Consider the following 107529-nt stretch of genomic DNA (forward strand, 5'->3'; position numbering starts at 1 on the left):
CACAACTTCACCACAGACGAGCTTGTAAGCACGTTTAACAATCATTTAACAAGCATTTTGGTTTTGATATCCCCATTCTGGAGGAATGTCAATGAGGAATTAAGAATTTTGAAGAGGAAATGCAGAAAGGCCAAGAGGAAGTGCAAAAGGGCAAATTAATTGCTTCTGCCATAACTAGGGAAGCGAGGAACATCAGTCTGTCACAGTTCATCGCTAACCAAGGCTATCCATCAATAAAAATCAGTCGTTGGTCCTTCCATAGTAAAGTGTGAAAGTGATTAATTTAATCACAAAATTCCAGAATTCCATCCCAAGTTTGAGGCTGAGTCAACAAAGCCAAATCTTAAATCAGTTCAGAGAAACCTTGGAAGATGCTATGACGTTTTCTAATTCTTCCACCTGCCTGTCAAACTGTAGGACTGTTTGGTTTTTAAAAGGTGTGTTCTGGACAGCTGGTTCTGATATTTTAATTATTATAAACTACTTTCTGTGATCTGGGATTTTCCTATTTGAAATATCAGTCTACCTTTTTGAAGAAACCCTCTCTCGATCCCCTGAGTTTATGTTCAAGATTTGATTTTTATCCAGAAATCTTAAAAAAGATTGTTGTCACTTGACGCAGCGGTCCACCATCCCCGGCCAACGGACCAGTACCGGTCCATGAGTAGTTTGGTACCGGGCCGCAAGAGTTGAGGCTCGAGTGTGAAATTTATGGTTTTATCAGATTTTATTGTTATGGGACACATGGGTCTTTTCCCATGTGTTATGAATAAATCTTCCTTTTACTGGTACCGGTACTGTTTTTATTTGTTGTATTTATCCGCGACACCTTAAAGACTTGTCCGTGAAAATATTGTTGGACATAAACCAGTCCATGGTCCAAAAAAGGTTGGGTACCGCGGATTTAGCAGACTCACTTTGATGAATAGAAAGTAGATCTTTGCTCTCATTGTAGGTCTGAAAACTCTCAGGTCAAGGTCTCAAAAAGTTTGCTGCTTGCTGCTGACTCTGGGTTCTTCTCTGTTTTCATTTTTCTTGACTTCAGTTCAGCCTTTGATACTGTGGACCAAAATATTTTCTTCACATGTCTGAGAAGCAGTGCTGGCATCAGTGATGTGGTGCCTCATGCCTCATGTTCCTGTGCTGCTACTTCTTGTGGAGTTCCACAGGGGTCTATTTTGGGTCCACTTTTATTTATGATCTACATGCTGCACTTTGAACAAATTCTGTGCTGATAGAGCTTGGATGTTCTCTGCTACACGGACAATGCACAACCCTACATCACTAGTGATGGCTCTCATATTAGGTTTTGTCTGGCCTACTATGATAATAAGACCTAATACATTTTCTAAAACTAAAATAATTGTAGTTACACATTCTCTGCCCAGCACCGTTGATGTTTCCTTTAATCTGGGGTTTGTACCCAAAAATGTCTGCAAAGGGGCTGAAAACCAAGGGGTAATCTAGGTTAGACACCTGTTAGCTCTCAGGTTTGTCAAGCCACAGACCACCACAGGTGCTTTAAAATTCTCCAGTCCTCTTTTATTCAGCTTTGACAGGTATGTCAACTGTGTTAATTCCGGTCTCATTCTAACTTAGAAAAGGTCATACATGCTATTATTTCTTTTATACTTAACTACTGTAATGTAGTTTACAGTGTGCAGGCTACAATTATCTCAAAACACATAACAAAGGAAGCGACTACATTATACCAGTTCTTGCAGCTCTTTGATAACTACCTGTTCTGAGCCATATCAGTGAAACATGATTATCTTGTCATTTCCTTTTTTTGAGCATGTTAGGAATGTCAGGACTTTTTCCAGTTATGATCAGATGTATTTTATGTGTATTTAAGACAAATAAACATCTCTGTGTGCATACTGTGAGAATCCTTCCTGTAGTCGTTTGAGTAGAAAAGTATTACTTGGTAAAAAATGTCACTTCTCACTTGTGGTTAACAGGTACCTGTATATACTGGTTTCAGTGTGTGGGTTTCACATCACAGAGCACTGACAGTTTGTTTTTGTTTTTGGTTTTGTTTTTTGTACTTAAACTTGTTACTTCGTTTAACTGTGTTTACATGCAGCTGGTGTGGGAACAAAACTCTGCTTTTTGCAGAAATGTTAAGCAGGATTTGACAAAATGACTGTTGCAATCCTAAAACCATTATTTCCAGTGCCTTGTGCAATATAATTATCCCCAAATTTCAAGTATATCAGTTGGCATGGAAGGCAAAATGAAGAAGAAGTTGGTCTCCAGTGTCTAAGTTCACTCAGTTACACAACCTTTGAGTTTGTATCGAGACCTCAGGAGAAAAAGCAGTCCGTCCTATGTAGTAAACTGCACATGCACATCACATTTGGTCAGTTGATAACATCTTGAAAAGCTATTACTGAACATGCATCACAGGAAATGGCTCCAGGGTTAAATGTCATCAGTTTTTGCTTTTGATGTTTTTTTTTCCAATACTGAATCCTGCTGTTTGAAGTATTTTTTAAGTAGCATTTAGAGTTTTAGAAGTACTTTTATCTCCATAACTATTTATCAGATTAAATTGTGTTCACATAACGTGAATTCAACATGATGGGTCACCGTTTGTGAACATTTGCACAGCTCATTGTGTCAGCCAAAACCACAAGAAGCAACAGCAATATCACGTATCGCTTATTAAAACTACCATGAAAACAAAACAAAACAAAAATAAAAGACCTTAAATTAGGTCAGCGGTTGTCAAACTTTTTCTAGCTTGAGAAAAAATATGTGCAGTTGTAAAAATCTTCCCGGGTTTGTTTACTGATCTAGTAGAAAAGGTGCCAGCTGAGCATCCTGCACTGTTTTCAGTTTCCACAGCTGTTCCACTGTGTGACTGTTAATATTAATGTAGCTTTGAAGATGACATAAAAACACTCACAGTTTGACAAATGCTCGGTTGCTGCTGATGCTTTGCAACATAAGGACTTAATATCTTTCCTCATAACTGCAAAGACAACAAAGCTTTTAATAAGAATACACAAAGCTCTAAAGAGTGATGCTCTAACAGTGCCGCAGTTGTCCACAGGGTGGCGCCATTACATTACACATGCATGCAGTACAAACAGCTGCTGAAAACATGAAGAACCTATAAGGTATTATGATTTTAATACTGGATAAATTATACATTTACACAAACAGGATTTATGTGAGTAGCTGAATAAATTGGTGTAAAACCACGTCCACTTCTCACAATGAGAAACCAGTAGGCTTAAATCATATTAATAACATTTACAAGCTTTAGTTTCATGTGGTCACTTTGTGTCAGTGTGTGGTTGTTTCAGTCTTTGGAACCACAGAGGTTTCCTTGTACGCTTTTGACCCCGTAATGCCTGCACCGTGCAAAAACGGACAGGAAAATTCTGCATTTTTAAAACCCAGAGACTTTAAATGATTTAATGACTCTTAAATCTATTATTCTGCAAGGCTTTTAACGGTAGAAATGTTTTGCTTATATAAAAGAAGAACAGAGGTTTAGGTGAAAACAGCTTCTGGTTATATTATTCCCAGTTTAATATGTGGTTAAAATTGATTTGTTGTCAACTTGAAACACAGCTTTTCTCTTCTTTCCACGAGTCCTGGTGTGATTTTGTGATGGAGACAGACTGACTCTTTTCCTCTGAGGGGCACAGATGACCCTCTGCTGTTAAATGGGCCTTTATAAATAGAGCAGTTATTTTTCCGCTGCTCCGGTCCAACACGTCTGTACATCAGATGGACACAAACCCCTTTAGACACCCCAGCATCCAATCGCAATCCACTACATTGATTGCAACAGCCAATCAGAGCATTTCGGATGAGTTCATCATCATATGAAAATACTTTAAATAACCGCAGCCAATCATTTATTTAATCTGTTCTGCGTCAAACCAGAGTGGTCATCACTTTTGGATCATGGGGGGGGGGGGGTGAACAGACTGTCCTAAAACTAAAGAGAACATTTAAACTGCAGCACCTGGGCCCCTTTTTTAAGTGGATCCCAGAGTCCCAGAGGTGCATGACCTTCGACAAGCACATACTCTGAGCGTGTGACCTAAACAGCAGAGATCCCTGTGATATTAAGTGAAATATAAATCTGTCATGCACATCACATGTGCAGTGTGAGGCTTTAGAGTGCAGGGAGTCGCCGGGGAGGTTTGAAGAGTCAGCCCACATTTCCTGCCACACAGCTAAGCCTCTGCTTCAGCGGGCTCGTACGTATCACGCATCACTTCATTAGCATGAAAGTAAGAGACAGACGCTGTGGCATCTAAATTACAGGGAAGTCTTTTCAGAGAACCCCTGTCAGAGAGCTGTTCAGTCAGGTCTGCTATAGTTTTGAAGAGGCCTTTGTGAATAGAGTCTTTTTATAGACTCCATGTGAAGACACGATATTGTACGAGTGGAAACAACACCCACAGAGTGCTAATGACGCCCAATGATAAGAACATTTAGTTATGCTTGTGGGAAGTATGGCACGCACTACCTGTAATCACTGGTAATAATAGATTTTTTTTCAAAACTGGATCAGAGACTTCTTTTGTTGAACTATTGGGTCAATTAACTACATGTCAAGATGCATCTTTTTCCCTCAGCTTGCTGCTTGTTGGGTTTCAGACTCACACAGGTGGGTGTGGGGATGGCTTATTGCTAGCTTATTGCTATTCTTTCACCTAAAAAGAATAGCAATAAGCTAAGCACCTAAAAACACAGAAGACATCTGACATACTGAGTGTTTCCTCTTCACTCTCTGTGTGTTTATTAAATCGCTCTGCATTGAATCATTAATTATTAATAATCTCTCTCTGTCTGCGACAGCGTGTCTATTGTCCTGTCTCCTTCCCCTAACCACCAATGCATTGAGCCAGATGGCCGCCCCTCTTGGAGCCTGGTTCTGCTGGAGGTTTCTTCCTGTTAAAATTGAGTTTCACCCTCCACTGTCGCCAAGTGCTTGCTCATCTGACTGTTGGAGTTTTTTCTGTATTATTCTACGGTATATATCTTACAATATAAAGCACCTCGATTTGACTTTTTTTTTTCTTATTTATTGCTATATAAATAAAACTAAATTAAACTGAATCACGTCATTGTAATATCAAGGATGTTTGCAGGTCTTACCTAAAACCAGTGCTTAAGAAACTTCTACCATGTCTGCAAAATCTTTGATTGTTTCCTAAAAAAGGAAGAGAAGAGAGGAGGACGAGGAGGCAGACTGATAGAGGAGATTTTAGTGCCAAGTAACATTAGCAACAGTAACAACAACAACATCAGTGGTGACATCAGCGCTTTCACTAGTTTCTGTGACTCAGTGCACTCCTGCCGAAATGAGGGTCCCATTCTGAAAAGTAGCTGTCGCTTCCTTTCTGTGTTTTCTGGAAGTATAAACTACAAGCCTTGTTTTTGGCCCCGAATCCCATTCGTCTGCAACAAAGATAAACACTGTTTAATGTATGAGCACACAAGAAAAGCGAAACCACGAAGAAGGTCTGTATTCTGGTGGTACATGATTGTTTAGTCATCATCTTTCCTATTTTTCCCTTGTAATCTAAGCAGCTCCTCCACCATTTAGCTCTCACCTTCCCTCGCGAGGCGCTCGAAGAGAAGCAAAAAGTGGGATAATTTTAGGTTTTATTGGCATTGCTGAGAGGAGATTATGAGACAAATCTTAAAACAGCCGTGTGTTTGTGGAGGGATAAACAGAGCAGGGGCGAATGTGTGGAGTAAGAAAGGAACAGTCACTAAAGTGTCCCAACTGCTTTTAATCTTAAAATATGAAGATGAATTCACTTCTGTGTTTCAGACACAGACGAGCGCTTTGTATAAAATCCAAACTGCAGTCCTGATATCAGAGTGGATACAGTAGGCCAATCTGGGTTTCCATTTTCAGATGCCTGACAAGTGCGCACAAAACTCCAGTGTACTGGATTTGCGTTATTTTTAGAGGAACGAGTGTCCCAGGACATTCTGAATTTAAGCGATTGTCCGCAGGTATCTCCGGGGAATGCCGTCCTTTGGACTCACTGGATTTGAGTGATTATTTTGGATACGTGACAGAGGGGACAGCGCCGATCAGGTGCTGCGGATTTGTGGGTTATTTATATCGGGAGACCTGGCAGCATTTATTTTATGAGGTTTATTGAAAAGTATGATGCCCGACCATGAGTGCGCCAGATTAGTGCTACAACAGTAGCCTGCTGTGGTTACTTTTGGCCTTTTTGGTCCATCGACGGTTAGAAGTCATTTGAGTCACTTTAGGTGGGCCGGATTTGTAATGGCTGCAGGATGCCAGCTATTGTCACTGATGGATTTGTGGTGTGTCATTCTTAGCAGGTTGAGTGTGTCTGATTTATTTTAGTTGGCTAGATGAGGTGGCTTTGTTGATTATATAAGGCAATGTGACAGATAGATACTTCAGACTGAGTGTATTTTTTATATTCTGTCATAGGGATGGATGATGGCTACTCTAGTTTTAAACGACTGATTTAAGTAGATCGGGAGCTTTTGATTCACAGTAATTTAACACTGACACCACTGGTATCTGAGTTTAGTAGCTCTTCGGTGGGACTTTTGATCTCTGAGGAGGAAACTCTTTATCTAAGCGGTGCAGTATCCCTGGGATGTGAAGGATTCAGTGTTTTGCTTGAGGATGCCTCAGCAGGCTGAGAGAGTTATGAGATTAAGCCTGCAGACATCCATGGATGTCTGCAGGATGTACACTATGGTGTCTCCAGCCAAATGTTCTGAGTCACACTCTGGAAAAGGTCAAAAGAACCAAATCAAAAATCACTGAAATCTAACATCAATCTCACATCAGTGCTTTTGGCTACAAAAACATGGCGTCTGCAGGATTTACCCTGTGGGGTCTTTGACGCCTTGTGCACTCATGGTTCAGGGTAGGGTTGAACACATGCCTCTGCAAGGACACACATGTTTAACTGTGGGACATGTGCTACACTAATACACCCGCTGGCATAAGCCTATAAGGCCATGAGTAAAATTACTCTTTAAGAAAGCTAAGAGATTAAACTTTGCCAGCCAAGAACTCAGAGTGAAACTTACAGTTTAAATATATAAATATATAGTTAAAAAATACAAAACATCATTAATGGTCACCAGAGAACTTCAATCTATACACCTAAAAACCACCAACCAGGCGGGAAATTTGGGTGTAGTGATGGATGCAGACCTAAACTTAGAAAAACACATTAAGACAATAACAAAATCAGCTTACTATCACCTCAAGAATATTTCAAGGATAAAAGATCTGATGTCTCAACAGGACCTGGAAAAACTAGTCCATGCATTCATCTTTAGTAGGCTTGATTACTGTAACAGCATCTTTACAGGTCTACCTAAAAAATCAGTCAGACAACTACAGCTCATTCAGAACTCTGCTGCTCGAGTCCTCACTAAGACCAAAAAAGTGGACCACATCAGTCCAGCTCTGAGGTCTTTACACTGGCTGCCTGTCCGTCAGAGGATAGACTTTAAAGTTCTGATGCTGGTCTATAAAGCTCTGAATGGTTTAGGACCAAAATACATCAGTGACCTCCTGACCCAGTATGAACCTTCCAGATCCCTCAGGTCATCTGGATCCGGCTTTTTATCAGTTCCCAGAGTCAGAACCAGACACGGAGAAGCTGCATTCAGCTTATATGCTCCATATATGTGGAACAAACTCCCAGAAAGCCTCAGATCAGCTGAAACACTCAGTTTATTTAAATCCAGGTTGAAGACTCACCTGTTCTCAGCTGCATTTGAATAAAGCACCAAATCCACACTTTTAAGCTTGAATTTCAAAACTTACATTTAACTACTGATTTTATCTACTGTTTTTTTATTTGTTTTTGTTCTTTAATGTCTCTGTAAAGCACTTTGAATCACCTTGTTGTTGAATTGTGCTATATAAATGAACTTGCCTTGCCTAATGGGGGAAAAAATAACCCAACTTCTAAGGTTTTACATATCAAGACACAAAACATTAGTTAGTTCTTCCAGGTCTTCAACTTTCAGCAGACTCTTCTTTACATTGTTGCCTCATTTCATTGAGCTCTCTTAACGTCACACACAGCATTTCAACTGGGTTGAGGTCTGGACTTTATCTTCATTCTTTTCTTTTCTTTCATTGTAGATTTGCTGCTGTGCTTGGTATCACTGTCCTCTTGCATGACTCAGTTTTGACAAAGCTTTGTTTGTTGGGCAGATGATCTCAGTTTGACTCTAGAATATTTGGTTGGTATGAGGTGTTTGTGCTCATATGCTATGTTTGACATTTGCCAGATGTGGCACAATGCATTATGGGAAATTCACTAACACTCACCCTCCTAGTTCCTATGGAACCAGTAGGGGTGTTGTTGTTCATCTCAGGTTGTATTTATCTCATTTCAAGGAAAGGACCAGATAATGTTTTATTATGTCCTGATATGTAAAACTTTAGAACTGATATAGGGTGTACTGCTGTAACATCAGTATCAAATTCCACACAGAACTTCCACAGATATTCGGTCTGAACATGAGTTTTTTCCAACAGATATTAATTATTAAGATGGAATAATAATAATAATAATAATAATAATAATAATAATAATAACAAAGAGAGGAATAGAGATCAACAAAAACATACTAAATACTCAGAAAATATATTAGCATTGACAGTGAACAAATTGCAATTCCTAACAACAGCATTAGCTCAGAATTTCACAATCAATGCATCACAGGAACTTTCCTGTATGTGTCATTTGTTGATCATTCAGGCTGACATGTTTCCCTACAGGCTCAAACAGGCTTTCCCTTCCTTCATGTCAGGACCGATCATGTCACACATTCAGGAGCTGTGTTGCCTTGCACCTTCTACAACCACTAAAATGTAAAGAAACTACTGGATCAACTGTATATAAATGACGCAGTTTTTTTGCTGTTCAGCTGACAGCTCATATATATAACATGTGACATCAGCACCTACACACAGTCACACACACCCAAACATGCATCTCCCACTGCCATTTAAATATCAAAATCACTGCATGTCTTAATTGCAGACATTAAAGATCCAAACAAGTCATTAAAATTAGATGAGACCAAGGTGTGTGTGGTCTGTGCATTTGGAGCAGTCTTGTAATCACATTAGGCTGAGTGCGTTAGCGTGAATACTGATGAAGAAATCGCTGTGTGAGAAATGCCAGGACATGCTTTGCAACCCTGCTCAGTAAAGGATTGATGATAAATTTTAACTTGGCTAAAACCTGAGCTTGGCAGTCCTTTCAAGATCTTTGAGGTGTACTTCATCCGCTATTGAAAGCAAGGCATTTCACATATTTAGCCCCACTGGTGACGAAGGATTCGAGTATATATTGTCTGCAAATGCTCAAGAAAACTTTCCCAACACCACCCAAGAATCTCTTTAACCCACCTGAGTTTCTAAATGTGATTTTTCGAAATCTAATCTTGGCTTCAGAAACATGTTAATGTCATTAGAGTGAGTCAGAGAAGAGAGCTGTTGCTGTGTGTCAGTTGTTAGCATTGTTCCTCAGAAGCCCATATCAGATAAAGCCTGCTCTTAGACAGGGCCTCTGAGGAAAAGCTAGTTGTGGGCTTCTCCGCATAGCTGGCTATATCTGGAGAACAGAGAGCAGGAAGAAAGAAAGAGCGAGAGAATGTGTGTGAAGCCGCCAACAGCTGCATTAAGTCTTCCAGTGTAAACACAGCTGATGGGGTAAACCATCCCTCTTCACCCCTAAAATGCTCTCACCCTCTGTTATCCTCTATTTGCCCATCTATGCATGCATCCATACATCAATATGCATAATTAGGACAACTTTATTGACAGAATGACAAAGAATGTTTTGAAAGCCTAATGAATGCTAGGAAAATCTGCTAATATGTAATCAGTTAGCATGTATATTAGCTCTATGATGAAAGGCAGCTGCCTTTTGTTAGCGAATGCTTAGGCAATACTTATTCTATAAAGTATATAAGTATATATTATAGACTTATCTACGACATATTATAGAATTCTTCTCCTGGTTCCAGTACAAACTTCACAGCACAGTCATTTCATCAACCTCCCAGTTCCGCTAACATCCACAAACCACTGTGTGTGCAGTCTTTCAGGAATTCCACTTACATACTTGTTTTCAACAATGTGTGGTTATTATGTGTGAAGTAGCTGTGAGATGAGTGAGTAACTGGAGCTTTGTTGTGCACATCAAGAAGTGGTCACTCTTGGATGACATGGACCATCCGCTTGTTAAGTGATGACATATCAGCCGTGCTTCTGGGTCCTATAGCTCAATATGTATATGAATTTTTCATGTACTAGTGACTCACCTGGTGTGACAGATGGATCATCGCAGATGAAGTTGACTGAAGTTTGGTCTGTTTTTAGCATCTTTTTCCTGCCACTCGTCTCTGCCCCTCAGAACCTTCCCATTGACTTCCCATTCGTCCTCCATCTTTGCTCTGCTAATGTGTTTATATTGTCCTAACTATAGCTCTGTAGCAGGACACCAGGTAGCAGACCATTGTATGCCAGCTAGCCCAACGTCAATAACCCTACAAACATTGCTGCTGTTCATGTTCACTGCAGTTATTCATGCCCAGGTTTACTTAGGGATGGGTATTGTTTAGGTTTTATCCGATTCCGGTGCCAAACCGGTACTTTTGAAACAGTACTGGTGGTTAAATGGTGCTCGAACCGGTGCTTAAAGAATGGAGAACACAAACTTTGTCCAAAAACCTCTCATGTTTAGCTGTTTTTTTGTAAAAAGGTAACAATGTTAGCCTTTTCTGCAGCTATAGGACATATATGGTATCACTCTTGGCTGGAAGCAGTGCTTAAACAATGGAAAAAACACAAACTTTGTCCAAAAACCTCTCATGTTTAGCTGTTTTCCACTTTTTCTTTGGTCATTTTAGCCTTTTTGGCTTTAATTTAATAACGTGGTTAGCCTACTCAACGTAAATTACACACGAACAACATTAAGCGACTCACGCAGAGAAGAACGGCTGCTGCTGCCATCATCATCCATCATCATTTCTGCTACACTGGCAGGGCTAGGGGCCAGGACTCTCCTCTTCGGGTTCTTGGGGGATGTTGCTAACTCCGGGTCCGATAACAGGCAACCCACCCGCAGTAGATGTGCACGGTGTGAGGTCTTGCAGCAAGCTATCAGATACGGTACATTTCTCGGCTTTTAAAAAAATGCTATACGTCGCCAGGTGTTTCATCAGATTCGAGGAGTTACCTCCTTTGCACAGTATCACCTTAAAGCACTTGTTGCAGGCTGCTGAGTTTGCATATTTTGCTGTGAAGTACAGCCAGACTTTTGACCACTTCGCCTTGGGTATTTTTAATCTGTAGCTGTGCTCTAAAAGAACGTACGTACCTAGGCCCGTCTACTATCCTCAGAAACGTAAAATGATTGGCTAGAATTCAAAGTGTGTGACATCTCAGGGGAAAAAAAGCACCGAAATGTGCGTTGCTTTTCAGTCTGGTTACTACCGTTTAGGTTTACTGACCCGAGGACTGGTCTCAGACTGATCAGTGACTGCCTGGAAATCTCTGGTCAGCAGGTAAAACTGCATTGGACGGTGGTGGTTCGGGGTTGCTGACTATTATCATATGAAATCATTAATTGTTAATGTAGCAAATTTTCAAAGAAGCTGCTGGACCTAAAACCTCTTTTTTCATTACTTTGATCAGCGGCAGATTGCTGTGGGTACCCGAAGTTTGCAGGGAAGACGCCGAGTGATAGTGAAACAATGAAAAGTGTGACACAAACCAGAAATTGAGACTGTTAGCCTTGAAAGCAAATGTTGTGCTTTACAACAGAAACCAACACTTTAATCAAAAAGCGCAACTTGTACTCCGAAGAGAGACAATCTCTGTTTCTGGTTTGAGTTGCAACTTTCAAAGGTTTACCGCTGTGAATAGTTGACAAGTGTTTGCAGACAAATCTGCAGCAATTTGCAAGCAACTAAAGCAATTGCAAAGAGGTTCTTAGGGCACCACTAAATACCTCTTTATCACCAATTTCTCTTATCAAACAATCAGGAAATATTGAGCAGGGGGTCTCGGATAAATCTCTTACCTGTGTGACTGAGGCCTGGTACTGACTTTTTGTTGTCTTCTGGATATTGTTGGGTTTTGTTTTGTTTTTTCCTTTTTTAGGGGATCTTCACCTGGATTAAAATAGTCCATGGACCGGCTCCAACCAGTGGGCTGTATTTTGCCTAAGTGCAAGGTATGGGCATACCTGTCACCCTTTATTTGATTTTGGTGGCTAGCAGAATGTAACAGAAATAACTGCAGTGGTGATGAGATCTGCTCAAGGACAAGTGTGTTCATTACAGGTTTAACCACAAGCGCCTCCACAGAAATCTCTGGAAGGTGCAAACGTGAGTATGAATGTCTGTCTGTCTCTATGTGTTAGACCCTTGACGGATTCTACACATGCTGTTGTTAATTTGGAAAATGCTTCAAAATATCTCATAATTAATTGCCAGGTTACATTTCAAGTGTCAAAACTTGCATATGTTGTTGTTGTCTTTGAGCTGCTGTCATTCAGATCCAATACTCAGGGCCTGTGGGTGTCCTTCAGAGCATTAAAATTCATTATACAGTTTATGAAAAAAAATCTATAATACAAGAAGCTCATCCTCTGGGGAACACGGAAGCTTCTACTCATATACTCAAATATATTTTCTTTGTATGTGTGCAGCGAGAATTTTGAGTGAGTGTAAAACCTTAGACTGCTAGAGAAAGGCCCAGGTGTGTTCATTACAGGTTTAACCACAAAAAAAGCTTTAAGTGCAGTATTTTCTTTTTGCGTCTCTGAAGAGCAAATCTCTGATTCTGACTGGTAGCAGCAGCAGCTCTGTCTGTTTTCTCTGCCCTGCTGGGTTTTTTGTTTTAATATCTCGAGTCAAGTTGTTTCTTTCCCTCTGAATCTTTCTGTCTTGCTAGTCTTGGGTTAGAGCAGTCTGGTATTTCACCATGTAAGGCTGCAGAGCTGCACCACTCTAGGGATTTAAAAAAAAAAAAAAAAAGGAGGAAACTATTTTCCTAGCGTAAGAGATTTTATAATTACTTTTCAGCTGGACATAAAGGCTCTGTGTGCTCATGAAGGCAAGACAGAACATGATGACAATGAAAATTAAGTGCAGAGACACTTAATCTACCAGATAAACGCAAATATTTATCATCACTTTCAAAGGACTTTACATAACAGGAGAGAAGTGATTATTTTTGCCAAGAGTGTTATTTTTAGACTTCCAGTGACAGCAGTGGGCTCGGTTTTAGGAGTGTTCCCACTCCCACACTTCCACACCTGGAGGCTGTCCAGTGCAGCAGGAGCTGGATCTGTCCACAGCTGAAGAGCTTTCTCAGATGTGCGACAGCCTCGCTCAAGAGCACCTCGGAGCTGCAACTGATTTGTGCATTCCAGACTTAGATTTATCCCTTCAGTCCTGGCATCAAACAAACACAAAGACACGATGAGCTCTAACCCTCAGTCGGCCACTGGCACCTCACCACTGCCTGCTGATTATCAGCAGTAATATTCTGCTGCCAAAAATCTGTCTATACCAAGCGTATGTCAAATATATTTCACATTAATACATCAGCTTGATACCAAATTCTTTTTTGTCCTACATGTGCCAAAGTCGGTCAGTCGACTAGATCAATACTGACTTTTTAGAGCAATTACTGATAGATTTTTAGTTAGTAGTTTGAAATCTACCTTTATGGCAACTTCAACAACTCTAAAAAGACAATCTGCTCTGTATCTCTCATTCCTCTAACTACATAGTTATTGGAAAAAATACCTTTTAGGCTTCAATTTTAGTGTTGCTGGCAGGGGTTAATTCACCTGTCCTTGATTTCATGAGCGTTACTGCTATAGTCTATCCAAACGTGATAGTCTGTCAAGTGTTTGGACACCTTTAAAATTCAGGTGATCGAATATAACCCAAGAAAATTGAATGTATTGATTTCCATATTACTTTGTGCCATTATAGTTTTGACAACCAGCCCTGTTTATCTATCCACAGCTGCTGGACAGTGCATTATCATCTGGCTACTGGCTTTGAAAAACAATCAGCTCTTCTGAAAATTTCCCGTCACCGTTGCGGTCAGCGCAGCCGGTTTCTCCACCTGATATTTCCCAGACTGCCTTTTGGAGATGACAGTCATAATTTTTGACTGTTTGACAAGTTTTCTCCACTGTTACGAAATCGGGGTCGCCAAAAGTTTTCATCCAAGGTAGCAAAGGATGTCCCAGGTGCCTCCAGACAGTCCTGCAGGTTAAATGGTTCTAACCAAAGACTTTCAGAGGTTACTATCCCCGCATGACTCACGACAAGCAGGCTTAAGAACAATCTGTTGTTTTTAATCTGCACATTCAACAACATCTGGATACATTTAGTCCCAGGATAAATGGCTAATTTTGGATTTCAGAATGTATCAGGAAATAATGTCCCAAGTACAGCACGTCCACTACTCCTTAGATTTAATTTCAGTCTGTTTTCTTGCTAAACTTCCTTTTCTTATGATTTTGTGCACAACAAATTCTTCTTCATCCGAACAGTTCTGACTGTGCTTTTGACTCTCGGCTAATATTATTTTATTATTATGTTAATTTTCTATTTACAAATGTTCCTGAAACAGTGGCGCTGTCTCCCAGAGGGAGGATCAAGGTTCCACTTCATGTTTGGGAAAAATACAGCTGTCATAAAAGATAGAACTATCTGCTTACCCGTGTTCTTGGACTGTTTGAAGTGTGTATCCGTGTGGAGTAGAGACCAGCAACATCAACAAAGCAGACTTCCCAGTACGTGACTGACAGCCTGTTTACATGCTGATTCCCCATATAAGGCAGATGCAATGCTTTCTGGGCCACAGCGGGGGGGTTATTTTTACTTTTTACAGACTTCTTTTTGAAACCTTGTCTCGACTGATTTCTCCAAAGTGGAGGATGCTGTCCAGGACTTCACACACTTCGCAAACACACACACAAAATGATAAAAATAGTTTTTTTTAATGAAATTCATATAATGTCAGGTAGTCCCAACTTCACAGCTAATGAATTTAAAATAGCTTCAAAATGAATGGATCTGATAAGCAGACTAGCTTTCACAAGTATTACTGTGACACGTTAAATTCACATTCAGGCAAACAAATCTGTTTTTTGTTCTCCACCAGCTGCAAAAGACAGAGTTAGCGAGTTAAGCAATAGAAGAGAAATAACTTTCCCGTGGCTGCTTCAACAATTTCAAGGTCCTGGAGGATCAATACCCGGGCTCTTCAATGATGTGGTCATGGCCAAATGTATACTGTAAATTTAGAGGTGTCATCAGCTGTTCAAAAGTACAACACATGTGCCAAGTGTATATCAGGCTGCCAGGATAATGAAGACAATAGGGTGGTCTAGGTGTGGTATTTGATCGGAAGCCAGATTTCAAGTGATCGCAGGGACGTGTTTGGCCCCTCCCAGCAGCCACGTCATTAATGCATTAAACAAAGGATAAAGTGGCATGGCAGTAACACATAAAGCATCTCTTTCTTCCCAGATGGGCACAGTGCATCAGTACTGGTGTCTTTCTAAAGCAGGCTTCCACATTTCCCAAAAAATTTTCCCAGAAAAGAAATCTGCTCTAGGAGTGTGGCTAATACGTTAGCCATTCAGCCCAGAGAGCTTAAGAGCATTACCATGCTTTCCCTGAAAACTCTTAAATGAACAGTAATACTGGATCTACTACGGAGCCAGAAACAAAAAATATTGTAACGTCTGTGTATATGACTGAGTTGTTTGAAACGAGGGAATGACCTCACAATCTCAGCTTTCAGAACTCTCACCCAAACTTGAACCCTGAAATGCAGCGGTACGTGCCGGTGGCTGCATGTATAATTCAGAAGCCCTAATACAAATTTGGTATCCCCACTCTCTTGAAATCTTTGCTGGGATGTCCTGCCTCTTTCTCTCTCTCTCCTTTATTTCTCCCCTCCCTCCCTCCCTCTCTCCATCTCTCACTGTGTTTACAGCCTTGGAGAGGACGGCATATCTGACATTTCTCTCTCAAACTCCAACCAGCTCTCTTCTCATCTGACAGGTAAGAGCCAGCATCCTCTGAGCTGCTCCTTAGGAAGGCTGACAGAGAGTCGATGATGATAAATGATGATACAGACAGGATAAAAGCCCAGTAGGGTGGATCTTGTGATAAGAAGAGTCATTAAAACGTATTATTATTGGTAGCTGAGATTAGTTATTTAAGTCAGGTACTTAACTGGTTGGGGACATAAAGGACATTTGTACTTTCAGAAGTTAAACGGTTACAGGAGATGTTTGATGTTAAGATATTAAGGAGCACGATGTGAATCACTGCTTCTTATAAAGTCACTGCTCACTTACAGTAAATAAAGCTTTGTAGAAAGAAGCAGGGGAACAGGGACTGGGCTAAAACTCCCAGAGGGATAAACACTTATCCCAGCTTCTTACATTCCTATCTCAAACACATGATTTCATTTAAAAGCACTCAGGAGTCAAATCAACTCTATCTTAATAATACTTAATGCGATATACGATATACAATATTTCCCAGTGTGGTCCAGGAGAATTCACTGTATTTCTTTTTTCTTTGTTTTTGCTCCATTTGATACTCTTATTCTATTTCTAGATGCCTTTCCATTAAAAAATAACAAGAGGAAGATTTTTAAGCTACTTTTAGATGTATCTTTACTTCACAATGACCTCTCAAGGAGATACGGTACATGGAGCGAGTTACGCATAAAAAGGCAACACTAGAAAGAAGAGGGTGGTAAGATTTTCTTTCTGACGTGACAAATACAAAAAACAGTTGGTAAAAAAAGAAATCAATTATATTTAAGACTGTGAAACTAACTATGTTTATATCACGCTATACAATGCAATTTTACACATGTATATATTGTTACATATGTATATTTGTGATAAAGTCCTTAAATTTTTTGACATTATGTTGTTGTTTTAATAGACCTATAATTGCGCCTATATCCAGACACTATATCTATTTAATGTTTTAGAGTAATATATATATATGCCCCCAAATTTAAAGTGATTTATGTGAGGTATTGGCTCCCAACAGCTGCTATCAAAGAGTGGGCGCAGCTAGCCATGACCCAATTAGAGTAGCAGGTCAACATCAATAAGCCTATGCATCTGTCTAACCTACATACTTCACAGCTGTCAATCATTTTCTAAGAGGAAATGCCAACCAGCTACCTCTCTTGCAAGTGCTGACATTGATTGCAAAGACAAAAAGCATCGCTAATGACTTATTTTTAGCGTCACTTTAGACTCTAAAGTGGGCAGAAAGTGGCGTGCGTGTACCTGCGCGATCTGGCACACAACGACAAAACTCACAGGAGAAAAATTTCAGTTTATTTATAAACTATTTCCATCTCTAAAAACTTTATTACCAGTAACATCAGCACCATTATTTCCCACTTCTGTGTTGGTCACACTGGAGAAATCTAATGCTTGGCAAGAGCAGCTAACAACAGCTGATTGTGTTTATAGGACAACGCGGTCCTTTCAGCAGCCCAGAGGAGCAATCTGCACTTTAACGGTGATAATCTAAAAATAAAAACAGACTTCTCCTCGAGCTTTGCACGGTAAATACAATCAAATGATTAAATGGACTGTGTTTTTTGCATGAGGCCTATTAGATACATTTTAAAAGTAGCAGCAGAATGAAAACATAGATTCTGCTTGGGTTCATTTCCTAACCTGCTTTAATGAAACTGCAGGAGGAAAAATAATATCACCCAAATGATCTACTGCTTACTTTTTGGGGCCTTCTCCACAGGCTACAGGCTAAGAAGCAAAGTAGGAAACGATGACGAGTAAAGAGTTTGCTGAAAATAAGAAAATAGATGAATGCACTGCATCAGGATGTAGGTGTGCTTATGTGGACCAAAAAAGAGGGAAGCTTTATATCTACTGTCAACATTTCATTTTCATTCATTTCATGCAGTGCAAATGAGGGTTATTTGCACTCTAGACACAAGAAAGAAAAGCACAGCCTGGCTGACCAGCCGAGGATGAAGCTGAGCAGCGGTGGCTCGCTGGTTATCAGACACGCGGTGTGCAGACTGACATGCAGAGTGAATGTAATTTCACCTCAAAGGTCAAACTACAAGCTGCACAAAAATTCTCATATAAAAAGTGAGAAAAGGAGGCAAGGAGGAGAGAAAGATGAGTGGAAGTGGAAGGCTCATGACCTCAGGCACAGGATGATTGAGAGGAACAGAGCCGGGCAGGGAAACACCGGGGCGGATGAATATTAATTTCTTTAGGTGTAGTTTGAGCTGCTGTCAGAGGGAAGCCCAGAATACAAACTGTCTGTGCAGAAGACGCACAAGCAAAGATTTTTCTTGATTGCTTCAGTCCAGGCAGTTTGTCTGCAGACCACTAGATGGAGCTGAGGAAATACACAGATATGTGTAGATTTCATTTTACTGTTTAGTAAAAATTGACATTTTTAGTGATAAATACGAAGTGAAAAAAAAGTTTATTTGGTTTAAAAAAGAAACGCCAAACATAATACGTATTCAGGAGGATTGCACGTGTATTTAAAGAGTTATTTTATAACCTGTATCAACTGTACTCAAAAAGCATAGTTGTGTCAGTCTGAAAGCTTTCTGTCATTGTCACAGTTCTATTTAGCATTATTAGCACTTTGACCTTCAGATCAATCTGCTGACCTTGAAGAAGAGGTCAGAGGTCAAATGTGACAAGACATTTTAAATCTTTATACTGTACTTTATATATGTTGACTTGTAAGAATCAGTACGTTTTCAGTAAGTTTTAAGGCTTTTTGTCGATTTTCAACCAATAAATCTTTGAGTTGACCTTGAAGACCTCAGTGGACGACATGACCCCGCTCTACACCCATACAACGTTTTACCAGCATGAATACAAAACATTTTGAGGTGTTGTGCTTACAGAAAATACCTCAAAACAATAGCCCTTAACCACAAATAATGAGCTGAAAGAGCGCCACCTGTTGACCCAAACCAAACAGGACTTTCAGCCTGTCCCTTTCAGGCCACCCTGAAGCTCCACAGCTGATAAAGTCAAAGGCTACTTCTATGTGGAGCAAAATATTTAGAATCTAATGAGTTTAAAAGTCCAGACTGAACGCAAACGCTCTAAATCATGGGTGTCAAACATAAGGCCTGAGGACCAGATTTGTCTAAGCACAGACTCAGCACAGACAGATTTCTTTCATTTACTACAGCAGCATTATTTTATCACGTAGATAAAGAGACGTACTGTTGAAACCACTCCTCGTTCTCTCATATCAATATATGTCAGGGGTTCAATGTGTAGTTAAACCTCTTCACACTGATAGGAAGAGGAGTTTCGCTGGCTGCTTCTGTGGGGTGGAAGAAGAAAACTCATAAACAGATGACAGGAAAAGTTCAGCATGATTACTTTCTGATCATTCTTGGTGCATTTGTTCGAGGACATACAGAGACTCTGAAGGATTTATGAGTAACAGTGATTGCTTGTGTTGATTAAACACCATATGGACTCTTTAATCAGGTTAATACACTGAATTAATGAACTCTGTCAGTACGCCTCCACACACAGGTCATTTAAAGCTAAGACACGGCCGTGTACCGGTCGATCACTCCAGAAATCAAACCCCTCAAACCTCCTTCTTCCAGAGCCACTCTACGCTCCACTTCAGTGAGGTCTGAAGCAAGCGAGCTGGAGAGTTAACCCGTGGGGTTTGAGAAACTGTGTGCTCAAGTGTCAACATGTGAAGTGATAATGAGTGACTCAGAGGAAGATTACGGGGGTGGAAGGAACAAAAGTGACATGATTAAAAATAGCCATGGCTGCCTTTTTATTTTTATTTTTACAGACACAAGGAAACGAGATTTTTTTTTAAATAAAAATGGCACATTAGAGTTTGAAAGTGCAATTCAAGTATCATAAGCGTAAGTCATAATATATGCAGTATGGGGCACGTTTCCTTTAGCGCCACCCTGAGGATAAACTTCAAACTTTGCACAGAGGACCTCCAAACTCCTGGATTACCACCCTAACACCTACACCTTCTAGCAGCAAAGCTCTCAGGTTCCTAAGCTGTGTGTAGATTGCTGAGCCTCTTTTTGTAATGTGGGATGTAATGTACAATGTACCCAGCAGGGGTGCGCCTGCGTGGATTTTAATCTTGTTAAAAATAGAAAAGAACTTGGCACAGCCGATGCACAAGTGGGAAGATTTTTCTTTTCTTTTTTTTCGCTGTGTGCAGGAGCCTCTAATGCGAGAGCACGGTAACCTTGTCACGGTGCCTCTGATCTGGGGAAAGTCACAGATCAGATGACAAAAGGGGATTTAAGCCAGTGTCGAGAGCCTGCAGCTGCACTGTGTGATGTGCTTTTATTTCCTGCTTACGCACTCTGCTTACAATCTACGACCCCCAGCTGAGGGATGTAATGACAGAGGGAGGACAAAACATATTATAAAGTCATGAAAAACTTCTTTTGTTTCCTCCTCCCTCTTTACAAACATGTCCCAGGACTGTGGTCATGACAGTTGTGTTGCCGCCACTCAGACTACACTCCAGCTTAACACATCATCAGGCCTCAGCTGGCGCCTCTTGAGCACCCGTCTTATCATCACACTCTGTAGTGCTGATATGGAAAGGTCACATGAGGGGACGAGGGCCTGTGGTGATTCTGAAATCCCATTTTTCATGCGTGTTTAACAGTCTCTTTTTTTATTTCGCCACTAGAAAGGAGAAGATAAAGTGACTGCCATCTGACCCGAGCTCATCTTCAGATCAACACCTCCCCCCATCTCTACAACAACAGGCCCCAGCAGCCTGACCTGAACCCCCTCGCCTCCCAATCGAGCGGATCAAACTGTAACCGGCCTCCATGGAGCGCGTTCAGCACATGACCAAATCGGCCATTCGCCGAGCGTCTCAGATCGAGGTGAACCCGCAGGCCAAGAGGAACCTGCAGGAGCTGTTCGTCAACTTCACCCTCATCCTCATCTGCCTGCTTCTCATCTACATCATCGTCCTGCTGAGCAGCTGAGAGACACGTGCAGAGAGAGAGTTTGGGCAAAGATGAGGGTTTCACTGATACATGCAGATATATTTTTAAAAAAAGATATGAAGCAATAATATAATTGGCATGTATCAGCTTAACCCCGTTTACCAGCAAGGCGCAGGGAAGGATCACAGAGGCATTGGCCAAACTCTCAACTCACAGCAAAGCTCAAGGGTGATGTGGGAGCTGATCGGGAATCAGCTGCGCTGTTTGTGTCTCCAGGGAACGATCAAAAGTGACCCGACTCCAGCAGTTTGTAACCTTCACCTCTTCCTGCTGCTCATTCAGATTCACACTGTGCTCGCTTGCAGAGGACAGCGACTCCCGCCATGCACGCATAAGCACGAGTAAGTGCAGCGATGCTGAAATATCAATACATCACCAATGTTTGACTTCTATTTCCCACAAGCCTGCCCCCCTTTACTTCCTGTAAACCCCCGCCCAACCCAAACCCCCCAGCAGAAAGATAAACAGGCTGGAAATGTTTTTTTTCCATGAGCGTTTTCACGTCTTTCTTGGTGTGCCGCTGACAGAAACCAGGAAAACACCGAGGTTTCGCTGAGGTTTCCTGAAACTGCTTATTGGTTAAAAAAAAAAAAAGAAGCTTTCAGCAACACAAGTTTAGCAAAAGGTAGCAGGGAGAAAGTCTGAGATGAGCCTCAAAATGTAATGTTGCTGCCCTAGAAAAGCTGCCATGTGTGATGTCCGTTGAGTAGTTGAATTGTTGCCCCTCTTTATTGGTCTACAGTTACAACAGATGGGCATAGACCCAATCATGGAGGCTACAATTCACTTACATACGCTGCTAAACCGGCTTTCGCCTAACAATGTAAACCTACTGGTTTCACTATCACTGACACTCAGATTTCTTCACTGAGGACGTCTTCAGAAGAGAAGAAGATGAAAAAATTAAAAAATTTGCAATTCTATTGAAATTTCAACCTCTGGCGCCACCCAGTGGTTAAATCACAAAAGACATGGTGGATCATTTTAAATGTAAAATTATTTTTACCCTGTTTTTCATCAATTCTGCTGAGAAATTTGACACATATCTTAAATCTACATGGCATTATTTATAAAATGAAGCTCTGTTATCACTGTCTGAACTAATAATGCTGAGCCAGTCAGCTCACTCCCAAAGGTGCAGCATGTCTGCCATTTTATTCAGTGTGTTTCTTACTCTTAATTAACATATATAAACATACTTGATATGATACTTAGGAACGTTTCTAAGTACTGCAGACCTTTAACGAGCGTGTGTGAAGCACAGCCTGAAAGTGACAGTGAAAGGTTTGCTTTACAGGTACATGCAGTCTATACACTATCAGTTGTGAAAGAAAGCTCACTTTGCATGGTGTGATTACACGTAGTGCCACTTTCTTTACTGCAGCTAGACTCTGTTTGTTTTCGGCGCTGGAATAAAATACCTAATTATAAAATCATGTCATTGCTTTTGAAACGTACTATGACTAAAAATGTTTAAAAAAAAATGAGATGCACATAGGTGAGTATGAATTAGTTGTTTTTTTGTTGTCTTGTATGTACGTTAGAAAAACTTCCACCTGATTTTTAAACTGTGGAACACCAAATAAACTGCATGTCAAAACAATTAAAAGTAGCGTCTGACTTAAGTGACAAATCCTTCGTGTTTATCTGTCCGTAGAGTCCATGTGCATACTGTTTTGGTTTTACAGCTCTTTGAACGCCTGCCTACATCCAAGAGCTTGTTTTCTCTTGACCTGTGATCACCAGAACATACGAGAAATCTCCACTGCCACCCACAGCCAAGGGACTGTTTACCCAAATGTGAATTGAATTCTATTTAAAAAAAAATTTAAATGTTGTTTCATTTACTCATTTATTATAGATGTTCTATTTAGCAAATACTCAGAAATTGAAAAAATGCATTGATTTATCAGTAATGCTTAAAAACACTCATTACATTATTCATTATTATTATTATTATTGTGAAAAACAGTCTGCAAGTCTGAAGAAATGTTTGATTTTTAAGCCCCCAAACATATTGAGAATATGCATATTAATGTTTATAGATGGATAATTTCCATAATAATTTCAGTAATGTTGAAAAATACCTGGGTGAAAAAGCCTTCTGAAAATCTCCTTCGACCAGTTTTCTCTTAGTTGTTTCACCATTTGTTGTCTTAACTGGATCATAGTTATTTGTAGTGTCAATCAAAAAAACATAAATCTGAACACCATATGCCGAACAATTGTTTTGAGCATAGTGTTAGCAACAAAATCTGCTAGCTTTTGTCATGGCCACTGAAAAAAAAACAAGACTCTGAAAAAAGTGTTGACATTCAAAAATCTACATATGTAGGTTAAATAACAACTGAAAAATGCTTTGCAGTCTTAAACAAATATAAAAAGACATGTTTATATAAGTAAAAGAGTAAAGAGCAGTTGTCCCCAACTTCTTCTAACCTAGCATACAGTGCATGCTAGCAGCTAGCCAAGGTAAGTTCCTCATTTGGTGGCTTACAAAAGTAAAAAGATCTAAATTACTTTTTCTTTTTTATAGAAACAGAAAAGACAAATATCTGTAATATCACATTGTGTATTTCAAAATCCTCAAATATTGCAAGTTCAGATATGTGCAGAGTACAAAAAAGTACCATTAATATTTAGATGTAGATTCAACACAAATCTTATAAGAATTGCACAACAACAGCTTTTTATCTCACAATCATAATTTTACTGTTTTGTAACATACAACAGAAATTAATATAAATATAAATAAATATTGTTATTGTTATTACTGGTATATATTTTTTACTTCCAAAAGAATGACAAGACAGACATCATTAGGTGACGGATTACAGGGGAGACATTAATTTACTTTTTAATTCAGTTGTTACAAAGTGCAACACATTTGTTGTATTTACCTGTAACTGGACCGATGTCAGACTTACTTCAATTTCTCTGCAGATTCTGCAGTTTCTATGGGTCTCCAATGGCTGCTTGATATTACCAAGGAATCCCAATTCATTTTGAAAAGCTAAAATTTTAAAGACAATATCTTATATTAGCCAAGAAAATGTGTAATGGAAGAGGCAGGACATGTAAGAACAAATTAAAGCATCAACTCAGTAAAGTAATATATGAGCATATACAAAAAATGTACAAAACAAATAGTACATTTAATGACAAAACCAAATACACGGACATAATGTTGAATCTAAAAACAAAACAGCAATAAATAAATAAATAAATAAATAATCCCTTTAGGTTATGTCAAACCACTAAATAACGTCAAACTTAAAGGACCGTACCATATGTTCATTCATTAAAATTAATTAGTCTCACCATAATGTCCATTTAGTTCTGGATTCGTCTATATGAACGTCTGAGAGCTCCAGAAATACCACTTAATGGACCTGGTGAAACTGCTGAATGATCTCCACGTCTCAACTTTCAAACAAACATGGACAAAAAGTCCGTAAAGTGCTCAGAAAACAATTTAAAAAAAATAAATTGTGCAACAAACAGAAAAATTCCTCTTGATGAGGAAAATCATTTTCTAAGAATTAAATCTTTGACTACTTCCTCAACAGCTGCTTCAAGCCACCGGCTACCTCTCTTGAGCATTTTTCAAGTCTCTCTATGATTTTAAACCATAGTATAATAATTTAAAACTGATTGGAGAGTGAAACGCCTCCAAGTGCCGGAACGATCCTCTAACTATCAGGACAGTCCCCCAAGGTGTGCCTCTTGGTTGCAGCTGGGGTTAACAATGCAACTAAAGTGTGCACTGAAAGAGTGAAAGAGCTGTGAGCTCAAGCAAAATGAAAGGAGAGGCAGTAAAATCAGATGTGATTGTGAGGAAAATGTATTAGAACTTAGCTCTAAGAAGAAACAGAAGGCTTCTGCATTGTTGGATGGAGATTTCAAAGCAGAGTTATCTGAATAAATCTTCACAGTGTGCATGGAGGAACGAACCAGCTGTGGTTCGGTGTACCGTGGCCAGGATCCCAGGAAGGATATGGCCAGTTTACGTTCACGTATTGGTCCGTTGCTGGGGTTTGTCATGGGTCAGTATTTACAGTGGGACCTTTTAGTGTAATTAATGATGACATTCGGCGTAACTAAAGCCTCGGTGTCATGACGCTGCATTCTTGTCATATGGGACAGTTGGACACTATGCCGCCACCGACAAACTTCTCATTTGATCAGTTCTCTGTTTATAGAAATCTATTTTCTCAACCTGATGAAAATGAATCAGGGTCAGCCACAGAATGCTCTGCAGTACTTTCTGTCACATTCCTTTATGTAATGGCTCATTTTTGCCGTCCTTCCCATATGCCACAAATACAGACAACCATGTCTCAATCTGGTTTCAGGAAGTGTTTAACTCTTCACTTTAATGAGACAGCCTGTCTGTCATATTAGCTTCAATCAAACGAGAAGATTGATATAGACCAGGCTGTAATTGCGAGCTTGCTTTCAGTCACGCTTGGTAAATACACCTAAGTGAGCAGAATGAAAGAACACTGAGTGTTTCTTATGAATGATCCACTAACTACACCTGAACTCTGAGCATCTGCAGATATCAAGGGTAGTGTGATCTTAAAGGACATTCAAAAACAGAATGATGATTACGAGCAAAGGGAAATGGATACACTCATATATATCACGCAAAAAAAAAGCTGATTACTGATTATTGCTTTTCTTGTTTATGCTTGGTAGTTGCTTCACTGAGAGCAGAAACATGAGACCTTCTGGAGCCAATTCTGGTCTTCGAGAGACAGCGAGAACTAATAATCGAGGACCTTTCTCCTCATGGACAGATTGCAAACATCTACTCTCACAATATGAGTTTTCCACAACATGTCACACATTATAGAAGCTTTGTTGACAAATGAAAGTTTTTACACCTTACACACACACATACTAAAAAACTGAGGGTATTATAGACTGCTTCCACAATCTGCAGTTGGGGTAAATTTAGATAGGAGTGATGTTTTAAGTAAATACAAGGCCTCTGCGTCCCTGATAGGACTGATTGCTGGTGACACAAATATTATAATTGTTTAAAAAAAAAATCTTAATATGAACGCAATGATTTATCATGGGTCATGCCTGTTCTCTTCTTGTACAGTCAGTCCAGACTGCGTTCATAATTAACTGTAACTAAATGTGTGCCCAGCTCTACAGTTAGAGTCAATTTAATCGGAAACCCCAGCCAGGAGATGGGAATTACAATCTTGGAAATCATTGTGCCAGGCTCAGAAAAAAAACCCAACAAACACATGAGATGCAAGACAAAACAAGTCAATAAGTGAGTCCCAGAGGTACAGATAATCTTAAACTGGGTGTTTCTAGTCAAAAGCAAAGTTAATATAAACCTTTGCTTAAATCTTTCTTTCAAATATATGCAAAGACTTTAAAATGGAATTAATTAATATAAGTTTTACACACACAACAAATTGTTCTATTATGACACTCGGTGTTGATTTTTCCTTTCATCTGCCCCCATCCTACATCACCTAAACAATGAATTCAAACGGTGAAAGACCAAACACTTCCTGAAACCTGCAGCCTCAGTCGAGCCTGTTATGGAAGACGAGCATCGATCATCGATCACACTGAGCTGAAACGTGTCTCTGTGGTTAGGTGGAACCCGGCGGTGTCACTGTGAGAGGAAGTAAGCTCTTCAGATTACTGTCTCCATCCGCTTTTTAAGAAGTAACAAATAGAGCCTCTTTCAGGCTGATGACGACCATGCAGTTTGGAAACTGTACAGATTACTGAATGGACTTCATCACAAGGAACTATGTAAACTTTCAAGTCAAGTAAAAAAAAAACAAAAAACGAAACAAAAAAACAAGACAGTACACCAAAGAAAAGATTTCAAGTGAGCAACAGCAGCATTATGATAGTGTTCCTGTTTTCACATGCTCTACGGTCTGCTCTGCAGGCAGAGACGTGCAGCAACAAGAGTTGTGCCACTGACACAAACTCCTAGCTGGTAATGAACTAAACACTCCTTGGCATTAAAAAAGTTTCTAGGAGTCAACCAATGTCTGCGTGTCGCTGACAGAACTCTTCCTCTGAACGTCTCAGGGCTACCATTGTCACAAACAGACCGTAGAAAAACAGTAGCTTATTACAATATAAATACTTGAATAATAAAAAGACAAGGGGTGCTTGATTCACTTTACCTTGATGTTTCCCCTCCTGAGACTGTTGAGGCGTCTGAAGTGGTAAATCAAGCACCCCTCAGATAGCTCAGAGATCTGAAAAGGACTTTCAAACATTTATTGTATGTACACGGTCAAAGTGTTGGGACAGCAAGCTAAAGTTAGTCTTTTTCTTTTTGCTGGTGTCGTTATTGTGGCGCACTCCAGTTTATCATACTGCAGATGCCAAAAACACAACTTGAATGAACAGCAAGGCCAATTCCCCTCAAGATCACGTCTGAATGACAAATGCATATTTATACAACAGATGGACCTACAGTATTAAAGACTAAAGGCAAGTATCAAGGCATTATCACTTTGTCCTGTCCGAACTCTGAAAGCACTTCTAGTCAGACAACAAATTGTAAGACACATTAATGAGCTGTGAAGACAAACTTTGTTTAACGCACCAATTGTACCCGCAACACCGTGAACATTTACATGAGCTCAAATGATAATTTTATATAGACCAAGTGTTTATCTAAACTTTCTGAATGTTTGAAATCGGTAAGGGTTCAGAACATGTAAGGATTATTACAGACCCTTTTTACAAGTTATTTCACCATATTTGTTGGGAAAAAAAACATTTAGTTAGACTGCTGAATAATAACAAAGCAGCTCCCCAAATTGTAAAAATAGCAGTCCCCCAAATGGCCACTTGGGGCTGGCACTAAAATCAAGTCAATGCCCACTGAATCCAACATTAAAATGCTTTTTTAATTTTAAAGATTTGATTTTGGTAGAGTTGGGTGGATCATCAAACATCGATAGTATTGATACCAACCCCGCTATTGATACTAGCGTGATAGAATGGATACTTTTGTTTCCACTATGTAGCCCACTGAATTGTGATAAACAAATTATGTTTTTGGAAATGAAAAAATAAACCTCCAACATGCACCATGAAAAATGTCTGAAAACCTTTGTGTTGACCGTCACATCTGTTTTATTTTGATGTGACCAAAAAGTGAAAGGTGTGTTTTAATTAGAGACGGCACGATACCACTTTTTAATGTCCGATAACGATTCCGATATCATAAATTTGGATATCTGCCGATACCGACATGAATCCGATATAGTGTATTTTGTAATCAATAAAACTTTTTTTTTTTTTATAAATATCTTGCTGCATTTTGAAGAAGTTCATACTCAAATTTTAAAAAACAAGAGACTGAACTTATTCTGTTATACCTGTATGCAAAAAATACACTCCACCCAAAACATTTTATAGTTCAGCAACACTGATAACTCTAATAAATTTAAACCTACACCATCCTCCCTATTCTGGTATTTTAAAGAGTACTTAGTGGAAATATTAAGCAACCTAACTAATAGGGTTGCCAACTCCCAGCAAAAATATTAGGGAACCACCCCCCGCCCTTAATCGATGTAATCAACTTTAATTTAATGCAAGTGTAAAATAAATTATGTAAATTATTATGTAAAAACAATTATTTTTCTACAATAATTAAATAGATTCAACATCTTTCTTCAACAGAATTGCAGACTGCACAGATGGTACCTTCCCAAAGGAAAAAGTACTATAGCTTACTAGGATGTATATTAGACTTAATAGTTACTATATACAATAATGGATTTCTATACATTTAATCAGATGACCACTTTTGTTGTAAGATTCAGATAATTATTTATTCAAAGTTTTTAAACATAACAAAGTGATTTATGTTTAAAATCCTGCTTAAACGTTTAAAAAAAAATAACTTACTGAACTGTAAAAATTAAAAAAAAAAAGGAATATATGCTATAACAAAGAAAAATATTTCTTTGTGCCCCCCTCTCCCTGTTAATGCCCAACCTGGCCGCCTGTCAAAACTTTGCTAGACCCGCCCCTGCACAGTTACCAGCCGTCAGCTACGTAGAAAAAGGATCCTGGTGTTATTTGTCTCTCAGAAACAGTTCATAACTTCAACTCATTAATGTCACCTAAAAGGTAAACCTGTTTCTCCATCACCTATTCAGCTCTGATGATTCAGTAAGGACATCTCCTGGTTTCATCTTCATGTTTCCCTCTCACCACATATCCAAACGGATATCATGACCAGCAGCTTTACAGCTGTGGCTCCAGCAAACATCAGCTGATACTAGAAAGTAATATTAAATAAATTCTAACAACAGCTGATCAAGCTTAAACGTGCTGCTGTTGTTTATCCGCTGGTCTCCTCTTTCTGGCGCAAAGTGGGCGACAAACAAATAAGAAAGACGGGACTTGCGGCAGAAAAGCCGATCAGCTGATCATTGATTAGTTTCATGTTTGAAGTAATAACAAGAGAGGGAGGGGGAGTGAATGAGAGAAGTAGATGCAACTGCGCAGCAAAGACAGAATAACTCCAGCTTTGTGTCTATTTTTTTTTTTATTCTAGCTGAAGTCCGGGACAAATCGCTGCCTTTTCACCTCAATATGGAACTCCGATGGCCAGTCCAGCTGTGGCTCACTATATCAGTTGTTAAGCTTAACGTGGAAATACTATGCAAACATTCAGGGATGAACTTACACACTTGCTTTACTTCTCTGGGATAGTTTTCTCTGAGATCAAATGCCGCGGTTAGGAAGCATGTAGCGAGGCCCCAAACGCTCCAACAGACCGCCGACAGGTCTCGCAGACAACAGCCGCTCTATCACGTGACACATACTACTCCCATGCGACAAGCTGGGTTACGCCAAGTAGCGCGTTTTGTGAGGTGATTTTGTGATACTTCGTATCGAATTACATTTTTTATTTCTCTCCGATATCCGATCCAGTAATTTAGGTCAGTATCAGGACCGATACGTAATATCGGATCGGTCCATCTCTAGTTTTAATATATTGTTGAAAGTAAAAGTCACAGTGATTTAGTGGTCATTAAAATGTGCTCTGGATTTGCATTAAGGATTTAATGATTCATCTGTAGGGTCATGACAAACTACTGCATTCTGTACACTAGTGTTAGTTAGCTGTGTCGCTTTGTAGCAATTAAAACCAAAAATCTGAAGTGTTTCCAAATAATGATAACGATGATCCGCTTAAAGCATGCCGGACATTTGAATTTTATATTGACATCTGGTCTGTGTAGTTCATGTTTTGTTGTTACTCGTCCAGGTTACATCCAGGAACAATCCAGGAAGCTGTGACTGGCACATGTAGGCAGTGATTCAGTGATTTTCTTTGTGTGCTGTTGGCAGATGATACATTTTAGCTGTTAGGAGCCAAAATTGTGATCAAGATTAAAATTTAATTAACTGCAGCCCTAAGAACGGTGTTCAAAAAAGCACCGTGTAGAGTTACTCTCATTATTAATCAGAGTCTTCATATTGATTTGTAGATTTTAAATACAACAGGATACATTTTCACATCGCTTGGCAACCGGTAAATCTTAAAAGAATGAGATGGAATCATTAAAAGCACCAGCTTCGCCATCAATAAACATGCTACTCCCTTTGGGAAATCTCTGCAGAGCATGCCACGCATTTAAACTTCAGTGTAATATAAATTATTACATTTAAATTCAGAGGACATTAATTCTTTCTAACTTGTAATTTTCTTCACATTGGGTAGCATGAGAGCTCATACAAATGGCCACTTTTGCAGAATAACAGATGGCATAAATGTAAAAGACAAATCGTTGTATACTAATGTTTCATGTCACCTCTTTCTGCCATGCACACTTTCATGATGAAGCACTGATAAGCCACACTGCTCATCGTGCTCACCACGTATGGAAGCCCTAAGGTTAAATTCACTCAGCAATGCACACGACAGATGGGAGTGCTGCAATGAGGAGAGGACGTCTCATATTCATGTCGCCCAAATGACTGTGAAAACCTGCAGTTTGATCGCTGTCCAACTTTAGCTCTCTGTCCCATTACTTCCTTTTTTTGACACAGTTGGGATTTAGCGAGTCAGAAAGTGAAGTATTGGGCGTACAGCTCCTCTTCTTTTGTGACGTATTCTTTGCTTTTTCCTGGATTCATCCGTGCAGGGTCCGATGGTGTCGCAGAGTTGGCTTCAGGAAGGCTGAGGGAGGGAAGAAAAACATCTGTTAGAATAATGAGGAGGCAGAAGCTCGAGGACAGAGAAATGCTCTGTCAGGAATTCACAGGCTTACAGATGTATGCAATCAGATGCTCACAGATTTTTAGCTGACAAGCTCGGGAGCTTCACAGAACAGAAAATAATAGTGATTGCCTTGTTTGTTGTGATCGTTGGCAGCAGCCACTGTCAGAGCATAATGAGGGAGATCCAGTGAGTGCTCCTACTCGATGTCATACAAGTGAAGAAGTGGTGGTGTAATGTCCAAAATCCAGCATGGACATAGATTTAGACTGCCCACATTTAAGGACACATGCACAAAGGAGAGCTTGGGACTAAAACACCAAACCTAAAATTATAAATAACGCAAACTTCAAATCACCAAATCCTTTTTCTACATCCTGAATTGGACATGCCACCAGTGTACCGTGGTGAGGTGGGATGCTCATTCACAAAATAAGTCTAAAAGAGAAGCAATAGGACCTTTTTGCTATCAGGTAGCAATGCTGAACCCCCTTCCCTCTGGAAACTAACATAACTCCAATATTGGATTTTTAAGATCAATATCAATACTCGCGATTTAAAAAATCTGATATTCCGACATATCAGCCGATATTTTCTTTCAGGCATACAATATGCGAACAGATTTCCTTAATGTTTGAGTGGTCATTTATTTACTTGTTTATTCTCTCCCAAGTGTGCTCTGATTAGCTGCAGATTGCCCTCTAGTGGACAAACTTTTTAATGTCAACACTCTTACTATGGTAAAGACTTTTTCTCCTGTCTCTTTATTTTTGAACACTTATAAGCCATTACAAATGCAAATACTGATATACTGACAAATAGTTAATATCGGTTTATTTATTGTCTTGCCTGTAAGTTTTTTCATTGCTTATTCTGCAGATTTTGTGCAAGATACTTTGCAACCCACCTCCACCCCTCTGATACAGTCACCATGCTTTCCTCGAATGTGTTAGCAGAAGAATGGAGTCCCAGAGCAGAGTGGTTACTGCCAAATGTAAATCACTGTAGATGTAAATGTACAGACACGTATGTATATTACTCAGGTGCTTCAGTTTTCATGCTATTCCTGAGCCTGCAATCAGTGCACAGGTCAGTGGAAGTTTGGACATGTTGCATAAAGCTTGGGACACTTTAAATGAACAAAAACAGTTTTTGTTGTAGTTGGCTGCTCCTTTTAGGGATCCATGGCATAACGGGTGGTGGCAATGATTGGTAACTGTTTAGATATAACAAGATTGCACAATACGAGCACAAAAGAAGCAGTAAAGTAAAAAAACAACACAAAAACATGACAGACTTCAGCTTTAAACTAAACTGCAGCTCGATTACGAGATGGGAAAAAGTTGGAGAACTTTCAAACAAAGTCTGCGGTTCAGCTGCAGTTTATACCCTCGAGCCTCAGACCTCCCAATGATTTCTAATCAACGGCCGCAGCAAACAGAACTCCTTCATTTGTATGTCCGCTGCCTTCTGTGGAGAGAACAAAGCCCAAAACTATTTCTTTCTCTTTCAAGTTTTACATTTGCAAGTTGCTGCAAAGCTTTCAAAGCAATCATTTGTTTGCCTCTTTGCTTCACTCCCAGTTTAAAGTCCCACTGAGACTGATTTGTAAGTGCACTGTCTCCGGGTTGGTTCTCATGTTTTTGTAAAATATTTTTTATTAACAACTGAGAGCAGATAGGCATTACAGCGAGGATTTACAGTGCATTTCAAAGATGATTCTGTCTTTGATTGCGCCACATTGAGAAAATGAAAAATGTGATGTTAATGTGCATAATGCATCAAAAAGAGATTACATGTTCATTATTTTTGGGTGTTGACCCCGATGTAATGGAGCGAGGCTGCAGTGTTCCGTGAAATGAAAAGATCAATGCTGCACTCGTATTAGCTCGGGCCTAAATTAAAATGATAAAAAGTAGAGAACAGAAAGAAAAAAAAGTTGTCTCTCATATTTCATCTCTGGACATTGTCAGAACAAAAGGAAAAAAATAGGAGTAACAGCTGGTCCATAAGTGCTGATCAAATATAAACCTCACCTCGGTTGAGGGTGAGGGGGTGAGGACAGAAAGGAGGGAAACTAAGAAGTGAGGTGAAAGATTGGGACAGTGGAAGCAGCAGCAGCAGACATCACATAATTCACTGCTTGAATATGTGAAGTGAAGGTGAACGGTGGGCAGCAGTAGCAGAAATGCACTTTAGTTCTCACCTCCCGAAGCTCTGCAGGCCCTGATGCTGCACCACAGATTCCTGAGGATGAGGAGCATGAGGAAGAGCAAGGCTTGGCATGGGATGATGTGGAGGATGAGGAGAAGAAGGAGGAGGAGGAGGAGGATGCTGAGGAAGAGGAGCAGGAGGATAAGGGCTGAATAGGGGAAGGGGTTTCCTAAGTCGGGGGAGGGATCTCTGGAGGGGGGAGTTAGGAGGCGCAAAAGGGCCTCCTGATCCTACCTCCTCCACCTCCCGTCCCTCCTCTTCCTGTCCTTCATGAGTCATGGTGGGAGGGCTGACGAATCGGAGAGCTGAATGGCTAGGAAAGCTGGTGAAGCGGTGATCTGATTGGCTGCCTGTTTTTGACTACAGACACACATAGAGAGGCGAGACATGAATGCCGGCTATCTTTAGCTAACTCAGATCAAACTACTAACTGGTTTTAACAACGTGCCTGTCATGCTGTGTAGTTTCCATGGTAACCAAAGTGGTTAAAGCTATTAGCATCATCTCAGATAATGACCTTTAACCTAAACTTGCATCCCTGCCTAAGCAAATCCAGTGAAGAGCAGGAGTAAAGTGCTTATACGCATCTTTCAAATTCCAGTCTACTAAGTATGATCAAAAGTTCTGTGATTCCACTCATAAAAAGCGGAAATCTTACCTGATTTAAAATGAACTGTGATCCTCTTCAAGGAATCTCCTCGTGCAGGTCTGGACTAACTCCAGTAACCATTCCTGGTATTTTAAGATTACGTCCTATTCGATTCAGGTATTAATGTTGGATCTCTTCCACTATATCAGTTTCATTTTACGACAGAGGGAGTCAAAACTAACTACTGTCATACAAAGTTTGCATTGGTATGGCCAATAAAACTGTTTTCAGTGCACTTTGAGTGGGTATATTAAGGTACACCATGTTTTTCTCCCTCAGATGTGTCAACACTGGGAAAAAAAGAGAAAAGCACGCTCCTGGTGTTGGTTGTGACCTGATGTACCACATCTTCTTACAGCTGGAGACCCAACTCATCACCAGTGATGATGTTCATCCAAAAATATTGGTGAGTTTGACACAGAAGTTGAGATTTTTGTGTGCAAAAAAATTGCAGAGACCACAAAGTGGTCAGAACATGGCACCCAGTGATCTAAAAGTCCAAGTTAGAAGTAGACCAGAGGTGCACAAGGAGACACACATCTGGGATGTGTGGCTTTTATTTTTTTGTTTGTAAAGCTTATAGAACTTTTTGATCACACCTTGTATTATCTTACCTGGAAGGACCGCCTTCCACATGGTAGGGGAATACAATACAGTTTATGTGGCAGCTTTTGCTAACACAACCGTCAATCTTTTTTAGATTTTTAGTTATCGTCTCTTCAGAAATTATGCCTTAAAATGCTTCAACATACACTGATCAGGCATAACATTATGACCACCAGCCTAATATTGCATTGGTCTACCTTTGAATTAAATCCAGTAAGTGGTGCGGAGGGGCATCCACGGATTGGACTAGTTTGTCCAGCATTGGTCCAGAATTTGGAGGCCAAGTCAACACCTCAAACTTCTTGTTGTGCTCCTCAAACCATTTCTTCTTTGTGGCAGGGCAGATTATTCTGTGCCACAGCCTTCAAGGAATACTGTTTCAATGAAAGGATGTACACGGTGTGCAACAGTGGTTAGGTAGGTGGTGCGTGTCAAATTAACATCCACATGGATGGCAGGACACAACGTTTATCACAATGTTTCCCAGAAGACAGTGTGATTGCCCAAAGCATCATCATCAGCATGATCACCGTGTCTGGTCAACAAACTGTGATGCTCTGACGCCTTTCTGTCAGAATCAGCATCAACTAGTTTGAGGTGCAGTAGATCATCTTTTGGACCACACAGGTCAGACAGCCTTCTGTACCCAATCATCAGTGAGCCTGGGCCACCCATGACCCTGTTGCTAGTTCACCACTGTTCCTTCCTCGGACCATTTTTGATAGATACTGACCACTGCAGACTGGGAACACCCCACAAAAGCTGCAATTTTGGAGATGCTCTAACCTGTTCGTCTAGCTATCACAGTTAGTCCCTCGTTAAACTCGCTCAAATCCTCACGCTTGACCATTTTTCTCCTTCATCAGCTCGGGGGACAAAATGTTCACTTGCTCCCTGATATTTCCCACTAACAGGTGCCATGATGAAGAGATAATCAGTGTTATTTACTTCAGCTGTCAGCGGCCATAATGTTATGCCTGGTCGGTGTACGGAGAAAAGTACATTTCCTCGACTGTCACTGGTCGGGTGTCACAAGGGTTTATCATATGGCCAAATGCACAATGCACTAGATTACATTTTATAACAAGCAGCAGCAAAACCTCATTAATATATTTTCTACATACTGGCATTGCAATATTTTTGTAGGGGCTCAACCAAATATGTTTAGTGCAAGTCAGCAAAGAATGCATGAAAAAAAGAGCATAAATTAAAATATAGGCACAGAGTAGCCTTGAATAATCTCTCAGTGTACCCTGAGGGGACTTGCTGGTGAGAGAGAGCTGCTATCTTCCTCACTTTCTTGATATCCCCACTAGTTGGCAAACTGAGAGATTTTCCAGTCCTACACATTGGAAGCTTAGACGTGTGAGCGAAGGACTGAAGATGCATATGTTATTCAATATAAACAACCCACAGCGAGCAACACAGGCACGATTAGGAGGAGGAGGATGGAAATGAGGAGACGATGAGCTGATGTTATGATACTGAAATCAAGTGTTATTGTTCTTGAATGACTCAAACTGAAGCTGTGACAGCTGTGTTCACACATGAAGGATGATGAGCAGCTTTGTACAAAGATAACAGTTATCATGAGTCGTGTGCAATGGGCACCAGGTTTCAGGAAGAACGCTCAATGGCGCTCAGACAACAGACGAAGAAATGGGAGCATAAAGAGGAAGACAAGAAGATTACACAAGCACACGGGCCGCAAACATTCTTCTTTTCTTACAGCTGGTAGCAGAACAATGTGTGAAGATAATCAGGTACAATAGCAACACAGAAGGTTTTAGTGTCCTTGTGCTTTTCTCTTGCTGCAAATCTATTTCTATATAATAAAGAAACATAGTTTATATGGATAAATTATGTTTGCTACCCTCATTAGGCGGGATAATGATCAATAACTTCATCTGGCGGCTGTAAACAAAGCTGGGTAACTATGCCAAGATGCATGCAGTGACTGCCCTGGTGTTTCTCCAATCCTCAGCCTGTTGGATGAGTTGATTCATTGCAGAGTGCAGCTCACCTTTACAGGTTTCACTGGTTTGAATTTATGACTCAAGGGGATTACGTCCATTTATCTTCAAGGATGATCTCAGTACATTTGCACTATATATCATATGTTGGGTGTTTGAGTATGTAATAAATGATAAGAAATATGTGTTTGGTACGTGGATGTGGGTCTTTACATTCTCTGGAGTCCATACACTGTTAAAGATAAACCGATGTAGATCCTTACAGTAAAACACTCAGTCATACATTTAAGCCGTTTTCACACATGCACGGCAGGCCTGAACTTTTCAATATCAGCAGTGGGAACGGCATTAAACAGTGTTTTCTTTTTAACCCGTGTGGTCCTTGTTTGTGGCAATTAACTAAATGCAGGCAATTATCTAGAGAGTTAAAAGCAAGCGAGCAGGCATCGTATGTCCTGCTGTGCGCTACATGTCAGAAGGGACCACCAGAGTTCATGTGTGAAAACGACTTAATACTTACCGGGTAAATAGGTGAAGCAGATGACTTCAGCTGTACAGAAGTTTGGTATGCTGTAAGACTGAAGCATCCACACCATTCACAGTGAAAAAAAGCAGTGTGGAATGAGCCCACTCACCTTAATAAGAGGGTTGATGACACCGACATTGGCACTGGAGTTAAAGACCTTGTTGAATCCCGTCTCTCGGTTGACCAACTCCAGCTGGTAGAACTTCTTGTCATCCTATATAAAAAAATGACAACATGTTGCAGTCAAACTCCACCCCAATCAAAACACGCTCCACTATTCTTCTGTCTGTTTGCCAACACACATTTTTAATAGTCACAGTTTCATAAAGTTTGCATTCCCTCAGTATTTTCAACTAAAACTAGACCAAATCAATAATTTCTTGATTCACTGTCCTGCATTCGAAGGATAAGCAAGCGCACATACACGATCCTGTTTACACACATGGATTCATAATTTAAAGAATAACAAAGTGAATTGTGGATCAGCATCTTGAAAAAAAGTCTACTGAGATCCCGACTGACACACAGCAGAACCACAAAGGGTGGTTCCACATTAAGACTTCATGAAGTTATCAGCAGCATGCTGCAAAGACACAGGTCCTCCACAGTGCCTCGAAGGGCCACGCACAAGGAGTGAGAGTGAAGAAGTAGAGACATCCGAGTTCTGCTTATCAACATTTAACTGCATCGCAGGATCTTTATCAAATCCCAAAGACGCAGCTTGCTCGCTAACTTTTCTTTCCTAAGTAAACAACATCTGCTGGTCGAGACCCTTACATGCAGTCAGATGAAGGAACTTTCAAAGAAATACATTTTTAACCCTGAGAACTGTTGAATGTTTGACCTCGCTTCCAGCAATTAATCCTTGATTTAGACTTTCTCACGAACTGCATGTCTATTTTTCAGTTTACTCCTCAGAGACTATCCCATGCCAAGATCTGGACCCATGGACCCCCGCGTCTACTCACCACCAGCTTTTTGACCAGAGCTTCCCTTTCAGTCACCATCTCTCTGAGCTCTGCGATCACATGCAGGTCTTCTGGTCGGCTTTCTCTGTTTCTTAACTTCTCCTCTGTGCCCTCCAACCTGGACGCACCCAGGAAACATTAAGAGTTAAATAAACAGGAACAAAGTGTGGCACCAGAGAGACAAAAGGAAGACAAAACAGAGACAACTTTGATCTATCTTGAAACAGTAGCAGCCCAAAAGAGCCACAGAAGAGGTTTCATCACACAGTTTTATGTCTTACAGTATTTGTAGAGCAGAAATCTTGTCTTTGAGGACCTCCTGGGCCTTGTTGAAGTCAGCCAGCATGATTTGTGTTTCTCTCTGATGGATTGCATTGAGCTCCCCCATCTCTCGCTCGTGTCTCTTTGCAAGGTCTTGTTCATGAGCTCTGCAGCAAAGACAGAAGTCATAAATGAATAAATCATTAGGCGAACTTTTCTGCTAGATGCATATTTCCTAAAGTGCCACCAAGTATCACAAGTTTACACTTAAATAATAATCACTTTGGGACTTTTCCTCTGCCTCTATACCAGTACATTTAATTTCCCGGAAGGGGAACCTGTGACATTGACATCGCATTTCAGTAAATTATAGAGGCCGACAGCAAGATGTGCAGCTGCAAAGTGAACTCTGCTGGGACACAAAGCACAGCTGGTACAGAGAGCATCCGGTCCCTCAGTGCTTACTGTGTCAATGTCAGAGTGTTAATTTATGTGTCTGCAATCTAAGTTAAAGAACGTAATGAAGAGTGTGCTTCATTTACATATGGGGACCATTAGAATTAAACTTCCTTTAAGAAATGTGAAGAAGCAGAGCCAGGGTTACTGGCACAGGCTGCCAAAGCTTGCACGAGTAGCGGACGAACATCCGTCTTTAATGGCTGTGGTTTTGCTTTCACATTTTCTTTTTAGCATCACTCACTCATTAAAGTAACTGTTTTTACAAGCTTAACACTGGACAGTAGCACTCAAACCACTAGAAAAGGGCATTTCAGCAATTCTTGAGGAATTTTAATAAAAAAAAAACTATCCTAACATATTCAGTGTTTTCTCAGACAAATACAGTGGGGCAAAAAAGTATTTAGTCAGCCACCGATTGTGCAAGTTCCCCCACTTAAAATGATGACAGAGGTCAGTAATTTCCACCAGAGGTACACTTCAACTGTGAGAGACAGAATGTGAAAAAAAAAATCCATGAATTCACATGGTAGGATTTGTAAAGAATTTATACGTAAATTAGGGTGGGAAATAAGTATTTGGTCACCTCAAACAAGGAAAATCTCTGGCTCTCACAGACCTGTAACGTCTTCTGTAAGAAGCTTTTCTGTCCCCCACTCATTACCTGTATGAATGGCACCTGTTTGAACTCATCATCTGTATAAAAGACACCTGTCCACAGCCTCAAACAGTCAGACTCCAAACTCCGCCATGGCCAAGACCAAAGAGCTTTCGAAGGACACCAGGAAAAGTATTGTAGACCTGCACCAGACTGGGAAGAGTGAATCTACAATAGGCAAGCAGCTTGGTGTGAAAAAATCAACTGTGGGAGCAATCATCAGAAAATGGAAGACATACAAGACCACTGATAATCTCCCTCGATCTGGGGCTCCACGCAAGATCTCATCCCGTGGGGTCAAAATGATCATGAGAACGGTGAGCAAAGATCCCAGAACCACACGGGGGGACCTGGTGAATGACCTGCAGAGAGCTGGGACCAAAGTAACAAAGGTCACCATCAGTAACACACTACAACGGCAGGGAATCAAATCCCGCAGTGCCAGACGTGTTCTGCTGCTGAAGCCAGTGCATGTCCAGGCCCGTCTGAAGTTTGCCAGAGAGCACATGGATGATACAGCACAGGATTGGGAGAATGTCATGTGGTCAGATGAAACCAAAGTAGAACTTTTTGGTATAAACTCAACTCGTCGTGTTTGGAGGAAGAAGAATACTGAGTTGCATCCCAAGAACACCATACCTACTGTGAAGCATGGGGGTGGAAACATCATGCTATGGGGCTGTTTTTCTGCCAAGGGGACAGGACGACTGATCCGTGTTAAGGACAGAATGAATGGGGCCATGTATCGTGAGATTTTGAGCCAAAACCTCCTTCCATCAGTGAGAACTTTGAAGATGAAACGAGGCTGGGTCTTCCAACATGACAATGATCCAAAACACACCGCCCGGGCAACAAAGGAGTGGCTCCGTAAGAAGCATTTGAAAGTCCTGGAGTGGCCTAGCCAGTCTCCAGACCTCAACCCCATAGAAAATCTGTGGCGGGAGTTGAAAGTCCGTGTTGCTCGGCGACAGCCCCAAAACATCACTGCTCTCGAGAAGATCTGCATGGAGGAATGGGCCAAAATACCAGCTACTGTGTGTGCAAACCTGGTAAAGACCTATAGTAAACGTTTGACCTCTGTTATTGCCAACAAAGGTTATGTTACAAAGTATTGAGTTGTATTTTTGTTATTGACCAAATACTTATTTTCCACCCTGATTTACGAATAAATTCTTTACAAATCCTACCATGTGGATTCATGGATTTTTTTTTCACATTCTGTCTCTCACAGTTGAAGTGTACCTCTGGTGCAAATTACTGACCTCTGTCATCATTTTAAGTGGGGGAACTTGCACAATCGGTGGCTGACTAAATACTTTTTTGCCCCACTGTATGACAGAAAGTCTGTGTTACGAACAACAAATTAAGCTTGAAAGACGCTGACATTTACCCTGTTGGAATACTTCATTAAAGCTGGAGAAGCAAACATAGTCACAGTGGTCTTTAGGTTATAAAAAAAGAGCACGGGAGTCAAAATGCGGTAGGCAAAAGACTCTGTGGCGTTTTTCCACGCAAGAAAAATGAAACCAGTGCACGAGTGCCTTAACCTGCATTCTAGCCACCAGATGGTGACAGTGGTGGCTACAAAAAGACTGGATCCTACAGAAGCCTATGGTTTGTGTGTTTACCTCTATAAACATTTTCCTGCTGAGTTTATGAGCCAATTTTGGATCTTATTAAATAAAAAATTAAGTCTGTTTTGTAAATCTTGATCATCCCATGTTCCAAAACGGAGGATTATCTGGGCTATGCTGATTGGCTAGCCACCCGTGATTGACAGTGAGGGTATAATATGCAGACAGACCAAGCCCTGCTCCAAACCAAGATGGCAATTAAATACCATGAATGACTTCATGGTAGCTACATCCATCTTTTATACTGCCTGTCGTAAAGCTGGAAGGCAACACTGATTCATTTTAAGTCAATACAAACTCTGCTGGCTTAGAACAGATAGGCTGGAGTTGTGGAAGCAGGCGTGTAAAACATGAAACTCTGAGCTGAGAGGTCCTTTACCCACTTTATCTAAAGCATGATGCTGATAACGCTGCGCTTGATTTAGAGCAAAACATGTTTAAAGTTCACCAGAAACTGATCAGAATACAGTATTAATATAAATAAATGCTTACACTGATAGATCTGGACATCCATAGACTTTGTTGTTTTACTGGGTATTATAGCTATGGCTTCAATAAACAAAGTACTGGTGTTTTAACTGAAATGGTCAGACAGAGCGACACTGGAAAAAAATTTACATATGTGAAAATGAAATAAAAAATATATTTTTAGACTGTGAAAAACACGTCTGATGTAAAGTGGCTTGAAAAAACTGCACTTATGAATAAACGTGACTGTTTTTCAGTAAATCCTCAGAAAAAGACTAAAAATACAGACGCAAGTTTAACATGATTTCACAAATGTGATGTCATCTTTACTTAAAAGGCAACTGTGAAACTCTAGTTTTATGCTGTGAATGCATATTTATAATTGGATGGTTGATGCAAAAATTTCACAAATATTATTTACTTAAATACTCTTATATGAGCAAGAGTATTTAAGGGTAATGGGAGGATAATGTCTGCTGAGCTACTGAACCTTATCTGATGGTTAGCTTCGCTGCGGACCCGCAGCACCTCTTTGCCCTTCAGCTCCAGCTCTCTGGTTAGCGTGTCGATGGTCTCGTTCAGAGAGTGAATCTCATGGTCCAGATCGGTGATACGGTTGCTACGGGAACACAGCTCCGCTTGCAGGTCTGAGATACGAATTAAGAGATCTTGTTCCTAGAGGATGCACATGAGACAGAATAGGCAGTTATTTGCTAGAAGGCTTTTAAACCTTGAGATCACTTAGGGCGAAACACTGAGAGACAAGAACAAAAACAGAACTAAACCACTGTCAGTGTTACCTGCTTTTGGCTGTGCTCCATGGCTTTCTCTAGCTCTCGTTTGGTGGCAGCGTGTTCTTTGAGGTGGATTTGCTTCAGATGCTCGATGGCTGTCGCGTGGAGGTGGTTCAGTTCTGCACGAAGAGAGGCTGCAGGAAAGAGACGCCACAGGTAATGTGAGGGATCATTCTTTATGTAGTTTATGTAGAAAAATGACAACAGTGCGAAGAAATTAAAGATATTCTCATGTTTTGTGACTCCTTTCCTACATCGTACTTTCACGAATTATTCTTTTAGTTGGTTTAATATTGGAGGCAACTACTGAGATCAATTTTATCACCTAGCACATGTTCACAGATCTCAGAAAGCTGATTTCACCATTAGTTAATTTCATCCTGGTTTCCTAAAGCGTCTTACGATTCAACCACCAAATGTTTCTTTCTTCTTCTATTCTTCTAAACAGCAATAGGCAGATAATGAAGGTGATTTTGTTGTAATCACTATGGACAAAAACATCATCACAGCAGGCCGAAACAGAACCAGAACGTCTCAGTAGGTAGAAACACAATCACCAAAGGGTGGGGAAAAAATCATTGCTGCAATTTAAAACCACGCCACAGAGCGAGGCTGGCAGTGTGGAAACAACCCCGATCGATAACTACAAACCTAGACGTGTCAAAGCCACGTTTACTATATCTATCGTCATTTACCCAGCTTTGCTTTCCCCTCGTCCTCCAATTCAAATCGCAGTGTCTGCAGCTCCTGGTCCGACTGCTGTCTGAGGATTTCTAAAGTCCTCCTGTGGGCCTCCTTCAAAGCGTGAACCTCCTCCCGCTGCTCCTGCTTTAGACGTTCCTCGAGGGCCTGGCAGACGGCACGGCGAGGGAGATTAAAGAGGATGGAGGGACGGAAAGGAAGGAGAAGAGAAAGGACGAAGATGACAAGACACAATATGTTACATGAAAAATATGGTTTTGAGAAAAGTGTAGTTTGGATGTCTGACTCAATATTTCCTTTTTATTTTTGGCTGAAAAGTAAAAGTGAAATGTTGTAAAAAGAAAGCCAGAAGACAAAGAGAGAAAATGAACAGTGTAATCGAACCACAGCTCCAAGCTGGTTTTGAGTTACAGACTGGCACAGGAAAAGTGACAATATTAAGAGCACACAAAGACTTTTGGAGACTGTCCCACTATGTACTGCATAAAAAAAGGAAGCTACTCAGCTTCAGGAAGCAGAACTGACAGCGAGATCCATCAACAGGCTGAAAATGACTATAGAGTGTAAGTATAAAATCACTGAGCTTTTTGACACATCCTCTCAGTGCCACATAACGAAATTTTTTTTTTACCTCAACCATAATTTATATCGTTTGGCTCATTTTAATATTACTTAACAAGAAAATTGGTGAAATTAAAGTAAATGATCCAAATAAAATGGCTCAGAAAGCCGGGAATTTCCTCAGGGGTTTGATTGTGCTATGAATCTTCTACACTTCTTGACTCTGTGGCAGACATAAAAGGATCATTAAACAATATTAGAAAAGCTCAAAAACTTTTTTACTTGGTCTCAAGTAGTTTTGTTGACCAGCACTCGCTGAACTTCACAATGGATACTCTGCTACACGTAATCATTGCTGTGCTGTGGACTATATTGGAAATTCAAATTGCAGCACCTTCCACACTATAATTTCCTCTCTGGAAGAAATAACGTCAGACACTAGAAGCTCCCAGGACGACAAATCAAGTTGTGTACCTCTTATAAAGCACTATTTTAAGGACTTTTGCTGATCACAGACTGCTACATACATAAAAAAAAGTAGATAAGAACACAGGTGAAAAGAGAGGAACAGCAGCTGCAGATTTTTGTACTGAAAGTCACATTTTTACAGAACTATAAAAAGACACAGGATACAGCCAGAGGAGCACATGAACTAATTTGATGATTTAAAAGTAAAATGATAGGTCAACTCTTATTTTTGTCAGTCTTTTTCTTTCATTTTTTTTATAATGGTAATAGGCGTTTACTTGTGTATTACAAAGTTCGAGGGAAGTGACACTGTGGATATATCAGCTACTGAAGCACAATTCTCTACTCTCCTGCTGATAGACAGCTAAAGGACACTTTTATTCTTTAATTTAAGTTTAGCAGCAAGTTTTTAGTTTGTTGTCCTCCCTAATGGAGGGAGTGTGTACTCTGTCTGTTTGTCCACAGTTTTCAAAACAGCATTTTCAGATTTTCTGTGATGGTGATACCGATAACAGCAACATATTAGGCCTTGGGGGACATGATTACCTATGCTGGCTAAACATGAGCTTGACTGCTGTCCCTATGATGTTGCTATGATGTCACCATGATGACATAACGGGTTGACATCATCATGTTGTAATAAAACATCAGTGTTAATAAACCTGCCCTTTGATAGTTGCGCTCTCTGAGTGGTCTTGTTTCCACGTGTGGTTTCACGCTCTTGTATTGATGGATTTAGTCAAAAACATTTCTTCAAGAAATCTCAGTCAACATTACCTCAACACAAGGTCACTGCTTACTCTGCTGTTCAAGCAGCTAAATCAACCTATAAGCAGAGCTAGCTTTGGACAGAATACCAATCATGGTTCACATGCAGTGCTAACCTTTTCATAGTTTTATTGCTGCAGTTGTCACATGTGTTTTGGATGACTTGAAGAAAATACAGCCATTTTTTGTTTTTAATTTTCTGCTCAAATGTTGCCTTACAGTCATTTTTAATCACATAGGTAAAAAATACTGGCTAATAGTACTCATCAGCCTCCTAATAAATATACCTATGGTATTTGAAAGTCCTACGTGACGTCCTTGAGTCATCGCATTCACAAAAACTTGACCTCTGACCTTGCGGTACATCATCACACTGTTTTTGAGTTAACTATCAAATCCACTAACCCACACCAGTCGCAGCAGATGGCTGCCCCTGCCTGAGCTTGGTTCTGCTGGGGGTTTCTTCCTGTTAAAAGGGAGTTTTTCCTTCCCACTTTTGCCAAGTGCTTCTTCAAAGGGAGTTGTTTGATTGTTGAGGTTTTCTCTGTATTATTTTCTTTATCTTACAATATAAAGTGCCTTGAAGTGACTTGTGCTGGTCTATATAAATAAGACTGAGTTAAACTGAACATTTATTGATGCCAGACTCAGCTGAGGTGACAGATCAAACCAAACTGAAATCTCTGCAACACCAAACTCCAGCCTAGCCATACAGGATCCACCAACATACAGTGTTCTAGAGTCACGTTAATGCTACAGTACAAAGCAACAGTAAGTCTCTCAAATGCTGCATTCAGTAGTCAAAGGTTTTCTGTTTAAAACATATTTAAAATCACAGATTTGGTTAATTTAGTTAGGCATTTTTGCTACTAGAATTACTGCAGCACATTATTGCTTCAGTCACAGCACTTGTTAGTGAACGATGGTAGCATTTAGCAGCTGTTGTTGCTGCACTAGTGAGGCTGTCGAAACTGTCCTCGTCGCACTTTTATTATGTGTAGAAACAGATGAGTTCAAAGAAGACTGCAGTGAAGTCCACAGTGGAACAAGAAAGGCTACTGTAATGTATTTAGTAAAAGCCCCCGAGAAGTTAGTTAGAACTTGCTCTACTTTTCTTTTCAGAGAGAACAAAAGGCAGGTAGTGTCGTGCAACTATGTGACAAATCCCAAGACAACCGATGCAAACCTACATGCTTGCAAATATGTGTGTGTGTGTGTGTGTGTCGTACTCTTATCTGGTGCTGCCTGGCTTCCTCCATGGTGCTGAGGGCACAGCAGTGAGCCTCCTGTAATCGATGCTCTCTCCTCTGATGTTCTCTCTGCATCTCTGCAAACACAGAGATATCAACGTGTACACTGAGATGCATCAACAGCAGACGTGTTTCCATTCTGTTTGACACGATAAGGCAATATGACAATCTGAGCCAGTCGCACAGCGGCAGGAGACGCGCCGCTGAACAGAAGGTGACAACAAAATATTTACACACTCGATGCTCGGACTATTTGTATTAAATATTTAGGTTACATTTCAGAATTTTATTTATTCTTCACAACAAAATAAAAAATCGGTTTCAGCAGTGGTACAGTGCAATGCAGCATGATTTGTCTCGACATGCTGACGATCTCATGCTAGTGAACATCCTGGGCTGTGAATTCAGTTATTTCCCTCATGGATGTTTTGAAGCAGTGATTCCCAAAAGTTTTTAAGGGAGCAGTGGCCCCCTTCATGGCTGCTTGGCTGCAATAATAACAGAAATTCAGCTTGAAATTAGTAGTATGCACAGTTACATATTTATATCAATGTAGTTATATAAATATGGAATTAAAACAGGAAATAGGAGGTGGTATTACTTTATTTTGACCTAAATTTACTTCCCCTGTATTAAAGTTTATGTCCCAGTTAGCCTTACCACTTTGCATATGACTAGGTAGCATTAGCAATTTATAGCCAACATCCTGTGTGGTTTATTTATTTTTAAGACATTTTTCGAGGAATACATCACATTCTCATGGATTCTGATTAGAGTGAAGATTTAAGATTGGGTGGCCCCAATGGATCTTCAGGTTTTTAAGTGGGCTGCAGCACTCTTGACTTTGGGGATGGCTGATTTAGAGGCACACAGGTTTCCCCTGATAAAACTTGTCAGACTGCAACTCGTCATCTAACAGCTCAAACTGGCTGTTACAGCTCCAGCCTTCCTTCTCTAAAAAATCTCTTGTTTTATAGTCGCATCAGTGACAAAAACTTTCAGACATTATCTTTCTTGTGGCTGCGTTCCGTTAAACCTGATTTTAAGGTTAAGGAAATAATATAGATGATATGAGTTGAAAAGATGCTGATCAGAAATAATGTGTAAAGGAGGTTAAAATCACATACAAATGCAAAATCGCTACTTTAAGAAAGTTATTTTAGGATGAAATGTTGAAACTCCAGCGGCAGCTTGTAGCCGCAGTCGCCACGTGGAGGAAGCGCGTGCATACCTTTGAGCTGTTGGCTCAGGAGCTCTCTCTCCTGGTTGAACTGAGACTGCAGCTGTTGGAGAGCTGACTGAGACTGAGACAGCTGCAGCTCCAGGGACTGTTTCAGCAGAGAGATCTGAGGAAAAAGGGACGTAAAGGGGGAAGTAGTAAAAATACGGTGTTTAGGTGTTTATAATGAGCAAAGGTTTATTCAAAAAAAAAAAAGAAAAAAGTAACAAGACAGAACAAATTAGATTAAAAGCAAATGTTAACAGGTCATCGTGCCCACATCCGATAGAAGCAGTAATTACAGGCCGAACTTGAACTGCAGGGACAACACTGTGTCTCTCTCCAGGTGGTTCTCTATCTCCAACTGTGCGGCGACATCACATTTAATTTACAAGCAAGACATACCTCCAGGAAAGAAGCAACTCACTTAACAGAGCACACACATTTAATTAAAAAACTCTCTCTTTTGCTCCACTATATTTTTTCCAATGCATCGCTCTTAACCAGGGAGAGAGCCTAGGTTTTTCCCGCTTTTTCTAACAACCACTCCCTGGTGGTGATATTGACACACAGATGTAATAAAACCACTTCAGGGCTGCGGATGAAGATTTCTCCACTCGTGTCAATGAGCTGACAGCCCGTCACGACGACGAGTGACAGCGCGCACGGCCCAATAACAAAAGCCAACAAGCGTAAGCCCCATCAGAGCACGCCAAAGTGTTTTGTTTCGAGGAGATACTGCAGCTATCAGAGGCCTAACTGCCGGTGAGTGGCAGAACTCTCTCAGCCAGACGCCTCCGGTCCTTCACATGCCACTCTTTCTCTGAGCCGCTGCAGTTAAATCCCCCGCAGGGTTTAGTGCTGAAGAAGTACCACATTAGCAAGTGTAAGGTAAGATGGATTTAAAAATGAGAGGATGAGGAGCAGGGCTGGGATGAAGTTTCTGAGGTTCTACATCGGATAAAAAAAAGATGGCCTGCACAGTTTATCCTCTCTGTCTACTCCAACTAATCATTTTTACATTTACAGCAAAATAATGGGATGTGTGAGATTAGCAATGTGGAAATACCTTAAGCGACCTTGTTTGCAAAAACATGCACCCAGCCCTCTGTGACTTAATTAAACACAATCCCAAGCGCACAAGTTTTGGCTCGCACAAGCTGGAGCCTCGGGCTAGGACCTTGTAATGAAAATATCTTAATGAAAACGAAGTCATTATAGATAACGACGGCACATCCGCCCAGGCGCACAATACCGCACGGGACCTGCGCTCACTTAAGGGCTTTCAGGAATGTCTTTTTCTACTTTAACAGCACATGTAGCTGCCACGTCCATCAAACATGAGAGGCTAAGGCAGCAAAGGCATAAATGGCTCCACTGAAACAGGTTAATCAAAAATTCAGGACATCAGGGGTGATTTTTAACTACATCTGCTAGTGTGTCTGCACAAAACAGTCAAAAGGGAAATCATTCAATTTTTTCATCCTGTTGAGTCTTGGCAATTCTCTAAAGTTAGTGAGTACAATTATTCAGCGCCAAATGTCGGTGGATTGCAGATTTTGCAGGCAACTGGGGTCTGTTTTTGTACCCTCACAATTCAAGCGCATAATCCTAGTTACTGTGGCTGCTGTAGGATAGCCACTGTAGCTTTTTTATGTTGTCACAATATATCATATTTGCTTCTTTTTATATCTTATTTTATTATATTTATTTACCATGCTTGTTCATTAACTAACTTGTAAAGACTTTGGATACTTTGTTGTTTTTAACTTTAGAATAGAAATAACACTGACATTGGCAATGAAACATGCCAAGAGAGATCAAAAACATTCAATTGAGACTGAATGCTATAAGAGATGCAGCCGGCCGGCATGTTTTTGCTCCTGTGGAAGGCTGTCAGTCCACTGTTTACCTCAGCTGTCAAGGCCGGGTGAGAAGCATCTATCTTTATTTACTCTGGAAGAGGCTATAAAACTTTGTGAAAGGAGTCCAATATGGAGTCAAAAAAGCTCAGTTGTGAATAATGACAGCAATACTGAGGTCCTTTTTGCCACTGTTAGCTGTTAGCCTCTGTTAGCAACTGTTGAAACTGTCTTTGTAATAGTTGCAACTTTTAAGGACTCAGGAACGTCATGACTGAACGCTGATACGATGTGAGAATGTAATCAAACTCTTTATCAGAGGGAAATTGTGATTTTTAGGACACTTGAGCCAAACATTACATATGTAACGTTAGCCCAGGGGTGGGCAATTCCAGGCCCCGAGGGCCGGTGTCCTGCAGGTTTTAGATCTCACCTTGGGTCAACATACCTGAATCACATGGTTAGTTCGTTACCAGGCCTCTGGAGAACTTCAGGACATGTTGAGGAGCTAATTTAGCCATTTAAATCAGCTGTGTTGGTTCAAGGACACATCTAAAACCTGCAGGGACACCGGCCCTCGAGGCCTGGAGTTGCCCACCCCTGCATTAGCTTGTAACTAGCTTTTATTGTTTAGCCATAACAGTTGTCAGCTGTCTGGAGATGGGCCAGTTGCTTGTCTAATCTGCAGACAATAAGTGATTGTGGCAGACTGGTATGGAAAGAACAAATGCATTAACCATGTTTTATTAGTCTGTTTACTCTGATGTAGCAGAAGAAAAGTAAATGCTTAAAATTAATGGCTGTACCTTTAAATCACAATTGATTTTCTGAAAAAATGGGAAATATTTTGATTGGATTTGGTATGCATCTTCATTTCCAGTTAATAAACAAAACTACCCTATCAATCACAGGGGTTTTCCTGGAAAAACAAACCCTTACTTTTAGACTAATTGTGCTGACAGTTGTAGCTGCCCCTCAAGACCCTCTCCTAGCCAGGAAAGGCCCTGCATCTACTTAAATTTTGATCTGTATTGAAATTTATTAAAATAATAAATTCAGCAATATGGCAGTTGTCCCACCATTAAATCCATCACACAGCAACCAAGAACAGAGTCCCACCATGCTCACTGCTCTGCTGTTCTGAGCAAACTGAGCATCTGGCAGGCTGGAGGGTCGGCGTATGAAGTATTAACACTGATCAAAAGAAATGCCGAAGAGCGGTAGTTGCTACTGGAATTACTTTTTGACTGAAAGAGAAATTGTACACACCATGAGGGTTGAATGTTGATGCAATTATGGGATTGGTGTTGTCTGAATGCACAATAACTTGAATTTGTAAGGATGATACAGAAGAGGTGCAGAGACACAGAGAAGCACTGACAGCCTTAAAACAACACCAGGAAAGTAACAAGAGACAATCTAAACGCGCTTCTAATATAATATCCCCTTCTCTGATAAATAAAGCGGAGAATTTATTATTCTTAGCGTTATTAATGGGTAATCGACCAATATACATCCATCATATTTCCGTTATCACTCTGACAGATGCTAGTTGTAATCATGGCTTATGTGTGAACAGTTTGAGATTTGTCCTTAAAATGCAACGTGATGTGTAATATCTGAGGGGACTGCGAGTTTCTCCTTGCATTGTGACTGATGAGTCTCTGAGCCCCCGGTAGGGCTGGTGTTTCTGCAGAGCTGTAAGTAGGTCAATACAGTGCAGATCACTGTAATAATACCTTCATGCTTTTGTCTTTATAGTGGCCCAGCTTGCATGTCTGCTGTTTTTTCTCATTAAGTAGTTAATCTTTGTGCAAGACTATGATTGAAAGTATTACGGGGATAAGCTAAAACATTCCTAACTGGGCTTTCAAATTAAATTTAAATATTTTGGGTTGAAAAGGATCTTTTAAGCATGAATTAAACTACTTGGGAATGTTTTTTTCAGGTGATGTTCATGTAGCCTTTGAAAGCATGGTCTTGGATTTTGAAAATTATGCTTATCTGCACTTCACTTTAATGCTGTACTGGTGCCCCCAGCCATATCAAACTCAGAGCAATGACTGGCATCAATTCAATTCCAGAAGTTCTCTGGGTGAAATCCTCTACCTCTGGTTGGTGGCCAATACCATCTACCAGAGGTCCGAGGAGAATGGCCAAACTGCTTTAAACTGACAGGGAGGCAACCACTTATAGTAAATAATCACTTGTAACAAGTGAGTCTGCAGAAGAGCATCTCTACATGCAAATGTTAAAGCAGAAGACCACACTGGATGCCGCTCCTGCCAGCTAATAACAGGAAACTGAGATTATAATTCTCGAAAATTGGACAACAGAAGATTAGAAAACACTGCCTGCTTTGATAAATCTTGACTCCTGCTGCAACATTTAGATGGTAGGGTGTGAAACCGGTGTGTACAACATGAAAGCAGGGATCCATCCTGCCTTGTATCAATGATTTATGACCCTCGTGGTGCAATGGAGTAGAGAATATTTTCTTTACAGACTGTGGACTCGTCAGTACTAGGTAGGCATCATTTAATTGCCACAGCCTACCTGCGTATTTACCCAAAGCCCAAAGCTCAAAACTGTTTTTTTTGACATTCAGTTCACTGAACCCAAATGGGCTCCACAATCACCAGATCCCAATCTAATAGAGCACCTTTGTGATGAGGAACTCCGTGATGCTGTCGTGTGAATATGGACAAAAATCTCTGAAGAATTTATCCAGCACTTTGTTGAAATTATGCCGCGAGGAATGAATGCAGATATGAAATCAAAAGAGGTACTAGCAAAGCACATTTAAAGAGATTCCGGTAGGTGTATATACACTTAATAATATCTGTGGATTACAGTATTACATATACACACATTAGTCATCTTTTCTGTTGCTTCTAAACCAACCCCCCCCCCCCCCCCCCCCCCCCACACACACACAGCCCTGTGAGGGCAAAAAAAAAGACACACATACAGAGACTCACATATAGTACACATACAGTGTGAGCTCCTTAGATATCTGATCTGTGATATTGTTTGAAGTTTATTTTTAGCCGCTCGGCACTATAACTTTAAAATGCTTCTTTTTATACTGTGACCCACATTTACATGATTCCTAATCTGGCATCTATAATCTGCAGATGCTGCAGATAAGAAATGATGCTCCCTAAAGAGCCCACTATGAAATTCCATCTTAATTATTACAGCCACATCAATGAGGACTCCTTCCTTTCATCTTAAAATGATACCATATCTATAGCTGAAACAAATAGGTAGCAATCATTTATTTGAATATTTGGTGATTCTTTTGAAAACTGCCACTTTAGCTTGCACATTTTTTTCAATTAAGCAAATAAATATTTACATTTTAGTCTGCAGAACAAACGATTTCTGGAGTAATTAAGAAACTCCAACACAGTAGCTATATCAAAGGTCAAAGGTCCATTGCAGAGCCGCCGACCACAAACAGATGTCTCAAAACCAAAGGACAAGTTTTCTTTGGTAAACGAAAATATTTTATGAAGAAGAACAAAACTTTGTGTGAAACAGAATCTCTTGTATCTTGTGTTGGAGTTAAAGTCAGATCACTCTTTAACTTTGTCTTGTTTTGCCGTGAGCTGCTTTTGTCACGGTTTTGGTTGGGGGCGTCTGAAAAGTTGCCAAGCTGGCACTGGTGACTCCAGCTTGTCAGAAAATGTTTATCTGGAACCACCAGCGTCTTGGCAAACTCAGGACGAGCCTCTTTGAGGTTTCAGTTGTGACTCAGCTCTGAATTACCCAGAGGCAGTATGCTCTGCAGGAACGGCTACATGAGTCTAAGCAGACGAGCGTCTGAGATCCCAAACCAGCGTCAAACGGCTCGCTCTGTTCCTACAGTGCTTTCATTCTGACCCTAGCAGCTAACTTCAGTCCTCATAAGATAAAATCTCCCGAACTGTAGCTACTGGAACATCTGAAGGAGCATTAATTTCAAAGGCTTTCTTTAAAGAACCTATTTAAAGGCTGCAAATACATAGCATGCATACAGGGAGTGCAGAATTATTAGGCAAATGAGTATTTTGTCCACATCATCCTCTTCATGCATGTTGTCTTACTCCAAGCTGTATAGGCTCGAAAGCCTACTACCAATTAAGCATATTAGATGATGTGCATCTCTGTAATGAGAAGGGGTGTGGTCTAATGACATCAACACCCTATATCAGGTGTGCATAATTATTAGGCAACGTCCTTTCCTTTGGCAAAATGGGTCAAAAGAAGGACTTGACAGGCTCAGAAAAGTCAAAAATAGTGAGATATCTTGCAGAGGGATGCAGCAGTCTCAAAATTGCAAAGCTTCTGAAGCGTGATCATCGAACAATCAAGCGTTTCATTCAAAATAGTCAACAGGGTCGCAAGAAGCGTGTGGAAAAACCAAGGCGCAAAATAACTGCCCATGAACTGAGAAAAGTCAAGCGTGCAGCTGCCAAGATGCCACTTGCCACCAGTTTGGCCATATTTCAGAGCTGCAACATCACTGGAGTGCCCAAAAGCACAAGGTGTGCAATACTCAGAGACATGGCCAAGGTAAGAAAGGCTGAAAGACGACCACCACTAAACAAGACACACAAGCTGAAACGTCAAGACTGGGCCAAGAAATATCTCAAGACTGAATTTTCTAAGGTTTTATGGACTGATGAAATGAGAGTGAGTCTTGATGGGCCAGATGGATGGGCCCGTGGCTGGATTGGTATAGGGCAGAGAGCTCCAGTCCGACTCAGACGCCAGCAAGGTGGAGGTGGAGTACTGGTTTGGGCTGGTATCATCAAAGATGAGCTTGTGGGGCCTTTTCGGGTTGAGGATGGAGTCAAGCTCAACTCCCAGTCCTACTGCCAGTTTCTGGAAGACACCTTCTTCAAGCAGTGGTACAGGAAGAAGTCTGCATCCTTCAAGAAAAACATGATTTTCATGCAGGACAATGCTCCATCACACGCGTCCAAGTACTCCACAGCGTGGCTGGCAAGAAAGGGTATAAAAGAAGAAAAACTAATGACATGGCCTCCTTGTTCACCTGATCTGAACCCCATTGAGAACCTGTGGTCCATCATCAAATGTGAGATTTACAAGGAGGGAAAACAGTACACCTCTCTGAACAGTGTCTGGGAGGCTGTGGTTGCTGCTGCACGCAATGTTGATGGTGAACAGATCAAAACACTGACAGAATCCATGGATGGCAGGCTTTTGAGTGTCCTTGCAAAGAAAGGTGGCTATATTGGTCGCTGATTTGTTTTTGTTTTGTTTTTGAATGTCAGAAATGTATATTTGTGAATGTGGAGATGTTATATTGGTTTCACTGGTAAAAATAAATAATTGAAATGGGTATATATTTGTTTTTTGTTAAGTTGCCTAATAATTCTGCACAGTAATAGTCACCTGCACACACAGATATCCCCCTAAAATAGCTAAAACTACAAACAAGCTAAAAACTACTTCCTGTTACATAACACTGTTACAGCCTTTGTTGTTTTCATACCAATTTACTGTTGCTGTGGGAGTTATATGAGTTGTGAAGCAGGTGAAGAAGCTATTTACAGCGTTGCTGTTAATCACATTCACATGCCTGTGAGACTTGATTTGGATTTTCTTTTTTTGCTTCAGGCTGTCCTTAAGTCAGGGGTCAGCAACCTTTAACACCGAAAGAGCCATTTGGACCCGGTTTCCACGCAAAAGAAAACACTGAGAGCCGCAAATACTTTGTGACATCTAAAATGAAGATAACACTGTATATATTGTTTTTTATCTTTATGCTTTGTGTGAACAACTAAAGTGTGTTGCTTATGAAATCCATGAAGTGCTACAGAGAAAATTACATTTTTATTTATGTAATTAACACATTTTGAACTCTTAAAGAAATATAACAAAAGGAAAGACACCCAGCTGAACTAAAATGATCCATGTAGCAAACAAAAACTGTTATATCTCCTTTGGGCTTTTGGAGCCTTGACCTGACTTTTAAAAAATAATTTAAAAAAGCACTATGCTGCTAAAAGATGAAAAATAGATATTTGCAAAATTCTGCCTAAATATGTATTTTACCTGGTTAATGTGTGTGGCGGGGCGTGGTCTGCAGCGCCGCTGCAGGGGAGGCGGACGCACCTGAGCGGCACCCGCAATCACGCCTTGCCGCCTTAACGTCTGTGCTGTTGTGTTGGTGTGTGTCGGGCTGTGAGCTGCAAAGCTACAGCCGGCTGTGTGCGTACAGCAACCGTGTGTGAAAAGCGGTCAATAAAGAGATGCTGAAAAGAGTGTTCATGCAAACATCGTCGGGTCTGCCGTGATATGTTTACAATGGGACTTCTGCTCCTGAACCTCTGCGCACAGCGTCTGCAAATCGGGGCTGTACGAAGTCACTTTCATCTTTACAGGACTGTAAGCTGTCATCTGTGAGGCGTGAGCGGTGTTTGTTTTAACATAGTTCATGGTGGAGCTGCTGACATAATGTGGATCCGAAGATCCATAACTGGCCTACCTGGGGTTGAAAGTCTCGATAAATGCACGGCGTTTCAGCGGGTACACCGGCTTCCGCGAGTGTGACGCTTATTTTGAGCGATGAAAAAAATAATAGAATATAATTTTATTTTTTTATTTCAATATCACAATAATCTTCCAATTTAGAAGTACAGGTTTAAAAAAGAACTAACATAAATAAAATACACTTCAGCGAAATACTTCTAATTTATTTTCCCAAACCACGCGGAGCCGCACTATAAGGACTAAAGAGCCGCAAGCAATTATCAAATAAATCATTGAATTACATCAAGTTTTACTCTGGAATAGACCAAGAAATCTGAAATGATCAATAATTTCAACTGCTTGTCAAAGAACAAAAAATGCATAAAAAATGAACAACTGCATTCCCGGATACTAACAGAGTTCACCTGCATGTGATATCAATGCTTTATCACATACTGCAAACAGTGATGACTGCAGCATCACCAGCATGTGCTCCCGACCTCATGTTGTAGCTTTTGGTTGTTTACAGAAAGCTCAGAAAGCTACTGTTTGTGGGTCTGACTATAAAGGCAAAGTCAAACATACTAACAACGTTGGTTAGTAACTACTATAAGACGAGAGCCAATCGTTTACATGGAAGAAGAAGTTGGTCAAATCAGCCTCTCGCCGTCTCTCAGACTGACATGACCTTTTCTTTTCTCTTGGTTCAGGCTGCCATTGTGTTTTTGTTATCATCAGCTGACATAGTAAACGACTTACTGGGGTCGGTTTGTAAGGCAGCTCTAAGAAAAGAATAAGAGTTTAAGAGTTGCTATGTCAACAGGAAGTCATATTTACTATAGAGCTATTTATCCATCTGGATTGTTTTGGTGTGACGTTCCCAGTTTTTGAGCCATCAGCCATATAAAGGTCTACTTTTGCTTGTATATGATGAAACTAAATGGTACTTACCCTGTGGTTCTCAAAACACTAAAAATACATAAAAAAAATAAGCAGTTTTAAAAATATCTGTAAAAATCATGTCCTTCTCACCACAAGAAGGAAAAAAAAGATCCAGCAACGTCAGATCTCTTTCTGCTGCCTGCCAATTAAAAGAAGTGCGCGACTAGCTAACATGAAAGCTCAGCTGACGGGGGGTCTCTACAATGTTAAAATCTTGCCCTGCTGTCAATTATGTGAGCGTCTCATCATCAGCGGATGAATACTTCCTCCTGACACAGTCGGTGGGTATGGTTTGATAGACAGAAAAATGAAACTGGTCAATGTCTGGGGAGAAATGTCTACATGTCTACAGCTGACATCACTGAAATGTTGAACAGCAGGGGTATTCAATTAAAAAGTAAGGAGGTCCGGTTAGAGAAAACAAAGATCCAGAATATCAAAGTTCCATATATGTCATAGTTTAATGCAATACATTTACACTTAGCCTTACAGTTAAATCAATGTCTGTGAAATAAAATAAATACAGTCAATTAAGCAACATTTTAACAGTGTTTATTAAAATGTTCACAACGACCTGGAGGGCACTCTAATAATAAAATAGATATGATAAACAGACAAATGTCTCGTAATTATTTTATGGTTCAGGCTTTCTGGAGTTAAAGCCCTTAAAACTTGTATGTGGCAACCAGAGATGGGCATTACTTTTTTCAAGTAACGAGTAAAGTAAGGGATTACTATTGCAAAAACGGTAATTAGATTACCGTTACTTTCCCGTAGGAACTCTGAGTTACTGCGTTACTAAAACCGTGATCTTTTGCGAGAATGTCTCATGACAGTGACGTAAGCAAGTGCAACGTTCGTGACAACAGCTGTGTGCAGATCAACAATGGATCATGTATCGAGTGCTGGAGAGAGTATGAGCGTGCAGCGTTTAAAGCGTGGAAGTACTGACCTTACTTTGAGTTTGATTCCATAAAAAGTGACAAAAACATTAGCGTCCGTTGTTCGTGGGAAGAAAACTTCTTTTTACAGCGAAAAAAAAACCCTAAACAAGCACCGAGTGCGCTATGACGTAATGGGAAACTCACAGAGAAACTCGCGGATTCTTCAACTGACCGCGGCACACCTGCACCAGGGTAAACCTACGCCTACCCTACTCCTGCTTTACAGGTGAAAATAGAGCAACAGGACCGCTGAGTCTGTGACTTTATTTATTTTCTGCTGTGTTTTACTTGCATCTATTTGAAAGACTGAGTGTAAACACAAAAAATATTTTATTTTATGTGCTGGAATGTGCAGAAAATAGGTTTAAATGTTAAACTAATTTCTTCCAGTCAGCGAATGTTGCATATAATAAAATTTTGCTTGATGCATAAAGTTAAAAGATTAAAACTGATAAAACAAGTTTAAAAAAAAAGAGACTTTTCCATTTGATTACATTTTGTATGATGGATTATGCAGAAAAAGTAGAATTGGGCTGAAAGATCTATCACTTTATCACCTCTTCAGGTTGTAAATCGGGTTTTTAAAAAGTAACTAAGTAACTAAGTAATTAATTACTTTTGAAAATAAGTAACCAGCAAAGTAACGGGATTACTTTTTTGGGGAAGTAATCAGTTTTTAGTTACTGATTACTTTTTTCAAGTAACTTGACCAACACTGGTGGTAACCTTACAAAACCAAAACAGGCCGGACCCTCACGTGTCAGTGTCCGCATGTGTGCGTTACCTGCTCCAGCAGGTCTTCGACCTTCCTCTGCCAGCCCTCCCTCGCTGCCATCATCTCCAGCTCTTTTTGCTGGGAGAGCTGAGTCATGGCCGCCTGTTTGTCTGCTTCATACTCCTCGGTCAACTCCTCCTTTAGCAAACGCACTTCTTCCCTACAGAAAGACACAAAGTTTGACTAAATTAATTACATTGTACATTCAGTGTGCGTGTGTGTTCACGCTGCTCGGTTTTGTCCTGCTAAAAGACATCTGTAAATATTGCATGCGTTTATAAACTTGCTTCCGACTGTGTTCATTTCCTATTCGTTCTCATCAATATACATGAGTGTTTTGGGGAGACGCCGACTTGTTGGGATAATAAGTGTGATTGTGAAGAGGGCTGTGAGATGACAGAGACGAATGAGAAAAGACATCAGGGGAGATGGGCTTTCTGTTTTTTTCTCTTTTACCGCAGTGCATCTCTCCATTTCCGATCCAAGTCATCTGCCATCTTGTCCATCTTCTGCTTCTCCTCTGTTCTGATGGACATCACTCTGGCCTCATGCTGCTGCTTCTGGGTTTCAATCTCTTCCTGCAAATACAAAGCGGTGCACAAATTTGAACTCCAACAGCAATCACACAGTATCAGTATTCCTGATATTTTCTTTTGCTATCTTAGTCTGAAATCAGCAATTGAGTTGGTAAGAAACATCTGCACTGTTTATGAGTTGCACATTTGAGGAGACATCATGTTTTATTGTATCACTGCCACAGATAATACATATTAAACCCATAGCAGGCTGAGCTCAGACTTCATTTTGGGGAAATCAAATGAACACCCCCCCAAAAAATGCACTTACCAAATAAAATATATATGTAAGCATCTCAAGATTATAAAATTTAACTCATTCTCAACATAAACAGATCTGATATTTAGATTTTCAATTTATGGTCATTTTATCTCAGGGCCTCGTTTGATGATTTTGTTTTTTACAGCTAAACAAAAACTGCTGCTGCTAACAGCGTGAAGTGCCACCTGGAATATGTGACCTCTTCCACTAATAACTGCATCCCAGTCCCAGTCCCTAACCCCAGTGTGCAAGACGACTCAGTTTCACAGCTTGTGTTCTTTGCAGGTCGGCAAATAAACAAAACAAAACAAAAAATTGCAATATTGTATCAATACAGGAAAACAACAAACCCTAACCCTAACTCTGAGATTACTGCGAACAAGAGTGCTCATCTCCTCATGCATCCATCCTGAGATAATGTTAGCTGAGAAAACTTGATGATAAACTGATAAACTGGACACACTGGCCGGTAGCTTGGCAAAGCTGCCTCCTAATTCAGAGCACAAATGAGCTGAATGAGCCTTTGTCAATAAGCACAACTTGAAGGGACTGTATTCTGGTTATATTCCTATAGGACAGGAAGACTGATGAGCACAAATGTAATAATTGAAAGTGAATTTGTAATTATAATTGTCAACCTGACCCCATTCAATCATAGTGTGACATCAGACTGACTGTCTTGTGGCAGATTCTAGTAACAGTATTGGTTTGTTTGACATAATTTTAGGCCCCAATCAATAAATATGTAAAAAAAAAAAAAGACTTTCAGAGTAAAATCTATAATAATGCAGGCAGGTAATATCTAAAATAACCTTGGTGTTTTTAAAGTGCTGATGCCCTAATAGTGTAAGTTTAAAGCCGCATAAAGTAAAAAAGTGCATTTTCTTTTTTCTCCAAGTCTGCATCTCTGACCAGATGCCATATTTCAATAGCTGAAGCTGGATGACTCATACTGTAATGCCCACTTCCACATGCATTTATAATGCCATGGCTACAGGGCATTTATAATGTGCTGGTTTCAAGGCAGAAACAAACTTCACCGGGTCAGCTGTTTCCAGCTGCTGAAGAGGCTGCAGGCTGTAAGTGCTGATGAGCTCATTAGAAGAGCTAAAAGCTCTCTTGTTTAGCTGCAAGGGGAAGCACGTGAGTGGTTAAATCCACTGTGAGGACAATTTACATTTCTGGGAATCTAAATAAGATTTAAAAAAATCTGTGCTTTTAGATTTCTCACAAGTGGAGATGATTTTTGGAGGAGCAATGCAGGAAGAAACATATGACCAGTTGGATTTGAGTGTTTGTGACTCTTACTAGCTACTGTTCATTATTTAAAAGCCTTTTTTAGGAACAGTTCACAGGTTATCTGGGGACTAGATATTTATAGTAATAAAGATATATGCTTCAGTAAGCCACAGTGGGCTGGATTTCTCTCAAAAAGCGACCGATGGGCTCAACGGCAAATTAAGAAAAGAACAAAAAAAAAAACACAGACATGACTCATGTTTCACTTGTTACTTTATCCTAAACAGTCGGTATTTGTTTCATTATACTTTCACTTGAATAATTATAATTCTGAATCATTCATTTCTGATAAATCAGAGACTATAGTAAAGGCTTACCCACCTACATTAAAGCTAACTGCGGGTAACCATCGCCTTGTTCAGTTTCCATCATATTTTAGCTGCTTATAGACAAAATGACTGGATGTGCATCAGAGGTTAGTGAGGGTGGTGCAGTTCACTCCAGCATGTGGGGCCCTTCAAAGTGTCGCAAGATTTGTATTTATAAGTACATATGTATTTATATGTTGTTAAGAATAAAAATAAATTTAAATGAGTCTATATAACAAGAAAATGTAAAGCTGAGGTTAAAACTATTAGCCCCCTTATGAATTTCTTTTTTTAACAGAGCATTTATAAACATTCCTGCACACAATAGAAGAATTTTTTCAGAACAAAACCCAAATGACAAAGCTTAATATTAAAAGCGGACCTTTTTAAGTGAGCCATAGCACAAACTACTGTTCTGCTTGAACTCTGTGATGCTTAAACCTCATAAAATCAAATAAAAAAAGACTCTGGAAAGAAAAATAGCCTTCAAGCCAGACTGAAGTATGCTAAAGATGACCAGGAGACTATTCATACTGGAAGCATGTCCTTTGGTCAGATGAGATTAAACTAGAACTGGGAATCTCATCAAGGTGGAAGGAACAATGAAAAACGAAGGATGTGTGAAGATTCTGAAAGTCGGGAGCAAAGCTGGGTCTGTGCCGTCGCTTTGTCTTCACCACGACAAAGACCAAAGTGAATGTTACTGACTGTCCAGCACAAACCCCTGACTTAACTGCCACTGACCACCAAATCTGGAGGAGTTTGAGAGATTCACTAAAGAAAAATGGGCTAAGACTGATCAGGAGGCATGTGTGAGACTTGCTGAAAACAAACGTTCAGATTCTTTGTGCAAAGTGTAATAATGTAAGCATCCAAAATAAAACCAGCATGTTTGGAATCGCTGTGTGAAATACTGGAAAAAAAACATGCAATTATTTTGTTTTTGTGGAACTTCTAACAACACATTGAAAGCATGAAACATGCTCAAGTACTCGTGACTTAACAACAGGCTGCTTGTCTGAGGAACACATGATGTAATCTCTACAATGACATCATAGTTTATAACATTTTTTTTTTTAATTTTGTGAACTTTCTGTATTTAAGATAGAAATAAAACATGAGTATAAATGAAACCATCTCTCGTTGTACTTTTCCTAACCTAGTAATCTACTTAAAGGTTCATTCTGTGCTAAACAATAGCTGGTCTAAATTTACTGCGAGGCCGGCCTCTGCTGGTGTTGAGCTTGTGTCTATGCTAATGAGCTCAGTGTGAACACAGGATACAATCCTGTGTCAAGCTTGGCTTTTTTACTGCCCCAGTCCTGCTCTTTAAATAGCCCTTTAAATAAGAAGCCTGGTGGGAATTCAAAGAGCACCATTCTGCAGTTTCATTTAATTATCGCTCTTCTTATAGCCTCTCTGCACTGTGCTTCTTATTAACTCTTCTTTCTGCCTTTATTAACAGTTGTTTTAATTCCTGTTACTGAAGCTAAGACATTTCCACACTTTTTCTGTCCCTTTCTGCATTTTTGTTCCACTTTAAACCTTTTTATTGTACAGTCCTATGATGATTCAGCCTTCCCAAATTCTCATTTGATGACTTATTATCATGAATAAGTTCATTTAAATACAAATATCATCCCTATTATTAATAACAGTATTAATAGCTATAATTTTAATGAAAGGATCCAGTCGCTCCCTCCTCCTCCTCCCCTGCCACAGTAAGCCACGCTCTCTATCACAAACGCTCTTCCTGCGTCTCACACCAGCAGGGCTCTTTTCAAACATAGGCCCACTCTGCTCATAATGGCCTCATCATCATTATCTCACAGCTGGCCTTCAGCACCGCGCTTGTTTCTCAGTTAACTCTCATTTCCTGCTCTCCTGCTTTCAAAATGTTCTTCCCCTCTCCCATCCTTCTATCCTCCGATCCTTGCCTGTGTCCCCCCCCCTCTCTGTCTCTCTCTCTATTCGGTCATCAGTGAAGGCTTTTTTTTTAATCACCACATCTATTTGACTGACTGAGTTGTTATTGTCAGACTATGAGACAGGCTGTCACACTGACTTACTATGTCAGGAAGCAAATTACCATCTGCCAGTCTCAGTGTCGGGTCTGAAAACTCTTGACTGGTTGACCCGACCTGTCAAGACTTTTGCAAAGGTTACTTCAATTCAGTAAAATCTGAGTCCCAGAAAGTTGGTAAAATAAAAGCTGGGATTTAATCCATTAAGTTTAAGTGACTGAGTGTGTGTAACAAGGTGCATTAGGCAAAAAAACAAGAGCCAGAAATTAACAGCTCTAAGTTTATCCTTGGGGAGCGCCGGTTTAGCTCACTGGAATGAGCAGGCGACCATATGCCCCACGGCTGAGAGCGGCCGGCCTGGGTTAGAGTCTGATACGCGGTCCTTTGCCACATGTCTTCCCCTCTCTCTTTCCGCCACTTTCCTGTCAGTCTTCACTGTCCCTATCAAAAATAAAGCCATAAAAAGTCCTCTTCCAGTCCCTAAAAGCCCACTCTCTTTTGATTGGCCATCTTCTGGAAGCCCACTGAGGGGCAATGACCTTATAAGGAAATCTGATTCAGAAAGAAAACAGACTAGAAAGCTATCAGTGGCTTACTTTTACATTATTTTTATGCTTATACAAATGTTTACTTCATTATTTGCACCTTTAATACTTTCAACACTTTCTACAAAACAAAACAAAGACGATAGAATTTGCATATTCTCAGCTGCAGTTCAACGCTCTGTTCATTTGTCTAGATCTGAATATCTGAGTGTGACACTGATAACCAATCTGTGTAATTTGACACTCTGTATGTTTACATCTTACAGGATTCTAAAACAAATATTAAGAACTGATCTGTGACTACTGAAGGAAATACAACATTTCCTTCCACTGTTATGCTGACATCCAAATTTACTTCTGTTTCTGTCGAACTCCCGTCTCTGCTTAACTGTCTACATGATGTTAAAGACCAGTTAACACAAAATTTTCTCTCCCTAAAAAATAAGACTTAAGTTGTTGTTTGTGGAAGACACGCCCCTTTTGGATAAGTTAACTGATACCTTTGGTCCTCTTGGTCGTCATCATTCTCACACTGTAAGAAATCTCAGAGTGTTTTTAGAAAGTTCTTTTAAATTAGAGAAGCAAGTGTCCACAGTTGTGAAAAACACTTTTTTATCAGTTACCTGAAATTGCCAAAGCTCAGCCTTATCTTCCTCCTAAAGACGCAGAAAAACGTGTTCATGCCTTCATCACACTGGACTACTGCAATTCTCTCTGTTTGGGTCTTCAGCACTCATGTCTCCATCAGTTAATCTAAAGTGCTGCTGCGCGTCTTCTAACAGGTGTTAGAACGTATGAACACATCACTCCAGTTTCAGCAAATTTACACTGACTTTGTTGCTTATAAATGTGCTATAGAAATAAATGTGATATTGATATTGAAGTGATTATCCTCAGTAAGACTTTATTTTATTGGGGCGTTAATGCAGGAGGACCCTCATTTCAGGTTCTCCAAACCTCAGTACTGTCTTTGTTTTCTCCTCACCTGTAGGTCAGTCAGCAGGTTGCTCGTCTCTCGGACGCGGGCTCGAGTCGCGTCTAGCTCTATCTTGAGTTTCTCCTGAGTTTCCTTCAGACAGGTAATCTGCATCTGAGCTGAATTCAGGTTCTGTTCCCCCTCTCTCACCAGCTCCTGAAGGTGGGACACCTGAGGAGACAACCACTCAGTTGATTGAGACGTGTCGGTATACATGGAGACGATCAGGTCATGCTGGTCACGCGTTAGCGCTCCAGTAAGAGCTGACTCATACTTCCTGATTGGCCATGTTGAGTTTGGCCGAAAGCTCCTCTTTCAAGTTGTCGAGTTGCTGCTGGAGGCGATCTCTCTGCTCCTCTAATGACAGCCGTTTAATCTCAAACTCCTGGCTCATTTTCTGGAGACGGGAAGAAAGAGAGAGAGGAAGAAAAGGAACGAGATTGGATGAAAAGACGGATGAGAAGAACGGGAAGGATAATAGGACAAGAAATTGGGCAAGTTGATTAGTGCTGGACCATGAAACTAGAGATTTATTCTGCATTCTTCCATGTCTAAAATGTCTTTGTGAGACAAATTCTCAATGCATGTTTTCAATATGAAAATGCTTTTTGCCCGTTTTCCTCTGATATAAACTTAAAGTCTCTAAAAAAAAAATGAGGAGATTTAAAAGCAACTCTATTGAAAATCCAATTTCTGCCACAATGTGGAGTCATGGCAGCGTTTGAGCGTGACGCAGGGCTACTGAATGAGGAAAAGACACGTGAACTGTCATTTACACTTAAAAGGCCATCTCTTCAAAACATCCAGTTTCTATAATCCTTCAAACCAGAGCGTCAAATCCTTTCTGGGCCACTCTGGATTTCTCTTATGAAAATCTCCTTTTGATCTACTTCTTAAGTCTCTCTTTTCAGTAAATTGCTGAGATCCTTACTGTCTATGCTTTATGATACACCTAAACAATACTGAGCTCTGTTTGTACTCAGTAACAGTGCTGAGCAACAGGTTTCTGGTTGTTCGTTCTTTGCAGATGCTATTATTTTACTGTAAAGGTGAATTTAGAATATTTTCTGGATCTTCTGATCATCTGATGTTCGTTACAGGTGAATACAAAAAGAGGGCACGTACATCTACTTATTCAGCTGTGCAATTGCCTTACCAGTGATCAATAAGGGTTCGGTCATTAGTGTCTAATTTGCAGCTATTATTTATCATCTTGACATCCCCGTTGGGTTGAGGCAAGTTGTATCCATCAGAATCTCTTCAATGACGTGAGCAAAATACAAAGCAACCCCCCTTTTAATCTTTCCCACATGGGAGCCACCCAGTAATCCACATCCTCTTTCTTTAACCCACTCACAGGAGAGCCACCTTTCCCATGCAGCTTTAGAGCCACAAGATTAAAATTAAATCAGAGCTTGTACTCTTGTAGCCCCGACTCACAGATTTGAATTAGGTGAGAAGCACAAACTCTTGGAAGGGAAGAAAAGCCAAGCAAACAAATAAAACCTGCAGCATTACAACATGCCGGTCACACCACCACGCAAGTGCAAGTCTTCAGCCAATAAATATTTAGATCACGTCTCAGAAGAAGTGAAACAAAGACATGTGAACAAACTGAAAGCTTTGAGAACTTAGAAATGATTTACAGCGCGAGACGCAGCATTTCAATCATTCAACTCTCTGCCAGAGATCCACCTCAGCGATGTGTCAAACATCACCTGCAGAGTCATACATCGCTGACACCCCGGCAGGATGAAAGTGTATAAAAGTAGAGCTGGTTAATAGTATTTTTTACCCGGATGGGGCAATAATTCTATCAATCGGCAGGTCAAGGACAAGAAACCCTTCACTTTTAAATGAATAGTGAGGGCTGCTTAGCTTATGTCAGCTAGTTATCTGATATTGATTCACATGTTGTTGGATCGTCTCCAACTCCCTGGATTTCTTACATGGTTAAGATGGAAAACTGGTGGATGGACCTCACTGTGGCCACTGCACTGTTGCTGGAACTTGTAATCTCTTCATACTCTCTGTTTTGATAATGTACAGGGGTTTTAAACAAACTGAATGGGCAACAGTTATGCCGGCCCACGCCAGCTGATGGCTCGTCCTACTGATGATCTCATATAGGATTGCAATATTTAAGCTTCTTTAGCCCGCCTAGAGTTGCTGCACATCCACAAGCTGCTTTGCAATCCAGCACCACCTTCCACAGAGTGCTTCACTCAATCCACGTCAAATCTCGTGTTACTGCTCTGGTCTGTGAGGGGTCTTCCTCACCCGTACGCACGCGTATGTGTTTGTGTCCAAACGACTGCAAGTGGAAATGAAATCGTCTTTGACTACAGCGATCCTTGCCTCAGTTAAACATATTCAAGTTTCACAAATAGAAAAGAGAACACGAAATTTGATTAAGGACATTTTTACGATTGTTTAAAAACCAAACAATTCATCTAGAACTATGGTGTCAAAATACGGTGGCCCTGAAAAGACTCCAGTCCGGGCTATGTCCATCTTTGGAAATGTTCCCTTTGTAAAGGAGGGCAAAAATACTGGACTTTTAATTACATTTTCATAAATTTTACAGCTTTTCCTGCTGATAAAGATCACTGCTAGAGCCATCATATGACGAAATTTCATGTTTTTTTTAAATATCGGCTATAAAAATGTGTTTTTTTATTTTTTATTTTTTTACAATGTAGAGTCAAATAAATAAATAAATGAATAAATAAAAACTTTCTGCTTTATAATTCCAAAACTGTGGAGGTGATGTGCTGCCAGAAATCATTTATAATTCTATACATTTCTTACTAGAGCAGGGTGATATGACCAAAAATATTTATCACGATATAGATTTGAAAATTTGCGATAACGATATAACTGACAATATAATTGACACTAGACAAAATACTTTACAACTCCACAAGTTTATTAGTGCAAAAAAAAAATCTATGTATTTTCACTTAAACAAGCAGCTTTTTTATGTGCATTAAAGTTATATCTCAGATTCTGTAAAGTTATTTATTTCATATTCTGTATAGTTTTTCATATTTATATCCTGTTCATATCCTGTACATAGCTTGTACTCACTACAGCCTGTACATACTTATAGTTATAGAATATTCACAACATACTTCATACCGTGTACATTATAACATACCATAATAGACCCATTTCTGTATTATATTCACATATCTATATTATTGCTAATATATATTGTAATATATCTATATCACTAAAGCACTTCTGGATGGATGCAAACTGCATTTCGTTGACCTGTACCTGTGCATGTGCAATGACAATAAAGTTGAATTCTATTCTATTCTATTCTATATAAAAACGTAACAGTGCAAATTCCTGGCTGACAGTTTAACCAAAAGGCATTTCCAGTGGAAATTGGCCGACATATCCTCAACATAACCATGTATAATATCCACAAAACTTAAAAAGAGGTTAAACAAACACACAATACAGTAATATTATGTTGAAGCACAGTACGTATCACTCCGCGAGGCTCCTGACTACGATAGCCGTAATGCTCTGACAATCCATCAAGCGGTGCGGCTTCGTAGCTTAGCAAAGTCGTACTAAAACATTTGACAGATTTTCGAGCACCGTTTACGACATAAAATCGTTTCGAGGTCAGTAAACACAACCAGAATTCATACATAAGGCGCACGGGATTATAAGGGGCACTGTCGATTTTCAGAAAAATCAAAGGATTGATTTTAAGTGCGCCGTATTTTCCAAAAAACACGGTAATAACGACGGCCCGCTAGCATGCTCTACCAAAAATAGTGCTTTGTTGTGTATCTGACGGACGAAAGCCAAACCAGTTCAACACCACTGAAGTTGCAGCATTTTTACAAACCAGTTCTGGTTCATCCGTTTCATTCAACGATCCACTTTCGCTCTTCTCATTCTGTGTCGCCGCCATGTGCGTATGAAAACAAAGGCACTGCGCATGCGCGTTTTACCCATATTCTATCGCAATATTTCATTTTCTTGTCGTTGCCCAACATTATACCGGTATTACCGTGAACGGTATGATATGGCCCAGCCCTATTACTTACAATATCTGTCTTTACTGATAGACAGAATTCTCTAACTACAGCAGCATTTCTTTATTAGAAAAACTGAGACAAGCTGTTGAAACTGCACTTCTCCTTCTTATAACGAGATATCTCAGGGATTAAATGTGTAGTTAAACATCTTCAAAGTGACAGAGAGGGGATTTCCACCTGTCTGACCCACTTAAGCTCAAAACAGGCTCTATGTGGACCTCGGTGAATGACTTTGACATCCCCGATCTAGAAAACAATCAGCACAGTAAACAATGCCGAAAGTGACAGTTGGCCGCTTTCGTAAGCTTCAGCTGCTGCCATATTTAAAAGACAACACGCTGCTGACACTGAGTAGAAAGCTGCATCGATGCCAAAAGCCTATCACTTCATTATGGACACTTTCATTTTTAACTGTCCTCTTTAAACTGAGAGAAGCTGCGTTCACCTGCAAACAAACCCATCAGAGGAATGAATCTACATGTGCAGCAGTGCAGGGACATTAGAAACACCAATGAAAAGTCTTTATTCTACTGCTGTCTCATCTGGCCTTAAGTAGATCGTGGTGAATTATGAATTAATACAGCACAAGCAATTTGTAGAGTTAGTCGCTTTATTGCTTCGGTTGAAGAACTCGTTAATATCCGCTGACAGTCGTAAAACTAACAAGTACAAAGATGAAGACGTTTTAGAATAAATCGCCTTTTTCTTCTTCTTCTTCCAAATTACCACTTCTGTCTCTTTCTTTTCTGTCTGCATCTTTGTCTCACCGTGTCTCGTCCTGCATCCCCTTTTTCATTTCAGCCCAAACAAAAGCAGACATTAATCTAAACGCAGCTTCGACTTACATAATATTTCCCTTTTTCATCAACCCCTCCATCCATTCTCTCCGTCGCTCTGTCTTTCAGGGAATCTATAAACACACGCCCACACGCTCATGCACGACTCTCACTTGGCTTAGAGGCAGGATTTAATGTCAATGAAAATCAACCAATTAGCAGTCAGCTTCAAACAGCATCCGAAGTGTGAGCTCACGAGGGGCGAAAAGAAAGGAAAAAAGAGAGAGAGCAACATTATGAAAGAGGAGAAATATGGGACGAGACGGAAGAGAGAAAACACAGAGCGCAAAGTGATTTAAAATGCAGCGTCTAATCGTTTCAGACCAACAAAATACGTCTTCATTTTGGACGGCAGGCTTTAATATTAACGGAATGACTTTTGAGACAAAGTGTTTTGTGTTACTCTGTGCCAGTCATATATTACACTGCCTTCATGCCTCTTAGCTAATTCATTTTAATTGGATGGAAGCAAACTCCAGTATGTACGCTGTCCTTTGCTGAACTTCAGCTCTAAATGCAGCTGGAGCCATGTGAGCGTGAATAAAGGGGGTGTAATGTGCTGCAACAGATATAAACAAGAGAGAACAATAGGACCTACTATTCTGCTCACTTTTTGCCTTTTCAGAGCAAAACAGTCATACTGGCCTATAGGATAATAAGATAAGAGAACAGTGCAGCCTTTACCGAGCCCCATAGAGTGATTTGCATTTAACCCATCTTAAGCATTGGGAGTAGTGGGCAGGCAGCGTGCGGCACCCATGGACCAGCTGCAGCTGTAAGGCATGTCTTGGTCATACTATACTGCTCAATATAAGTTTATCCTTCCTGACACAGTTTGATGGAAAGGTTAGAGGTTACTGGACATTCAGGATAATCAGGAACTTTAGTCAATTTGATACTCATGTGTTTTTCTTACATATAAAAAAGAATCAATATTCATTCATTATTTCTCAATTCGGATTTTTTAACAATATTTTAAAAGACACAAAACGAGTGAAAAATCAGATTTTCAGTCTGATCGAGCCACCACAGTTGAGCCACACCTCTCTCTGTCTGTCTGTCCACAGACTCCTCCTACACGATCAACTAAACTTCGTACAGGGGTACATCTATATATCTCTGTCACACATTTTGATATCATCATGTTGGTTGCCCCTAGCAACCACCTTGCTAGGGGCAACGGGCAAAAATGACTTGCTTTGAACATTTTTCCACCTCGAACACCTTACAGCGTTATCACAATAACGTCTACTTCATATCTGCAAAACTTTGATTATCTGTGATATTTTACGAGACGTTGTCATGTTGCCTAGCAACCACATAACAATAGACTAAACATTACTGCAGCGTAGGCATCTGCTAGTTAGTGTAATAGCGTGATCAAAAGATTTTGTCAAAGCAGATCATTAATGTGACTTTTATCGCCTTATGACTCACGTGAGGCTTAAAACAAAGAAATCTGTTACAGATATTAAAGAAGATACTGATATTATACGTGTGTGTGTAAGATTAACCAGATGGCAGAAATCTGAAATAGTGTGTCAGAACCAATTTATAATAATATTTTTTAATATAGGCAAAATTCTTAATTCTTATAGGCTTATATAATTTTACACAGACAGAAATAAATCATTTTAAAAGTTGAACCTTTAAAATGTTATGGGTCTTAAACCTATTATCCTTAATCTATAGGATAATATCCTTTGAAATTGGTTTCTTAATTGATTTGACTTTTCTATATTATTTCTTTTAGTCCTAAAGGAAATTTAACTAAGTAAAATCACTATGAAGTAATTAGATTATTGTGATTTTAAAAACACTGACCTTCTGCATTTTCCTGATCCTGAACTCATTTTATCAAATGATTAGTTGGAAAGAAGCTGAACGAGTACATCATCAGGAGATCAAAATCAATGAATAAAAACTGACAAGAAATCCTAGATTTTGTGCTCATGTGACGAGCAGGCCTGTGACTAAAGGTGTGGGTGGATTTTCACAACTTTCACACTGTGCCGCAGCAACCTGGTCCACGGCGCTGCCAGCACTCTCCGAGGTTCAGCATCAACAAGCTAACATACTAGAAATTTAAGATTAACCCCAGACAAGGTTTGGACAGGACTTTGCCCACAGTTGTCCTTTAGCACAGAACAGGAGATCAGCAATTTTAGATGTGAGCTCACAAAGAAAGAAAAAAACAAAGAGAAAAACACAAGCCCACCTATTGCTAAACACAAAGAATTGAAAAGATGTTAATTTGGCTATAACTAAAAGGTGGAAATTCTGAGAATTACCTTGATGGGGCAGGGATAGCTCAGTAGGTAGAGTAGTGGCCCCATGATCGGAAGGTCGAGAGCTCGAATCCACTGACTGGCTCCCCTGAGGTACCTCTGAGCAAGGCACCATCCCTACACACTGCTCCCCGGGCGCCCAATGGCTGCCCACTGAGTGAACGGGTTAAATGCAGAGAGGAATTTCCCCACAGGGATCAATAAAGTGTATATTATTATTATTATTATTATTACTGAACATGGGGAATACGAGTGTCTGTGCCCATTGATCAGACAGCTATTCCCTGTAGTTGAAAATAAGTTCATACCTACAGAGAGTAAGATGGCGCCAGCGTGTACGGCAGGCCGTCCTCGTCTCTGTTGTTGAGCTCTTTTCCTTGATATTTGTTTATTATTTGCTATCTTTCTGGCACTATGCCCCCCAGATGGTTATGCATTAATCACCTATTAACGGGATACTCTGTTAAATCTTCATTTTCCCCCCTGTGCTGGGTTGGATCAAGGCTGGAATTTGGGAGCTGCTTCCTTTCCACGTATCATCTCATCCACTGGTTCATACGGTTCCTCTCTCTGCCCCCCACCTAAGAAGCGTTACAGGAAGCGGGGCAAACGGAGTGGGTTTCGGGTTCGCTTTAAGGCTTACCTTAAAACATCAGCTGCAGCTAATTCCCTCACCACCACGGGGGATTATACGACTTCCATCCGCTCGGGATCCATTGTCCTTCAGGCTGCTCAGCCATCGCTGGATCTGTCCGGTCGGTAAACAAGCCTGTCTGGTTTCTCCGGTAGTCTCTCTGCCTGTTCGTGTTTGGATTGGGTCCCCCAGCGATGGTGTACGGCACAGGCATTTAAGCCAGCTAAGACGTGCTTCCAGCAGAGATAAGATGCCGATCTCTCGGATGGCTTTATTAAACGCAAGATCACTGGTGAATAAAACCTTCATCTTAAATGACCTCTTCCTCACCTCTCGGCTTGATGCTCTGTTATTGACTGAAACTTGGATTCGTCCTGGTGAGTCCTCTTCCTTTTCAGAGCTACTACCCCCGGACTGTGTGTTCTTCAGTTCACCGAGACCCTCGGGAAGAGGTGGAGGCGTGGCCTCTGTTTTTAAAAAAGTTCGGCAACTGCCCTCTCCTACCTATTCTAGTTTTGAGGTTCAACTATTGGAGCTTGCTGGACCCCCAACGATTCTATGTGCTGTGATTTATCGACCACCTAAATATAATAGGTCTTTTATTTGTGAATTTGCTGACTTCTTGGGTTCATTTTTATTAAGTTATGACCAAGCCCTTATTACTGGAGATTTTAACATACACATTTGTTGTGCTGATGACCCCCTAGCCAAGGATTTTCATGCCCTAATTGACTCTTTTAACCTTACACAGTGGGTCAGGGAACCAACTCATCTTAAAGGCCATACCTTGGATTTGGTCCTCTCATATGCTTTGGATATTTGTACTATGGATGTTGATAATGCTGGTATTTCTGACCATTTTTTGGTCATGTTTGATGTTGAGCTATGTGCAATTGATTTAAATCCTAAAGGCTGTCATCGCCCTGTACGTATCATTAACTCTGAGACTGTGGCTAACTTCATTACGGCCTTTTTAAACTTTGCCTTTTTTGATCCAGATTTCACTGATACTAACTGTTACACACCTCCCTTGGTTGATGATTTTGCCAAAGCTATGCTATCCACCTGTTGTTCCATCTTAGATACTGTGGCCCCTATAAAGATGAAACGTCCCAGAACTTCTCATCAACCATGGCTAAATGACACTATACGAGCTTTACGTCGTGTCTGCCATCAATCTGAAAGGAGGTGGAAAAAAGACAGGCTTCAGATATCCTATGACATTCTTTGTAGGAGCCGCTTTCTATACCAGAACTCAGTAAAGGCAGCTAAAGCAGCTTTCCTATCAGACATTATTGAGACTAATAGCCACAACCCCCGAATGTTATTCAAAATTTTTAATTCGGTGATAAATCCCTGTCCGGACTCTTCGAGCTCGGCCTCTCAGGCTCTCTGTGAGCAATTTCTTAATCATTTTAGTGGAAAAGTTTTATTACTGAAGGCTTCACACTCTCACTCTCTTGTGCTGAATCCTGTTCCGGTTTTAGGATGCATGTCCACCTTTTCTCACTTTGAGGTGTTATCACTCCCCACTCTTAAGGGAATAATTGAACAATTGAGAAACTCAAATTCTGTGCACGATATCCTTCCATCCCGAATTATCAAGAAAGTTTTGAGGAAATTGGGCCTTGCATCTTATTTTTAATGAATTTATCATTGGTAGTGGGCTGTGTCCCGACTGCCTTTAAGCTCGATAAGCAAGTGTCATCTGTAGTTAAATCTGTTTTTTTTTCCAAGTGCGCCAGATTTCTAAAGCTAAGCATTATATACCACACGGGGACCTGGAAAAACGTAGCCACGCTTTTGTGACCTCCAGGTTAGATCATTGTAATTCTCTCTACTGTGGTCTCCAAGCCTTCTCTCTTCGAAGACTGCAGCTCCTTCAGAATGCTGCGGCTCACCTTCTTACTGGAGCTAGAAAATTTGACCCTATTACTCCGGCTCTTGTTGATCTGCACTGGTTACCAATCAAATATCGCATTGAGTTTAAAATCTTGCTGCTCACTTTTAAAATCCTGAATAACATTGCGCCCAGCTACCTCACTGACCTCCTCAATCTGTACACACTTGTCGTGCATTAAGATCATCAGGTCAATTACTCCTGGCCCAACCTAAGTTTGGACTGAAGACCAGAGGCGATCGTGCCTTCAGCTGCACCCAACCTTTGGAACAGCCTCCCTGCTTCTATTCGAGCCGTGGACTCTATCCAATCCTTTAAATCAAGATTGAAAGCATATCTATTGGACTTGGCTTTCCTGACCAGTTAATACCCTTTTCAATTTTAAACTTTAAAATCTTTTAAATCTTTAATTTTATTAAATTTATTATTTTATTACTAATTTTACTGCTGTTTTTGTCTTCTTAGTGGATTTTGTATTTATCTAACTCTCCTGGTCTGTTAGTGCCTCTATCCTGTCTGTGCTAGTGCCCGATCTGTACCCTGTTATTGACTTATGTTGATTCTCCATATTACTGTGAAGCACTTTGGTGTGCCTTTGGGTTTTTAAATGTGCTATATAAATAAAACTGTATTGTATTGTATTGTATAAAGGCCTGTTTTTGCTTATTTAGCTATCCAGAATAAGTGAGACAAGTAAGAAAGAGATGAGTCTGCCCAGCAGTCTTGTTGTTGCTGTTATATTAAATGGATCAGGTTAAATTAATTTAACCTGGGTAATCTCATCAGTTGTCGTTGCTTCTTTGGCAATAAGGCCGTTCGTATTCTCCTCACGTAACCCCTCCCCTTTGAAGTCAAAGAGAGGAGAGCAAATCAGGAGTGAAAAAAAGAAAAGCTGAAGAAGAAAGAAAGAGAGCGGGCGACAGACTGAAAGACGCAGAGGAGAAAACACAGGCACAGAGAGATGCAGCGCTTCATGTCTTTAGTCTTAATGTTGACCTAATTAAATGTTGAGGGGGGCTGCGCGTTTCTTTTAGAGATACATATTTTTTTAATGACTAAAGCCATTTGCTCTGAGGGAAATTAATTGCAAATGCTTCTGTGAAAAAAGTGAGAGACATAAACCCTGAGAGAAACCTTCGGCTATTTGTGTTCCAATTACTGTTTTTATGCCCCCCGAAGACATCTTTATGGCTTCTTTCATGCTTTATCGTTTTATAAAGAATGATGATCAAGATGGTTACACAGCAAAAAGTCAAAACAAACAATCTTCCTTTAGTTTGAATATCTTAAAATAATCCAAGTGACCAACACTTGCTGAGTTTGTGATTTCCTTGCAGTGACACTGACAGTGGGTTTGGCCAAAGACAGCAGTATGTAAATGTAAATTCTCAGTTATGTGCCAACACAAAGAAATGCAGCCAGCAGAGTAAAGACGTAACAGAGTCAGTCTGATCAAAACTGATTAAAAATACACAAAGACAGAGAAATGATTAGATGGCATTAGATTTTAATACCATCTAATCAGAAATGGCCAACCCACCGCCTCCAGCCTGTGCCCTTTACTTGGAGTCTATGAAGCATAATCTTCATTCATACGAGTGTTAATTTTCTTTAAAAAAAAACCCCTCTACTTAAGGCTTTTCAATTTGGTTGAAAAGCCATTTTATTCAGTGATTTGAAGGGGAATAGACGCACCGCCGCATGACACTCTCCAGACCCTCGTGTAGCTCTGACTTATCAGACTGCAGATGGCAGGATACTCCCTCAATAGCGAGAGGGAGACAAGAATGAGTGAGCCATGGCTTCCGCCGTTACTGCAACTGCAGCATTCACTCTATAAATGATGGACATAACTTCTGAATTGTAAAGCTAATGTGAAGTGCCTCAAACCTCTGTTCCTTCTTGCATCCCGTCCAGGTGAAGACTTCTGATAGTAACAAGAAGGCTGCAGAAAAAAACCCCAAACCCTTCCTGGTGACTTTAGTCTAAGTCACTAGTTTAAAGTGTGACAGAGTTCAATTTAAGATTTTTATTTTGTAATTAACTGTCTTCATTGGAGACGAAAGGACCATAAAGCTGGGTATGCCCACCATCGGGGTGTGATGGATCCAACCTCCACTAACGGTTTCAAAACACCAAGACGAAACGGCTCGAGGCGTCTCAACGGGACGCTGCTAACCAATGGGTTACAGTTTATAGGCTTAGCTAACTGATGACACAGCTCAGGACCAATCACGGTCCTCCACCACAGCGATGTCTGACTCAGCAGGTTGTGGATGAGAAAAGTCGTCCACTTCTGTGACAGATGGTTTAAGGTTCTGTGTTACTCTGTATTTTTCCTATGCCCCGAGGATCGCTGAGGTACACCCGCCTCAAACATCCACATACCCTCCTCAACTCTTACAACTTTTCAAAATGATGGTGCGGGTAATGTTCAGCTCAGAGCTACAGAGAATTAATGTCTTTCATTTAACATTTGCAGAGGCTCTTCTCAACATTATTATTACCAAAGTGTTTAAATTTATTAGTAGCAGCGAACTCAGAATTTGATGGTGAAATGTTCCTTGAACCTAATTTCTTATATCCAGAGGCAGAGAAAATCAGGATGTTGGAAATGTCGTTTTCAGCTTTTAAAAATATGTGAAGGCTTTGACCAAACATGTTATGACCAAATGAGGACACCACAAAAAAATGCAATTAATAAAAACCCATTAAGATCATGAAGTACAAACAGACCTACTGTGTCATGGCTACGTTTCTGCAACTGTGCTCGTGTGCATCTTACATGTGCAACAATACCATCTGTCTGTCACACTGTCTGTGTTGAAATGATGACTTTGCTCCTCATATTTTACTTTTTTGTATCATATTTAGTGTTTGATATCCTTGAAAATAATGAAGAAAACCTTGTGAAGGATTTTAGGACAGTTTTTTGGACCAAAAAGTTTCCATTCGTCAGATTCAACATCAACACCGAACCTTCACACTGGACTCACCGTGATGAGGAGTTTCTTCTCCTCCTCTTTCTCTTGCTGGGCTTCCTCTCTCATCACCTGGTGTTTCTCCTCGAGCTCCTCCAATGCTCTGACCTGCGCCTCCTTGAAGCGAAGTGTCTCCTCCTCATAGTGCGCTCTCAACCTGGAGAGCTCCTTCTCGTAGCCCTGGTGTTCCTCGCGCAGAGACTGAGGACAAGAGGCAGATTAGAGGAAGTAAAAAGGCTTTTTGTGACAGGCAAAGAAAGGATAAAAAAAGTACCTGTTCCAGTTTGAGCACTTGTTGTTTGTGCTGGTCGTTGGCGGTCTGGCTCTGGCTGAGCAGAACCTCCCTCTCCTCCTCCAGCCTGCTGATCTTCTCCTTGAGGCGGCTCTGCTCCTGGTCCAAGTTCCTGATGGTCGCCTCGTGGGCCATCTGGGTTGCCTGCAAGGAGCCGATCTGACCTGAAAGCAGTCAAATTGAAATCATGTGTGTGTGTTAAAGAGGCTCTACAATCAGGAATCTGAGCTAACGTTTAAACTAGATGTTTGTTATTGTTATTGCTGTTTGAACGAAGAAGTGGCCTCTGCAGCAGAGTTATTAAACAGGAAGTCGGCAGTCTGCTAATTTAAAATATCAGCTGCTTGTAAAACTTGGTGGGAAAAACTTTAAATAACAAACAAGAAAAACAGTGTGGTGCAACAGTGTGGTTAGCTGAGCAGCCAGAGGGAAAGCAGATGTTCTAAAAAGAAAAGCAGTCAAACGAAAAGATGTGGGATGAGTTTATTCAGACTATTTATGACATAAAAGCTCAATTTCAATCTAGTAATCAGAGGAGAGCTTTAAAGTTTCTATAGACGCTTCTGTAGAGATCACACAGTATAAGGCGTGAGCACAGGCACCCTGACACGCAGACACCCCTTGGCTTGAGCCCTGTATCACTAACCAACCTGGACCTTACGAGACATGAGCTGTTTTTCCCTTCATAATACAAAAATGCTCCGCTGCACCGATGCTGGAGGGAAAAAAAATTATCCATGCACATACATTTCCTCAAGGTGCAAAAAACTGTGTTTCAACCATTCGTTTGTGGCAGCTGGACAAAATAAAACTTTGCCCTCCACGAAATGGTTTGTTCTATTTTTGGAGCCCGGCACCCCGCTGTCGCACTCTCTGCGTGATATTCTCACAAACAGGCGTCGACCGTGACTGCTAAAGCTGCACACAAACTCCCTGCAGTCATATTGCCAACTACACTTTAATCAATTGGGTGTCTAAACCGCTTTGTAAATCAGTCAACATAATTCTATTCGTGGTGCATTCAGGTGCACCATGTAAACTCGTAATTCTACAGCTGAACGGCTATGAATGTTGTTCAAACTAAAAGAAAAATCTTTACATGAATTTGAGTCCAGTTAACAGCAGTTTTTCAGTGTGTCTGAGGATTTTGAATGTTGTTTTACTCCAACGGTTTTGATAAAATTACAACAAATTATAATGCATTTGTTTCTACGCAGACACGTTTTGACTGCTGAATTTAAATCATGTCATTAGCAAACTTTATTGCACAGGTTACAGAGGTCTACGAAAAGGCTAAAAGCCACACGTAGCCACGAATGGACCAATTAGAATAAATGGAAATACCTCATCAAATTTTAAACATACAAGCTGAGATTTACAACATCGGTTAATTACGCATGAGGAGCTCTGCTGGACTCGCAAATTTAGCTGAAATTTGCAAGCGACGATCAATTATAAAACACGTTGTGAAACATCGCTTTCGTTTGCAGCAGTCTGTGAGGATTTCTTTTGCAAATTGGGGAACATGAAACACAACCGTGAGAATAAGGATGACAAATAGCAGACTTCCTCTTTAATGGATGTGTGAAACATCTGCACACAGCACTGCACTGCACAGTGGTGAACGCCAGCAGTCAAATCTTACTGGCTTTGTGCAGGATTTCAGTAGCCTGCTGCTGAACTCGTTCCCTGCTGCTCTCTAGTTCATACTCGGTGTCCTTTAGCTGCATCACCCAGATCTCTCCGTCCTGGATTGCCTCTTCCAGCTGCTTGTGAAGGTTCTGCAGCACGCACAGAAACACACACACGCACACTCAGCTATGTTACAACAATACAACGTTTGGCATTTTAAAACCTCAGCTCAGACTCTCCAGCTACTTCCAAACAGATCTGCCTGCAGGACCATCAGTGCACACTACATTTCCCACCACCTTAAGATTCTTAAAAACACTCTCCACCCCGAGGTTTTCTGTTTCCAGAAAACATTTTCCATTCAATTTATCCCACTTTGTACTTAAAACTGAAGCAAAGAAAAACTCTTTATATTATTTGTACTATTTTGGGAAATCCTGCAAATAGATGAAGGATAAAACCAGCAGTAGCGGCATTAGTACATACTGCTACATTATTTTTCTGTCATTACAAAAACATCAAGGGAATCTGGACCAGAGGGTTGTCATTGTTTTGTCTTATTCATTTGATTTGACAATAAAACATGGTGTTCAGCCACTCGTACCCCACACACCTTGATGGTTCCCTCTGCGTTGGCCAGTGACGTCTGCAGTCTGTTGGTCTTGTCGCGGTTCTCTCTGGCCTCCTCCTGAGCTTTCTGAAGCTCACTCCTCAGCTTGGACAGTGAACGCTGCAATGCCACTTCCTGCGCCTGGAACTCCTTACGAAGCTCGACCTTCACGAGGACACAGAATTAAATTAGTCACTCTGACACAAGAACACAACGCTTATAGCCAGCAACACCTGCCTGTGTGAGTTAAAAGGAGACGACACAAGCAACCTTGAGAGGTGCATTGAGATAAATGAGGCTTTCTTTAAGGCGGTGTCTCAAAAACTGCTACTCATGTATCAATAACACGCAAGTCCACCACTGACAAAGACGCAAATAAAAGCTGGACTAATTAATCCATATTTTAATATAAACAGTAGATCAAACGCCTGTATGTAACGTAAAAGGTGTGACTAATTACCTCAGGCTTCTTTTCAAATACAGTTTTGGCTTTCAGGGCTTTAATTAACCTCGTTTCAAGCAGCAGCAGGGAGCAATAAACCATGAATAAACCCAACCCACCTGCCCAACAGCAAACACAAAGTTGGCGAGTAAGCTCGCAAAGACATACTCACATCAACACACTGGAGTCATGTAAGCTTAAATGTGTTTGGTAATCAAACAGAAACATAACTTCTAATGAACGTAGATCTACTAAAGGCAAAAACGGGGAACTGTTTGCTAACAATAACACATTCAAAAACACATTCCCATGAAAAATGTATGTAAACTATCAGCATTGTGTTTGAAGTGAGTAAACCAACCAACTAATGCTGCTTTTAGATTCTTAATGTTAGGTAATCCTTTAATGGTGAGTTTGTGTGTGTTCACAAAGGCATACTGTGCTTCCCTAAATTAACAAAAGTTATTCAGAGGTCATTTTCTCTAGGTCAGTGTTTCCCAACAACTGTGCCGAGGTGTCATAGTGAGAAATGATCAGGTGTGCTGTGGAAAATTATCTTGTTTCACCTGATTAGTACTCTAAGCGAGCGGTCCCCAACCCCTGGGCCACGGACCGGTACCGGCATGGGAAACAGGCAGAACAATTACATTCTCTTCCACTAGAGTGCAGTACAACGTTTTGCTCCAATTAAATGGGTTGCCAACGTCCAGTAAAACAGAAGAAGATGAGACAACGCAGAGTGTATTAGAAATAGATAAATATTTGACAAGAAAAAGTAGTCAATCTGACCTGGGTCCCGGAGACATTTCAACCCAGATGAAGGCCGTAGCGTGAGTAGTGGTCACAAGAAAGAAAAAAAGGTACACTGAGGACAAACCGAGCCGATTGCTATACCCGGTGCGCGGGGAAAACGACATTTTAGTTTGGTGGTGTGCCGTGTGATTTTTCTAATGTGAAATATAATAATATATACGCGCTGGCTCCAAAAGTTGGGAGAGACTGCTCTAGACAGCTAGAGAAGAATAGCAGCGAATATGTCCCAAATAATGAGCAAGAAAAAAATCTAAACAAAAACACCATCATGGCGTCACAAAATCACAAATCACAAAAGTACATTTACAAGACAACAATATCACCCTGCTGTTTTCAACAGCTGCTCTTACGTTTGATTTATTAACTTTAACACCATCAGCCTGTTCTTACATATCGTATTTACAATTAAAATCATATTAAGCAATGACGAGAAATGCATTCAGGAGGTGCTGATTTTGTATTAACAGACCCAAAAATGAAGCTGTTCCTGCAGCGGAAACTGTACTAATGCAACATATTATACTTAACAAACAGAGGGAATTAGAAAAGGTCTCACATCTAATATAAAACTGTTTCAATAAAGGGCTTCTACCTACTAAAGTTGAGAGAAATAAAGCCCTCGGCACTATTTGACAGCTTTATTCTAGACCAATTTCTTGACTTTTTTCAAGAATTTTATACAAGCCTGTTTGTTTCAACACATTTTATTGCCTGTAGCTGTACTGCAACAGAATAATTGTCTTAAGACACACAACACCTGTTAATAAAGAGAGCACTGTGTCTCTCTCAGGAACATAAACAGCTACAGGCCTGATACAGAACACCATGTTTCGGACTCTGTTTAATAAAGTGGTACAGTACTCCTAACAAATGAAAACAAATTAAATGCCTGAGTTTAGTACTTAAAATGTGGTTTCTGCTTTTCTTCTTCTCTGTCATAAAAAGGAGAGGAATAAGCTTTTACCTCCGTCCTCTTCCAGGCCAGCAGGTTCTCAGTGGTGAGCTGGTGTGTTCTCCTCATGGCCTCCAGCTCTCTCTCATAATACTCCTGAGCCTTGGCCAGCTTGGCCTCATACTCCTCCACCAGGCGGACCTTATCCTTTGTTAGCTCCTCCACCCTCTCCATCAATGCCTCCACCTACGCCAAGAGATGGATAAACAGAGAGCTTGTCAAGACGCATTCCAAAATCCTTTTTTAAAAACAACAAGTCTTGAATAGATCAAGCCCCTAAACCACATTATGTTTAGTCTTAAGTTAGTTTTAAGTCTTTTTATTGTTGAGAGAAAAGAAAAATGGGAGAAAAATAAGAGAATGACATGCAACAAATCTCTATAGCCAAATTATTATCACTCCAGGTTTATATTGTGCTCATAAGCTAACTGCACTACAACACTACATCCTTTCATTTCATTGATAAGCCTTAAAAAACAGCAGTTACCCTCGAAAGAAACTTGCTTTATCAACTTTCTACAAAAATCCCAACATGCATCACTCCGATCCAAACCTCATCTATCTCCCTCGCTCAATCGAGCTCCGCCCACCTCTTGTCTATGAAGCTCAGCCAGCTTCTCCTGGTCTTCTGTGGAGGAGGCGCTTTGGTTCCGCTGGTTGTTGAGGAGCTCCTCCACCTCCTGGCGGTGGGTGGTCCTCAGCTCCTCCAGCGCTCGCCGCTTCTCAGCCTCAAACTGTGCCTGAGCCTGGCTGAACGAGCGCAGCTTCTCCTCAAAATCCCGACGCATCTCCTCCACCTATTGAAACCACGGAATATGTTCTATTCTGTTTTTGTGTTACTGCTAGCCCAGTCGCTAATGGTGTCACGCTAACTGATCGCAGCATCGCCTCAAAATCCTCCCGTAACAATGAGGGAGGCACAAAACATTCAGTTCTAGCATCTTAAGCCTTTCAGCACTTGCTTGTTATTACCAAAATAAAAGCTTGAATCTTCTCTATGTACACCTCTAAGCACAGCAAAGTGTTCTTTGCAGCGCAAGATCTGAAACAGTTCAAAAGAAAATGTAGAAACATGTAGCGTGTGATGTGATGTCATATGTCATGTAATGCGAACTGTTAGTGCTGGTAAAGATCTTTTTGTTCAAGCTGGAAGCAGACACTGTGAAAGCATTTAAAGTCCAAAGATAACACACAACAATCCAAATGTAAGAGATAAAGAGCTGAGTTTATTTACCCACCAGCTCTTTACATCTAAGTAGGGCTGAGATGTTCCTTTGTGCCCACATTCATCAGACAAGTGCATATGAAACTGTGTCACATGATCGTATGACATGACAGATGACATGATACATGTAACAATATTAGATTAATATCTATTTTATTTAATTTAATAACTGTACAGTACTCTGTTTATAGTAACCACTGTCCTTAATGTAAATATGTAAGAAGAATTGTGTATGTTTCTGTTCTGTGTACTGTTTGTTGTATATGTGTCTTTCTGGCTGCTGTTACAACCAAATTTCCCCTTGTGGGACAATTAAAGGATTATTCTATCTTCTATCTATCTTATTGTAGCATAACATAATCTGTGCAATACTGAAGTAACAGCAGACTATAACAAGTAGAAATCATACTTCCTTATAATGAAGTGAACACTTACTGTATAAATAAGCAATCTACCGCCTTCTCCTAATCAAACGTGCCAAGTAGCACTTCATTCTGAGTGTAATTTTAATTTTGGGAGCGAGGTGCGTACAAAAGAAGAGTGCAGCAGTGAAGAGCGCGTTTGTGGCACTAAAAGTTAAATTCGTATTCATTATCAGCATATGCCAGTAACGATTATGACATCCCCCCTGCTGTGTGCAGCTCGTAAACAGCTTACCACTCGTGTGTCACTGGCAGATGCTCCTGCCCATGTGACTGGTGTGTCACCCTTGTTTTAGTGTCATATGCTGCATTACTAAAAACATGTTGCTGCTACTCTACAAGCATAACTGTGTGTGTGTGTATCTGTCTGTATGTAAGACATAATATTTTGTCAGTAAAAGATAGCCTTATGTATGTAATGTACACTGTCAGTATTTTCTTTGTTCAATCGAACACTTTCTATTTTTTTTATTTCTACACTGTACCACTAGAGAGACACCGACAGGCAGATCCAGTCTCCTAGTATGCGTGACATGCATCTGATTTTTCTGATCTAAGAGAGGAGTTCATAATTATCCCCTCCAACTCATCATTTCTGACTGCTAGTACCACATGTTAAATTAAAATAGTGAAACTGGTAGCGCTAAATGACACAGAGGTTGTGGGTGTTCCACGCTGTCTGCACAGATTACCTGGTGGGAGGCAACCTGTCTCCAAACAATCACGGTCTGACTCAGACTGACTGCAATCACTCTCAGATGATGAAGGTTTGCAAATAATTGCTGTCTAATTTAAAAATACGGACAGCCAACATGTCTTTCTATGCTGATGACTGCAACCTGTCTGCAACTCGTCTCCCTGCAGTCGGGGACTAAACTCAGCTGGGTGCCATGTCCCTCAGCTACGATGTCACTATATGTGGAGAAATTTCTGCTTCAGATCTGTGAGATTCTGGCTGAACTGTGGATGTAAGGAGTTAATGTGAACTTCTGTGTGTTTGGACAGCAAAATATTTAAAACAGATGCCAACAGATTTGTCTCAGTCAATCACAAACAGATTACACATAATTGCCAACTTGACTCCATTTAATTGCAAACTGACTGCAGACTTTTATCACTGTCTTGATGCACTGAAGTTGCTTTAAAGATGGCAGCTAACTGCAAGTGGTCACAAACGGGCTCCCAGTTTTAAAAGTTATAATTATTTTTTCCAATACATCTTTTTCAGGTCACACCACAGTCTCCACCGGCTGTTACCCAAATTTGGCTGTAGCATTACACAGTGCATATTAAATTAGGGCCATAAGTATTTGGACAATGATAAAAAAAAAAATCAATTTTCAATCAAGACGTGACTGAAGCACAGACCTTCAGAATTAATTCGGTGGGCTTCATTATTATAGATTTTTAAATTATTTTGATGCCGTCGTTACAGCCTGATGACAGCGTCCTTTACCTGCATCAACATCTAATTGATGTCAATTTAAGTTGTCTTTCAGTTTATAAATTAAACAATAATATAACATATTTGATCAATTTTATCATATGTGCCAGTTATAACCTATTAAGGTATAAAGTCTGTGGTGTGAAGTAGTATTACTCACTAATGCTTGTATCAGTCTTGTTTGATTGATTAACCTGCATTCAGCACAAATAAACCATTCCTGTTGTGCATTTAGAGCATAACACACTTTACATTTTTACAATTACAGCCCAAATACAAAAACATTGGGATGCTGTGTGATATGTAATTAAACACACAAGGAAAAGATTTGCAAATATAAAATAAACTCATCTTTTATTCAAAATAGAAAACAGAACTGAAACTGCAAAGGATTTTTATATCCAGTACATGACATCATCACAAGATTCCAAGAATCTGGAGAAATCTCCAATGTCCAAAAATCAATACTGGATGCCCGTGATCATCAGGCCCTCGGGCAGCATGCATTAAAAGCAGACGTGATTCTGTCATGGAAATCACTGCATGGACTCAGGAACACTCCCACTGTTCACTGCGCCACCCGGTTAAAGCTCTATATGCAAAGAAGAAGCCATATGTTAACATGATCCTGGAGCGCTATCGTCCCCTGGGCGCTGATCCTCTGAGCAAACGGTCTAAAGTGGACTGAGGCGAGTTGAAAAACTGTTCTGTGGTCAGAAGAATTCACATCTGAAAAAGTGGATTCTTTATCCTCAAGGAGAAATGAACTATTTGCACTCAGGCCAAAACTCTCTTATGTCTTAAGGTGTAAGTGGATAAGTGCCTCGGGGACTGGCAGTTTGCACATCTGGAAGGGCACCAGCAATGCTGAAAGTTATATACAGATTTAGAGCAACATATGCTCCCATCTTTTTCAGGTAAGACCTTGCATGTCCAGACGTTTCACCAAGTGAAACATTTGGAGTATCATGAAGCAAAAAAAAATGACAACAAGAATCACATACAGTCAGCATCTTCTCACTTTAAACCTCTGATAAGTTTTGCATGTTCTGCATGTGTATGTGTGATTACATTTACATTTTACACAGCATCCCAACACTTTTCATAATTGGGTTCATGCATGAAAGTTAACAATCAGGTATTACTTTTGTTATGAGCCCAACCTTACCTCTCTGCTCATAGAAACCACCCTCTGCGTGTGCTGGGCCTCTGTGCACAGCTGCGAGTCCTCCATCCTCTGTCTGTACATCTCGAACTCTGCTAGAGCCTGAAGACAACAAGCACAACAGTGTTACATAAAGACAAATATGGAAACATACAACTGCAATATAACACACCCACTCCTGTATTATATGTTAAGTTGATACTATCCAGTTTTTTACACCTAAATAATCCATATTAAAAAGCTACAACATTAAAACATACTTAAAGATGACAACGTAGGAATATGTGAAGCAATACACAAACTAAGCAAAGCCTGGCTCGATACAGCCAAACTAAATGAAGCCACGTGGTGCCCGGCAGCGCTGAATGACCTGTCTCTTCATGTGTTCGTGGAGCTCTACAGATTCCTCCAGACTGGCAAGCCGCCGCCTCAGATCCACCTCGTCCGCCATTTTAGTCTTGTACTGCATGATCTTGTCTCTGGTTTCTGTCACAATGTGTTGGACCTGAGCAAGAGGAAAGAAAGCAGCCAGTGCTTTAAAACAGAACAGAACTTAAATTTAAAACAGAATTTAAAACAAAGTTCAGCTCAGGTTTAGGCAATTACGATTAAGATGATTATGAGCAGGATTAAAACTGTTTTGTTCTTTTCCAAAGTGGAAAAATATCATAAATTTACAAACAGAGTAGCAGGAAATAAGACCTGAGGAGAATTATGTGAAAATAAATAAGAAAAAGGTGCCAGCACAACACCGTGGACTCCAAGAAATGTTGGCAGGGGGAGAAAACTCTCACTTTAAAAATTTAACACTTGAAAGAAACACTCATTTAATTAACAATCTTGCTGACTACAGTGCACAAGAGCTTCCCTCTAAAAGAAATACCAGTGAAATTAAGTAGGTTTAAACCACTTTTGTAAAGGCCAAGTTCACGTCCTCAAATAAACTCTGCCCACCACTGAATATAATGGGTTTTGATTTGGTGCCAGACTTGTTCTGTGTCTTTGAAACCAGTTCAGAAAATCGTAACATTTAGAACATAAGGCAGCTGGTGGTAAACATCCACACCGCTTACACTGAATCAGCTGAACCCTTTGAATTAAGTGGACAATCTGGGGGAACTCTGCTGTGCTGTGCTTCTGTTATGTTCTTGTATGTGAGGTTGGGAAAAAAAAGTACCGGTGATGTGATTAATCACGTAATTTCACAATACCTGTGGCACATTACGGCTGAACACATTACGAAGAAACCCAATAAATGTGGATGTTTCTATAGACATCAGGGAACAGGGAGTGTAAAATATGACTTCTTCACAGATTTGACCCAGATTAATACCTCTGGGAGATTTTTGGAGTCAAGTGTTTAACAGTGAGGATCATCAGCCCTTAGGAAGCTATACCACAAACCACTGGAAACATCTGTACCTGCCATGGTGATTTAGCTGTTAAGCGAATTAATCAGCTGAGAAGTCAGAACTTTGCATCTGGAAACAGCTGTGGGTAACAGATGCTCTTAAGATTTAAGTTCATCTTTAGTTTAACTTTCCTAATCACCCCTCAGTCAAATTAAACCCTTTCTGCAGTGCTGACCTGCTCGCTGCAGGAGGGCGGCAGACAGCAAAACCATGGTTAGCCTTGATAACAAAACTGCAGTTTGCCACTGAATTTGCTCCTCTCCTCTCCACAGTGAATAAAATACCAAACAGATGACGGGGAAACCTCACTAAGGAGAATTCTGCTTCACCACACTTTTATAATGTAAATGAAATAACACCATTTAAACACACTTTCATTCCCACAGCAGTTTCACACCACAAAAGTGACAAACCACACGGCTGTTTATCAATCACAGAGTATTTTCCACCACATAATAACAGGGTGTTCGGTGTCTGTACCTCGTCCTCGTGAGCTTCTTTCAGGGACTCGATTTCTTCTTCGTGCTCATCGTTCTTGGTGTTGAGAGCATAAATTACCTGGAGAAATGAGCAGAATTAGATCACAGAAAGAAAATGGTAAATGGCCTGTATTTGTATAGCGCTTTACTAGTCCCTAAGGACCCCAAAGCACTTTACACATCCAGTCATCCACCCATTCACACACAGGTGATGGCAAGTTACATTGTAGCCACAGCCACCCTGGGGCACACTGACAGAGGCGAGGCTACCGGACACTGGCGCCACCGGGCCCTCTGACCACCACCAGTAGGCAACTGGTGAAGTGTCTTGCCCAAGGACACAACGACCGACACTGTCCGAGCCGGGGCTCGAACCGGCAACCTTCCGATTACAAGGCGAACTCCCAACTCTTGAGCCAGAAGACAGGAAAGAAAGCTCTTATTAACTGTTTCAATATCAGATCAATAGAAAGTGAAGACTAAGCTCAGCTCTGCATCGAGAGTGCAACAAAATCAATACCAACAGCATCAGGAAAGGAGAGAATTATGTTTCGTGTTCTGATTAAAGACAGTCACACACTGAGCCAGGACTACGCTACACACAAAACACAACAAAAGTCCCACAAAGGGAGGTGGGGGGGCGAGGGGTCGGGTGTTCGATAATAAATTTGGTGCAAAGGAGATAAGTGAACATTTCACAGTAAGCACAGACGTTCCTGTGGTCACAGCAAAGCCCTCTACTGGTTGCTGCACATTGCACAAGCCTAAGTGAATAACATCTCGTCAGTCATGCTCGCTCTCTCTCTACCAGGAATATAAGTAGGTTTTACAAGTGCTGGAGGTAAATGATATGCAAGGGCTTTGAAAAAAAAAAAAAGAAAAAAGCTTAAGCTTCAGCAAATTGAAGCCTGCAGGGAGAGCAGCTAATATTCAGTCACGGTCAGCTGAATTACAGCCCCGCTGGCATCGAGACGAACGGGTCCACCTTTTGCTCCATTTACAGGTGAGAGGAAAAGGTTACATACAAATCTACAGCAAGAAGTGGGCATAAAGGTATAGTGGTGGGGGATATTTATCCTTTATGGGCAACACTGCTGACGTTTTAAAGACCACTGGGATCAACAATTGAGTAATCATCACTGCAGGGTATTTGCAACTTTATTAAACTTCCCTGTACTCAGCAAGAAATACTAAAACCACTGCTAGTGATACATACTGTATCACACCAACTCAATATAACAGCTGTTTAATATTCTATATTACACTTGATCTCCTAGTGCCTTTAAAAGCAGCATTATTTTGATTTTTCAAACTTGCCGTCTAAAGTATGTACACTGAATGTGTTGCATCCTCAAAAATGCACCGTGAAGAAAAAATAAGTTGACATGGGACCACGTGGGAGGCAGAGAAATCATTTCAGTGAGCCAACTGACCCGGAGCAACATCTAGCTGCGTGTCTGAGGTAAAATAGGATAATTGTACGTTTTTCATCTCGTTGTATTTTCAGTACCGGTGAGCGTTTTAAGCTACAAGCACACTTGTTGCCAAATGTAGTGGTCTGATTGTACTGGTGGAGATTGTCATTTCCACAACACTGCCCCCCCCCTCGAGGTCCGCAGCGCTGTTGAAAAGGCTCTGGAGGTCCCTGTATTAAGCACATAAACCTGTGACACAAAAATCACCAAACTGAGACACCACAGACTGTTTTCCTTCCTGGTGATGAAGGAAAACGCTGGGCTGGCATGTAAAAGGACATTTATTCCCTTCAAGGACCTGAAGCTCCATAAAGCACCCCACCAATAGCCAAACCCATCTGTTCTCTGATTGGATAGTTAAATTTGTGATTGACATGACATGACATGACATGACATCAGATGAAAGGAAGAAAAATAGGGTCAAAATTCGTACTTGAAGCTTGAAAGTTGAGTGCAGAGTTTCACATGTATTTTCTGGCTAAGTCCACACACAAATCTTTTTTACACACACAAAACTGATTTACAGGTACAAAATATTTATGACCACAATTTGAGCCCATATAAATGCAATTTGCAGCTGAGACTTTGAGCTGCACTACAAAATGGTTGACTCGCCATAGTGCGAAGGAGTGGACCCACACTTCCAGCCGAGGAATTGCAAAATCAAACAAAAAGCCTTAAATCTGAATTAATCTGAAATAAAATGAAATTAAAAGAATTGATTTCTCTTCCCTTTAACCACTGCCTGGTATCCTTTACAACTGTAATCTAAAAGAGTGACATACCATCTGCTCATTTGTGTTTTTCCACTTTACAACAATCCCGCCTGAATGTTTTTATTGGTGCTAAGCTGAAATTTTGTCATTGGTTATTTTATGTTTTTAAGCTGGCAGCAAAATCAGTGAGAGGAAGGTGGATTTCAACCCTCCGCTCTCTTTGAGAGTGAGCCTTGATTCCCAGCAGTAAGTCTGCCGTGGAACTGTTCCTTCAATTATACATGATTATTTTAATGACGCTGCTGTGCCTGCTGCTTTCATCTCCTTCTTTCCCTCCTCTCTCTTTGCTCCCATCCTTTCATCTCCCTTTTTTGTTCTTTATCTCTCCTCCTCTCTTCTCTCCCTTCTCTCTCTTACACTTTCTTCTTTGTCTCGCCATCTCGCAAGGATGAAGATACCTAACATCTCTATTTGTATCTATGGTATAAAAGTGAGACTTGAGTTCCATAAATAATTTCTCACGGAGCAATTGTGTCAAAGTAACCCAGCTGGAAAGGAAATTCTGCTGTGATTAACCACTGTTAAAACCTTACTTGGTAATTAGATAGTGTTATTGACTTGGACTGTTAATGAGTGATGAATTTACTGATGAAAAAGAAAAGTCAACAAAGCTTTTCAGCTACATAAATCATTTAGCAAAGCTGTCAAACACGCTCTGATTACGGCTTTTCAGATTTAATGATCTGCAGCTTTTCAATGTTTGGTGTCACCATGAAATAGATGACAGTGTTTCCTACTCATAGACTTTATTTGGGAGCGCTGCCCAGGTGTATTAACTGTGGGAAAAGTATAATTGGCCACTCAAGGAGGCTTGGAAGATACTGCTCAGCTGACAAATGGAATTAGGATAAGCAGAAGAAGATGGATGGAAGATGGATGGATGGATGGATGATGGATGGATACTTCTAACCAACTAGCCCCAGCCCATCTTCTATTTTCCTATCAGCAGATGTACCAGGTCGCTGTTGTTGCAGCCCTCGATATCATTCAGCTGCCCCTCTAGAGAGGCTCTTCTTCTGTTGTAGACTCTTCTCGAACTACTGTGGTGATGACAGTTCTTGCTCAGCTCTTAAGACACTCTGTGATCTGGAAGGCTACTCTAACAGGGGATTTATACTTAAATACTTAAACTTAGACCGCATACCTTTCTGAAACCCTGTACCATAACATATGCCGTGTGGAGACTACACCTTAGTATAAATTAGGCGTAAAAAGAGCCTGTGACAGGTGGCTAGATGGATGGTTAAGGATAAGATGGCGCCGAGTATGGCAGCCTCGTCGCAAGCTCCCCCAAGCAACAGCTGTTTTCTGTGTTTAATTTTACTTTTACTTTTCCTTTATTTTTATTTTTGCACAACTCTGTTGCTTGTGAAGCTCGCACACAAGAATTTCACTCGCATGTACTGTACCAGTGTACCTGCACATGTGATGTGACAATAAAAGTGATTTGATTTGATTTGATTTGAGGTGGAGAGGTTGTTAACAAGCTGCTATGTTGAGCTCAGTGAGGCTGCAGAAGAGAGCAACGACTACTGCACTTACCTGCTGTCCATGAAAGTGGAGTTAGAGCTCATCTACAAGACAAGAATCTTACTGAAGAGGCAGCTGCACATATCGGCCATTAATTTATTGGTCACACAGTACACTGGGAAACACTGATAAAAAATTATTTTGGTTTTGAGGTTGGCCAGAGAACATTACCAATAAGAAGACAGTCTGTGATGAGCTTTGTAGCATTTTCTGCGATTATAGGATGTATTCAGTGCAACATCTTTGAGACATCCAGCCAGAATTAACAGAAGGCTTCAATTTCCACAAGCGTTTCTAGATGTGAGAGTGGATTAAAAAATATGTAAAACTGTCCAACCTAAACTTTTGCCTTTTATTCTATAGCAGTCTCTAAATCTGATATCGATCATGGAGCGGGACCAATACAGGATTTTCAAGACCAAAGCCAATATTTGGCAATTTAAAAAATCTGACAAATCCTTGCTAATATAATACGACAATGCGGGTTAAAAATAATGTAACTGTTGTGTTACAACAAGTCGTGGATTACTCGTGTAATTTTAAGTGTAATCTAAGTGTCCTCTGGTGGACAAACTACATCATCAACATCAACACATAACATGATTACATGGTGGTTCTTCCTTCTATTATTTGCTTTTTTACGATATATGTGTTGATACTGATATATTAATGCTGCCGATATATCAGTAAGGCTCCAATAGTTGATATGACGTGAAACTATTTGACTGCCTGCTCTTACTCTTTAAAAAGACCTAAGATTTTTACTGTAGCTGTTCTGAATTTTTCCACATTAAACAAATCTGCAGCAGTTCAGATTTACAAAGGTGATAAACATGTTGTGCGTGGTTGCATAGAAGCAGACTGTAAAACTTGCTTGGCTCAGATTTTAGGGTGAAAAAAGCAAACACGGTGTGATATGTGTCACTCTCAGAGCACTACAGAATAAACAGACTTCACTGGCATCTGTCTACCACACAGATGCAACCTGACACGCCATAACAAGCTGATTAATGTTTGCAGCAGCAGAAAATGAGGAACTTCCAGCCATGATAAATGTAGCACAACTGTGTGATTTTAAGCAACACACACAGCTGAATACATAACAACTATCTATTCATCTGTATATGTTTAATGTAGCCATTAGGAGGGGGTTGTGGAGTTCATGCACCGGCACTTGTTCCGTGTTATTTTTACCTAACAGGTTCCCAAAGAGAAATGCATGAAAGTGAAGCAGAGCATGCACACGTCCACTGCTGAATATGACAAGTTTGACAACAAAAGGAAGAGAACGACAGCCAATAGTTTCTTCCTTTCTTCTCTGCTGGAGGTCTCACAGGAACATTTTCTGTCCCGAAGCTCCAATCAAAACAAGCCTAAAGGCAATACAACAGCCTGCAGCTACACACAGTTATTCAGTGCTGGAAAAAAAAAAAACACAAAAACATCATGAAACACCTTTTTGTACCACTTTTACTGTTGCTCATCTCACTCTACTGGCATTAGGAATAAAAAACTACAGTGTGCTTCAAGAACAGCTAGATAGATACACTAGTGTATTTATCTCCCATTAACCCAACAGGTGGACTAAACTGCAAAAAGCACATGAGATGCAGAGAAGAACATGACCTACCATGCCAGTTCTACTTTAGCCTTGATATTTTAACATAATTATTCATAACACAGTGAAAAAGCTCATCTTTCAAGGGCAACACCTAACCCCTGTTAATGGCTCTGCAGCCTCCACCGCAGGTTGTCTGTGAACCCGAGGGAACCTGGGAGTGTGATGGAGAGCAACACCTTGGTAGTGTGCTTCCAAAAGTAGACTGAGTGAGAAAGCCTTGGAAGCAAACCATTAATTAATCTTCAAGGGGGTTCACCTACAGAAGCCTTCTATGATCTTTACTTCTTCTAGACGTTGTTGACCAAAGTCTCCCTTTCAATCATCCAGGCTCAAGCTGATCGACTAGCTGGACAGGAAAAGGGAACTACAGAAGCTTGTTAACACCACTTTTTGCCCTCTGCAAGCCAAAATTTCAGAGTATTATCTTAAAATAATTTTGAGTTAGGTGTGAATAGATTAAAAAAGTTTCCTGCTGCGTCCTTTTACTCCTCTCGGAGTGGTATAAAATTTACACCTATTAAAGCATCATAGAAGAGTATCATTAAAGTCGATCAGCTGAATTCCACGCAGCACGCGTTAAATCAATCAAACTGAACCGCATCTATCATTACAGACTGTTTAACAGCAAATTCTCCTCCGAACAGTAATGCACAGGATTTACAGTCGGAGTCCTCTATCATCGAGGCCTCAAATGTAGAGCTTCTGTGTGCAGGATGGATAAGGGATGATGCTAAAAATGACAGGGGGGGCACCCAGGAGGGATCTCTCTGAGGCTGAAGTCGATCACTATTGATCAAACCGCGGGAGAAAGGTCACTAAAGCCTGGAGAGGAACAACTGCAGCATTTGGCTCTGACAAAACTCTGTTGCTCTGCTCTTGTCATTTTCAGAGGATTACCATCATATGCACTAATTAAAGGATTAATGAAAGCCTGGCTCTCAGATGCGCTGTAGTCTTAATGGGATACCTCGACATTTGAGCTTTTAGTCCAATGTTTTCCTTCACCAGACGCGCCATGAAGTGGCAACACAGGCTCTGTTACCAATTAGCCGACGAGCACAGCGCATTTACTTTTTCCTGGTTTAAAGACACTTCGCATCTGTTCCTTCTGTTTTCATTTCGAAGCTCAGGCGCTCCAAGGACACTCAGCTCACGCACACTTTTCCTCCCTGAGCATCACTAGGCTACATCACAACCTCAGAAACAGAAAGCAAGAACAAAGGCACACTGTGTCTTTGACAGAAAAATGTTTCTGTGACAGCCATAACAGCATGTTACAACCTAAAAGTAAGCCTCGACTGATCCTGCTGTCTGTGGACTGATCCAGGTATCTTTTACATTTTGAATGCATTCCATCCATCCATCCATTTTCTCTTTCTTATCCAGGGCGGGGTTGCAGGGGGCAGCAGGCTAAGCAGAGATCCCTCCCTCTTTAGCCTCCTCCTCCAGCTTATCTGGGGGAACATCAAGGCTTCCTGGGCCAGCCAAGGACTGTAATCTCTCCAGTGTGTCCTGGGTCGACCACGGTGCCTCCTCTTGCTTGGAATACCTCACCCAGGAGGCGGATGCCCAAACCACCCAAACTAGCTCCTCTGAATGTGGAAGAGCAGCGGCACTACTCTGAGTCTCCCTCAAATGACTGTACTCTTCATCCTCTCACTAAGGGAGAAGCCAGCCATCCTCAGAGAGAGTGGAGCTGAGAAAGCTCATTCCAGCCGCTTGTATCCATAATCTAATTCTTAGATTAGATTATGACCGAAGCTTTAGATAGTGCCTGAAATGGGATTTAATACATGGAATAACAACACATGAATAGCTTTGGAGGGTGGGGTCGTAGATCAATCGAAGACCAACTGAAAAATGGACAGCTATGCTTTAGGGGTGGGCGATATAAATGATATACCATAGAAACGATAGAGATTTTGACTATACCGCTCTATCGTGATAGTGCATGTTGATGATGTCATCAAGCTGCGCCTGTTTTGGTTGAAAGCATCGCAGCGGCTAAAACCATTATATTATTATATAGCATAATAATTATATAGCAAAGAGATGAAGCACTTTTGAAATATGGGGAAAGCCAAAAACTGCTCTTCCTCCACTCCCGTAACATTGATTCATTAATGTTGAATTCTCTCGCAGCTGTTCGATTCCCATGTTGTTGCAGTATATTAATAACTAATCTTGTATTGTGGATGAATAATCTTAATTGTTCTCCTGACTGAAGTTTGCCCCGTGTATAGCATCCTGCTATGCGATTGCATTTGGCCCAAACCACCAGAATCCGTCACGTTAACTTTTATCGAGTGGAAAAAAAGTTAGCTTTCATCCTCCAGCTTCACTGTGCTAATGTTATGCTAACATAGCTGTGTCGCTAGCAATCACGTAGCACAACATTATATACCAGCTAGTCCAACTTCAGTAACCCCTCAAACGCCACTGCTGTTTAGTTTTCTGTCTTCATTTATGTTGGAAGTGGTAGCAGAGCTGTACGTTTTAATTAGTTTCAAAAATCTCTCAGTCAGAACATGCTATGAAATGTTTAGGTTGAAACTAGCGACTTCTAACTGTTAAATTAAATTTAATAAATTCTGTTTTCATGGATGCATGGATGTTAAACTTAATTGTTACACCTGGTAAAGCAGCAACGCTGATGATTTTATTAAAGACGAAAGAATTTAGACCGTTTTTAACTCTCAGTGTTCATTTGACTTTGGGACCTGAAGTTGACGGAGTTTTGGACCCAGATTACTCCGCGAAGCTCCTCACCACGGCAGTAGTTGCTCTGACAATCCATCAAGCAGTGCGGCTTACCAAAGTTGTACTAAAACATTTTTTAACAGATTTCTGCACGCAGAAATCGATTCGAGGTCATAACCAGAATTCATACATAAGGCACACTCTCGATTTTTGAGAAAATTAAAGGATTTTAAGTGTGCCTTATAGTGTGGAAAATATGTTATACAGAAGAAAAGACTATATCGCGATATATATCGTTACCGCACATGCTTCCAATTATACCGCGATATGGATTTTAGGCCATATCGCCCAGCCCTACTGTGCTTCATATTCAGCTCTCGCTTCTCCATGACAGACCTGTAGAGCATCCTAATCACCGCTACTGTGATCCCAGTCAGCTGTGGGAGGAGTTCGGTGAGGCCATGGAAAAAGACTTTTGGACTGCCTCAGATGTGATGTATAGTGCGATTGGGACGTCGTTGACTTCAACTGAGGATACAGTCGGGTGGAGTATTCTGAGAGGACTTAATGAGACTAAAAAGCAATTACGTGATGTTTCTGAACACGTACCTATTTAGCATGTGGCTAAAACAAAACCCAAACCTAATCCTAACCCTGGATGGTTTGCTAGTGTCCTGGTGGACGATAAGAGTTTTGAGAGTTTCAGCCAAATGTGCAGATCAATTCAAACTCTAATTAGCTAATTAGTCCTCAATTCTGACACTTTCACTGCTGTCAGCTAGTTTTTGTAAACTCAGGCTAGATAAATCTTTCAATACGGACTTACGTTTGCAAGAGTTATTGCAAAGCATATTAGCCAAACCCAGACGGGCAATTATGGATTTCTAATAAGTGGTCACTCAATCAAACTAATGTCTAAGCTTCAGAGTTATGAATCATTAGTGTCTGCCAGGCATAAACATCAACCAGCAGTCTTATCAGCCAGCCTTCGGTCATTTACCGATTCTTCTATGGCAGCGGTCCCCAACCCCTGGGCTTCGGACCGGTACCGGTCCGTGAGTCGTTTGGTACCGGGCCGCGAGAGTTGAGGCTCAGGTGTGAAATGTATGGTTTTCAGGGGTTTTATCAGTTTTCAGCGTTATTTTGTTATCGTTTTTATCATTAACTCTGTTTTCCTGGGTCTTTTCAAGTTTGTTATGAATAAATCTTCTCTTTTTCGGTACCGGTACTAGTTTTATTCTGTTGTATTTATCCGCGACACGTTAAAGGCCGGTCCGTGAAAATATTGTCGGGCATAAACCGGTCCATGGCGCAAAAAAGGTTGGAGACCGCTGCTCTATGGCATTTTAAACACAACAAATAATTTATTTTGAAGCATAAATTACCTTTGCAACAGCTGAAATCCAATAGCTGTTGTAAATTGGACTGCCAGAACGTAAAGTTAGGTTTAATGTTTTTTCCACTGGACAAACTTTCAATTCTGTTGCCTCTGTGTACCTTTGGTTCCTAATATGTAAAGGTTTTTTCACACTTCAAAAGGCATATATGTAATTCATATATTAATACAAACAGAAGAGATCAGGTGTGTCTGTTGACCACATTTTATGACTCTTAAGGCCCAACCATCACGATATCCCTCATTTGTGGGTTTTGTCGGTCTCTCTAGGCTACAGTGTAACTGAAAATGTGTCTGTATTTTGGGATGAAGCATTCGTTTCGGATGGATAGGGAAGAAATAGACAAGCGGGGACAGGAGAGGTGTTTTGGAAATATCAGGAGGAAACCCTCGGGCAGACCCAGGACTTGCTGGAGATTATGCTTCTTGGATGACTTGGGAGTATTCCCCCAGAAGAGCTGGAGGCGGCAGCTGGTGAGAGAGAGATGTTGGCATCTCCTTCTCCACCCCTGCAACCAGGTTCCAGACAAGCAGTAGAAAGCAAATGAATGTAGAGCAGGTGTTTCAAACAGAGTCTTTACAATAAATTCTTATGTTTAAAATGGATTGGAGTGTTAAAGAATAAAACTAATGTAACATATGACATTGTAGTGCAGCCTTCAATTTAATCAACGCTGTACTCCCAGAAAAATCCTTTTATAAGAGGTTATATGCACGGCCAGATGTTTAAGCACTGAGGACACAGCTGAAAGGATTTTGCACTGAAACGTGAGCTGTTAGCGATGCTGCTCACATCAAGATGATCAATACTTTCCACTAATTTGGTGATGATTTTTTTAATCACCTTTAGACTTTTAGGGTCAAAGCAAATTTTGTGTTCACTGCATCAACAACTCTGATTATGAGGCTGGATTTAACATCTTAAATGTCAGGTAAAAGTGACATTTCTCATTCTCGCTGATAAAAACAGTTCCACCTTGAGGTTCACAATAGGATTAGACTGGTTTAATACAGCTATTCAAAGCTGTTGCTGTAAGCTCTTGAAAGTAAGTTTAGTGCTCTGCGTGTCACTGTATCGTCTCTTCAGTGAAGATGATGTAATGTTAGGGCAAAAATCAAGCATGTCAGAGCACTGCACTGAATCAGAGCACAGCAGCATATCTACTGTAACACAACCTCATCCTGGATTATACAGTGGATGATTGATGATGAATTTTTGGTAATTTGGTATCATTTTAATTTCATTTCATTGATCTCTTTGCTGATGGTACCGGGTGTTCGATCTTTTTGAGAAATATGCTGCAGCCTGAAAATGGCCCACTTTCCTCGTCTAACGCTGCTGCTGCATGACCCTCATGAAAAGGTAAGGCAATGCAGCACCTGTGAATTTAACAAAGAAGCACAATTGCAAAGACGTGGGCAGTCCTGTGGGCAGAGGCAGAATGACCGAAATACACACAACAGCACTGCTGAGAGCTCGGATTTACTACGTGGACGAACAACACATGAATAGAAACGCTGGGAATGTCTGACTCACTCATCTGAAATTAAAATGTTTCCAAAGAAGAGTAACACATGTGCCACAGATACCGGTAGCCTGCAGATAAACACACACTTACGCACTCACACAAACAAAATAGAGACGCATAAATCTGCCATGACGCTTTCAATTTTTAAAAACAAAAGACACATGGATTCACAGCAGAGGAAGGTGCTATTTGCTTTAAGGGAGGACGGACGATGCAACAAAACAAGCTCTAAATCTGTGTAAAAATCCAAGTTAAACACAGAGGGATTTCTGAGATCTCCTCAGGACAAATCTGACTGGCACTGAAGCTGCGGCTTACTATTATTTTTATGTTTGCTTGTTTTTCTACATGGCAGAGGCTGCGCTGGAGAAAATGCCGAGTATCTCTTTCACCATATCTTCTTGAAAGTGTTTAACCAGCTATGCTGATTAAATCTGATAATACAACAAACTGTTCCGGCTTCAGATCCTGCTCACACAACATGCCGCTTTACACATACTCCAATCTAATTATGCAGCATTGCGTCCCAATTTGTGTAGCTATTAGATCTAAGGAACTCCATCAACACAATCTTTTTTTTTTCAAAAATGGGCTCATTTGGAAGTTGCTGAAAAAGTTAAACCACCGCTGGCTTGGCTGCAAACATTTTACATGAATTACACAAAATACTTTAAAAGCCTGAGAGGCATGCAGATGACAAATTTTGCCAAGCTGCTGTTTTCCAAAAAACTAGGCAAAGTATTTAAAGATCCAATCTGCAAGTTAGAGTTGTGAAGTAAAACATCCCTCAGCCAGTTTGGGATTGATTGCAGGTCCTAAATCCTCTTCGTAATTCAGCTGGTGAATCTTTCATTTTCATTTGGATCAATGATTGTGGCTTGTGGCTGTTTTTTTTTAATGTGGGGTGAGGAGCAGGAAACAACCTGAAACCGCATAAACAAACACCAAACATGAGGGGGAAACATGGTGAAGAATAAACAGAGAAAAAGTCCCCTGGTTCAAACACGCAGTTGGATTGCTGACAAAATGTGGACCTTAATGCTGCCGCTGCTCTCTCGCCAAATACATTTTAATCAACCACTGAAACACTGAATTTTAATCCTGGATGTCCACATTTCCAATCTGCCCGATATACTGTGGATATCTGCACAGCTTATCCAACCCTACAGAGTGTCTAATTCCCCGCGAGTATTATGTAAAATCTTCTGTCATCTACTCCTGCTTTTGTCTCTCCTTGATCTGCATAAACGGCTTTATTTACATTACATCCTCAGCTCCACTCTGACAAAAACCTAAATGCTCTAAAAATGTAGCTGCAACTTTAAATCTCCTACAACTGCAGGGCATAGTATCCCTGAATCCTACCCTGGTGTCAGGTGGACTACAAAGAAAGCAAAAACCTCTGCATCCCTCCGAGATTACATAACTTCTCTCAGTCCTTGGGTACCAGAGGCAGCCCAGTGGTGGCAGAAAACAGTTAAACTGTGGTGGGGAGAGGCTGGATGCACATTAACACATTCCTCTGGGCATTTGGAAAGCTCTTAGCTATCAACACCCATAGGAAAAACAGCCTGGCCACAGAGTAAGGTATACTACCGGCATGCACGGGGAAGTGTGTAAGTACTGCAAGCAATCACAGCCACTGATTATCAACTACCCAGCCTGGGTATTTAATGGTGACCTCTGAACCCTGCAGGCGTGCAGAGCACCTGCTTCAAAATGCCAACACACCAAAGTCAATGAAAAATACAGGAAAAATGAGCGCAATGTTTACAAATGGCATGCAGCACCAGCACAATTATTACACAGTTACACTTCATTTACATGCTCTAAATGACTGAACCACTCCACGGAGCTTCACTCACTCACGTCCACGCACCTTGGTCAGCTGTGCTATCTTCTTGCTCATCTTCAAATGCAGGTCTTGAGTGTATTCCAGCGTTAGGCTCCCGTCGTAGAGCATGCTGGAGGTTGTGCAGGGGGGATATTTGGTGCTGCTAGTCGAGGTGTTGTACGGAGGCTGCCAGCCTGCCCCCGTCGCCATTTTCACCGGGAACAAACCCACACGCGACGCCGCGAAGTCAGATAAAATGGAAGTGGCCTCCGCTGCGCCTCACATCGTCCCGTGGTTGCGGCTTGTGCGGTTATTCTGTCGGTTTCTGTGACGGAGGACGGAGAGCTGGAGCGGCGGAGCGCGAGACCGTTCCGCGGCAACGCATCCTCCAGCACCGCGGGCGCGAGCGCTCGAGATGAGGAGAGTGACGGAGACGCGCGCCAGATGCTCACCCCAGTAGCACGCGCTCAGGTCCGATTGGTTTACCCTTTAATGCAGCTGTGAGTGGCTTGTGTGACTTTTCCCTTCTATCTTTCTATCAATCCAAGCTGTAATACAGTTCTTCCTCCTCATTCCGGGTTTTAACGTCTATTTTTATTATTTTATTAATTTTATTACTGTTGTTCTGAAACAGCTGTTTTTCCTGTTAGGTATATATAGGCTGAAGCATAAAAAATTTACACTCTTGCTTTTACAACTTTAAGCCCAAGGGGGGAGGGAGATGCCTTTGGATTTCATTTAGGCTTCACTGGATTACGTCACTCTCGAGAAGCGCAGGCTGTCACTAATCCTGCACTGACACCTGTCGGCGGCTCGTGTGAACTGCGACGCGGTTGCTGTTACTGTTAGTATTATTATTAAAGGATCAGTTCGGCCAATGTTCAGACATCGTGAAAAATTACACCCAGTGTCTCCTGTCCTATGACAGCTGGGAGAGGCTCCAGCTCAGCTTAATTGGATAAAGGCGGGTGAAAAAAGAAGCAGGATGGTGGTTGTGTCAATGGTCGTGTTTATTGTCAAGAATTACTTTCACACTTCTTCCCTGTGCCTTTAATCAATCATCAATTAATCAGGTACACAGGAAAGAAGGGGTGGTCAGGCAAGAAGTGTAAATGCCATCAGTGTCAATCCAAAATGTTAAAACGTTTATTATTCATTATATTTTACTTTTTACATTTATAATTATCATGCCGACTCTTTCCAAAAGCAAGTTTCAGCACTTGTCAGCTGAAATGGTAACTTCTTGGGGCACTTATTTGAAGCAGCATCTAAATTAACTTTAACACTGTGCACCAGGGCATATAAACTGCATGTATGAACTCATCATTTAAAAAATCAAGGTTTTAACAACTTATTTCTCCTGGAGAGTATAATTCTGTTACCATCGTTGCTGTTGAGGAGTTTTCTGGTGTGCTGCGGTTTTACTGGTTGAGGTCAGATTGAGCTATATGTGGCCCCTGATCTCGTTTCATGGTTTGTTTGGGTATTTCAGTTTTCATGTTGATTACTGGGAACTTTTTCCACAGACATGAAATCTTATTCCAGATCAATTCATTTAGTGTAAGTGCAGCACTGATGATCTGGAGCTGGCTTTCAGGAAAGCATATGTGAAGAGCTTTGATCAAACATGCTTTTCATAGTTTCTTGGGTCATTCTTATTCTCTGTTTGAATATTAGATGCAGTCCACACAGAGAAAGTGGATGTGTATTATAAATAAAATGATTAGATCAAATGATGGGAGCTTTAGATGTGAAAGGACTGATTATGTCAAAGCAGACACCTCCTAATAAATGCTAGCTTTCAAGTAAAGAAAACAAATAAAAAGCGAATTAGATCAAATAGACGGATTAAATCTGAAACCACAAGCCTACAAGGAAATGCATTCAGTGATGCATTTCCTTGTAGCCTTGCAGTCATTTTCTTACATTTCACTTGTATCTTCATTTGCTTTAGTTTGATTTTTGACCAATCCTAGACAAGTGCTGATATCGGCATGGCAACTTTTATTGTTCAAGCTATAAGTACTAGTAGGGCTGTCGCAGCATCAGACAATCATGATAATATATTATTGCAAAAATCTATAGAAAAAAAGATCTTAAAATCATATACAGCATTGTGCCTACTAGGACTAACCCCAGTACGCCTGTTTCAGGCCTGCTCATAGAATAAAATGTCTGAGTGTGCATCAGAAGACAGCGTTGTCTCTGATTGTGCAGCTACCCTTGGAAAAACCATGTCTGTATTGATAAATACTGTTGTGTCAAAACTCATCATTAAGGGACGAGGGGAGGTCATCAGATGTCATCTTTATGGAGGAACGAGTACGTGTGAGCAAATTGTTGCACATTTTTTATCAAGCGTGTTGTTGCTGGTGCATTTTTCTTTGCAGCCATGTGTTGAAGTAGCAGCATTATATCCAGTGACACTAGGATGCTCTGCATGCTGATTAGAAAGTCTGGCTCTGCTCTGGTGACTGCCCCGGAGCCTTTAGGCTTACTTACACAGCGTAATAGACAACACATCAAATCCCCTGCATGACCTACTAGTCAAATAGCTACAGTCTTTTCAGTAGGAGGCTCCTTCACTTCTGCTGTAAACTTGCTCTGATATAGAAATTCTTTCCAACCCACTACAGCTAAAATGTATAATGACTTCCCACTGTGCAGGGAGAGGAAGCACAAACCACACTCTACTTCTGATTTGCACACTCTATCTATCCATATCCATCCATCTATCGGATGCTGGGATGTTTACCAGTGAACCTTCATTTTGTCTTCGTTCACTTGTATTGATCAAAAGGTTAATATCTCATACAGCAGGGGTGGGCAACTCCAGGCCTCGAGGGCCGGTGTCCCTGCAGGTTTTAGATGTGTCCTTGAACCAACACAGCTGATTTAAATGGCTAAATTAGCTCCTCAGCATGTCCTGAAGTTCTCCAGAGGCCTGGTAACGAACTAATCATGTGATTCAGGTGTGTTGACCCAAGGTGAGATCTAAAACCTGCAGGACACCGGCCCTCGAGGCCTGGAATTGCCCACCCCTGTCATAGAGGCATCACCATTCAGTCTTTCCACCTAACACATCCTCATTATCCTGGATACTGTTCAGATCTCAGCGGTGGGTTGGAAAAAACCCACAGCTCGGTTTATTATCTTGACTCGAGGGCGTCTGGAGGGTGAGTTTTCATAATATTGGCCAAAACTCAAAACTGTCCACTTCACCAAGGCTGACTTTATGAAGTTGTATTTGACTTAAGCCATAGCTGTGAATTTCAAATCAGTGATATTACTTAAGGGATGTTGGGGATAGTATCATTATTAGATGGCGTATCAGACCTCATCATCTCGTGGATATCTAACTAAACTTTGGCTGCGATTGAGTACAAGACAAAATAAGTCGGTCATAAGCGAATCAAGACCAGGGCAGGAGGCTCACTCGCTCACGCTCACACTGCCTCGATGATGCAAAGCTGGAAAACAGGTGCGATCTTTGCACTGGACGTGGTCTTTGCTGTGTTTTGTGAATGCACAGTTTGACAAAACCACCAAAACAAAATCCAGCAGTAACATAGCCATGTATAATTTATTACACGAGAGGTGCTGTTTAGACTGGAGCAGATCTCACTAAACCAAGCACTGCTGCCAAACAGATAACATACCGCAGTGCAGAATCGCACTGTACATTCAGATTTCTCTTACAAGCTGGGACCTCAGAGAGCTCACAGCGAGTTTCTTGTGGGCCGTTACACTTGAGAACATTCTTAACCCACCTGTTCTGCAGAGAATCAGACTCGCTCACAAGCTGTTAACCAGCTGGTAAACCACTGAACAGCTGTTTTGTTGTACGGATTTTGTTGCTGCTTCTGATTTGATACTCTACACGCTTTCATATTTTCAGACTTCACGGGAGCTTCCTCCGAATCTGGAAACAAGCAAATCATTGCTACGAATTTAGTCCTGATCGTCACCCTTAAGTCATCCAGACAACTGATCTCTGTGTGGTGCACTGTCCTTTTTTTCTTCTTCTTTTCTTTTAATTAAAATCCCTTTGATTGTGATAAGAAACACACCATTGCAAGTGAAGAGCTGACTTTTGCCTTAGAGAACAGCTCAGATTTTCCTGTAGATGGCACCCTTGCCTTACTTACACCACTGATGGTCAGGTTTTCAGTGTTTGTGAATGGGGCTGTAATGTTACAGTGTGCTCGTGGTTTATACTCCCAATATCATAACCAGAGTGAAGGAGTCCATTTTGGTTCGGACCAGCTCCCAGTCAATTTTCCCCACCACTGCATCCCCACCCTCCCCTCAGCCCTCTTCTCTGCACCCCCTCCTCTTTGATTGACAGGTCTCTGCTGCAGCAGTTCAGAGAGGAGCTCGCCTCTTCTCTCGAGATGCCGTTATCTTGTCTAACAGTAACTTCTAAGCCTATTTTAGTCTTTGCAGCAATTCCAGACAGCCGCAGGTGTGGATGATTTAATTTAGCCTTGTTTTATCTGCAGACCACACTCGCCAGGGCTTCCTGTATTGAATCTACCTCGTTAAAAGCCGCTGCGCTGTGTAACATGTGCTTGGGATTCAACGTCAACCCAACTGAATTGAAATCTCTTGCTAAGAAATACTGAGGTCTAGAATACTTATATACATAGGTATGTTTGTATGTTTTCATGTGTGCTGTGCAAAGCATTTGCAGTGAATTTCTCTAAAGGGTATTAGAGTAGAGGCATACTTACTTTGCAGTTCCAGGAGCGTTAAGACCTTTGGGGGTCCCGATGCAGACAAAGTGCAATAAGTGTGAAAACGTTGGAGCTTTGCTTGTCTCTGACATTTCAGGATATTTGAGTCTTTCTCTGTAAGATCTCCTTAAAAGAGAAGCCAGGGAGACTCTAGCTGCAAGCCAGCTGCAGTCTGATGAGACTGCACCCAAAGGGCAGGATGTGCAGAACGAAGGCCTTGAAAGTAGAATTTTAATATGCAAAACAAATATTTAAAAAAAAATGCTGCAGGTTTTCAGCTTGGGGTCAGGACCATGCTGTCTTCAGTCTGTGGGATGGTGCATGTTGCTTAAAACCAGAATAGCAAAGATGCGTATGTAAAGTGTCTTACATTTAATTTAATTTCAGTTATATCATAAGAAAACATTACTTAAAGAGGAACACGAGTACCATCATGGTCCTACAGGGCAGGCTTATAGAATGTTTAAAATTAAACCATTTGTATGTACCGAATAGATGTGGTGTAAGAAACACCATCGTCTGTGCTACATCATAGCTGTTTCACACCTTAGGCCACTAAGAAAAGCTTGCCCAACTGCAGAAGATGGGATTTCTGAGCTTAGAAGTCCCACTCTTGGACAGTGTTTAACATCTTTAATCTGTTCTTCGGGCCAAACCACTTTCTACTGACTGACCAAAAGTGTGTCCTAACTGTGTGGCAGCAATAAATAAAAGATGCAGAACTTCAGTGACATCATCCCTTTTCTCTAGTTTTGCAGTGTTGCAGTGGGACATCAGCTTTAACCACATTTAAGAGATGGTTGGGTAGAGCCTCTTTTAAAACTTTAAACTCTAACAACTTTCAGACATGTGATTTTTTTTAAAGGCCATTAAGGCTAACTTGTGTTGGCAGTGTTTAGTGTTGGTTTTGGTTTTCAACCACATTTCCAATCCCAAGCACTTCAACATAAGGAAAACCTGTCACATCAGCAAATGCAGAGGGTGGGCCTCCATCCACATCCTGGCACTATCTGCACCATCCCAGCTAATGTCGAACGAAAAGAGGGCTGCACTCTGGATGTGCTGCCACTCACAGCGCTGACATATAGACGGGGATCCATTAAGACTCACAGAACCAGGGTGTAAGTGGCAGTCTAATCTTTTGACTGATGGAGAAAACTAGCCCAGTGACAGGAAGCCTGCACAGAGAGAAAATGCAAATGCCACATAATGTCATCATCTCATTTGGCAAACCACATCTGTATCACACTGCATATTATTTGATATGTTTATATTAGAAAAATGCATAAAAAACAGTATTATTATCACGCTTACTTTCAGCTCCATATTCTGGACTGTACCAGATTAAGCTTGTATCATTCACAGTTCAGTTCATCCCTCTGTCTGAAAACAAACTATTTTGACTTCCTTTTCACTCACTTAAGCCAGCTGTTTTCTGATTGGCTGCCCCTTGCAAACAAAAGATGTGAACAGTAGATGGGTGGGACTTTGTGCTCACAGCTAAAGCTGCTGCAGGAAATGACCATATTAGGTATATCTCCTCCCTTCCATGTCAACAACCAACCAAATAAACAAACAACTAGCAAACCAAACATAATAGACCTCATGCCATGTTTAACATTAGCATCTATTATTGTAAAAGTATGCAAATGACAGAAAATAAGGAGAAGTATAATGTGTTCCCACTGATCTAACTGCACACATAAGCACATGGCTTTTGTATATTTGAATGGATTGTGGATTCTAATATATATAATCATACTGATGAGAGTTTTTAACAGTTTTCGTGTCCATCCTGACT

The 107529-nt window shown here is 40.7% G+C and overlaps 2 protein-coding genes across 4 annotated transcripts; one reads left to right on the forward strand and one right to left on the reverse strand.

Annotated features, from left to right (window-relative positions):
* The first annotated feature begins 15596 nt into the window (after nucleotides 1-15596).
* pln (phospholamban) lies at nucleotides 15597-22746 on the forward strand. The gene is made up of 2 exons (XM_040009700.1): nucleotides 15597-16116; nucleotides 20794-22746. Exon 2 carries the CDS (start codon nucleotides 20939-20941, stop codon nucleotides 21098-21100), a length of 162 nt encoding a protein of 53 aa, XP_039865634.1. The 5' UTR covers nucleotides 15597-16116; nucleotides 20794-20938; the 3' UTR covers nucleotides 21101-22746.
* Nucleotides 22747-29746: 7000 nt separating this feature from the next.
* LOC120716416 (protein FAM184A-like) lies at nucleotides 29747-101409 on the reverse strand. 3 transcript variants are annotated; one of them, XM_040003989.1, is made up of 24 exons: nucleotides 101038-101409; nucleotides 88133-88210; nucleotides 86611-86745; nucleotides 86244-86342; nucleotides 82575-82781; nucleotides 81997-82170; nucleotides 79772-79942; nucleotides 79181-79316; nucleotides 77518-77699; nucleotides 77259-77444; nucleotides 64815-64937; nucleotides 64550-64711; nucleotides 59008-59129; nucleotides 58561-58711; nucleotides 47555-47669; nucleotides 46303-46400; nucleotides 43270-43423; nucleotides 42581-42708; nucleotides 42271-42455; nucleotides 38585-38731; nucleotides 38304-38421; nucleotides 37445-37549; nucleotides 33816-33941; nucleotides 29747-31328 (listed from the first exon to the last, which is right to left on the reverse strand). In XM_040003989.1, the coding sequence occupies exons 1-24, from the start codon at nucleotides 101200-101202 to the stop codon at nucleotides 31320-31322; spliced, it is 3276 nt and encodes a 1091-aa protein (XP_039859923.1). In that variant the 5' UTR covers nucleotides 101203-101409; the 3' UTR covers nucleotides 29747-31319. The 3 variants fall into 3 exon arrangements, with proteins under 3 accessions (XP_039859923.1, XP_039859958.1, XP_039860028.1); XM_040004024.1 differs by having other exon boundaries at nucleotides 79781-79942; nucleotides 101038-101408; XM_040004094.1 differs by lacking the exon at nucleotides 33816-33941 and having other exon boundaries at nucleotides 31255-31328; nucleotides 101038-101408.
* Nucleotides 101410-107529: the final 6120 nt, after the last annotated feature.

Source organism: Simochromis diagramma, unplaced genomic scaffold (assembly GCF_900408965.1).
Source record: "Simochromis diagramma unplaced genomic scaffold, fSimDia1.1 OVJJ01000381.1, whole genome shotgun sequence".
NCBI classification, from domain to species: Eukaryota; Metazoa; Chordata; class Actinopteri; order Cichliformes; family Cichlidae; genus Simochromis; species Simochromis diagramma.

Excerpts from the sequence above, each read along its gene's own strand:
- pln (XM_040009700.1), top strand. The coding sequence starts at position 20,939 with ATGGAGCGCGTTCAGCACATGACCAAATCGGCCATTCGCCGAGCGTCT.
- LOC120716416 (XM_040003989.1), bottom strand. The coding sequence starts at position 101,202 with ATGGCGACGGGGGCAGGCTGGCAGCCTCCGTACAACACCTCGACTAGC. Across the intron at positions 77,445-77,517 it reads AAGTGCTCAAACTGGAACAG|TCTCTGCGCGAGGAACACCA; the intron begins GTACTTTTTTTA and ends TCTTGTCCTCAG. Across the intron at positions 58,712-59,007 it reads AAATGGAGAGATGCACTGCG|GGAAGAAGTGCGTTTGCTAA; the intron begins GTAAAAGAGAAA and ends GTCTTTCTGTAG.